General features: G+C 59.7%; 7 protein-coding genes across 19 annotated transcripts in view; 3 read left to right on the top strand and 4 right to left on the bottom strand.

Moving 5' to 3' along the window:
• Positions 1–3,725: 3,725 nt before the first annotated feature.
• LOC141749930 (proton-coupled amino acid transporter 1-like) lies at positions 3,726–27,294 on the bottom strand. Of its 2 annotated transcripts, XM_074604238.1 has the most exons (11): positions 27,176–27,294; positions 22,855–23,002; positions 22,044–22,134; positions 20,851–20,939; positions 20,503–20,598; positions 19,680–19,764; positions 17,427–17,645; positions 17,088–17,186; positions 15,498–15,664; positions 10,166–10,335; positions 3,726–7,261 (listed from the first exon to the last, which is right to left on the bottom strand). In XM_074604238.1, exons 2-11 carry the CDS (start codon positions 22,995–22,997, stop codon positions 6,993–6,995), a joined length of 1,428 nt encoding a protein of 475 aa, XP_074460339.1. In that variant the 5' UTR covers positions 22,998–23,002; positions 27,176–27,294; the 3' UTR covers positions 3,726–6,992. The 2 variants fall into 2 exon arrangements, with proteins under 2 accessions (XP_074460339.1, XP_074460340.1); XM_074604239.1 differs by lacking the exons at positions 3,726–7,261; positions 10,166–10,335; positions 15,498–15,664 and adding an exon at positions 16,566–16,944.
• Positions 27,295–28,644: 1,350 nt separating this feature from the next.
• Positions 28,645–34,844, bottom strand: GM2A (ganglioside GM2 activator). Its single transcript, XM_074604316.1, has 4 exons — positions 34,530–34,844; positions 31,389–31,541; positions 30,348–30,530; positions 28,645–30,227 (listed from the first exon to the last, which is right to left on the bottom strand). Exons 1-4 carry the CDS (start codon positions 34,644–34,646, stop codon positions 30,072–30,074), a joined length of 609 nt encoding a protein of 202 aa, XP_074460417.1. The 5' UTR covers positions 34,647–34,844; the 3' UTR covers positions 28,645–30,071.
• A 3,778-nt stretch (positions 34,845–38,622) lies between these two features.
• On the top strand, positions 38,623–50,323 carry CCDC69 (coiled-coil domain containing 69). Its single transcript, XM_074604489.1, has 9 exons — positions 38,623–39,761; positions 44,834–44,903; positions 45,762–45,937; positions 46,179–46,254; positions 46,445–46,518; positions 46,752–46,853; positions 47,212–47,331; positions 47,578–47,675; positions 47,844–50,323. The coding sequence occupies exons 1-9, from the start codon at positions 39,714–39,716 to the stop codon at positions 48,010–48,012; spliced, it is 933 nt and encodes a 310-aa protein (XP_074460590.1). The 5' UTR covers positions 38,623–39,713; the 3' UTR covers positions 48,013–50,323.
• LOC141750045 (cationic amino acid transporter 2-like) lies at positions 50,323–57,210 on the bottom strand. The gene is made up of 12 exons (XM_074604488.1): positions 57,099–57,210; positions 55,508–55,880; positions 55,257–55,412; positions 54,833–55,001; positions 54,429–54,565; positions 53,822–54,044; positions 53,218–53,354; positions 52,723–52,825; positions 52,448–52,590; positions 51,625–51,791; positions 50,904–51,012; positions 50,323–50,646 (listed from the first exon to the last, which is right to left on the bottom strand). Exons 1-12 carry the CDS (start codon positions 57,105–57,107, stop codon positions 50,492–50,494), a joined length of 1,881 nt encoding a protein of 626 aa, XP_074460589.1. The 5' UTR covers positions 57,108–57,210; the 3' UTR covers positions 50,323–50,491.
• Positions 57,211–59,516: 2,306 nt separating this feature from the next.
• On the top strand, positions 59,517–76,436 carry ANXA6 (annexin A6). 2 transcript variants are annotated; one of them, XM_074604486.1, is made up of 26 exons: positions 59,517–59,951; positions 62,408–62,468; positions 65,012–65,096; positions 65,392–65,486; positions 65,645–65,758; positions 65,844–65,934; positions 66,046–66,125; positions 66,202–66,258; positions 66,439–66,532; positions 66,616–66,711; positions 66,961–67,019; positions 67,278–67,400; positions 67,594–67,652; positions 68,064–68,142; positions 68,967–69,048; positions 69,305–69,399; positions 69,804–69,917; positions 70,718–70,808; positions 71,519–71,598; positions 71,796–71,849; positions 73,142–73,159; positions 74,031–74,127; positions 74,405–74,500; positions 74,795–74,853; positions 75,631–75,753; positions 76,068–76,436. In XM_074604486.1, the coding sequence occupies exons 2-26, from the start codon at positions 62,451–62,453 to the stop codon at positions 76,125–76,127; spliced, it is 2,019 nt and encodes a 672-aa protein (XP_074460587.1). In that variant the 5' UTR covers positions 59,517–59,951; positions 62,408–62,450; the 3' UTR covers positions 76,128–76,436. The 2 variants fall into 2 exon arrangements, with proteins under 2 accessions (XP_074460587.1, XP_074460588.1); XM_074604487.1 differs by lacking the exon at positions 73,142–73,159.
• A 6,779-nt stretch (positions 76,437–83,215) lies between these two features.
• On the top strand, positions 83,216–99,208 carry TNIP1 (TNFAIP3 interacting protein 1). 11 transcript variants are annotated; one of them, XM_074604472.1, is made up of 18 exons: positions 83,216–83,358; positions 90,421–90,591; positions 91,610–91,732; positions 92,035–92,117; positions 92,332–92,400; positions 94,475–94,666; positions 94,872–94,966; positions 95,045–95,126; positions 95,367–95,456; positions 95,699–95,764; positions 95,926–96,057; positions 96,148–96,276; positions 96,605–96,727; positions 97,064–97,189; positions 97,528–97,608; positions 97,771–97,965; positions 98,222–98,312; positions 98,666–99,208. In XM_074604472.1, the coding sequence occupies exons 2-18, from the start codon at positions 90,450–90,452 to the stop codon at positions 98,689–98,691; spliced, it is 1,845 nt and encodes a 614-aa protein (XP_074460573.1). In that variant the 5' UTR covers positions 83,216–83,358; positions 90,421–90,449; the 3' UTR covers positions 98,692–99,208. The 11 variants fall into 11 exon arrangements, with proteins under 11 accessions (XP_074460573.1, XP_074460569.1, XP_074460567.1 ...); XM_074604468.1 differs by having other exon boundaries at positions 83,239–83,358; positions 98,671–99,208; XM_074604466.1 differs by having other exon boundaries at positions 83,239–83,358; positions 95,364–95,456; positions 98,671–99,208.
• A 646-nt stretch (positions 99,209–99,854) lies between these two features.
• Positions 99,855–102,304, bottom strand: part of GPX3 (glutathione peroxidase 3) — a 3,241-nt gene continuing 791 nt past the window's right edge. Inside the window, exons 2-5 of the mRNA XM_074604477.1 lie at positions 101,368–101,521; positions 101,026–101,143; positions 100,727–100,826; positions 99,855–100,633 (exon numbers count right to left, since the gene is read on the bottom strand). Of these exons, the coding sequence (XP_074460578.1) occupies positions 100,427–100,633; positions 100,727–100,826; positions 101,026–101,143; positions 101,368–101,521 (579 nt within the window). The 3' untranslated portion in view covers positions 99,855–100,426. The remainder of the gene's footprint in view (positions 100,634–100,726; positions 100,827–101,025; positions 101,144–101,367; positions 101,522–102,304) is intronic.

Raw genomic sequence — 102,304 nt, 5'->3', positions numbered from 1 at the left:
AAAACAAGACCCCTGCCCAGTCGGGCTGCGCTCGCGGGAGAGTAAGGGAGACCCTGCCCCGAGGATGCGGGCGCAGACGCGTCCCCGTGGCTGCTGTGGGCCCACGCTGGACGCAGCGGGACACGGTCCTGCCACACAGCTGGGACTCCACCGTGTACCCCAGAAAGACTGGCCAGGACTGCGTGGCATCTCCTACCCGACAAGGGGCACTGAGGCTCTCGAGCATGGGTTTGCCTGGATGTCCTTGTGCTTGGAAAACGTATCGTTTCTTCGTGAGAGGTTCTTTTTGGCTGGTTGTTTGATGTAACTTTTTTTGTTGTTGATTTTTGGAAAGTATTAAAAGAGTTTGGATTTTTTTACTATTATGATTTCATTCGGTAACTCAGGGATTCCCTTGTAAATAGGACGTCCCTGCCTAGCTCCAGCCAAGGGGCAGACCAAGGAATAAAAGCTTATTTTGGACACCAGCACCCCCAGCCTCTCGAGCCTTCGGAGGAGTACCAAGACAGCAAGTTCAATGCATCTTTGAGGATCCTATACGGGCCGGAGGAAGGCGGCAGACCCACAGTAGCCTGCCTGCTTTGGGAAGGCATGAGCCTCCCGAATCTGTTAACTCAGGAGCAAGGGGGTTGAAAGGACCCAAACCCAAGCCTTGCCTTGATCCCCGTCCCCAACCAAATGCGTTTGGGGAAAACAGAAATTCATCTCATTTCTGAAAGTAAAGCCACAGCCATTAAAGAGACGACCGTCACCCGGTTAACCTGGAAGTCACATCTGACTCAGGTATATCTGCAGAGGGGTCCCCAAAACGCCCAGCACAGGCTCTGTGGGTCACAGCAGCCAGCCCCAGCACCTGTAGACCCTGCCCGCAGCCCCGTTCCCCTGCCCGAGCATTCCCCCGGCATCAGGGACACTGCCACTGCTCCAGCACCCCCCAGCCCCCCGAAGCGCTCCTCATTTTACCTCTCAACGCTCTCATGCGCTTCGGCAATGCTTTTCTCACCAAAAACCCCAGGCTCGTCACCGCCGTCACTCCCCCACACATGCCGGGCAGCCTCCTCTGGGAGGGCTCGCGGTCAACTGGAGAGCAGGGTCCATCTCAAGAGTTTCCCCAGCAACAGCTGATGACATCACTAAGGCTCAGCGATGCGCTCGGTGGCAGTGACGTCACTAGCTGTCACCATGGAGATGGCAAAGGGAGGACCAGAACAGCAGTGCCTCCAGGGGCTGAGGTCCGCAGAGGGACAAGTGAGCCCAACAGCGACGGATGAGGGGGGACCGTGTCCCCTGCCCGGGGCAGTGCCTCAGTGTCCGCCCCCCAGGGGAAAGGCAGGACCGCAGCATCCCCTGGCTCCACAACCCACACCCCCAAAGGGGATCCCTCAGGGCCAGCCCCACACCAAGGCAGAAGGGCACTTTGCAAGGCCTGATGCCACAGGTGAAGGGCACTGGTTTGGCAGATGCTCCCAGAGCAAACAAACTCCCCCAGCCCAGAAGTGGACAAACGCTGTGCTCCTGCCGACTGCGGCAGAGCTTGGACAGCCAGGGATTGCCCTGGGACCCCAGCAGCTGGGACGTGGGCAGGGACCCTCCCTAGGATTTTCTTTCCACCTCCATTTCTCTTGTTATTCATAAAGCCTTTAAGGCCTTAAGAGTGTTTATGGGCACTGACGCACCTCAGGAGACTAGACCCTGTGAACCTTGGGTGAAGCATCAGGAGCACGCACTCCTGAAGAGATGACAGAGCTGCCCCGACCTCTGCTTTACCCTGAGCTCTGCCAATACCTGAGAAAGAAGTGCCCAAGTCTCACTCAACCCTTCGGTTACCCGACAACCCAGAAGCCCTGGGCAGACAGAGCACAGCAACGTCTCTGCCAGCCCCAGGAACGGGGCTACCTCCGGGCAGGGGCAGCAGGAGAAGGGAAACCCACCCACACGGCACACAGCTCCAAACCCCCCCGACTGACCACACAAGGTTTATGCTGCCCTGGCACCTCAGGCTGCAAATCCTGCCACCAGATCCATATCCCAAGGCAGGGACTCACTCTGCTCCCCAAAACACCCCGGAAACGCCACAGAATCCTACCTGCTGGCTCGAGGAGGGTTCATCACGCAGAGATGCCGAGGAAAGAGTAGCACAGCAACCTCCCTCCTGCCAGAACTGCCAGCTACAGGACAAGCATCACCTGGAAGAGCCAGACACCCCCCCGCCCCAGCCCCCTTGGCCTACCACAGCTGGGCTTAATCCCAAATTAAAGCCAGGGGAGGGAGCACTTGGCTGCACTTGTGCAAGTCCCCAGCCCAGCTTTCCTCTGCCAGGATGGGCTCGTGAGCTCTGCAATTCTCTCTGGCTATCTTTAATAAAACTCCAAATGCAGCCGGGTCCCCACAGCAGCTCATCCCTCTGCAGGACGTTGTGAAGAGCAGGTTGCCACTCGCGGGCTTGCTGGGGGAGCAGCATGTTCTTACGGCCAAAGGAAAAGATGGGGGTCCACCTGCTCTGCCCCTGTTTCCTGCTCATAAAGCCCAGTTTCTGCCTTTGATCCCCGGCATTTTCAGCAGAGTGGGATGGCATGAGCAGTATCGGAGCCCTGGCATAAGCAGTATCGCAGCAGGGACTCACCAGTGCTGCTGGCTCAGGGTCTGGGCAGGCTGTCCCCCTGGTGGCTTCCCATCCTTGCTCCGAGGGTGCCACAGTTTCTCAGCAACATGCACTGCTTTTTTCCCATAAGGCAAACACTGGTGCCAGTCTCTTCTCACAGGTCATTAACGATAGAACAAGAGAGAATGGGTTCAAGCTGCAGCAGGGTAGGTTTAGGCTGGACATCAGGAAAAAATTCTTCACGGAAAGAGTGGTCAGACACTGGAATAGGCTGCCCAGGGAGGCAGTGGAGTCACCATCCCTGGATGTGTTTAAGAGTCGTTCAGATGTGGTGTTGGGGGATATGGTGTACGGGAGAACTTTGTAGAGTGGGGTTGATGGTTGCACTCAATGATCCCAAGGGTCTTTTCCAACCTGAATGATTCTATGATTCTATTCTAAACACAAATTCTTCTTCCCACCATCAGAGGCAGCACAAATGACAGACGCGCTGTTTTCCTTCAGACTTTTTGACTTTTAACTCCCCAGGGTCAGGTTGGCTGGCAGCCGCGGGGCAGGGGAGGGCAAGGGCAACAGAGACGCCGCTTCGCTAAGGGACGCCTGGGAAGGGGCCGCCTCAGCAAAGCCATTTCACGGAATGGGTGCAGCCCTGCAGCGCTCAACCCTTGGAAGAAAGGACAGACATGGATCTGGCCATGGTCAGAAATACCCTGACCGGCAGGAGCTGCCTGTGCTCAGCTGCTCCCCCCACCCTGGGGTTCGAGTTCCCCCCGCCCCGAGGACCACGCTCCCCATCAGGCCGCGTACTTCAAGGAGACTTTTCTGCCACAGCTCCCAGCCATTACCGTTTCTTAGCACTGATTTCCCAAACAGCCCCGCTAATGACACAGGGCAACGGCATGAATTATTCAGCAGCGGGAGGATGAGCCGAGCTGCAGCGATGCTGGCGTGGTGCCCGGCCGTCTCCCAGCGTGGGATGGCTTCTGCTCCTTTGATCTCTCGGGTGCAGCAGCAGCAGCTCGGCATCCGCCACGCCGTCGGCACACGCCAGGCTCTTTTTTTTTTCAGCTGCAGCCCCACTTTCGGCATAAACCGGGCTGTACGGTCCCCGAAGAGCCCAGCCAAGAAGCCAAGGTCCAGCTTTGGTGGGGCAGAGAGGAGAGCCAAGCCCAGCGAGGCCGCAAAGGTTCTGCCCTACTTGCACCAACGCATTCAGAAGAAAAAAAATTATAATTTTCAGAGCAGCAAAGCTGAAACACACTTTTATTTGAAACCCTCAGCAGAGACGGGGGGGGGGGGGGGAATCTCGTATGCTGCTGCGGGGGTGGGAAAAGCACAGGGTCTGTCTGACCTGCTGGGCTCCAGATCTCCTGCTCTCCCATGGATGTCCCCTCCTCCCCAAGCCCTCGGGGGAAAAAAAAAAAGAAAAAAAGGGGAGAGGCGGGTGGAAAAAAAAAAAAGAGATGAGTCCCAAAAGTTGTAGTATGTCCACTGGCATTAATGTCACACCACTGCCCCATCCAGCCTGGCACAGCAACGTCCCCCTTGGAGACCCCCAGACCTGCTCCATGGCTGCCCAGGCCATGCCAGGTAGTTTTACACCAGCCCTATGGAAAAGAAACCCCCATCTCACCCCTCAGCGAGGCCACTTGTTTGTGGTTTGTTTTTTTTTTCACATAAAAATAGATCATATTTATTGATTAAAGTGAGATACATGATTCAGGTGCAGCACCAGCTCTTCCACTGGGCAGCTACACACGCCGTACACTGACGCTATCCATAGGTACAAGACACGTACATTAATCATTTCTATATTTACACAATTTCCTTGGTTACAAAGCAGCCTACGATACACAAGTGTCAAGTTTTTGTGTCCATGGGGTCCCCTGTGTCCATGGGGACCCTGCATGGGGTCCTGGCTTGGCAGGGCCCCTCACGCCCTGTCCCCCTCCGGCCCCATCTCCGACCACCCCCTGCTCACCCCGATAAAAGTGAAGAACTGCAAAAAACCGTTAATGCTGTTGTGATACCCCAGTCTCCTGGGAAATGAGGTCTTCACCGCTGATTGCAAAGTGAACTGGATGCTACTTCCCCCCCCAGCAAACCCACTGATGCCCGGTGCCGGGCTGGGGACAGGCCCTGTCACATGGCTGTCCCCCAAAACGCAGCCAGCCCTTCTTGTGGGGTACTGACAGAGCCGGGGGGCCAGCACCAGACATCCCCCGCCCCTCGCAGCATGCCTTCCTCTGCCGAGGGTGACATTTCTGCACCCAGACCCCCAGGGGCCACGCTGGGGTCAGTACACAGCCATGGATGTGAGTTATTTGTGAATATTTGTGAATATTGCACTTTTCCCGTCCGCAGGGCGTCCTGCAGCCCCCTCCCAGCCGTGGCTGTTTGCTCTCCACCCCCACGGTGTCCTCCCAATGGAGGATTTGACTTAAAGCTTTGCTCTGCCCATAACCAAGCGATGCCGGAACATGCCAAAACCTTCACCAGCACAGACTGGGAGGAGATGAGGTGAGCCCCGAGAGGTGCAGCGAGCAGCGAGGGGCTGGAAAGGAGCAGGGACGCGGCACGGACCCATCCACACCTGGCCATGGGTCCACGTACGGGCAGGGGGTACCCAAAGCAGAGCCAGCAAAGGGGACGCAGTGCGAGACACCGAAACACCACCCATGGAGGAGGCAGCTGCAGGGACACCGCTCTGCACAGCCTTCTCCTCCCAGAAGTGGGTCAAACAACCGAAAATAACACCAAGCCTCACTCACCCTCCATCAAAGATAGGAACACAGCCCACCAGCGCTACGTTCGAGCTCCTTTCCCTCCACTGCCAGCAGCCTTTGCCCATCCCCAGGGAGACACGGCCGCGGCGGGATGTGGGGATAACGGCTCTCTAAAGGAGAGGGAGATGCTGCGTCTGCAGGGAGGAGTTTGGCCCAGACAGGGGGTTGCAGAGGGGCGGCTTTCACACCACTAGGAAAAGACATCCCACGGAGGATGCGTTTGCTTTCGTCTTAAAAAAAAAATAAAAATAAAAAAAATAAAAAAATTAATCCAGCAGAAAGGCAAGCAAACACTCCAGGGAGGAAGCTGGGCTCACCGAGAGGAAGGAAAGCAGCAGCGCGGTGGGGACCGTCCACCCCAGGCATGCACCAGCCACAACGCAAGAAGCAACAGGAGCAGAGGGAGAAGCACCAGAGAGCTGCCTCCTACCAGGGGACGCGGAGCTGGGGTGGAGGATGCCACCAGGAGGGAGCGGGATGAGGATAAAAAAAAAAAAGGGTAAAAAAAAATATTATTATGGGTCTTTCGTGAGCGATTTGACATTCAGTAACGGCCTGCAGATGCGGCCGGAGCGTGCCGGGGCCAGCTCGGGCACTGTAAACAAGGCGATGTATTTTTGTGGCGTGCGGTGACCCCCGGGGACACCCCGTCCCACACAGGGAGAGGCTCCCAGCCAAAGGTGACCAGCTTGGACCCTCGTTATGGCAGATCCCGTTGCTCTCCGCACACCTCAGTTCTTAACGCTTCCGAAAGCCACGCGTTAGGTATGTGCGCTACGATGGGGAAAAAGAGTGTCACTACTGAAAGCGTGGAGTTCAGCAAAACCTCCCAAGATCAGGGAGGCGCCGTGCCCCGTACCCGGCTCCAGGACCTGCTCAGCCCCTGAGGCAGCTGGAAACAAGAGCCGGAGCGTGGCAGGAGCCAATGCCCGTGTCCCGGGATCCCACTGCAGGAGAGCTGGGGGGCCCCGGGATGCTCCGGACCTCGGGCTCTGCCCTCTCTCCCCGCAGGGCCGGGGTGAGGCGGCAGCTCCACACTCTCCAACCTGAGCTGAGGTTTCTCTGTTGCTGTAAAAATAAAGTGCTGAGGCGGAAAAAAAAAAAAAAAAAAAAAAAAAAAAAAAAAACCAAAACCCAAAACCCAAAAAAACCCAACCAAAAACTGGCACAAAAAAAGAGCAGTCCCTGTTCCCCGCCCTGGCTGAAGGGACGGGGGAAATATGGAAAGGTTCGATTTAAAAAAATAAAATAAAACCAAAATCTACATCCCCAGGATTCCTCACCTCTCAAAGCGACTATTTACACAGGTGCTGAGGGGGCTGTTTTGCTCTATCACCCGCCCAAAAAAAAAAGCCCCCAGGGAAGGCACTGCCCCAGCTCCGGGCCGGATCCCACCTGCCCAGCCGGAGCCCAGCACGGGACCCTGCTGCAGCCGGAGGTGGGAGGCCACGAGCCGGGGCAGCCCCATTCTCTCGCAGACCAAACCCACCATGTTTCCCCAAGAGCGGAGGGGAGACCGTCCCCTGGGGAACAGCAGCGCCCGGTGCCCGCGTGCCCCCAGCACGGCATTGGGGGCTGGGGGGGGCGGCGGGGCAGAGGGACCGTCACTGCACCATGATACTGGTGCCGTTCACAACGGTGGTGGCGGGCGCTATCAGCTCCACCAGCGCCTCGTACGTCCCCACCACGAAACCCACGAAGCCGAAGAGGCTGATGGTGACGTCCTTGGCGATGACGAGGGGGTGTATGCCTTCTGTGTAGTAGGTGGCGATCTCCAGCAGCGGGGGGAAGATGAGAGCCAGGGCGCTGCTGCTGATGGAGCCCACCAGCGAGATGACGAGGTCCAGGCGTGGGATGAGGATGGCCAGAACGCCTGGAGGAAGAGAGGACACAACATTAGCGCTGCCGGCTCCGGGATGGCGGAGACCCCGACTCAAAGCAAGCAAAACCCCACCACAGCGATGCCATCCGCTGTAACCTGCCCTTACCCCTGACACAAGAACTTTGAAGACATGGCTGCGTGTTTTCCAGCAACTCCTCCCCAACGAGCAATTAAGCCGTTGCGTTGAGTTAATGAAGCGCAGCACGCAGGCCAAACCCTTTTTGTTGCCCTGGGCACCGCCGCAGCAAGCTCCGGGGCTGAGCACAACCAGTGCCCCAGCAAATCCATGCCGCCGACAGAAGAGCGGCTGCCGGCACCCCCCGCCCCCCCCGGGAGAGCCAGCACTCCTGCTCCCCACACCTGGGGAGCCGTAAAGCCTCAGAAACCCCATAAAAGCAAGAGGCAGGAGGAAAAAGCCATCGCCCCCCACCCCGCATAAATCCGTGTGGTTTGCGATGTGTTTAGAGCTGCTCCAGCAGCAGAGCGCCCACGGCACAGCCCGGGGGAGAACATTTGTTAGGTAAAAACTGCAGCCAAGGAAAATCCCCCTGGGAGACTTGTGACAGCTCGCGCTTAGCGGCCGCAAACTCTGGCATATTCCTGCCCCCCCGCTCCTCCTGCTTGGGGCCAGGGGAGGATGGAGGGATGCTGCCTTCTCCTTCCAACCAGCCCACAGCCACCACCGCCTCTGGGCTCCTCTTGGGCCACGGCAGCGTGGGCATTTGGGGAGCAGACTTAAAGCATCATCAAGGTCCCGTTTTGCCACCGGGAGTGGTGCCCCTCGGCACGCTCACGCACCGAGGAAGCTCCTCATCCGCAGCAACCTCAGCACTCGAGAGCATCGCTGCTGCTTTTTGGTCAAACAAAACCCGAGGAAAAGGCAACCAGAGCTTTGTACGACAGAAGAGCATCCTCTGCAAGCAGAGCAGGCTCCGGCGCTTAATCAAAGTGACCAAGAGAAATAAATCGGTTTATTGCTTCGAAAGCTCTGCTTAGAAATAGGTGACACCTAGAACCATGGCAGGTAGAGCCTTGGTGGAGAAGGGATGTCTCAGGGCTCCTTACCGGAGGGATTTGTTCACTCCCTGGCAATCAGCTACAGGCAAGAGAGGCTGTTGGAGCCTCCCTGAGACAAAGATCACCCCCAGCACCACAGGAGACAGAAGGCTTGGGAGGCAGCGGGCAAAGACACAAACAAGAGACATTCCTGCACACGGCCACCACTCTAGCCCTGCCGTCATCTGGATAAGCTTAGAGATGAACCATCTCTCCACCACGGAGAACAGCAGCAAAGGTCCCGGCTGAGCTGACCTGGAGGAAGTTTATGCCAGCGCTCAGCCCTGCCCAGAGCCAAGGGAGGTCTCTGCTGCAAAGCAACATCCCCGCTCCAGCAGCCGGTGGGGAAAGCAGAGCAGCCGACCGCCAACAGCATCCTCAGCCCACCCCACACCGCTCTTTGGACTCAAAATAAACAAAATTATTAACACCCCCCTCTAAAACAAGCAGAACTGAAGCACCAGCTGCAGTCCTCAGCCTCCAGGGGCAACGGTTGTGCTTTCTGCAGGTATTAATTCAAAGGTGCTTTTTTTTTTTTTTAAGCGTGCTGGTTTTGAAGTCTAAGCTTAAAAGACACCCATACACCAAATTGCATCCTCTCTTTGGAAGCCAAAGCCATGATGCAGGCTTGTTCTGTGGCCACGCAATCATCCGATGAATATTCATGCAACCCCCCTAATTGCTTTTATCCTCACCAGCAGCCACAGCGATTTCTTATGCGGAAGGGGAGAGAGGAGGTACAAAGGAACCAGCACCCTTCCACCAACACCTCTGCTGCCTCCCTACCCCCGAACGGGAGGGGGTACAGCCACTGCCAGTGCCTAAAGCCATCCCATCACTCCAAGCCTTCGCTTCCCTGGCCAAGCACACCCCAGCGCTCTCCAGGAGAGGTTCCCATCCCGCAGGCAGGCTCTGAGCTCAACCACCGGCACCGGGCTGGTCGGAGCACATGGTGCAGCATGGCAGAATTTCATCCCTGCAGCACTCCTCCAGCTGCGGGCGTCGAGGCAGAACGTGTTTCAGGAACGCGGAACAGAGGAGATGGGGCTTTGCCCACCTCCGTTAATGCAGCGTTTCTGTCCCACCATTAGCGACAGCCCAGAAACCGGCAGCACCCTGCTCCCAGGCAGCTCCGCTGCCCTCGGGTTAGCATCTCGCTCCTCTCCAGCAAACCAAAGCCAGCTGGGACGCGGGGCCAGGTCCCTGCTGCTCAACTCTGGTGCATCAGCAGCGTCAAGCCATGGAGAAAAGCTCTTTTTCAGCACATGACGCCTGGGAGCTCAGTCAAGCGTCTCAGCTGTGCTGACAACAGCAAGGAACCAGTCCTCAGGAATCAAAGCCAGCCAAAATCTGATACCCCTGCACCTGATTTGCTCCACAGCTCTCCCGGAGGCCCACCAGGCTCAAGCCCGGCAGCCTGCTCCACCAGAGCCTCGCTGCAGGCACCAAACGCCATCAAGGGAAAGGGACCATCTGGGGCTGATCAGCCGGACCTGCCCTGTGGCCACAGGCACACCGGGGCTTTGGTCATGGGTTGTGTACCACTGTCAGCTGTCAGTCTTCTGCTGTGCTACACGCTGCAATGAATGTGCGTGTACAAGGACACCTATTCCTTCACGGTCAGGGACCCCTCTGCAGCCATGCCCCCGTCATGCGGGCACGAGGAGCCTGGCTGCACGCTGTCTACGGAGAAGAGGACTCCAGGGGACTCCCCGCTGTGAGGGTCTTAGTAGCAGGGCCAGAGGCAGCAAGGCGAGGGGCAAAGGCTCTCAGCACCCACGGTGGGAAAGGGGTGCCATGTCCTCATAGGGGAACTCGGACAAGCTGCTTTCTACTCACAGGTCACGCTGACCAGGGCCACCCTGAGGAGCAGGTTGACCACCCAGCCCCAGCGCTCCGACACCCGGGCGACGAGGGGAGGGATGATGATCTCGGCAGGCACGTAGAACTGCACGGCGTACGTGAAGAAAATCCCAAAGGAGAAGAGCAGCTTGACAGCCTGGTAGAGCCTGCAAACGAGAAGGAGGAGACCCGGTGAGGCACGCTCTTGCTCCAGCCCCCACAGCATCAATGGCAGAAAGCAGAAGGGGAACACTCTGCCAAGAAGACTTCTGTGTCCAAACAGTCTCCCCCCCTGAACACTCTCCTGGGAAGTTAGGGCTGACGCATTCAATCCACCGAGACGTTTCTTGCGCAAGAGGAGACAGCGCAACCTCCAAGCTGGGGCAACCCACACCTAATCAGAGGCTTCAGCCCTGGCTTTGCGTAAGGCCAAGAGCTGAGCCAGCAGCTCTCAAGTGCCACTTCCCCTTGGGAAACCTTGTGGGCACAGATATCGAGCGCTATATGGAAAAAAAAAATAAAAAAAGAATTACTGTCCTGCTCTTAACTCATTCAAGGGCACAGGGGTGTCCTTGGCCAAGGGACCAGGAGCCTGACTTGTTCCTCCCCAAGCTAAGGCATCTACCGACATTTCTAGATGCTCTTGCGTTCAGGACTGCCCTTGGCTGCACGAAGTGACAAGTCTTCCAGGTACCTCGCTCCCTCAGAGGGATACAGGCTCCGTACCACCCTCTCTACTTGACCAGGGTGCCAGGTCTGCGGTGGCACAGGGTGGCCTTCATCATCATCACTCCACACAGACAACACCCAAATACCGACTAGCACTGGTAGTGCCAGGAGCCTGCAATCCTGACTTTTGGCCAGTGACCCAGAATGAAGCTGCCATCCTCACCCATCTAGAGGTTCCTCACCTTGACCTTCACTAACAAAATCCAGGCTCTGAGCTGCAGGAAGGAAAAAAAACCTCCTTTTTCTACTATTTGTAACCAGCTGGATTTTATTCCTCATCTTAAAACAGGAGATGAAGAATACTTTCAAAGAGGTTTATCAGCTGCAGACAGGAGTATTTCACAGATTTCGATCACTGCCTGGCTTCCGAGGAGGGGGAAGAGGACAGCACTGCTGGGATAAGTCTGGACTTACAGAGCAAACGTGATGCAAACGTCACCACCACCACCTGCAACTCAACCTCCTCCAGAAAACAAAAAAGAACAGCTATTTTTGGAATGCTGCATAATGTATGTTTGTGGGGAAGACAGTTAAAAGAGCGGTTTGGGCCGCGCAGAAGAAAGGCAGAGCGCAGACAGGCTGCAAACGGCACCTTAGGCTCACCCCCAGTCAGATCTCACCACATCCCAGATCCTACAGCGATGTGGCAGTGGGGCAAGCGTGGCTGCAGGACAGAACCTGTCGCAGGTGGCCAAAAAGCCACCTCCCAGCCCCTCAGCTCCCCAGCAGCAGAAAAAAGCCTCTCCAAAAGAGGAATGATATCTAGTTACATCACATATGGTCCTACCCGTTCCCCAACTCGAGACATGCTGACCAAGCAGGAAACGTGGGTCCTGGCCACACCACTTGGGTAAATATGAAGTGGATTCAAGCTGAGGAAGGCATCCAGCTCCTCCTGCCTTCTTATACCCCTTTACCTTCTTTGGGCCCAAGCCAGTGTCCCTCTGTACGTTGGCTCTTAGCCTGCTACAACAACAGTCTCAAACCAGAGAAGTCCAAGGAACTTTGAACACTAGTGCCAAAGTCTGGTGGAGTCAAACATTCCCCACAACAGCAGAGGACGGAGTTGGGAATCACCTAAGTGAATGAGACATTAGGCAAGTCCATGGGACCAGATCAGGTGTATTCCAGGTTATGGCCAACATCAGCCTGAAGCCACTTTATCATCTTTAAAAGAGCAGGGTGACCAGAAAGAGGTTCCACTGCCTGGGAAGAAGAATCATACCTTCTTTCAAAAGGGATAAGGGAAGCTAATCAGCCTCTCCTCGATCCCCAGAAGGGTATGGACTAAGTCCTCCTGGCATCCATTTCAGGGCACATATTGGACAGGGTGAGCTGCCAGCGGGTATTTGCTAAGAGGCGATCATGGAAATACCCTCATTGGTGACCTGGATGAGTTCTCAGCGACCCAGACCACACTCTTGGCTCAATACCGAATTGGAGAGAATGGCTGACGTGCCTTGGAGCGGGACCTTAACAACATGGCAGCACAGACAAAGTTCAAATGCAAACACAAAATCCCACAGGAGAACAGGACCTGGAGGTCTTGGTGGGCAGCAAACTGAACATGAACCAACAGCAGGACCTCGTAGTGATTAAAGTCAATCAAATATGGGGATGTGTTAGCAAAAGCGCAGACAGCAGGTTAAGGATAGGGATTACTCCCCTGTTCGGGGCTCATGAAGCTGGATATTGAATATTGTGTCCAGCCCTGGGACTCCCAGGACAAGGCAGACATTGGTGTACCTGAGCAAGGGGAGTGGAGGCTACTAAGATAGTTGGGGCTGCAGCACATGACATACGAGGAGAGGCTGCGAGACCTGGGTTCGTTCTAACTAATAGGAGGACACGGAGAAGACAGAGACCGGCTCTTCTCAGAGTTGCACAGCAGAAGAACCAGGGGCAATGGGACAGAGCCGCATCCCAGAAGGGTAGTTTAGCACCAGAACAAGGGGCTGGAGAGGTGGGGAACCTCCCTCCTTACCGATATTCAAAATGTAAGTTGGCCCTGCTTTGAGGAGGTGGGAGGATCCGATGCCCTCTCTGACCTGAAATATCCTGCGATTCCATAGGCAAACTAAAGACAAAGCTATCACAGAGTTCAGAGTGCACCCATTCAGCCACACGTGAGTTGAGTACACAGTAGCCTTGAGCCACCTACCCCATGGGCTGCATATCTTATCATTGTATTTCCAGTTAAATGACGCTGTAAAGCCATAAAGCGTTCAGTGTCAATCCATGATTAAGGGATGTTACTAAAAAAAGGTACAGAAGAAGGCTGAGTACCAATCCTGTACAGGTCAAGAACAAGGATAACAAGCTCAAAGGGCATTTTAAGTACCAAGAAGAGGAAGAGCTCAAGCACTAGCCCCGACCCACAGAAAACACAGGTCCATGCAGGGCCCTGCTCTGCCAACCACAGCAACCGCCTGCTTAACGCAGAGAGCCATGCCAACAAGCTGCAAGAAATGGCACACCTCCTTTGACAGTAAGCTCTGCCATTACCTACCTCCAACCAGCCATACTGTCACGGTTTCAGACGGGATGGACCGTGACACATACGCAACCAAACATCTTCCCCCTCACTACAGCATTTCTTCACTCTTCAGATTGGGGGGGGCGAAGCAACCCTTCCGAAGACGCAAGGAGGGATTTCTGCACAGCAGCGCGGTATTTCGGAGGCCGTGGTTAGACCTGGGCACTAGGAACTGACGCACTCCTCATTTGAGGAAGCTGCGGTTATAGAGAAATGAGGCTGGAAAAGTTCTCAGTCATCCTGCAACTCAACGGTTCCTGACCCGTCCATCAAATCTGTTCTAGAGACCTCCAGGCGATGGCTACAGCCAAGGAAGGACACAGCACCTCCGACACAATCCTCTCCTTGTCTCCCACGCCGCAGGCAAACCCCGTGACTCCTCACCCACAGCCCTTATGACCAGCTCCTGCAGCCCAACGCCTTTTACTGCTGAGGAGAAAACCCTCAGGCAAAGCAGGATGGGCAAAACCACTCATTTCAAGAGCAAGTCTTCACCCATCACCTACAGTTTAAAGCATGGGAATACAGCGGTCAAGGCTTTAGCCCAAGTATCCCAGCCCTTAGGTTAGATAACCCATTCCCAAGTCCAATATTTACAGCCTCGATCGAATGTTCTGCCAGGAATAAACATGCACAAACACCGATGCGCTTCGCTTGGTGAGTCACAAGGACCGCAGCATGCCTTCCCCAGAGACAGCCCGCAGGAGCCCTGCCGTGTGCCGGGGCTTCCCCAGGCACTGCTTCCAAAGGGCTTTTCTCTTCTCCCTATCTGAAAAACCCTGCAGTTGTTTGGTTTTGGTTTTTTTTTTCAGAAAAGTACCCTGACAGAAAGCATGGGCACTCCTAGAAACGTGCATCTGAAATAGGATCTTTGTAGCCTAGTGAGTCACAGAAATCCCATTACCCTCTTCTACAGGAACATCGTCCTTTAGAGCAAAGAAAGCTGACGTTTCCCAGAGAAACCCCTGGGCAGCATTACAGGTCCGCAGACGTTGTTCCAGGCTAGTGGCATGAGCTGGTGCCCTGAAGAGCCCAGGACCCAGATCTGAGCTGCCTCCCACCTTCAGGAGCAGCAACAGCATTTCACCCCCTCCACACCTCACTTCAGCTTGCCGGATGGGATTCACACCTACTGTGCTTGGCACGGCGGGATTCAGACCTCACTACAACACAGGCACGTTTTTCCACCAGCCCCATCCCTCCTCACTGAGAGCAGGGACCTGGCAGAGCTCCCAGCCCCTGCAGGGGACAAGGCCAGGCTCTCAGCAGGAGCAGGACGTTCTGCCACACCGACACCAGCATCCAGCAGCTCAGTCATTACACAGATCCAACGTGAATGAAGGTCCATGCACTCAAATTGAAAGAAACAGACAGTGACCGGAGCATCTCAAGAGGCCTTGCCAGATCCCCGAGGAGGACAGACAGGTTTGGGGAGCTGCAGAGCTCAGCCCCCACGGAAAGGAAGGGGGATCCTCGCAGCACCAGTGCTCACAGGCAAAGCGTTGGCTCAAGCCGAGCCACATCCAGACACAACACGGAGCCCAGGAGTGGGAGTTTGAGCTCCAGGGCTGCAAACAACACAGCCCACGCGCAGAGACATCACATTTCACCCCCTCTGGGAGCTCCCAGCTTTAGGTATAGTTTTCCATGTGCTTCATTTGGGGAAGAGAAGCATTTTTTGCACTGTTGAACAACCTTCTGATACAGCCACACGGGAGTTGCGTTCAACGTCTGCTAACCAGAGCGCTGCTTAGCCCCCAAAAAGACACCGCAAGGCTTCAAGAAAAAGGCAGGAGCTGCACCTACCCAGGCAGGGACCACCAGGGACCCCGAGGAAGCTGCTTGAGCTGCAGAGCCAAGACCAAACTCGGACAGTGCAGCAAGGAGCCTCACCATGCCATGTGTCAGATAACCCTTGGCAAGCTCCTTAGGACAGTTTGGCTATGGCACAGTTGATCCTTCCCCAAGCTCACCCAGATTAGTTCTCCTAAGGAGTGATGTCCCCCACTGTCCCCTCTCCCACGTCCCTGGCTGGGACCCTCCTCCCTCGCCCCCCAGACTCACCAGCAGTTGGGCAGGTTGAGTGTTATGCTGGCCTGAATGTCCGCCCCGAAGCGCAGGTACCCCAGGACACTCAGGCTGATGTACAAGATGGTGACAACGGTCATCCCCACGTAGAGGATGACTGGGAACTGCCTGGGGTTCTTCATCTTGTTTTCCAGAGGCAGCACCTAGGAGAGGAGGAGGAGGATGAAGACAGAGCGGAGGTTGCCCCATTCCTGCCCTGAAAGCTTAGCCCCATGGCCAAGCACAGCCCCCCATGCCAGGGGATGGGATGGTCACATATGGAGCCCAGAGAACTCAGCGGAAAAAGCCGTTGTACCGGAGATCTGATTTCTCTGCTCCCATTTGAGACCTTCACGCTTGCTGGGGCAAGTCTCCAGTGGGGTCACTCATGCCCTTGCCCTAACGAAGGGACCTGCTCCCTGCCCTTGGCAGGAGCTGTGCCCACTGGCGCCTGCATCTTCGGGCGATGCCATCCACCTCGCACCTTGGTTGTATTACACTCTGCACCCCAAAACAGCACAGCCATGCCCACTGGGACAGGCCCATCATGTTACATCGTCTTATTTTATCCCAGGGACTTTTGCCTCTCCTATCCAGTTTGTCCAGACAGATTTCAACCAGGCAAGACAATAAAAAAAGGAAGGACAGGGGCGAGTCCCTCACCTCTACACTATTAACACTTGCTTCCAAATAAAGGACTTCAGCAAACGTTTTTATAGCTGTCCTTGGGTGGTGGGAATTTCAAGACAAGACACAGTGGCAGAGCTGGTGAGGAGGCAGGACCAGAAAAAGCTTTTATTGGCTTCTCCACCTCCAAGTCACGCAAGGAAGAGAGCATTTGTGCCTCACTGCTGGCAAGAGCCCTCTGCACAGCATTCAGTAAACACTCCTGTAATGGATTTGGCCCTCTCTACCCCTGTGTTTACACAGCCAGCTTATATTAAGAGATGAAAACATTTTTTCCTTCTTTGAAGGGAGCTCCCGGAAACAACCCACAACATCTTAGGGAGCCATTAAGCTCTCCGCCCACCCACCCAGCTTTTTTCACAGACGCAGCTGGTCTATTTACAGCATCTTCTCTGAGAGGCACATGCAAATCCAGCCCCACAGCAGGCTGGGGCCACGCGGCTGCCGAAGGGAGATCTCAGTGCAGGGTGGGAAGGAATGGATCACGGGTTTTTTTGGTATCATGCTTTCTGGCCTCCCTCTTAGGCAGCTTCAGGATCCAGCCTGGTAACAAGACTCAGGATGATTCCTCATCCGCAGGACAGCCAGCGGAGCCAAAGGCAGCTGCCAGTGCGATTCCCAACAGAGCCCGATTCTACTGGCAGACACGGCCACCTTCAAAGCAGCAACCAACCTCCCGAGGTTTGGAGCGCGTGCTCCTCCAGCCTCAGATGGAAGCAACAGGGTTCGACCCAGGAGACAGCCTGGAGGCCAAAAGCTAACAGCAGCATCCAGAATTTGGGCTACCGTCAGAGAAGTTCATCTGCGAGTACAGCTGCAACGCAGAGCAGGTGCTGCGGCAAGCCCGAGCACGGGCCGAGCCTCCCGTGCAGGCAGCCCCGCTGCCACACGCCAACTTACCACCCCGATGCCTTCGAAAGAAAAGATCGCGGTGCCAAAAAACAGAGGGTAGGTCTTCCAGGCCGCTGCTAGAGGCAGCCTACTGGGATCAGGAATGTCCTGGAAAAAAGCCCACGCAGAGTTCAGATGTGAGGAGGATGGGGAGGACCTGGCCCACTCCCACCGCTCCCCGTCGCAGCCCCACGCTGCAGGGAAAGCCCTGCGGAACACAGGATAACCACCGTGCCCATGGGAGCGAGCAGCTCCCCACAGCGTGCAAACATCCCAACGCCGAACTCCTCCCGCCCGCCAAAGCACGAGACATCAGAGAAGTGACGGAAGGGAGCCGTACACACGTACCCTGACGATGTACTGGTAGATCATGATGAGGCTAATGAACATGGCCACGTTGGCCAGCATGGAGAAGACAGACAGGACCTTGAGATTCTGGATGAACGTGAGCAGAACCACAAAAGGCAGCAGGGAAAGCATGTACAGCCGAGAGTCCATGGTGGGGGTCATCACCACCGTCCTGTTCGGGGTGCAGTCATTGGTGGTCCCGTTTGCTGCAGATATGACCTGGGGAAGCACAGGAAGGCTTGATGTACCCCATCGTGCAGGTCTGACAGCCGTGGATCTCGGCAGCTCATCCCAGGTGGGTCAGAATACTACCCCATGAGCTCACTTTCCAACGCAGCTAGTCGATTAAAACCAAAGCAACACAGGTTTTCGGGTAGTTTCGAAGCAAAGCCCTGTTACCTTGCTAGGATCAGAGGTGGGACAGCCACAGCATCTGAGCTGAGACAGCAAAACCTGCCTGAGCCCAGGCACGTGAACCCGGCAGGCGAGCATGCCAAGGGCAGAGGTTGGTTTGCGCTGCTCACATGCCCAGTTGAGAAGAGAGGAAAGAGGCATTAAGTCCAATTTACTCAAAGGTCCTTTTCCTCTTGCTACATCACGTTGCACTCAAACATCACACACCGCTTCAGTCATCCATTGCCCCGTTCCCGTGCAAGGGCATCTGGAAGCTACTGCTGGCCCCCAGCTTTGCTTTCTTCATGCGAAATCGTTCTTTCCTTGGGGTCTTTCCTCCCAAAGGCACTCCAGGCCACATGCACACCACTAGAGCCAGTTTTGCCCCAGGAACCAGGTGGCTGAGCCATCCCTCCCAAGAGCACAGGCATGCTGCAGATCACCAACACAACCACGGTCAAGCTGGTACCGGGTACCATCCCACCACTGCAGCAAAGGGCTAATTTAACCTGCTCCAGAGCAAATACTGCCCCAAAGGAGTGGCTTCTGTGCAAATCAGCATCCTCCATGGGATGCACAGAGCCACGCACGCGCAGGGCAGCATTCCTCTGAGCCCTGGCCTGCCCTGCCTCTCCATGGCTTGCTCCAAAGCCATTTTCCAAAGCAAAGCTCTGCCCTGAACAGCAGCACCATCACTCCCCATCCAACACGTTGTTCCCCACCGCATAAAGTAACAAGTAACACTCCCCTCTCCGCACCCAAAAAAATTTCAAAACCAAAGCCAAGGGGTTTCCCAGCTGTCACCTAAAATGGGCTGGATTTGCAGGTTTTCGCAAAAAAGGGGCCAAGCAGACAGAAGCCCGCCTCGAAGGAGCAACAAGGGGCCGTTGGCAGGGAGCAGGGGACTAGCAGCAGCCCAGCCCTGTGCACGCACTCTGCTCACTCCTGCTCTCCGGGCTGTTGGCGTCGGATCACCAGCATTCACCCATTTACTCCTGCCAGCCATCCCACGGGGCAGCACGAAGGGAATCTCCTCGGCTGCTGCTCCCAGAGCAGAAGCAGAGCCCGTCCACCCCCCACCACTCACTGGCAGAGCCCCCTCGCTCCCCTGGGAGCCCCCTCCGAAGCTGGCGGGCTTCAGGGAAGGGCTGATGAAGGCCATGGCCACGGTGGTAGCCACCGGACCTCCGTTGCAAGAGCAGAGCAGGAGCGCATGGGGGAACAACGCTGAGCGCGGCACTGATCCGGTGGAGGCTGGGGACAGGGACTTGTAATTCGCAGTTTCTCACAGCGCAGAAGCCAGACAAACATTTCAGGGTTTCTGTTTATTTCCTCCCAATGCCTGGCAGAAGGCAACTCTTTCCCTAAAGATGTAATTAAGCTCCAACGCCACAGGATGAGGCAAGAAACTGGAATGCAAACAGGTCCAAGAAAGGGAGAAAAGAGCTCACAGCAGGTCCTGGTACCCATTACACGTCACCGTCTACACAGAGTACCAATAAACTGACTAACTCAGGTGGGCAGGACATCCAAGGCACAGTCCTCCTGCTTTCACCATGTTCCTGCCTTCCCTAACAAGGAACGGTCCCTGCTTCCCCTGGGCAACAGGGATGGCTCCAGCACCTCCGCACACACAGCAAACTCGCAGGGACTCTCAGACAAATCTGCCCTGTTTGAATGGGAAAAACGATCCTCAGAAACACTCAGGCAGACAAGCAGTACCTTCCTGAGCAGCATCAGCTACAGAAAGCAGACCTTTGGTGGAGAACAGGGCCGGGACACAGGAGCTAAGAAGAACCCAAGCGCCTCCACACCCTCTCTGGCCTTCCCCTTGCTCACAAAGGAAGGAGTAAGTCTAACCTGTTTGAGATTGTCAGCCAGAAAGACGAAGTACACGCAGCAGAAACCCAACTGAGTGACAATCAGGAAGAGTCCCACTACACGCCTAGAAAAGAAAAAAGCCCGTTGGTTAGCCAGGCCATAGAAACATAAAAGCCCGCTTGGGTTGCTCGAGGGCTGCCCTCGAACGCTGGAGCGATGCTGCCCTCCTCAGGGGTTGAGACGTGCAGGTCAGAGCACGCCCAGGTCGCTTCTCCTCCATGCTCAGGGAAGAGGACCATACCCTCCATCTAACCTCACAGACCTCAGGCTTTCCAATCTCCCCCCTTTCTTCCCTCCAGAGGGTCAGGACCAGCCTCAGGAAGGAAGTTTAGCATCTCCAGCCTGCTGCTGAATTCTCACAGCTGGAGACAACACTCTCCAGACACAGGAATAGGTGGATGTTCCCAGCATCTGATGTGCAGCGTGACCTGCGTGCAACGTCTGCGCGATGTGATGTGGGACATCCACAGGGCTGATAGCATCCCTGGGAGCAGCCATTAGACATGCTCAGTGTCTAAAAAGATGGGCCAGCGCTGCAGTACATGTTATGTACCCCTTTATGCTGCAGAGACTTACTTCTCCCACCTCTTTAGTATAAGTCACATCTGGTTGGGGACAGGACTGGGTCAAAAGACCGCAGTGTTACCCCCAGGGGGACATCAAGCACTCAGGGCAGGTGGGCCAAATAACATTTTATGTCACTTCTGCTCATCTGCCAACACAGCTCAGAGACCAGCCGGCTTTTCTGGAGCACGTGCTGGGCTTAAAGACGAGTCCCTGTCTGGAGGGGGGGAACAGGTACCTTCCCCAGATGGCATGTCTCCGCAGCCACGCGCTGGGAGTCGACTCCAGCCCATACACCACAGTACCCCCATAGTCCAGAAACTGCTTCTGGAACCTGTCCGGAGAAGAGAGAAAGAGAGAGACAGAGAGAAGGAATGTCACACCGGCCCCTTCTGCTGGTTCCCAAGGCAAACGATGACATTAATGGGAAAACAGTTCCTGTCAAAAAGCCCGGCAGTAGTTTTTTGACCGAGGCGTCGAGAGGGGCAACTTGCTGCTGGGAGGCTTCAGAAAAAACACAGGGTTTGTTGGGAAGGAAGGAAGGGCCGTAGGAGCAGCAGTGCCGAGAAGGGGAGTTGCTCCTTACCTGTGGCAGAAGTGATGGGCGCATTTCACCAGGATGCCCATGCAGTGCACAGCCACGATTCCCATCACCAGCAGGCTCACAGGACCCAGCTGCAGGGGAAGAGAGGGGGAAGGCTGCACTCTGATGGCCAAAGGCAGAGCTGCACCATGGGTTTTATTTCCAGACAAAAACCCACGGGCTCCGTGAGCCAAAACACCGCTGGAGGCTGAACCGAGCTCAAGTGCTGCTCCCCGGGAACCAGCCCCTGAGGACGGAGTAACCCCACAGAGAGACACAAGCTTGGCAGGAATGATGCAAAAGAAGCAAGTTGAGGCAGTTTGGGCATAGCAAAGCGCTTCCAGGATTGTTTTTCAAACTATCATCTTGCACATGGCTATTATACAGGTGACAAAAAGGTCATGGTCCGGACAAAGGAAGTTTTCAGTTTTAATTCTTTTTATTTTCCAATCTGAGCAATGGGAACACTGCACAGCCAGGTTGCCCCCACCTCTAACACAGACGGTGGTCGCTGGGCCACGATACAGACACAGCGGAGCTGAGCATCAGGACAGAAGCGGGGAGGAAATGTGACAGCGGACGGGGGCTGCTGTTTGACCCCCAAGCACGACCTCAGCAAAGCTGAATCACATCCACTGAGCTAGACATGGCCAGAGCTGTGAGGCTGGGCCACCCCCCGTAAAACCCCACAGAGGGAATCACGCCGCCATCTCCCATCACCAGCCTTAACCACTGACCGACAGGGCTCATTACATGCGTGCTGTGCTCGTAGGACTGTCAGGAGGCACTGAGCCTGCTCAGCATGGACCTGCTGGGACAAACCCAGGTGGAGGTCGTGCTGAACCTGCCACCCACAGGACCAGGGCGAGGAGATGCCACCCGAGCACAGCACGGAGCGTTTTGGGAGAAAGGGGCTGATGCCACAGGGGCAGGGAGGTAACACCCAGATGGGTGGAGGGGCAGGAACCCAGCACCCTGCCTGACCCCAGCGGAGGAAACTGCAGCCCCAACTCACATGCTGAACTCCTCAAGACCAACAAGAATAGCCTCAGCAGCAAACGAAGGGAGGCACAGAGCCCAGGGTGCAAAAGCTCGCGAGGCACGGAGCACCAAGAGGCGTCTTGGCAGGTAGACAAGCTGCTGCGCCCCGAGGCTGCGCTGCCCCATGGGCAGCAGCGGGGTGAGAGCCGCCTTACCAGGATGCCGGCGTTCTTCACAGCCAGAGGCAGCCCCAGCAGCCCTGTGCCAATATTCCCCTTCAGGAGGTGGATCAGGGTCTGGTACCACCTGAGGGAGAGGAGATGCAGAGATGACTGTCAGCAGACACCCGCACCCAGACCACACACAGTCTCAGCCCCCGGCTCCTCCTGCTCAGGGTCCAGGCGCTGCTCTGAGCTGCAGCGGCAAACGCAGAGGTCTGGATCCTGTCCCCTGAACCCAGCACAGCCCAGCGGGACCGAGGAAGGACTGAAGGCAAAGATTCAAACAGATTTTGGGTGGGCATTTGCAAAACTGGCTTCAAGGCAAAACCCAGCACGAGCGCAGCTCAGCACCAAGAGGCTGCACGCATCTCTGAGTTGAAGGGATCGGTCTCCTCGGGCAGAGACAGCATCCTCTGCCCACCTGGGTGAATAAGGCATGAGAAAGCCCCCAGGGAATGGCTGCAACATGCCCACATATCCTCTGAAGCTGGACATGCTGTTTGCTCGCCGCAGCTTCCCATCGAACCAAGCTGGAGTGGGGGAATACTGGGAAAAGCATCAAACTCTGCCTGCTGCCAGCACGCCCAGCTTCACCAGAGAGCAACACTGGGGCAGCTGCTCGCTTGGTGCTAGCGCTCCACGGAGGGGCCACAGCTCTGCCCTCACCACCCCCAGGAGGGATTCCCCATAACGCCACGGCTCCACCATCCTCCAGCAAAGCCAGCAAGCAGCAGGGAGCCACCGTTACCTCCTCCACCCTCCCTGGGTGCCGGACCAGCCCGGGAGGGAGGGAAGAATCACTCACGTTGTCCCGTTGGTCTCCCCAAAGCGCTGGTAGGACTCAGGGTGGGCGAAGCCGTTCATGCCGCCGGGCGGGCTCCCCTCCGGCGTGACATCCGTGGAGCTGTAGTCGTTGTAGTCCTCGCTGCGGAGGCGCCGGGTGGACATGGTCCCTGTGGGGGGAGCTGCATTAGGGGTGCTCAGCTCGACACCCCCCTTCTCGGACTCCTTGGGGTCAGCCATCGTGCAGAGAGACCAGCTCGTACTGCCAGAGCAAGGTCCTCTCCTGGGCTTTTATACAGCAACGCGCTCCTGCCCAAGTCATCAGGCAGCTGGCAGGTCCCAAGGTCAAAGGTGCACGGAACATTCCCACTGGCTCTTCCCACAGGCTCATGCCCCCAGCACGTGCCTTGGGCACACCCAGGCGGGAACAGGCTCGGGATCCTGCAGGAAGAGCCTGGATGCGACCCGCTTCATGCTGGGCAAGGGACCCGTGCATCTCTGCTCAGGGGTGGCCAGCATGGCACCACCGCCACACGCTGGCAGTGTCCCCAGCCCTGGCACTCAGGCAGTCAAAAGGACAGCCAGGAAAAAGCAACCGCTTTTCCCCCACACACAGTTTGCTGCACAGGAACAGCCTGCTCTTGCCAGGGAAAGGAAAGTTTCCTAACTTCTCTTTTTTTTTTTTTTTTTTAATTGAAGAGTTTTTATTTTAAAAAAATGAAAAAGTATTGATTATGCTCCATCAGGCGGGAGCACAGCCCACGTGCTGACAGCAAACCACCCACCCCAAATGTTTCACAGCCACGGAGGTGCCTACAGCACTAAGGGGCTTCCCAGGATGAGCCCCCTGCACAACCCGGAACTCTTGCTCCAGCCAAAACCCCAGCAGGATCCTGCAAGCCAGGAACACCGGCACGAGCCCTCACCAAGGACACAAACCTCCTGCCTTTGGCTGGAAAGCAGGCAGCTGGTTTAATTCCCACGCGTGCCCTGAAGAGCTCCTGCTGCTTCTGCCCAGCCTGCTGCCCCCATCCCAAAATCAGCCTTTGCTTCCTCCAGCCCCCCAGTCGCACCCAGCCCCCTGAATGCCCGCTGGGAAGGAGCACAGGAGGCAGGGAAATCATCCATCGGGCCTCTGCCACACAGCCTGGAGACTCAGCCCCTGCCCCAAGGCTCCTCTTGGGTGTCCTGCCGCAGGCATCACCCCCAGCAGTCCCAGTCCCCTCCCCTGTCATAACATCATATCGAATCACAGGGTTGGAAGGGCCCTCTGGAGATCATCTAGTCCAACCCCCTGCCAGAGCAGGGTCACCCAGAGCAGCTGGCACAGGAACGCCTCCAGGTGGGTTTGGAATGTCTCCAGAGTCGGAGACTCCACCACCTCTCTGGGCAGCCTGTGCCAGGGCTCTGCCACCCTCAAAGGAAAGAAGCTCCTCCTTGTGCTTAGAAGGAACTTCCTATGGCCAAGTTTGTGCCCATTACTTCTTGTCCTGTCACTGGGCACCACTGAGAAGAGCCTGGCCCCATCCTCCTGACACCCACCCTTTAAATATTTATAGTGTTGATAAGGTCCCCCCTCAGCCGTCTTTTTTCCAGACTGAAGAGACCCAAATCCCTCAGCCTTTCTTCATAAGAGAGGTGTTCCAGTCCCCTAATCGTCTTGGTAGCTCTCTGCTGCACCCTCTCCAGCAGTTCCCTGTCCCTCTTGAACTGTCACTGGCAGGGAGCTGGACCGTGGCCGAGCGGAAGCAGCAGTGAAATATCGCCACCGCAAACGGGCTCGTTTCCTGCCAGAAGGCTCCTCAGGCGCCCGCTGGGTCACGCGAGCGCCCGCAGGATGCAGCCCTGGCACAGACTGAAACATTTGGCTGTGCAGGGAAAGCTCAGCCCAGGCTGCTCGGGTCGCGCTCCAGCCCCAGAGCCCCCTGGCATTCCCCCTGCCCAGCACCGCTCTCTGCAAACCTGGCTGCCACATACGAAAACAAGCCAGGAGCTGCGATCGCTGTGAGAGATTCCCTTCTTCCAACCAGAAGGGAAGCAGGGAATAAAGGACTTTGCTCGACTGGATGCTTGCTCCAGATCCCAGCTGCTGAGGAGCAGTCACCCAGGATGCAACAACGCTGTTTTATTTCCTCCAGCACCAGGCAAAACCAGCAGCGGAAAGCAGTCCATCCTGCGCAATACCAGCCTCCGGAGCAGCGGCGAGCCCAGCTTGCAGGCAGGGAGCCGAAGGCAGCGCGTGCATCACCCCTGCCCAGCCTTCTCCCTCGCAGCCAGGCCACGTAATTATGCCCTGAACCGGCTCCACCACAGGCAGGGCCATCCGGCGAGGCAGGGACCGGGAAGAACGGCAGCATTAGTTTACACAAGGAAAGCGTTAGAAGCTGTTTGTCATCGGTGACGGGCCCATGGGGCAGGGAAGAGACGTGGGAGGCTCTGCCAAGCACCAAGGGGTGGTAGTGGGCAAGGAGAGCAGGCAGAGGGGGTGCCAGGTTGGTTCAGGCTTGGATACCCCTCCCCAAAGATGGCCTGCATGTTATCTAAAGTGCCCAACAGCAATGTTCTCCAGATAAAACACAACACGGTTACATCAGTCTGCCTGATTGCTCTCCGTGTTTTTTTTTTTTTCCCCTCTCAAGCAGGCCTGGCTGCTTTTTGCTTTGAAGAGCCAGGGAAATGCGTTCATCTTGACTTGCCTTCTTTGTGTCTGGATTAAAGGTTGCATAGCAGCAGGGAAAGAGCACTCAGCTCCCCCGCAATCAACAGGAAGATGCCGTCTCATCCACAAAATGAATATTTCAAACTGAAGCAAAACCCCACTACATCATCTCCCAGTCATTACAAAGAGCAAAGACAGGAACAGCCACATTCGGTTTCCACTTTAAACCTGACTCCTCAGCCACTTTCACGTGCTTTCCCCCCCGACACACCATTTCACTGTGGTGAGTGGAACGCTCAGGAAAGCCAAGGGGCGGGGGGTGACAGCATTTTGTCCCTTTAGAGTGACAACCCCACGCCAGAAGTCAAAAGCAAGATGCAACTCGCTGCGGACCTCACCAGCCCTCCCCAGCTGTGTGCGGAACAGACAACAGGAAATCTTCCAGAAAAGTGAGCCGCTTGGCAAAACTCACTGCCGCTTCCTGCCACGCATGTGGAATCCTTTATTTCCAAAGCGCTGCTTGTAACCCACCTCGGAGTGACACGGGGGAGAGCCGGTGCTGCCAGGTCCCCCTCCCACCTCGCCCCACTCCCCTGCCTGCAGGGAGGCTGCGGCTGAGACCCTTCCCCAGGCGACCATGCCCAGGCCGGCACGACACCTCCCGGACAGGACGGCCGCATCAGCTGCGTCCCCACAGCACGGGTCCTCTTGTGCCTGTGTGACCCGGTGCTCTCCCAGCCCCAGAGTCACCCTCAGGCTCACCTTTCCATCGCTTTGCAGCATGGCCTGGTCCCCTCAGCCTGGCTTCTCCCCACTTGGCGGGGGGGGGGGGGGGGCAGGGAGGAGATCAGCACCGACCCCCCCCAGCCCCCATGCTATGCTGTGCCCCCCCCCCCCCCCCCAGCAGCATGGCTGCACCCTCCAGCTCGCCCTCCCCCCAGTGCCACACAGCACCCAGCACCCCTACCAGCACCTCACACCCTGGTGCACAATGCATGGGGGCTGTGCCCCCCACATACTGCACGGCACCCCCGGGCACTCCGAGGGGCACCCAGCACCCATCCCTGAGCGTCTGTGCAGGATCTAGGCACTCATGTGGGCGCCGGGCACCCTGAGGGACCCCCGCAGGCTGACAGGACGCCCAGAGACCTCTGGGCACCCCTGCAAGCTGATGGCACCCCCCCACTCAAGCTCTGCGTATCCCCACACACACACGTGGCCACAAACACAGGCGACCAGCCCCCCCAGGGTCCCCTGAGCACCCGTGCGGGCCGCCAGCATGCTCCTGCACCCACAGGCACCCATGCCTGACGCCAGCACCCCCGGGGAGCTCCACGCATCCATGCAAGCTGCCGGCCCCCCCCAGGCCCTGAGCACCCCCCTCCACACCCGGCCACGTATAAGGGCTGCCAGCGGCCCCCTGAGTCCTGTCAGGGCCCCCAGGCTCCCCTGACATCCGCGGGGGCTGACAGCACCCCCGGGACCCCGCGCCACGATGCGGACTGCCGCCCCCCCTCCGCCTTCCTGGACACCCCGCGGACTGCTGCCAGTCTGCCCCCCGCATCCCTGGGCACCCCGCTGGCTGCCGGCCCCCTTCGTGCACCCCTGAGCACCCCCGCATGCTGCTGGCCGGCCGGCTGACCGCCCCCTCCCGCACCCCGCCATTCCCCGCCGAGCCCCGCACCTCGCCGCCGCCGCCCCGCGGCCCCGCCGGGCCCGCTCCCTCGGCCGCGCCGTCACGTGACAGCCGGCTCAGCTGACCGCCGCCGCCGCGCCTGCGCGCGGGGGAGCCGTGAAGGCGTGGGGCGGGGCGAAGGGGCAGTGGGGCGCGGCGATAGGCGGAGGGGCGGGGCGATGGGCGGAGGGGAGGGACGAAGGCGCAGTGGGGCGCGGCGATAGGCGGAGGGATGCGGCGATGGGCGGGGCGATGGGCGGAGGGACGCGGCACTGCAGCGCCGCCTAGCGGGCGCGGCGGTGACCGCGGGCTAGCAGCGGGGGCCGCGGGCTAGCAGCGGGGGGGGCGGGATTCCGCTGCCACCGAGTGGGGCGAGCGCGAGCCCTGAACCCCTCCACGCCTGGGCGACGAGGAACATCCGCCCCGCCACCCCTCAGCGGGACTATTCCCTGGGAAAGGCCTGCAGAGCAGGGCGGGCTGGCAGGGGTCAGGGGGACAGGCCTGGGGAAGGGGGACCTGGGGGTGTTGGTTGGTCGGCAGCCAGCTGGATGGGAGCCCAGGTGGCCAAGAGGGCCAACAGCATCCTGGCCTGTAACAGGAACAGCGTGGCCAGCAGGGAAGTGATCATCCCCCCGTACTCGGCACTGGTGAGGCCCCACCTCAAACACCGTGTCCGGTTTTGGGCCCCTCACTACAAGACAGACACTGAGGCGCTCGAGCGGGTCCAGAGAAGGGCAACGGAGCTGGTGAGGGGTCTGGAGCACAAGTCTGGTGAGGAGCGGCTGAGGGAGCTGGGGGTGTCCAGCCTGGAGAAAAGGAGGCCGAGGGGAGACCTTCTCGCTCCCTACAGCTCCCTGAAAGGAGGGTGTATCCAAGGGGGGTCGGTCTCTTCTCCCAAGGAACAGGCAACAGGGCAAGAGGGAACGGCCTCAAGTTGCGCCAGGGCAGGTTTAGGATGGACATTTCTTGACAAAAAGGATTATCAAACATTGGAACGGGCTGCCCAGGGAAGCGGTGGAACGGCCATCCCTGGAGGTATTTAAAAGATGTGTGGACGTGGCGCTGAGGGACATGGTTTGGTGGTGGTTTTGGCAGTGTTGGGTTGATGGTTGGACTCGATGATCTGAAAGGTCCCTTCCAACCCAGACGATTCTATGGTTGTTGGGGACGCGCGACATCCCCGAGCCTCCCAGCATGGGGTGTCCCCCCTGGGGGCGGGAGGCAGGGGCTGTCCCTGTATCCAGCAGCAGCGCCTGCAGATCCCCGCTCTGCCCCTTGCACAGGAGCCGGCCTCGGGGCTGCTCACACTCACCTCTTCTGGCTGCAGCGTCCTCCACTACTGCCCTCACACCACTTTTGCTGCCCTCCAGCTCAAAACCCTGTCCCCACTATTTCAAGGGAAACAAATACCACCCCCTAGGTCACTCCCAGCACAAGAGGCACCAGCCCTAGGTCGCTCCACACCAAGAGGCACCAGCTCCGTTTCCTGGTAAAAAGATTTATTAAGAACCTGCAGTAGCTGCCCAAAAGGAGGATGCCGCCCTGGCACGGGCGCTGCGCGGCGGCGGGGAGTGAGGTGAGAGGGTTAGCGCTTCTCCAGGCAAAATAAACCCAGGTCGGATCCAGCAGCAGGATGACACGGAGCAAGTCGAGGGCACAGAAAGGCGGTGGCAGCACATCTGCGTGGCAGAGGACCTCCCGCCAGGGCAGCCCGGCAGTAGTTAAGGCGTATAAAGTGCTTGGAGGAAGACCTGCCCTACGGCGGAGCTAAATAATGCAAGCAGGGAGGGACAGCGAGGGATGTGGGCGGCTGGTGGGTCACCTGCACCTCTGCCCTGCGGGGACCTGGCATAGGGGGTGATGTCGGACACACCGTGGCCCCCATCCACAACCAGGAGATGGGCTCCAGGGCTCCCAGATAGGAGCCAGGGAGCTGGTCTTCATGGTCATCTCCCAGTCCATCCCATGTCTGGGATGCTGCCCCACTCTGTGAGGGTGCCTCTGCCGATGCACTGGAAGGATGGTCCCAGTGCAGCGTCCTGCCTTGTCTCAGTCCCAGTGGCAAAATGAGATGAGTGGGACTTGCCCTCGGCCATGCTGTGCCCCAGCTGCCCGTCATGGGTGCGTGTCCCCCTGGAGCGAGCGCAGCTGGTCTGGTGTCTGGCCACCTCTCCTGCTGCTCGGAGAAGCACCGGCTGCTTGGTCCCTTGTGAGAGGGAGCGTCCATTGGGGGGTTGGGTGCTTTCAGTCCTGTTGTGCTTGTGATGTTTGTTGCAGGAGGGACACGAGGAGATGCCCTCACCGGTGCCTCGTATGGCCGAGCTGGTCCCACATGCAGGACAGGGATGCGCCAAAGGCAGACCCAGAGCTGCCACTGGAAGGACACTTTGGGGACACTTCTGCAAAACAGACCTGTGCTCTGGCCAGAGGTGGTGGGGGCAAGCAGGGACACCCTCTGCAGCTAATCCTGCATCCCTCCAGCCTGCCCCAGCACTCCCAAACGCTCCCTCCTCCCCAAGGACTGCTCCAAGAAATACTGCTTTTCACTGGAATGTTTGTGTCTAAAATTCCCAGGATGGGATTAAGAAAAAAAATAAAAATAAAAAAAATAGAGAAACTAGGTAAAAAATAACTCTCCCCAGGCAATGCTAAAAGGCTAGGTTAGCTCTACAGCAACCCTGTCCAGGGCAGGGGACACCCTGGTGATGGGGTTGGGGACAGCGGGACAGCTGGAGGGGCCTTTCTGTGTGTAGCAGGGGAGGGGGACACCGAGTATGGGGGCTGCCTCCTCCTGGCAGTGGGAGGGATGCACCTCACAGGGACAGGGTGGGACGAGACGGGGTGCAACTGGATGGGATGGGACAGGGGACCAAGGCGGTGGGGAGAGGAAGGACGTCCCCACCCCTCACTGGGACTGCAGGGAGAAGGCCAGCTTGACGCAGCCGAGCTCCTGCCCGCCGCTGCTGACGACAGCCCGGACACGGTAGTTGCCGTTGGTCATCCAGGCAGGCAGCTCCACGTCGGGAAGGTCGAAGTCGCTGGCTGGCAGGGAGTAGGAGCCCTGTGGAGAGAGGGGACACATAGGCAAGATGTCAGACAAACCCCCCAGCCCCACGCCGAAGGGCACGGTGGTACCCGGCAGCGCCGCCGGCATCCCACCGGTCAGGGGTTTCAGGCGTACCGCTTTGAAGGGGCAGTGGCAGGGGATGCCGTAGGTGAGCAGAGGCTCCGGGCAGGTCGTGCCGGGTGGGATGAGGTCGTCAAGGATGGTGCAGACGTCGTTGTAGGTGCAGCTGCCCAGCTGGTCGATGCAGGGCAGCTGGATCCAGAGGTCGCCCAGCGCCTTCTCCACCACCAGCACCGCCTGGAGGGAAGGTGTTCAGCACCGATACAGCCCCCACGGGCACCCACAGCTCCTCCAGCCTGTCCCACCCCACCATCCTAGCCGTCTCCCCCGGCCGCTGCTCATGCAATTCTTTGGTGCGTCCATGGGGACGCTGCAAGCCCTCCCGCTTCCCCCTCCTGCTTTCGGTTCCTCACTGCCTCCAGGTTTCTCTTCCTCCAACCCAGCTTGAGAAAACACGTCCCAGCATACCACACACCTGCTCCTTCCCCTCTCCTGTGTCCTGTCCCAAAACCGGCCGGCAGCTGCCATCCCGCAGCTCTGCCTCCACGCTCCCCCAGCACGCTCCCCGCTGCCCCAAACAGCCACCGTGGCATTGCTCAAGACAGCCCGTGCACCTTGGGCAGAGAGACCTGTTCAGTCTCATTCCAAGAAGTCCCCAAAAAGCAGCGCAGGGCAGTCGGGCCGGCCCAGGGCTCCCGCAGCGGTGCCGTGGCATATCCCTGGAGGGAACAGTGGGGTCTGGCCACTGAAAAACGAGTGCTGCAGTGACTGCCGGGAGCACGCACGGCACTTGGGAGGTTCATTTCCCTCCCTGAGTCATCACCCTCCCAGGATACCACACAGCTCAGGTGGTTTCTCCTACTGCGACGAGGTTGGGAGCTTCCCACGGGGCTGTCTGCTCCCACCGCGGGTGTCCCCGTGCCCATCACACCATTCTGGCTTACAGAGCCCGGTGCGCTCTGCCCTGCACCGCTCGGCGCCTTGTTCCCCCAAGGGCTGCTCATTCCCGTACCCACTGCTGGGCATTTCCCAGCTGGCAGCGGTTCTGGGAAGCTCTGCCCTCCCTCGTCCCATGGAGGCATCTCCGGCACGTACCTTCAGAGGGGAAGCCATGGCCTTGCTGCTGCTGACGGCCGCGCTGACGCGCAGGCTCCCCGGGATGCTGATGGGGTCCGGCACCACGGAGAGGCTCTTCAGCACCACGGGGTCCTTCCCGTCACCGCAGTCCTCCCAGGCAAAGCCACCGACCTGCGGCACCGAGGGACAGGAGGAGTTAGAGCCCGGGCGAGCCTTGCCCTGGGTTTGCAGGAGGTTTCCCCAGCGCTGGACCCCCAAAGCCCCTCGCACACACATCTGCTCACAAACACAGCCCGAAAATGACCTTCAGCACCCCCTCAAATGCCAAATAAATATCTCCTTATGCATTTCTTGCACTCCCAGCTCTCCGAGCCTGAGGCCACTGCAGAAACTCTCCCGTCCAACGGCAATTACCACAACCCCCTTTCATGTACTTCTCACCCAAGGAGGGCTCCCAGGCTGTGATTTCCAAACCGGCCTGGACTCAGCCTCCGAATGCTTTGCATCCGAACAAGGCGACAAGCATCCTTCAAGCCAGCGCCGACGGCACCAACCAACGCGTTTGAGAGCGAAGGCAAGCGGGCAGGCAGGGCCGGGGCTGTGCTGGCCAGGGGGATGCTGTGCCCTGCAGGGGCTGTGAGGCCAGCACAGGTCCTGGCTTGGCCAGGACCAGCCCGGCTGTTGCAAGCCCTCATCCACCAGCTCTGGCCACCTGGTCCCGCACAGGAGCAAGAATCACACTCATGCGTTGCCATAAATATGGCTTAACATTTCCATCTCTGATCCTGAGCTGGTTCAGTCCAAATGAGGGATCCCTCCACCAGGGAATGCACTGGTGTTGTTCGCAGTCCTGAGGGATATGGGTCAGGGGAAGAGTAAAGTCAGGACCCTGAATTTTAGGAAAGCAAACTCCCAGCTCTTCAAGGAGTTAGTCAATAGGACCTTCAGGGTCCTCAGACAACTGTCCTGAGGGATGAGGGAGCAGAACAGAGCTGGCAAATCCTTAAGGATGCTTTCCATGGAGTGCAAGAGCTCTTGAACCCCAGGTGTAAGAAATCAGCAAAGGAGGGCAAGAGATCGGCACGGCTGAGTCGAGACCTGCTGGTCTGTCGTGGTTTAGTCAAACTAAAGGGCAAGAAGGAAATGTATAGTCAGTGGCAGCAGGGACAGGCATCCTGGGAAGAGTACAGGGACGCTGCCCGGTTGCATAGGGATGGCATCAGGAAGGCCAAGGCGCGGCTGGAACTCAACTTGGCAAGGGATGCAAAGAATAATAATAAGGGCTGCTATAGGTATGTCAGCCAAAAAAGGAAGCTCAAAGAAAGCATGCCCCCCTGGTGAGTGAGACTGGCAAACTGGTAACAACGGACGAGGAGAAGGCTGAGGTACTCAACAACTTTTTTTGCCTCAGTCTTCACCGACAACCTCTCCCCAAACCTCCCCAAGGCAGGGACTGGGGGAGCAAAGTCCCTCCCACTGTAAGGGAAGATCAGGTTTGTGACCACCTGGGGAATCCGAGCATAGAGAAGTCTATGGGACCTGACGAGATACATCCCAGAGTCCTGAGGGAATTGGCTGATGTAGGGGCCAAGCCGCTCTCCGTGATATTTGAAAAGTCACGGCAGTCAGGTGAAGTCCCTGGAGACTGGAAAAACGGAAACAATGCACCCATTTTGCCCAGAGAGGTGGTCGATGCCCCATCCCTGGAAACACTCCAGGGCAGGTTGGACGGGGCTCTGAGCAACCTGATCGAGTTGAAGATGTCCCTGCTCATTGCAGGGGGGGTGGACTAGATGGCCTTTAAAGGTCCCTTCCGATCCAAACTATTCTATGATAACGAAAACCCACATGCAGGGGAAGTCACCCAGATGGGAGGACATCATATGTGTATCCTGGCTGGGCTGGGAGCCATGCTGGGAGACACCCCCTCTTTTCTCCAAGTCCCACCAGCCCCCCCCAGCCACTGCTGGCAAAGCTACAGGCTGGCAACGGCCTCGGAGCCCTTTGCTCCCACAACCCAGGGTCAAAGGCGGGGGGATGGCGGCACTCGCCTGCAACAGCCGCCCCCAAACCTGCCATGAACCGGTCGGTGGCGAGAGCCCAGCCCCAGCTCCCTCCCCGAGCAGGCTCCAGCCTAATTACAGCTCTTTTCCTGGCAGGGAAGCAGGAGGACGCCTGGGCTGTGCACCCCAAGCAGGTTTGGCCGGGGCAGCCCGTGTCCCTGTGTCACGGGCCTGGGGCTTTCCATGCCTGCTCAGCAGCCGCAGAACCGGTGGAGGCTGAATTACCTGGTGCCAGGCGGCAGCCCCAGCGGGCAGCGCTGCCCACGCAGGCGAGGAGCCCGTCCCGACGTCCCGCTCGCCAGCCCGGGGAGCGGCCCAGGGCAGGACACGGGGCTCAGGGCAAGCCGGGGCAAGGGGCCGGCTGCGCCCCGACATTTAGCGAGAGCTGGGAGCCCCTCGGGTCTGCGGGGAAAGAGGCTCCATGGGAGCTATGCATCGGAGCGCGGCTTCATACTGTGGTGCCGCAGACCTTCTGCTGCCCCGCAAAGCCCCCTCCAGCCTTCCTAACTGGCTGCCCTGTTATCGGAAAATAAAATAAGAGATATTCCCCTCTGCACCGCGTGAGAGTCACGCATCTTAATCATCTGTATCTTAATCAGCGCGTGTTGATGAGCCCGGCCCAGCGCTGCGTGGGAACCGGGAGGCAGCAGCCTGAGCTGGTGAGCTGGAAAATGCTCCCCAAGAGGGAGGAATGAAAGGCGAGGTGCTGGGAGGCTGCGGGGAAAGCTCAGCCGAAGGCAGACGGGCCGCTGGGCTTCTTGGTTCACAACAAAACCGAAATCCCCTCCTCCTCGGGGGCTGAACCCGAACCTGCAGCCCCGCTCCCCCACTTCAGGCGGCTTTATGGGATCCCAACTCCGCTCCCCCCCGGCCCCAGCCCAGCCGCAGACACGCAGCCAGAATCAGGCCTTGAACTTGTCCTTCTGGAACATTAAAAAAAAAAAATAAAAATGCTTTGGATCCCTTGCAAGACCCAGCAGGACAGCGAAATCCTCCGCCCGCACCGCTCGGCCCCGCTCCCCCCGCAAAAAACACACCCCCCCCGGCCCATTCTCTCCCCAAAGAGGAGCGGGGTGAAGCGTTCGGAGCCTCTCACCTTGCTCAGCCTGCGGGACCCGCTCCGCTCCACCAGCAGCGGCGCCTGCGCCCCGCCGAGCGCGGCCGGGCAGAGCTGCAGGGCGGCGAGCGCCAGCGCCAGCCCCGCCGCCAGCATCCCTGCGGGGGGGACGGGACACCGGGAACCGGGGCGGGAGAAAAGCGAGCGGCGAGGCCGGCGGGAGGCAGCGACGGGCCGGGGCGGGGGGGAGGAGTGTCCTTCCCGCAGCCGGGACGGGACTGGCAGCGGCGAGACTGGGACGCCCGGTGCCGTGGGGCTGCACCCTGCTAGCTCCTCGCCCGGCCCACCTCCCGTGTCCCCTCCCTCCCCTTGTGTACGCTCAGAGATTTCCCCTTCCTCTTTTTTTTCCCCCCCTCCCCTCTCTTTTTCCCCTCCCTGGTTTGGTTTTCAAGCGCAGGACTGGAATCGCAGGGATGCTGGGACGGGAAGCTGCGCTTTCCCAGGCATCCACGCCGGCACTGGGAGCGGGAGCGGCGGCGGGGGGGGGGAGCATGCCCAGCTGCACCCACCCACGCCAGGACACCCCACACCGCCCACCTTGGGTGGGTGAGACCAGACCCGCCGCCCCCCGCTCTGCCTGACCCGCGCTTCTGCCGTCGGTGTCCGCCCCGGGCAGGCACCCGGGACCCCCGCGCCCCCCCCCCCGCCCTCCGCCCTCGGCAGCTGGAGAGTAGAGATAATTTGGGACCCTGAACCCGATGCCGTGCGTGCTGCCGGGGGGCGAGGTGGGGGGACACGCACCCGGCTGTCGGGCAGTCCCCAACTGGGCTGTTTGCCGCAGCACCCCACCACCCACCTACCCACCATTTCAGATTTAACACCACCCCCTTCTCCCCTTCCCCCTTTGGGTGCCCTTTTCCCAGCCAGAGCTGCCCCAAAGCCCCCCCCCCCCCATCACACTGGAATGGCCCCACGGTACCCCGCCATCACAGATGGCACAGAAGCATGGGTTTTTCCGAATATTTTGGTGAATGGATATTTTTTCCCTGTGAAAAGCTGGAAGGAACCGAGCCAACTGAGCACACGGGACACGAGTATGGCAAGTCTCAGACTTTCCCCCCCCACCACAGCACGGTTAGGACCGATGTGTGGGACCCTTCCCCGCAGGCAGCTTGGCTCTCCCTCACACATTGATGCTGGCCGGCTTCCTTGTATCACTCCGGGCCCTGGGAAGAGTTGCCTGGCTTGTCCAAACCCCTGCCTCAGCTCTATTTTTAGCCTTTCGTCCTTATTTAGCAGCGAGGCCGGCCGGGAGCGTGCAGGCAGGGCGCGGAGCATGCAGGGGCCGTGACGGATGCTGCTGCCCACCCCGCGCCAGCAGCGACAACTGCATCCCTGATCCACTGGGGAGGCTTAAGGGCGAGGAATAAATAGCCCTGTTCCTTCCACCCGGGAGTGGGGCGGAAAGTTATCCCCCGGGATTAGTTTTCACTTTGAGGCCTTGGAGCAGCCGGGGGGACAGGGATGCGCGGGGAAAGGCACGGGCATGGCTGGAGCATCATATCTGGGGCCAGGAGGGAACCAAAGCCCCTCGCCTCGAGCCCCCAGCACCACGTGCTTTCCTGCTTCTCACAAGCAGCACGGGTGAAGTTTTCACTTCCCCATTCCCATCCTTCCCCCCTCCATTTTGCAGGGGGGAAAAAAAAAAAAAAGAGAATAAAGCACTGTGAGGACAGGTTAACCCACATCTTTTTGTGGGGGAAAACACAAGCAGGGGCAGGAATGACTTGAAAATCGCTCTTCTACCTGAAAGCAGAAGCGTGCGTGACCTAGATCCCCACCAAAGGAGTCTGCAATGGCTTTTTGCGCTCTGCCGCACGCAAGATCCTCTGCAGTTGAAACAGTTTCTGAGCAATCTCACCCATGCAAAGCCCGAGTCACGAGGTCTCAGCAGGTCTGGAGAAACATCTTCAATTTGCATCGAAGAAAAGCAGCCGGTGCAGAGGGGTGACAACGTTAATGACTTCGTTATGTCTCATTTTATAAATGCAAACAGATCGCAAATGATGCGCGGGGCCGAAGGGTGCGACCACAGACCATCCTCTCTCCACCGCCCGGGGCCACCAGCTCTGCTGGGACCCACCGGGCATCGCCACCGGCCAGCTCTTCACCCGAAAACCTTCCACGAAATCTTCTCCCCCATTTGTTGTGGTTTGTTGTTTGGTTTTTTTTTTTTTCCAGGCTGGCTTTCTGAAAAAAAGAAAGAAACAAAAAAAATAGGAATGAACACATCTGCGCTCACAGGACCACCTCGCTCACAGACTGCAGGGCCCAGATGGAAATGCCACACGCTGGCACCGACACCCCCTTGTACCCACCCCGTCCTGCCCAGACCTTACCAGCTGTAACTGGAGAGAGCCGAGACACTTTAACAGCTTGCATAAATACTTCTCTTATCCCTAAGCTTTGGCAAACACTTTAAATGACCATTGGTACAAATTAACTCGACGTTCGGCCAGCTGTTATCCCATTTACGGCAATTCAGCTGAGCATGAGATAAACCCTCCTAGGCTCGCTTTTTCCAGGCAAAACCCTTGAGATGTCTCCTGCCGCTGTCGTTCCTGGGGAGAGATCGCGATAACACCGAAAAAGATATTGGGGCAAACTTCAAAACAAGCCGAAGCTGCCCCAGGTGTGTCTGCCGCACACTGCCTCCGCTGTCCTGTCTTTACACGGGCAGAAATCCCCTCGCTGCCACCGTCCCTGTCATTTCCAGCCCTCTGCGAGCAGCTTCCAGCAGCCCCGCGTGCTCCAGAGATCCTGAGGCTCCTCTGGTTAGGGAAAGGGGGATGAGTTGTTGCAGGCAGGAGTCCCACCCCTACAATGCCACGGAAAGCCCCTGTTTTGCTCAAAAGCGGCTGGACAGAAAAGTTTCTGGCCGTTGAAGTGCTGCGCTGCAAAGGGAGCAAGTTATCGGTGTGTTGGGGCAGAGGAAGGTGAGGGCTGAGACGGGAGATCACTCCAGCGGGGACGCATCCCGTGCAGCCCACACTGGAAAGATTGGGGAAACCGAGAAAATGATAAAATCAAGCTAAAACAAGAGGCCTTTGGGGCAGCACGGGCAGGGCCTCTGGCAGGCAGCCTCGCAGGTGCGCCCGCGGGCTGAAGGAAGGATGTAACGTGGTCTGGTGCGGCCCCTTCTCCTAAAGTTAGCAATTTATAGATGCGCAGGGTCGTCGCTGCCACGGCGAGCGCGGCACGGCGGAGCCCGCGGCGGCAGCACGGGGTGCGGGGCTGGGGAGCGGGGCCCCGTCCCCGAGCCCATGGCTGGATGCCTCAGCCTGCTGTGACCAAATCCTCTGTTTTTCCTCCACCATTATTAGCAAAAGAAACCCTACCCAGAGCCCCGCTTTGTGGCCCAGTGCCCCCCCCCAGCAAAACCAGAAATTATCACAAGCGCATGTGCAAACTGCTGCAGCTTGGTGCCCGACGCGATGGCAGCTGGACAGGCTCCTCGGCAGCTGCCCACACAGTTGCTTCGGTTGGCTGCCACCGGCCCCAGCGATGCAAATCCAGCCTGGAAATACGCATGTGCTTTTGTGCTTGCCCCTGTACGCCTTCAAGTCACCAGAGTCTGGACCAGGATTTTTAATTAGCCCAGGAGAGGTGGAGACCAGCACCTTGCAGTGAGAGAGCCTTTTATCCCACAAAGGATCTACTCAGCCCCTATGAGTGCTCCCAGGCGGAGAAGGAGACCTGCCCCATGCATGAAGTGCTGGGGGAGATAAGAACAGAGACGCTCTCAGTGGTTTCTGGGCGGTGGGAGCTGATGCCTGGAAGCTGCCGTGACTCATGAAACTTCACCCAGGTTAAGCAGCACCTACCCAAGAGGACGCAGGCAACTGGTCCCACCAGTCCCGGGATACTTGGGGCAGCCACGGGCCTGCCCCCCACCCTCCTATCCAAGTGGCGTATCACAATTTCCCCAGTCCCAGGGCTACCAGGGCAGAAAAAAACCCACCTCCCAAGTCACACGTGATGGGGGCGACCATGCACCTCCGCTCCCTGGCTGGCCGGAGTGGCGGCAAAACGCCAGCGTGCTGGCAGCCCCTGAGCCGCGGGCTGCTTGGACTTCTCCCAGGGGATATTTGGGAAATGTCAGAATAGAAACTTGTTGACAAAAACTGGCAGTGTTTCCATATGGGCACAGCCTCGTGACCAGGTCGAAACACTCCTATTTCAGCAGTGCTGTGTGGCAACTGTTGACTTTTCAGGTCAGAATGTGTTTTCATTTAGAAATGTCTATTATTTCACGGCATTTAAAAAAAAAAAAATCATTAAAACCAAAACATTGGGAGGAACCTGCCTTTCCTCCCATTAATTTTTAGACAGGACACTTTCAAATCCCTACCTCTTCTGGACCCATTCCTGAAATGCACAATTTCCTCCCGGAAAAAGGCACCCTGGCTCCAGGCCCAACATTTGGGGTGTTTGGGATGCTCAAGAGGGGGGTTGCTAGGATGCAGCCCCCCCCCCCCAGGCAGTATGGACCACACCAAAAGCCCCCTCCAGCCAGCACAGCTACCCCCAGAGCAGAGCTGCTGCCAGAAGCAAACACCCCAAAACCACCCGCCTTTACACAACTACCCCAGCACGAGCTGAAACTTCGTGGGGTGAAGGCAACGGCCAGGATGAATCCTGCTTTTGCCCCTCACATCCCTTCTCCCAGGGGGCTGGGATAGGTTCAACCAGGGCAACCCCAGCCCCGGCGCAGGGGTCCTGCTCCCCTTTTCCCCGACCCAGGAGCATCCCCGCTGCAGGGAACCCCAGGGACAGAGCATTCCCGGGGTGAGGGGGGGTCCCATTCCCCTGCTTGGGACGAAGCATCCCGAGCCCAGGGCGGGGACACCCCAGGGTTGGAGGGGCCCCGGGGCCGGAGCACCCCCGCCGGGCGCCCAGGGCCAGCCCCGGGGGCGGGCAGGCTGCGGCCGGGGGCCCTGCCCGCGGCTCGGGGGTGCAGAGCACCCTCTCCCGGCGCTGCCTGCGAGCAGCTGCTGGGACTTTTTTTTTTTTTTTAATTATTTTTTTAATTTTTTGTTTTTTTTTTCCTGCCTGCCAGCCCCAGCTGGGGCGGCTCGTCCCGTCCCGTCCCGCCCGGTCCCGCCGGGCAGCCGAAGCCGCTCGCCGGGGGATGCCCCGGGGCTGAACGGGCTCCGGGGCTCCATGGGCTGCACCGGCAGCGCCCTGCGCTGCTGCCCCGCCGGCGGCAAGGTACAGGCTGCGGGGGGTCGCTGGGCTGGGCTTGGGCTGGGCTTGGCGTGGGGTGGGGGTTGGCGTGGGGTGGGGGTACGGGTGGGACCGGGGTACGCGTGGGGTCGGGGTACGCGTGGGACCGGGGTACGCGTGGGGTCGGGGTATGTGTGGGACCGGGGTACGCGTGGGACCCAGCGTGCGTCTTGTCGGGGTTTGCGTGGGGCTGGGGTGTGCATGGAGCCCCACTTGCAGTGCTGGGGAGGAGGTGTGCTGGGGGCACCCGGCGTGGGTTCCCCACCACTTTGCCCCCCCGGGAGCGGCGGTGGCTGTCCCCTTGCTGTCACCCCGTCAGCAGTGTGGCGGGGGAGCCGGCACCGGGCACGGCGGGAGCTGGCAGCCACCTGCCCTTGCTCCACCCTCCTGCACCCCTCCGGGCTGTCCCCCCACATCACGGGGAAGCCCGTACTAAAGGGGGTGCAGCGCCTGGGGTGACAACGCCTGTTGAAAATGCTGGTCCCATATAGGACAGCGATGGCTCCCCCCAGACCTCTGCCATCCTCCCACAGCATCCTCCCTTGTCCCAAAAGTTGTGTCCCCCACCTTGTGCCAGGTCCCCCCTTTGTGCTGAACGCGACACTTTTGCAGGGGAACACCCTGAGTCCCCAGCAGATCTCGGTGCGTTGCTCTGCGCTCTTCTGTGAGAAATTATCTGCTGCTAATTACTATTATTTTTTGACGTGCTCACGCTGCCTTAGTGCCCCGCCGTCGGCTTGAGGAGTTGTTGGTGAAGTTGGACGTGCTGTGCTGTACTGGTGTCGGCGGGTTGTGGTCGCCGGAGGGTGGCAGGGGCAGGAAGAGAGTCGGAATGGCCCCCTGCGGTACTGGCGTGTCCCCCGGCTCAAGGCAGCTGTGAGAGCTCGGCCGCCAGGGACCATGCGGCCAAAGCACAACCCGCTGCTGGGATGTGTGGGGGGAGCAGGCGGGGAGCTTGCACAGCCCCGGAGCCAGCAAGTGCCTTTATTTACAGCACTCGCAGGCTTGGCTGCTTCTCCGTATCATGGAAAAAAACCAAAACCCCGCTCTTCTCTGTGTCATAAGATCAGACACTTCTGGGCTGCTTGGTGACTCTGAGAGCTCCTAAGAAGGGGCATGGGACAGGGAGAAACAGCAGCCCAGAGGCCCCAGGTGTTGAGAGCCGCACATTTATCAAAATACGGAAATTTAAGTCAGTCATTTGCCCGCAGACGCCTCCCTTCCTGCACTTGCCCGCTCTCGGGGCCTTCTGCTCAGCCTCGCAGCGTTGCTCGCTGCGGTTTCTGCCCCATAAAACGGCCCTGCTGCTGTGACTAAGTTCCAAATTAATTCCGAAAGCAGCACTGAAAATCCCCTTTATGGCAAAAAGGGGTAAGGGCGGGCATCGAGCCGCTCCTGCCCCTGTTCTCGTGTCCCGGGTACCAAAAGGCGGGGTGGGAGACCTTCACCCTCCTGCTGCCGATGGGTGGATTTACAGGGCTGATCCCTTGGGGATGGGGGAGCCCCGGCAGCCCCGGGATGCACATCATGGGGCTGGGGGCTGTCATGGGGCTGGGGGCTGCAGAGGCTTTTGGGGCCGGTCCCAGCTTGGAGGTGACCTTGGGGAGCCCTTGCTGGGATGGATGGTGGGCGGACGGCATACCAGGCGCCGCTGCATGCCCCGGGGGAGGCGGCTTGGCAGCTTCATCCTTCGCAGCCCCGGGCTGCGGGGCGATAAGGAGGCACGGGCACAGGTGCCATGGCCAGAGCCCGTCCCCGAGCTCGGGCACCGTCCCCAGGGGTCCCTTCTCCTCCATCCCCATCCACCCACTCGTGGTCACCGCTCGCCCTTCGGTCGGGCTCCCAGCGTGAGAGAGGCCAAGATGCCTCCCCGAAAGATCAGGGCTGAGGCTTGGCCGCCTTCCAGGGCTGGGGTGAGTTTATTTTGGAGCTATAGGAACTATATGTAGCAGCCGGAGCCAGGGAAAGGTCAGGACGCAAAAGTCGGGGCTGTCAACGGCGTGAAGGGTTTGCGTACGCTCTGCGGCACGGGTCTGACTGTACGAGAGGTGATAGCCATCTTGTAACACAACCGTCGCCGGAGGAAAAACAGCAGCAGGGTCGAAGACAGGTCCCACGGACCTGTGCCAGCGTTGCTCTGGCAGCACCGAGCATCTGCTGTGGGTCCTGGGGAGGTTTTAGGGTCCCGGGCCAAATCCTGGCCCCCTTTTCCACAGCCACAAAGCAAAACCTCGTCCCCAGGAGCGCAGTCAGGATTTAAGCGCTTGTTTCCTGCCTCTTTGTGATTTCGTTCGCTGACGGTGTGGTGGTTTGATTGCCCAACGTACTTGTAAAACAGGAAAAGAGGAAGAAAAATACAGTTCAAAACCCCACCTCACGCTAAAGCTGGAGCAGGGGCTGCCCCTGCACGGGTGCTCCCCGCTGCTGGCGCCTTCCGCGATGCCTCAGGTTCTGCTGGAAATCCCGATTAATCCGTCTGTAAACAGTTTTTCTCCGGACCGTTAGAAACATTTAGTTCTAAGAACGTGAGGGCTTTTTTTTTTAATAGCAAGAAGGTATTTTTTGGCATCAGCCTCCTCGAAGCCGAAGCCAGAGGTTTCCGTGCTGAGCCCTTTCAGGATAAGCAGCGCTGCCGACGGCCTGCACCTGCGGGATGTTTCGGGATGCTTATTCCCTGGGCCAAAGCCGTTCCAGCTGGAGCAGCTCCCAACCTGCTCCTTGCACACACAGCTGATACCGGGACTGTCTTCCAGCTCTCCAAAATGTGCCGGGTGATTCCAGAGATGTGGGTGCCACGTGCTGCTCTGGAAGCGACAGCGGAAAGTGCCTCTATATTTCAGTTAGTTTTCAGCCACATTTTGCTTTTCACCCTGGTTTTGGCAGTGGAGCTCTCATCCCAAAGGAAAATTGAGTGTTTAGGAGTACAAATTAGCTCCAGACAGCTATTTTAATTGCTCCTAGAGGTAGGAAGGTTCATCGCTCGTAGCCTCAGGGCAGGTATTTAGATTTGTCTGCCGATGCTGGCATACTTCTCGCTCCCTTTAGCCATCTCTAAGCTCAGTGCAGTTGTCTCAAATCATCCTCCCCGAGCTGCCGAGGGACTCCAAGCCCCATCCCGCCGTGTCTGGGGCACGGGGGAGAAGTGACAGTGCCCTGGATCTGCCCTGGGGACATTGGCCATGCTGTGGGGCTGACCAGGGGTGACCAGCCCCGGGCTCTCTGTCCTTGAGCATCGCCTTCGCCAGCGAGCGGGACGCACGCAGCGGAGGTGGTTTGCTTTGGGCAGGTGAGGTTTGGGGGGGGGGGTCCCTCCTGGAGGAGGTGCCAGCATCCCGCTCCCAGCAAGGCGCGGATCATCCCAAACCCTTGGGGGCTGCGTGACCCCGTCGTGCCAGGATGGTGTCCCCCTTGCAAAGCCTTGGCTTTGTCGCGGTAAAAGCTGGAGGGGGGCTTTTGATGTTCCCGCGATGCCCTTGGGCTCCCAGAGCCCCGACTGTCTCATCCGCTAACCCCCCACCACACTGCAAAAGCCAGGGAGAGACACGGGATACATTAAACAGCACATTGGCATGAGATGGGCGCTGGGGACCCTTTGCAGGCAGGGCCACCGGGGCTCGGCGGCATCCCGGGCCACCCTGCGTTCGCAGGGCGAGCCGTGTGGGCATGGAGAACCAAACCCCACGAATCCCCACCGCCTGGTGCCTCCCGGCCCCACCGCCTGGGCCGCGTTCAACGCCGCGGCCGCTCACGCCATAGAAGGGAAGATAAAGCCGTGGCTTCCCCGAGGCTCGGAGTTTTCCTGCTGTCTCTCTCTCTCTGGCAACTGCGCTCCCCTCCAGCTTCAGAAGGGGGGCTGCCGGGGAGGCGGAGGCAGGGACGGACGCCTGTTTGCTTCGCCACGCTTTTTTCCCAAGCCAGGCTCCCTAATCCGGTCTGTATTTGGCCACGCTGCTGTGACAGCGGGGCCAAGCCGGGGTGCAGCCGGCACAGCGGGGTCCCCAGCACCCCGACAGGCTGGTTTCGTGAGGGACTGGTATTTTTAGGGGGGGCTTTGCCAGGGGCTGGAGAGCGGTGACATGTCTGCAGGTGGATTCCCTCTCCCACGGCTCATCCTTCCCCCTGCCCAGAAGCACAACGTGGTGATGGGCACCGGGGGCAAGATTTGCCCCGCACCGGGGAGGCAGAGCTGCTTGAGCTGGCGAGCTTTGCTTCTATCTTTCAGCAACAGATAAAAATATATCCATCTCTTCTTCTTTTTTTTTTTTTTTTTTAATTCCTCCCTCCCCAAGTGACTAAATTAAACGCACGCGGGGCTGGAAGGCGTCCCGCCGAGCTGTGTTGCTGAAGGCAGCTCCCGGCTCTGGGTTGTATCAGCCCCGCGGCAGCGGTGGGAGCGTGCGGGAGCGCGCGGGGCCGAGCAGCGCATTCCTGCGCTCCTGAGGTCATTGCTTGCGCCGCCGCCAGCCCTCGCCTGCTGCCAGCCCTGCACGGGGTCGGCATCGCCTCCGATTTAGAGTTATTTTTCATTTCTCACTCCTGCTCCGGCCCAGCTGTGTAAAGCACCGGCAGAGGGATGCGTTTGGGGTGGCAGGGACCGGGCTGGCCCTGAGCATTCCCGGGGCAGAGGGGACAGGGCAGGAGGTGGGTGGCAAGGAAGAGCCATAGCAGGAGCCCTGACAAATCCTGCCTGCTCTCCCCCACCAAATGTTTTGCTGACAGAGCCTATTTTGCACCCACCAGCACCGTGTCGGGGGCAGGGGGGTTGTGAGCATCCCTTGGGTATTTCCAGCCGGTGGCTGGCAATGCCACATGGCAAAGCAGCCGGGACACAGGGAAATGGCACGAGCTCGGGGCTGCCTGCCAGGCGACACGTGCGCACCCATGGGTGCTCGGGGCTGGCAGGGGGTCGGGGAGGGACCACGGCTCCTCGAGCACCCGTGTTTTCGCGGGGCTGAAGCGGGCTCAGCACAGGGTGCCTGGCTGCAGGGTGTCCTCTGCCTGCAGCCACCTGCCCCCCTTGTCCTCCCCCCGGCTCCAGCCCCCTCTCTCTCTGCCAGAGACAGCTAAAAGCCCAGCAGCAGCGGGGACCGGCTTCCCAGGAGCTCACGGCCTTGAAGACAGAGAACGGTGAGAAGAAAATGTGTGTCTCCCCCGCCCCCCCCGCTGTGCTTTCTCAGTGTGATATTAGGAAAGGAGTAGGACAGAGCCCAGGGCAGCCAAGGATGGGGACGATGGCTCCAGCCTCCACATGGCGCTGGTGCAGGCATCCCAGAGACGATGGCATCCCAGAGACGATGTCCTCGATGGCATCCCATCCTCTCAGTCAGACAGGTCGTCCCCAGGGCAGGAGGCCTAATGAGCCGTGTCATAGAATCATAGAATCTTCATGGTTGGAAAGGACCTTTGAGATCACCGAGTCCAACCATACACACACACACACAAAAAAAAGAAAAACCAAACCAAAAAACCACCCAACACCCTACAATCTCTGCCACTAGAGCATGCCCTGAAGTGCCACATCTAGACGTTTCTTAAACACCTCTAGGGCTGGTGACTCAACCCCCTCCCTGGGCAGGCTGTTCCAGTGCCTGACCACTCTTCCAGTAAAGTAATTCCTCCTAATATCTACTCTAAACCTCCCCTGCCGCAACTTCACGCCATTTCCTCTGGTCCTGTCATTATTCACCAGGGAGAAGAGTCCAACCCCCACCTCTCTACACCCTCCTTTCAGGTAGTTGTAGAGGGGGATGGGGTCTCCCCTCAGCCTCCTCTTCTCCAAGCTAAAGTGTCCTCCCTGAGCCTGCCAGCGCCATCCCAATTAGTGCTAATTTGCACCAGTGAGATGGGGGGAAGATATTTGTCCAGCAGGAAGAGGACAGGGGCTGAACCTAGGCCACCGCGCTGGCAGGTCGGCTGCCCAGGACATCCGAGCAGCCCGGTTAGCAGGACACGGCCGGCCCCATTTCAGACACATTTGCGTTGCAGCCAATGCCACCCTGTTGCCCGAGGATGGGAAGGAGAAGGCAGCTCTGCGAGAGGAGCGGACGGAGAGCGCGAGAGTCCTCCAAGGTCAGGAGGAGGAGGAGGAGGAGGAGGAGGAGCGGCTGCGGGATGCCAGCTGGGCAGGGACTGCCAGAATCGCCCAGGACGTTAACATCCAGGTCGGTCGAAAAGGCAGGTGCTGCTGCAGGACAGTAGCCAGGCAGGACTTTCCAGGCAGCCATCATGGACCTGGCACACGCTGGGCTGGGCTCTCCCGTTTTTGGGAGGAGGAAGGTGTTGGGAAGGGGTTAGGAAGCCCGGAACGGTATGGGTCTGGCAATGAGTCACGGAGGGTCTGGGAGGGCCAAAGCATCTCTTTATGCTGGGACAGGTAGGGTTTGTCACCTCCTTGCTTCCCAGGTGGAAAAGGGAAAAGACCTGGAGCTGGAGGAGCAGTTTGATGCCCTGAGGAGAGAGCACATGGAGACCCTGCAAGGTGCGTGCCGGGACAGCAGGGCTCCCCGAAGCCCCCCTGCCCGCTACCCCCCCACTGCCAGTGTCCCTCCAGCTTCATGCGGGGTCATGGGGATGCTGCCCCCCTGCTCCATGGCACCGTGGGGCTCAGGTGGGGCTCTGTGCCCTGGTGTCCCCGCGCTGGTGACGCTCAGCTCTTGTCCCCCATGCAGAGCTCCAGAGAGCGCATGAGCAGGAGAAGCTGCTGCTGGCAGAGTCCCACCACAGGTCCCAGGCGGCCTTACAGGTACCCGTGGAGAAATCCCTGGGAAAGGATGCTGGTGGAGGGCTAGAGGACCATCTGCTGGCTCCGCCATGGTGCCCTGAGCTCCTCAGCGGCCACCTCGGTCTCTGGTGTGCCCGGGGACCATGCAGGCTCCTCCAGACCTGGGGTTATCGGGGTGCCATAGCCCAGCAGTGCCCCTGCTCGGGAAGAAATCCTGGACACCTCCCATGCTGCTTCTTCCTCGTCTGCCCTAGGACACGATCCAGGCACTGAATTCCCAGCTGAAGTCCTTCCAGGAGAGGATGAAGCGGGTGGAGGAGTCGCTCTTGAGCACAGACTACAAGAAGCACATCCAGGTACAGGGACCCGTGGCCTCTGCAGAAGGGTGTCAGGGAGGGGAACCCGGGGTGCTGGCCCAAAGCCAGGGGTGCTTCTCTGATGGACCCTGGGAGGGTGGCTGGAGCCGGGGGAGGGCACAGGACAGCTGAAGGGGGGAGGAAAGCCCCATCCCTGTGAGGTGCACATGCTGCTGGGGTCTCTTGAACACAAGTGATGGGTGAAACGTGGTGCCTTGTGGGTACAATCCCATCCTGGCCCATGAAGGGCCCCAGCCGGCAGCACTGGCCCGCTGGGCTCATGTGTGGGGGGGTGAACCATGGCAGATGCCGCAAGTGCCCACCCCACTGCAGCTGCCATACCCCCTGTGTCCCGCAGGAGCATGGGAGCCCCAGCCCCTTCTGGGAGCAGGAGCTGGAGAGCCTGCACTTTGTCATCGAGATGAAGAACGAGCACATCCACGGCCTGGACAAGAAGCTGCTGAACCTGGAGACCGTGGTGGGTTGAAAGGGAGGGGTTGCAGGTGGGCTTTCTTCATCCCGTCTCTTCTTCCCACCTGAATCCTGTCCAGAATTGCAGCTGAAGCGGAGGTGGATGGAGCCTGGTTCCTCTCGGAGTGGGGAGGGGACATGAGTGCAATGCCACCATGCTCCGACCAAGCCAGCATTCCCCCCAAGATGGGGTGGGGGGGGTTCAGAGGCACTTTCTGGCTCCCTCCTCACCCTCGCCCCCCCCGGCTTCCAGGCGGAGAAGAACCTACTGCTGGAAGAGAAGGTGAAGACTCTCCAGCAGGAGAACGAGGACCTGCAAGTTCGCACCCAGAACCACTTGGTCATGGCGAGGTAAGTGGGTGGTCTGGGTGGCTGGTCTCACGGGTGGCATCTCCGATGGGGCGAGAGGTGGCAGCGGTGGGGGAGATACGTCACAGCACCGGGTGCCTTCTGGGGAGCGGAGGGGGCTGGCGGGCGCTTTGCCCGGTGGCTCCAGCAGCGTGTGCCGTTTTCCTGCAGGCAGCTCTCAGAGGAGCTCCTGGCCGCCCGCGGGGCGCTGGAGAAGGAGTCGCAGCTGCGGGACCAGGCTCGCCGCGAGAAGGAGGAGCTGCTCTACCGGGTGCTTAATGGGGGGGACGGGTCCCCCTTCCCCATCGCTGCCGGCGAGGTGTCCCTCATCGCCACGTAGCACGTCGCCGACCGGCACCGCGCGCTGCCGGGGGGGCTGTCGGGGCTTTCCTCTGGGTGCATGAGCCCAGGGCTGCTCTCACGAGTGCCCCCGCTGCTGGGACAGGCCCATGGGGTGGCCGAGCCCTTGGGGTGGCCCCGTCCAACCGGGGCGATGGAGCATTTCACAGGACACTTGCGCCTGCCTTTCCCTAGCCCATGTGGGGCTGCAGGGGAACCCTAGCCACCCCCACGCCCATGCCATCCCTGCACCCCTTCCTCTCCTGAGAGGCCTTTGGGGGTGTTTTGGGGGTAAAAGGGGTTGGCCAGGACACACAGACATGCATTGGGCTGGATCCCACCCAGCGCTTGGCTCTGAGCATAAGCAGCATCGGTGCTGCCCAGGGGCATAGAGGCCAGGAACACAAGGTGGTCACAAGGACAAGCACCGGGGGGATGAGGAGGGCGCTGGGGACACGGTGGTGTTAAGGTACCTTGCTCCCTGGGGAGCATCCCTAGGAAGTGCATGGCCAAGGCCAGGGCTAAGCCACGGAGGCTTTCACAGGGCAGGAGGGACGGGCGCAGACGGGTAAATCCACCACCTCTGGCGCTGCCCCTGCCAATGATCACGTCAGCCTGTCCCATTTTGGGGCTCGCCCTCCTCCTTAGGCTGCTCTGAGCGGATGCCACCGACTCCTGCCATTTCAAGGGAAAGCAGGGCTTCCCCTGCCCAGGACCTGCCTTTGCTCTCTGGGGAGGGGGCGCCAGGCAGGGCTCCCACCCAATGCCCTCCTCTCCCCATCGTCTCCTCCATCTTCAGCAAACGGCTCCCAGGGATTGCTCCTGCAGCCCAGGCGTGCCCCTGCTCACTGCCACATGGACACCAAGCCCTCCTCGTCCCCGCTGCCCATCAGCGGCACCAGCAGCTCCATCCTCTCCCCCAAAGCCGGGCAGAGGCTGCATGCCCGGAGGTGCACGTTCGGGGAGCAGAGCATCCCCCCCAAGGGGGAGCGGGCTGCCAGCAGGTCACATCCCTCCCTGCTCCCAGCCAGCACATCCCCCCGGGGGAAGATGCTGCCAACACGGCTGCGGGTCAGGGCTGGATGCACACAAGCACTTTCCACTGGGTGCACGAGTGTGGTGGGACAGTCACTGCCCCGGGGGCTGGCACTGGCCTGTCCCCTCCCCAGGGCTGTTAGCCGGGGTGTGTATGTATGTGTGTGTGTGTGCGCGCACCAGGCCAACTGGCTGTAACAATTACAAGCCTGTAAGGAGCAGCAGCCTCAAGAATTCCTTGTCAGTGGTTTGAGGGACATCTCACAGCAGGGCCACACGCTCCACACCTAGGGCAGAGGGAGGACGCGGAGGGGTGGGAGCAGGCACCACAAAGCCACAACAAGGGAGCTCCGCTGCCCGTCCCCCTTTTCCTGCTCCTTCCCTCGTTTCACTCATTTCAATGGGCTCCCAGCACAGGCAGGGCCACCGCAGCAGCCGCTTCCGTCCTTTGTGCTGATCCTTGTCGGGAAAACATCGGCTGAACGAGGTGGCCAGGAAGGCAACAGAGAGGCAGGGTCCAGCTCCCACCCAAGCACCTCCATGGGGTGCCCAATGGGTCAGACCAGTGTCCTCCCAGAGCACCCACTGCTCCATGCATCCCCACGGCTCTGGGAAGGGCTGATAGGGCAGCCTCCGGCTTTGCACAGCAACCTCAGGGATGTGGGGAGTGGGGGGACGACGACATGCCAAGTGCTGTAGCAGCAAAGCAGGGATCACAGGGCAGGTTTCTACCCCAGTAACTCCTGTCTAGCCGTAGTTGAAGGGAACAGGATGGCTGGGCAAAGGGAGATGAGGCTGGCAGGGTCGGGCATCCCGTTCTGGGCACCTGGCACTGCATCCCACACACCCCCTCCCCACAAAGGCAGATCCTGCGTGGGACCTGGAGGAATGTGCCCAGCCCTTGGACAGAGGAGGAGGGCTGGGAACCGAGGAGGAGGAATAAATGAGTCCAGAAAAAAAACAACGACTTGCCCACAGTAAGGAGGAAAAAGCCTGGCACAGGCAGTGCCTTGGGGGTCACAGGGGGACAAGGCAGATGAGCCCTGCCCACCTCAGGGTGCCGAGGCAGCGTGAGAAGCCCCCACTCTGCTCCGCCAGGAGCAGCTGAGGGACAGAGCGGGCAAAGGGACAGGGGGAAGTTGGGGAGCTGCAGGGAGAGGTTTTGAAGGCGAAAAAAAAAAAAAGCCAAACCAGCACCACAACCCACTAACGACAGCAAAGCCACTTGTCTGCTTTATCCTCTCCAAACAAAGCTCCTCCAGCAGGGGTTTGCCATTAGGAGTGAGGTTGCTCAGGGAGATTCACCAGACCCAGGAGAAAACCACTCCTGGGGCTCGTGTCAGGGCTGTGCCCCTCCGGAGGATGGGACCTTCAGCCCATGGGGCCCCTTTGCCCTCGGGCACAGGGAGGAGGGAGCCAGGCGCTCGGGGACCAGCCTGTCTCCTTTATTGCCCCGCAGCAGGTGGGCACTGTGCCGTCCCGCAGGGCTCCAGGGCCACCTCCCTGCCCGTGCTGCCCGGTGGCTCCCAGGGCGCTGCTTCTTCAGGCCGGCGGCTCTCAGCACTGTGCCGGATCCCGTAGCCAAAGTAAATGAGGAAACCTGGGAATGGGCAGAAGAGATTGGGGCTGAGGGGTGTCCTCTCTCTTCCCTCCCAGCCACAAAGTTCCCACTCCTTTGGGGCCACGCATCAGAGGATGGCGTGCTCCTGCCACCCTTTGGCATTAAAGTTCAGCATCTCCTCCATCCGCCCGCCACCGCTCTGCAGCCAGCATTCATGCTGCAGGCTCTCGAACCACCTATGCTTCACCCAAAGAGGTTGATGCCAGCTCTGGGACCTCAAGGGTGGCCGGGCTTACCGGTGGCCATCCAGAGCAGGTACCGCAGCCACGCAGCTGCGCTGAGCCGGGCCATCAGGATGCTGTTGATGGTGATGCTGAGGAGCGGCAAGAAGGGCAGGCAGGGAACCTGCAGGGACCAAGCACAAGGTAATGGGATCATGCCTTTGCCCAGAGGCACTGGCTGCCTCACGGGCAGGAGTTTTACAGCCTGCTTGGACTCTTTGCTGCCCAGCCATCGGGCTGTGAGGCTCAGAGACCTGAGCTGGAACCACAGCCTGTGCTGGAGAGGGATGCTTGTGGAGGGTGGTTTGGTTGACAGGTTCTGCACCAGGGCAGGAGGTCCTGCAGGATTTAAGGGGGAGGCAGTAAACCACTAGCAAAACCAGTCCAAGGTGGCAGAACTGGGTTTCTTTTTACTGAAGAGCGGCTCTGTTTCATGCAGTGGGCACTGGGCTCAGTTGGGTCTGCAGGAGGTGCCCCTTTGGCCTGTGAGATGTGGGGGGAAGAACCAGGCAGCCCTCACAGTCCCTACAGAAAACGCCTTAAGCCACCCAATGCCTCCAACAGCGCTATGTTCAACAGGGGTGCAGCAAAGGTTTGCCTGAGCTGAAGCAGAGGGAACACCCCCCAATGCAACATAGCAGCCCCTTTCCCCATGGGGCTGCAGCACTTGCCTCCTCTCCATCCCCAAGGTCCTTCTCCCTGGGGACGGTCCCCGAGAGCCAGGCCGTGTGCTCACCATGAAGGATGCTCTCTCCCGGCTCTGCGGCTGCCTCCAGATGAGCAGAGCTGCCACCAGGATCCCCAGGAGAGGCAGAGCCAGCACAGCAATGCACCAGGCGCCCCCAGCCCGGAGGCAGGGCAGCCCGGTGGTGCTCCCCCAGCTCAGGGCACAGACCAGGGCGGCTGCAGAGGGACCACAGCAGCACATCAGGGCAACGCTTCCCTGGGATGAACCCATCCCTCTCCTGGGGTGCAGCATCCATCCATCCACCCTGCCATGGCAGGAGGGACAGAAGAAAGCCAGGAGACAGGGTTGGGTGGCTCATGAGGGTTGGGAGTGTAATGATAGGACACGGAGCAGGGAGCAGGGTAGATTTAGATTGGATAGCAGGAGGAAATTCTTTACTGTGAGGGAGGTGAGGCACTGGAAGAGGTTGCCCAGAGAAGCTGTGCCTGCCCCATCCCTGGAGGTGTTCCAAGGCCAGGCTGGATGAGGCTTTGAGCAGCCTGGGCTGGTGGGAGGTGTCATGGCAGGGGGGTTGGAAATAGATGATCTTTAAGGTCCCTTCCAACCCAAACCATTCTGTGATCATGGTGGGTTTAGCTTTTCTCCCGAGCCAGCCTGGGAAGCAGAGGGAGCAGGAGGTTTCCCAAGGTCCCAGTGGGGCAGTCAGCTGTGTGGCAGTCAGGAGAGGGCAGGAGGGAGCCAGGCAGGCCCTGCCTGCATCCCACTGACGGCTGGTTTCCAGCAAGCAGGAACCTGCCAGCCCATGCTGCGATGTCCCCCGTGTCCCCCACGCCAGCTCCTCATAAAGCCCACCCATCGCTCCCAGGCATACCTACAGCTGTCAGAGCCCAGGCCACCGTGGTGGAGGAACGTGGGGTGGGACGCAGGGGTGGCTGGACAAGATGGTCCCACCAGAGCTGCACTGCTGGGACCTTTCCCACAGGAGCGTCCTGAGCACTGGGTTCAGGTTGATACCTGAGGAGCAGATAGTGGATATTAAGACACATGGAAAGTGCACCTGCAGTGCACCAAGGCCAGTGCCTCGCCCCGGCCATGACCAACACCAGAAGTTGGCCGAGCCCCATCCCCTGTCCCCAGCAGCCTCACCTCAGCAGCAGCACACAGCCAGCCACCAGCGAGTAGCCCAGCAGCGTGCCGATGGACATCATGTCAACCAGGGCTTTCAGGTCGAAAAGGAGAGCCAGGAGAGCTGCCGGGGACGAGAAGCCCTTTCAGCCTCCCAGCAGAGCTGGCAAGACTGCTGCTGTGCCCATCGCAGCCGTGCTCTCCCTCTGCCCCCCTGGGTCCCCCTGACACCCACTGCAGCAGGACTCAAGCACTCGATGACCTGGTGGTGCTTCGGTCACTGGTGCAAAGCATCCTGCCACCTCCTCCCTGGCAGCTCGGAGAGGCTTGAACTGGTGTCCGGGACAGCATCAAGGCCAAATGATCTCTCTCCCAATAGTGAGGAGATCTCCCTCTGGGCAAGGAGATACTGCTCAAACAGCTACTGGCAAGCTAGGAGGTCTGTGTTGTCCTGCTGAAAGAGGACATCCACCAAACCCTGCTCAAGGTTAAGGGGTAACTCAATCGCTCACCCACCTGCCACTATTCCAGACACCAGCGTTGCCACCACCGGGCACTGACGGCGACTAACTTTAGCCAGAGGTTTGAAGAGGAGCCCATCTCGAGCCATAGCGTACAGGATCCGTGGCATGGGGAACATGGAGCCCAGGAGGCTGCAGAGAGGGGAGGAAATGGGGGAGAAGAGGGCAGGCATCCAGGAGGTGCCCATCCTGCCTTTTGCTCCTCCTTGGGTGCCAAGGGAGTTCCTGTTCATCCGTACGGTCCATGACCTTCTGAAAACCATGCTGACACGGCCAGCACCTCCCTCACCATCAGACAAGGGACAGTATTGGGGAAGCAATGTCCGCAGGTCACCAGGAGCCCTGTGCACACCAGCCTGCTCCTGCGGTCACGGTGTCACCAAATACCCAACCACTTCCTCCAATTTGGGCTAAAACCAGCACATCAAGGTGTTTGGTTGCTCTCTGTGATCAGGAGGGGTCAGGCTGGGAGCAAGAGGGTTTGTGAGGGAAGGCTGAGGGATTTTGGCCAAGCAGGGCAGTCAGAAGGAAGGGGTTGGGGATCGCTCCTGGATGGGTTCTAGCTCCAGAGCTGCCATCAGAGCACTCGCTCCCCTCACCTGGTCGTCAGGGCACACAGCGACCCCACAGCCACAGCATGCTTTGCACTGCTCCAGCCAACGTATTCAAAAGCCACTGGGAGCGGGCTCATGGTGTCTAGGAGGTAGTAGGGCATCATCAGGGTGAGGGCAGCAGACACCCCGAAGTACGCCAGGAAGCAGATGAGGAGGGAGAGGATGATGCCCATGGGGATGGACCTCTGCGGGTCCCTCACTTCTTCCCCTGGGGGAGACAAGCTCAGCTGTAAAAACAGACGGTCATTCAATGCGCATGGCATGCTAAGGGCCCAGATCAGGCTGGAGAGCATATCCCGTATCTCCCCATGAGAGGGGACACAGAGGTCTTCTAGCAAGGACCACTAGACCTCCTGGGCTCCAGGGTTATGGGGATGGGGACTGTCTCTGCTTTGGGATTAGCCCAGTCGTGCCACATGAACCCTCACAGTTCCTCCTCTGAGCACAGAGGGCAGGAGAGAGTGACTGCCGGCAACGCGCCCATTCCCAGCCCACCCCCACACCAGCTCCCAGGGCTGCGGAGAGAACCCCTGCCATGGTCCCCCCACCTGCAGGGAAGGGTCCCACTGGCATCTCTCCCCACCTCACTTACCCGTGGTAGCGATGCAGTCAAACCCAACAAAGGCATAGAAACAGGCAGAAGCCCCAGCCAAGGTCCCAGTGAAACCATAGGGCATGAAGCCTCCCACCCCAAAGGCACTGGTCATGTTGTTGGCCACAGACTGGTTCCTGGGAGGAGGAGGAAGAGTCAGGCAGAGCAGAGGGGTCTGCGCAATGGGGTCCCAGGATGGGGACAGGCTGAACAGCCCACCCCACCCACTCACGCACGCACACCTCCAGCATCAGGCCAGCGGGGCTTAGGACTTTGGCTCTTCGATGCCAACAGGGCAGGGAGAAATGGGGGAAAGCAGGATTTCCTGGGGTAAAGCATTAGGTTGACCCAGCCATTTCCATCCCCATGAACGCAGCACGGGGAGAGAGAGGAGCCCCTCGTACCCAGCCTCGTGGGCAGCTGCCCGTGGCAGATCATCCTCCCTGAGCTTCCAGTTGCTCAGGTCGCCTTTGATGAAGCCGCTCACTGTCACGAAGAGCAGGACAAGCACATTGAGAGCTGTGAAAGCTTTGTTGACCGTGGTGGACTCCTTCACTCCAAAGGAAAGAAGCCCTGGGGTTGAAAAGAGGAAAAACTGGCCAAGCCTCCTGGATGACACCAGGCCCAGGGTAGACATTACTGGGGATGGTGGAAAACAGGGGACAGTGGTAGAGTCAGGAACATCTGCAGGTTTCTCTTGTATTCCCCATTCTTTGCTCAGGGCAATGGCAAAGCCTCAGAGGGGGTTAGCACCATCCTGAAGAGCCCATGGTGGGGTGAGGACCTCATCCTACCTGATGGAGGGTGGCACAGGGGGAGGCATCCTACCTGCCAGCAGGACCACCAGCCCAGCGGCAAAGGCATCTGGGTGCTCCGCCAGCCCCACAGAGCTCATGGCTGTGTAAGCACCCAAAAACCTCCCCATCTTCTTGTCGAGGAGCTGGTCAAAGGTAGCGCTCCAGGCCCGGGCAACGCTGGCAGTACCTGGGGAGAGGTGGCAGCTGGGGCAGCACTGGTGACCCTGCAGGGTCTGGGAATGACACCCAGCAAAGCAAGGAGGGATCAGAAGGGCCTTATACCAATGACATAGGACAGCAGCAGATTCCACCCAGCGATGAACGCCCACAGCTCGCCCACCGTCACATAGCTGTAGAGATAGGCGGACCCAGCCAGGGGCACACGGGCCCCAAATTCGGCATAGCACAGCCCTGCCAGAGCAGACACCATGGCCGCAATCAGGAAAGAAAGGACGATGCTCGGGCCAGAGCTGCTCTTAGCCACTTCCCCTGCCAGGACGTAGACACCAGCCCCCAGCGTGCTGCCCACTCCCAAGGCGACCAGGTCCACGGTGGAGAGACAGCGGCGAAGGCTGGAGCTCTCCGAGCCGGCTGGGACTCGCTTTCTGCGGGAAAGCGTCTTCAAAACAGAGAGCAGGGAGTCCCAGCTTGGCATCTGCGGGAGAGGAGAGCAGCAGGCTTCAGGATGCTTCTGCCCCTCGGGCACCACCCTGGAGACGTGACCCAAACCCAGCCTGAACGTTCTCCTTGCAGGTCCCACCCCCCACGCAGTGCTTTCCACACTCCCTGAGCGCTGCTTGTTTTCTGCCCCTGCCAGAAAAGCAGCTCGTTTTGCAGAAAGATGGGGCTCAAGTAGCTGCTTTCTTCTCTCATCCCTGCTGAGAAAAGGGGCATTGCATGACTGGGGTTTACTGGGCTCTGCCTGATTCATGCTAGGGTGACAGGGGACACCTGCTTGTCACCCTGCCAGCCCAGAAAGTCCTGTTGCTCCAGCAGGGGATGCAGGATCCCCAGCATCCTCCCAGCTTTGACACTGAAACTGAAATGCAGAAACTGCAGAGACTGACAAACAGCTGAGTTTTGGACCAGCACTGGGCAAGATAAGGATGGATGGGAGATGCTCCGCTCCTGGAGCGGCCATCTGCCTCGCAGCGCACCTGGAAAGACCCATCTGCTCAGCTGAAGGTGCTCCCGCAGCACCTGTAACTGTGCATCAGAGGCACAGCTGGGACAGGGACCAGGTCCCCAGGGCCCTCAGCTTGCACAGTAATGCTGAGGCTTGCTCAGGTCATCGATGGGGATGTCAGCCTGGCAGAAAACCCAAATTGTGTGACACTTGCGGGATCCATGTGCCTTCCCCCATCCTGCCCATCCTTCCCCGGGAGTTCCCTGCACTGGGGAAGAGGGGCTGCATGCCTCCACATCTGCACAGTGCTCCCAGCACCTCTGTGCTGCCCAACAGCCAGGCAGAGCCCATGCTGCATGCTTCAGATCCCATAATCTGCTAATTACGGAGCCAGGGACCCAGCTGGAAACCCTGCCCACCGGCATGTCCCAGCAGCAGCGAGGATCATGGGGCCATGCGGTCCCTGCTGCAGTGTGGAGCCCAGAGGGGACAAGGACCACCCTGGGGCAGTGCCCAGCACCCCAACCCATGGGATGGGGCACTGTGAACTGTGCAGGGAGCCCCAGCCTCTGGGGACAGCTATCATGTCCCCTGGGGGCTGGAAAGCCACCGCCCGAGGCTGGGCGAGATGGGGCTGCCTTCTCGCCACCCCCCTCCCAGCAGCACCCACCTGCTGCACAGCGCCAGTCCCACCCAGGGCATCTCGCCCTGATAATTTTCCCCTTTTCTGCAAAACAAACTACTTACTCCAGCCATCCTTTGGGCAAACGGCTCCAGCTGCGAGCTGATGGGCGGGGGGGGCAAGCACTGGGCAGCCCCAGTTACAGTCTCCCCTTAAATCCCTTTTGGGAGCGCCCTGGCCCTCCCCCCCTCAACCACCGCTCTGGGCTGCACAATGGGAAATCTATGCAGAAATATTTTTCCCACAACGCCTTCCAAATCATACACACGAGCCTGCAATGCTAATAGGCTCAGGGGCATTATGGAGGGGGTTTAATTAACATTTCAAAGTTGTGCAGGTGGAAGGGGGAGCCCTTTCCCTCCTCCCTGCTCCCTGACACCAGAAGCCCCCATCCCAATCTGTGGAGCAGATTTTGGAGGAAATCCAAAGAGGGGCAGAAGCACGGCCAGGTCAGGATGCAGTGACGTCCCCAGGCTGAGCTGTCCCTAGGAAGCACAGAGGGAGGTGAGCAGGTCCAAGGACTGACTGCAGCAAGGCAGAGGAGCACAGACCCAGCTCCCAGAAGCAGAGCCCTGAGGCTGCCTGCACTGCCCCAGTATTTGGGCACCGAGACCCCAGTTTCTGCCCACACCTTGTCCCAGCCCCATTGCATAGAGACAACATCCTTAGAAGAAAAAGGACCCACTCAGCCCCAGCAGAGCCCACAGCAGCACCGTCCATCACTGGCCCACCCAGCCTTGCCCTGGGACCAAGGCTAGGGCTGCAGCCCTCAGCCCAAACAACGCCTGCCCCATCCAACCCCCAGACTCCCCAGCTCCTGCCCCAGTTAGGGGGCTGCAAGAAGATGCCAGTACTCCTCAAAAAGGAATTAAATAGACACCAGGAACAAGCCTGATACACTACCTCCCCCCTAGGGCACAGCCTACAGAGACTGAGCAGCAGAGGGTGAATAGAGGCTGAGGTGGGTCCAGGGCTGGGCTTAAATGGGGCCGGGGGCTGTGTGGGTGGGGGTCCCAGGTGAGGCTGCTCAGGGCCAGGAAGGCATATAAGCGCCCTCAGGCCCCAGCTGTTCTGTAAGGCTGCTCATAGCAGGGAGAGGATGGGGTGGGGGGGGGGGGGCAGGCAGTGGCTACTTGTAGTGTGACCTGTCTGGTCTTCAGCATACTGGGAGAAGACAACGATGACCAAGTCTGGGCTCTGAGGAGAGTCTAAGAGCCGCTATTTTTGGAGGGAGGATCTAACTTTGATCATGTTATAGGCAGCATGCAGGCTGAGCCTGATTATGGTGTTTAGGGACAAAATTAACTTAGCTTGTGCATAAGCTATGATGTAGTTCAGCACATCCTCCAGCCTTCCGGTGCTGTGAGAAATTGTAAGGAGCAGAGGAAGAGGAGGATATCAGCAATGCAGGAACAAAGCAAGGAAGGATCTAGAGCACCTCAAGTGTGGGTGTGTGCTCTCACCATAAGGTTATTCTGCCCCAGTGCACCCTATGAGGTGCTGGGGCAGGGGGGCTCAGCACACCGTGGCACAGCCAGGGGCAGCGGGAGGAGAGGCAGGGCTGCTGTCCTGCGCTGTAGCGCAGGGTGAACAAAGCCGTGCTTGTCACCCACGCAGTCTCACATGAACGCGGTCTCTAGACACCAACGCCAGCCCAAGGGAACATTGCTCCAAGGGAACAACAGGGTAGGAAGGAGCAGCCTGTGAGGGCCGTCTCCTCCCAGGGTGCCTCCGGTCTCCCGGGGTGGGGAACGGGACACAACACAGCCATGTTGGCTGCAAGCCAGCCATCAGGTATGTCACACCTAGCCTGGGGGTCCCTGCTGCCCAGGGCCACTGTCTCTCAGGACAGGCAGTTCTGGAGAGATGCTCCAGCCAGCGGGTACCACCAGGGCTTGGATGCCTGAAGGGTTACGTGCCAGCAGCATTCAACATCTCAAGGGGGCCCTTGGTTTTACCTGTTCCTGCTGATGTCAGCATGTCCACAGCTCCCGGGGTGTCCCACCGGCTCCCCCAGCCCTGCTGGGGCAAAGGGTGATGGTAAAGAGGGAGGGGGGGTTAACCTGGGGAAGGGAATGGCCTCGGGGTGCTGCAGGCAGCGGTGCAGCCTTCCAGGAGCACCTCAGCCCGCACCTCCTCCCACTGCTGTGCTGCAACATCTTCTCATCCCTCTCTGCGCACCAGGAGGGGAGGTTGGTGGGGACAGCGAGCTGCCTGTGCCAGCTCGGCTCCTGCCCCACGGATAGTCCTTGCAGAGCCCTGGTCAGCACCTTCCCCCCAAAGCAGGTCCTGGGGGGCCAACCCCCCCCCCCCCGCCCCACCTTGCCTTTTGCAGAGGGTCTGGGATGGTCATTTCCCAACCACGGCCCCAGGGAAGGGGGTGATTTGGTGCGGGTTGAGGTGGCCAGCAGCAGGACAAGCTCGGGAGGCAGCGGGGTACCCCGCACCCCAGCGTTCACCAGGAAACCAGGGCTGGGGGGGGGGGGGGGGGGGGGGAAGGGGAATGGACGGAAGAGGGTGAAATTTCCGCAGCTGAAATGCAATCACCGTTATCGCTTTGCACCGCGCACGCCACCGCTGCTGGCACGCAGCCCCTGCGCGCACCCGAGGGGCTTTTCTGCCGAGTGACCCCCCGCTACTTCCCCACACCCTGGCAGGGACAGGGCGCTTCTGCGGGCGGCATCGGGTCCCCCCAAACCCGAGGGGCTGACGGAGGTCCGGCGTGGCGGCGGGGGTGGGAGTGTGGCCCTAACCCCGGTGCCCCGGCAGGCGGGGACTGGAGGGCTCGCCAGCGGTGACGTCTCACCGGGAGGACGAGCCACGCACCAAGGACGAGCGGCAGGGCCACAAGTACGCACCGAGCGCGCCGGTGGCCAGCTGTTCCCTCAAGCGCGCCCGGACAGGCCTCGGTGACACTGGTGAGCGTGGGCTGGCGTGCGGGGGGGACCGTGCTGGTGTGCGAGGGGACGGTGCTGGTGTGCAAAGCCACCGCGGTGGTGTGCGAGGGGAGGAAAGCCCTGGCCCGGCGGTGAGCCCTGCAATGGAGGGGGACTCTCTCCAAGGGGTGGCTGCAGGGGGGGTCCTGATTTTTCTTTTTCTGAAAAATCCTTCATTTTTAACAAAAGGCTGCGCTGCCGGCGGGTGCTTTTTCGGGCGCTGGCGTTGCTGCAGGGGCCATGGGTGTGTCCCCCCGGGATGCGCCTTTGTCCCTGCTGGGGCGGCCATGGCAGCACCCATCCCTCCGTGCAGGGGTCTGGGCTGGGTGGGGAGGATCCCCCCCCACTACTTCGGTACCCGACGAATTTTGCACAGACAAACGCACCCTACGACACCCCAGAGGCATGGAACTTTCGAGGGGCAGGGAGACTTTTGGGCGCTGGGGTGGGGCAGGGGACCTTGGGGACATCCCTTGCCTCGCAGGGAGGATGGATGCTGCTTTTTTTAACCTGGAGAAGGTCCCTTTCCACCCCGCGGGCAGGACGATGGGGGACTGGGTGTGCCGTTGCCTTCGCTATGTGCGGCCGTGCCGGGAGAGCCCCAGCCAGGCAGCAAAAATATCTGCCGGGCTCCTGGGGTGAAACCGCCGAGCCCCGCGCCATGGTGGGGCCCCGGAGGGGCTGGGGGGGTGCACGCTGCTGGGGGGACAGAGGCATTTTTGGCAAGGGCGGGTTGTTCTGCAAAAGGGATGGGCTGTGCGCAGTATTTAGGGTTTTTTCATGGCACTTTCTGTCCAGGGACACCCCCCCTCAATCCAAACCTCTCCATCGTTTTGAGGGGCAGGTACATCCCCGTGCCCGGGCTCTGCAGCCCCCAGGTTTTGCCGCCTGCCCCATGGATGTGTTTGCCCGGGCATCCTCCCCGCATCGCCTGCTGGCAGGGCAAGAGCTGGGGCTGCTCCCCCAGCCTCTGCGGAGGTGTCAGCAGCCGCCGGGGACAGGGACGGGGCGCTGCAGGGACAGGCTGGGGACTGGGTGTGGCCGGGGATTCTCTGCCGCTGCTGAGATGAGTTGGGCGGCCTCAGCCCGGCTGCGGTGCGTGCGCGGAGCGAGGCCGCAGGGCTGTGCCACGCGGGGCTTTCTCCGTTCCCTGGAGGGTACGCAGCTTCCCGTAGGGGCTCCTGAGTGGCATTCAAAGGCCGTGTGGGCCGGGGGCTGAGATCCCCTGGCACCCACCCAGTAGCCGGCCGCAGTGCAGCCCCACTGCGCACAGGGCTCGCGGGGGGTCACCCCCGCCCAGGAGCCACGGGGAAGGGCGGCCGAGGCTTGCAGCTTCCCCAGCTGAAACGAGAAGGGGAGGCGACGGCAGCTCTGCTTTTCTGCAAAACTTCCTCCCCTCGGCAAGGGATGCCCACCAGTGACAGGAGGCTTCCTGCACCCGAGCGGGGTGACCCAGCTGCACCGGCGGCCGCAGGGCTGGGTCCCCCCCCAGCCCATGGCTGCTCTCGCAGGGATGCGGGGCCAAGCCGGGGGAGTTCGTGCCATTTCCACTAAATCGCTCCATGGCATGAAACCGAGCTGGGCTGGGGGTAGAAATCCCCCCAGGGCGGCCCCACTGCGCCTCCAGCTTTCCTGCAACGTGTCGCGGAGGGAGGGCGAGGAGAGGGCTGTGCCTCATGGCCGGAGCTCAGCTGACGCTCAGCGGTTCATTCACGGCCACGCTCCATTTTCCAGCTGTTTTTCTTCCCCCATCAGCTTTCTCGGAGAAAACTGCACTGCCTGGGGACTTTCTCTGGGGGGGTGGGGAGAGCCAACGCTGCAGAGGGTTACAGCTATAAATGGTGCTGGTGTTAGAAAACAACCTACGAGTTACCCTGGAAACCCGTCTGCGTTTCCTGGGCTCTGCTGGGTGTGTGGGACTGATGGCGGCCTTGATTCGGTGCACAGAAACTCAGATAAAGCTGGTGGGCCTTTGCGGGGGCTGCCCGGCCCCGGCACCGTGCAGCAACGGGGTGTCCCCAGCAGCTGCTGGTGCCAGGGATGGACCCAGGGCTCGGGGGGCTGCAGGCTGCGGAGGGGGCATTGCAGCCTGCAGCGAGGAGGGTGAGCCTGGCGGAGGATGCTCTGCCCATTTCCACGTATTCAGCACTTTCTTCCCTTCCCGGTTTCTCTCGGCACCGTCCGGAAGCTGCACGGGGGCCCATCTCCACGGGTCCCAGCCCATGGGGTCCCCAACTTGGTGACAGCTACCAAAGGACCTCAGTTCTGGTGACCGTAGGGCAGCTGGCAAAGCCCCTCACCCTGAGCATCCTCAGCAGTCCGCGGCCATCGCCCTCCCGCGGGTACCGCACCCGCAGCCATGGCGGGAGGGAGCGAAGCCTCCCTGAACCAACGCAGCCCGCAGAGACTCACGTCGGCTTTTCTGTTCCCTCCTGCAGCTCCTCCCTGCCCTCCCTCTGGTGATTTCCAGCTTGGGAAGCCATGGCACCCAAAGGAAAGGTAAGGGTGACCCACACACTGCAGGGAATGGGTCCTGGGGATGCTGTGGGGGTCCCTGCCATGGGCCAGACCCCAGAGCTGGGGAAGCACCTCCATCATGCAGCAAGGATGATAGTGGTGACGTGTGCGGGATGTTTACATTCCTGCCTCTCCAGCCAGCGCTGTCTGGATGTGGGAAGCGCTGTCTGGATGTGGGAAGCGCTGGGGGTGGGGGAGCTGGGAGAGCAGGGACAGCGAGGAGGCAAAAATCCTTTTGGGACCACAGTGGGATGTGGAGGAGAAGAGACGTTGCACTGAGAATTTGGGCTTTCACTGGAGAGAAATCCCGCCTGTGCCTGAGCCCGCTGCAAGGCGTTCAGCCCTGCTTTGGCTTCTCTCCCCCCGCCCCAGCCTGGATTTCTCCCCCCTCGGAGCCGGGGCTGGTGCAATGTGGCAGCTGGGTGAGCAGGTGCTGCCTCGCAGGCAGGAAAACATCTCGGCGTGGGTGGAAAACGCTGCCTCAGTGGGCAGTTGGGGCTGGCAGGGTGCAGGCTGCCTGTGGGGTACAGTGTGCCAGGCAGGGGAGGAGTCCAAGCCCAGACTCTGCTGCTCTCTGCTTTCCATTCCCTCGAGAAATCAAGTAATTATTGCCTCAAGCCTAATTACCCACAGCTTCCCACCCAGCCGAGGGGGTGGTTGCCTCCGGGGTGGGGAAACTGAGGCACAGCGCCGGTGAGCATCACCCTTGCGGTGGTCCAGGACCCCGAGCAGCTGTGCGGTGGGAAAGAGTGAAACCACGCTGGGAATTTTGCTTCCACCCTCCCGGCTCCAGCCTGGCTTATTTTTAGCTGGGAGGTCCCAGGCAGGCCGGGATGACTCAGAGGCTGGAGGAGGGGAGGCGGGGGCCCCCGGCAGCTGAAGCGGGGATGGAAAGGGGATGGGGGTGTGAGGAGGGCGCAGCGGGCAGGGTGCTCTTTCCCTCCCGAGCGACGTTTCTGCACCGCCCTGGGGCTCGTTCCCACGAGGGTGCAGGGAGTGCGGGGCGACACACAGCGCCGAGCTCCTGCCTCAGTTTCCCTCGCCCCAGCAGCACTGCGGCGAGGCAGACAAATCGTGCTTCCATGGCTCAGCAGGCAGGAACACAGCCCTGCTCCTCCTCCCCATTTAACCAGGGCCAACGTCTTGTCTCCCCATCCCCACCCATGCGACCCCAGCACCTTCCAGCCACCTTCATCCCCTCCTGCTGCCTCCAGGCACCTCCTTTGTCCTCCAACTCCTTATTTATGTCTCTGCAAGGCACGTGTGTAGGCAGCAACTTGCAGCGAGCCAGGAGGGTCTGGGAGCTGCTGGGAAGCGGGGCTAAATCCAGCTCTCCGGATAAATCACCTGCAATATGATCTGTCCCCACGCTCGCCCGGCTCCCTCGAAGGGCAGCGTCTCCTCTTGCCGGACCCGGTCCCTACCACATGGGACACCAGTGCCAGCAGCTCCTCCCGAGAGGGCCTGTGGGATGTGCCCAGCCTGAACTGGTTTCTGTCTGGAAAATGGGGGTACAGAGGCCAGCTGTGTGAGATGCACAGTGGAGCTGTTGTGCCACAGCGTTGGGATGGGGCCCAGGGGAGTGACAGGTACCGTGTCCATCCCCCTTGGGTTCATTCCTGGAGGCACTTGCTGGGTCAGGGATGCTGGCACTGGTGCTACCTGCCTGATGCCCGTCTTCTCTGGGGATGTGTCAGCTTTAAATGCCCACACTGGTAACAGACCTGGGCATTCGTGCAGCTCTCAGGGATTTTAAACAAGCCCTGGGAGGTGTATGCACCCAGTCGGCACATGGTAGAAGCAGGGCCGAGGGAGGATGCTCAGAGTTTTTCAGGTGCTGACACAGCTGAGAGCCCCAGCTCAGCTTTCCGCTTAGCAGCCCATGATGATTTTGTGCCTGTAAACGTGCCTCCTTGCTTGGAGGCCACGCAGAGCTTGGGCATCCTCAGCATCCGGAGGGTTCCCCTGCTCGCAACAGGCGGCACGAAAAGGACTTCCTTCATCGCTCCCTATCCACGCCCCATCACTCCCTTTGGCCCGGCTGCATTGCAGGGGGATCATCCCGGTCCTTCCATGCCTTCCCCTGCGTTCAGGGCACCCAACCCTCCCGTGGGGTCTCCCCTTTTCCTGCTGAACCCCTCCCAGAAGGAGCTGGGAACCCAAATGTGCTCAAGAAATGTCCCTTCAAACCACCATCTCATGCTGGCGTGGTGGGGAGGGTTGTTGCCAACTGAAAGACAGGGCACATGCAGCAACCAGAGAGCGATGCCAGCGAGATACCAGAGGGAAGGCTGTGTGCTCCAGTGAGCCGGGGCGCAAACGATTTGCACAGTGGGGAGAGCAAACAGGAAAGAAAAAACTGAGGAGAAGAACAAGTGTTTATGTTCGAGGTTGAACTTTGTCTTCGGGCAACCCGAGCAGGAGAGGATCTCACCCCAATCTTGGTCAGCTTCAACTTCTCCTTCCCCCATCCCACCAGGGGCTGCTCCTTCCCCTTTCACCTTCTCACTTCCTTTCCCCTCTAGGTCTACAGGGGGTCAGTGAAGGATTTCCCAGGCTTTGACGCCAGCCAGGATGCAGAGGCTTTGTACAATGCCATGAAGGGATTTGGTAGGCACGCTCCTCCAGACTGTCACCCCAAGGCCACCCTGATGTCCCCTATTCCTTCGGTTGACCTTTGCATGGCTGGGCATCCTGCATCAGCTCCCCTCTCAGCTGCTTGTCTCCCTTAGCATGCTGCCTCTCCTGGCCCCGCTTCCCTCCCTGGAGCCAGCTCGGCTCTGCTTTTCCTCCTGGCCCTGAGTTGGAAGCAGCTTTGGGCATGGCAGGATGACTATGATAAGCCCAGCCGTGGGGGGCGAGACCCAGCCGTGGGGCTAAATGTGACTCCCGGCTCTCCCGGCAGGCAGTGACAAGGAGGCCATCCTTGACCTTATCACGTCCAGAAGCAACAAGCAGCGAGTGGAGATCTGCCAAGCCTACAAGTCCCTCTACGGGAAGGTAACAGCAGAGACACTCCCTGGTCCGTGCCCCTGCTGCAGACATAGGTGGCCGTGGCTGCCACCAACCAGCCCACGCAGGGACACACCACTGCCTGGACCCGCTCAGAGATGCTGTGGAGCAAAGGGTCCCCCAGCCCCTCTCTCCCCCCCTACCAGGACCTCATCGCAGACCTCAAGTACGAGCTGACAGGGAAGTTTGAGCGGCTGATCGTGAGCCTGATGCGGCCCCCAGCTTACAGCGATGCCAAGGAGATCAAAGATGCCATTGCGGTGAGGGGTGGGCAGTCCCCCCAGGGCTCCCCCAAGGACACCGTGGCTGTCCCCGCTGCTCATGGGGCTGTGTCTCTGCCTGCAGGGTGTCGGCACGGATGAGAAGTGCCTCATTGAGATCCTCGCCTCCCGCACCAACCAGGAGATCCATGACCTGGTGGCCGCCTACAAAGACGGTGAGGGCTGGGGAAGGGCAGGGGCTGCCCTGTGTCCCCTTGGGCCAGGAGAAGGGGCAGAGGTGAGGGGGATCCTGCTCACCAGCCCCTGACCTCTCCCTCTTCCACCAGCTTATGAGAGAGACCTGGAGGCTGACATCGTTGGAGACACATCGGGCCACTTCAAGAAGATGCTCGTTGTTCTGCTTCAGGTATGTCCCTCTGTCTAGCATCTATAGGTGATGGGTGCCCGTGCTCAGCAGGGCTGAGCCCATCTCTGTTCTACAGGGCACCAGGGAGGAAGATGATGTTGTGAGTGAGGACCTGGTGGAGCAGGATGCCAAGGTGAGGCTTGGCAGGTTGCTGGGAGTGGTGGCACCCGGGCAGGATGGGTCTGGTGGCATTGGGACCATCAGGACCTAGACCTGTGAAAGGTGGGTGGGCGCCAAAGGCACCCACACTTGGGCAGAGCCCCATGTGAGCAGCACCCTGACTTGGGCTCTGCCACCTTCCCTGTCCCACAAGGACCTGCTGGAAGCTGGCGAGCTGAAATGGGGCACGGACGAGGCCCAGTTCATCTACATCCTTGGCCGGCGAAGCAAGCAGCACCTCCGCCTGGGTGAGCATCTCCTGCGAGCTCAGGGTTGGGCTTCAAGGTATCTTGGCAGCTTCTCCAGGCATCACCTCGCTCTTGTCCTGCAGTCTTTGATGAATACCTGAAGATTTCTGGGAAGCCGATCGAGAGGAGCATTCGGGGAGAGCTCTCTGGCGACTTCGAGAAGCTGATGCTGGCTGTGGGTAAGTCAGCCCCTGCATGGGGGGAGCTGCCAAAACACAGTGTTGGCCTCGCCGGGGTGGGAGGGCTCAGCGCAAGAGCCAGCAGGATCAGGGCTGTGGCTGTACCCGGTTTCCGGGAGCTCAGGGAGGCTCCGTCAGGGCGGGTGGAGATGTTGAATGTGGTGCCCGAGGGGCATGGGTGCTCAGAGGCTGGGGGCACTGGTGAAGCTGGGTGCCGGCATCCCTCACCGCGCCTCAATTTCCCCGCAGTGAAGTGCATCAGAAGCACGGCAGAGTATTTTGCTGAAAGGCTCTACAAGGCCATGAAGGTGAGTGGATCGCCCCTTCTCCCGGGGGTCCTCCGCAAAGTTGTGGGGACCCAGCCAGAGGAGGGGTCCCCTTGCCATGGGGCTGGAGGGCAGGGTGATGCAGGTCCATGAAAACAGGACTTATGTGACCTGGGGTCTCTGCTCTTCCCTCCAAAGGAGTTACTCCTTCAGACCTGGGGCTGGGTAGAAATCTGACAGAGGGTCCCAAATGTGATGGGCTGAGCAGGGTTGCTTGATACGGGGGCTCCTCTGTTGCAGGGTCTGGGCACCAGAGACAACACGCTGATCCGCATCATGGTGTCCCGCAGCGAGATCGACATGCTGGACATCCGGGAGGTGTTCAGGACCAAGTATGAGAAATCCCTCTACAACATGATAAAGGTAAGTGCTGGGGGTCTCCGGTCAACCTCCTCGTGATGCCAGCGCCCGTGGGAGGGCTGAGCCCCCTCCCCAGCCACCCTGTGCCAGGTGTCCATCTCTAAGAACAAGGCTCAGGGAGACCCCTCTCCACGTGCCCATCCCATGGCACTGTCTTCACCCTCCCTGCCGCATGGTTTTCCATCCATCTTTGCAGGAGGACACCTCTGGGGAGTACAAGAAGGCCCTGCTGAAGCTGTGTGGAGGGGATGATGAGTAAGACCGCCTGTCACCCCGTTTGTCCCTCTTCATCCCCTTGGTGCTGGGTACAAACCACTGGGTCGGAGCCTGGTGGAGCACCTGGACTGGCAGCACCTGCAGTGACAGTGGTTCAGTACGGGGGGCCCTGTGGCCCCTCTGCATGGCCAACCACACCGTCACGGTCCCTTCTTGGCACGTGGTAGCCCCGCAGGGCAGAGACGAACACCTGGAGGGAGGATGCTCCGGTGGGGGCAGTTGGGATTCACCTCCCACTTCCCCCCATGCCCACCCAGCCCCACAGCAAGCACCCAGCTCTTGCCCCCATGCCCAGCACCCAGCGAGTACAGAACATCCCCCACGGAGGGGCAGGACGGGGTGCGGGACCCCCACAGCTCACTGTCCCCTGTCCTTGCCCTCCCATTGCAGTGCCGCAGGTGAGTTCTTCCCCGAGGCGGCGCAGGTGGCCTATCGGATGTGGGAGCTTAGCGCGGTGGCCAAAGTAGAGGTCAGCATCCCCCTGAGCCCCCCCGTACCCTCCTTCTGCTCCCCGCCAGCTTGGGACCCCCGGCTGCTCCTCTCTGCCGCGGGACATGGCCAGCCCCGCACCTCCTCCGCTCTGTCTCTCGCTCTACGTCTTCTCTCGACACCATCCTCCAGTTTTGGGGCACAAAGTTGGTGGGACGTAACACTGGCAGTGCTGGCCACCCCCCCACAGGCTCCACTAACCCTTGGGGTGGCATGTCCTGCATGTCTGCAATGCGTCACACACAGCCCTGGCTCCAGTGCCCTCCGGAGAGACCCCTGCAGCCCACCCCGAGGCCAGGGCACGGCCATGCCATGGGCAACCAGGACACTGCATGCAGCTGGAGGCACCCACAAAAGGGCGCTTTGGGATGTGCAGGAAAGGCACCCTGAGCCCTACGTGCACGGGGAGGATGGAGCTGTGCTGGGAGCTGTTAAGGATGCAGGAGCACAGAATTACAGGGCAGGAGCGGGCATCCTTTCAGCGACTCCTCTTCTGGCTCTCAGCTGATGCGGCCAGCCCTGGCCAAGGTGTCCCAGCACTAGGGGAGGCGGGTATAACACTGAGCAGGACACTGAGACTCCAGGGACTGCCTGTTACTGTCTTCTCCCCTCTCTCTGCTAGCCTGGCCTCAATGGAAGGGGTGACAGTGGTGGGGACATCCCCACTGAGCCCCAGGTGCTTGCACTAACACACAACCTGCTTTGGCCTCGGCTTGCCGGGTGGCACCTTCCCTCCCTCCCTCCATCCCTCCTTCCATCCCACCCAGCTCGGGGATGAACCCAAACCCCTCTGTGCCTCCACAGCTGCGAGGAACCGTGCAGCCTGCAGGAAGCTTCAATGACGATGGGGATGCGCAGGTGCTGAGGAAGGCGATGAAGGGCCTGGGTAAGCTGGGACCACACGCCCAGCCCCTTCCTGATGCTCCTCAACAGCTCCTGGGGCAGAAAGCCCACCCTTCCCCATGCAGGGCTGCCTGAAAGTCCTGGGGGAGGGGGAAAAGAGCCAGTTTTGGAGCCATGGGAGCTCCCTCTTCCCCATCTCCCTTTTACCAGGGGACAGCAATGTGCCCACAGTTAGAGGTGACATGGTGTGGCTCTGCTGTCCCCCTCGGCTCTCCCCAGCATCACTGCTGTCATTGCAGGTACGGATGAAGGGGCCATCATCGACGTGGTGACGCAGAGGAGCAATGCCCAGAGGCAGCAGATCCTAAAGGCTTACAAGGCTCACTACGGCAGGGTACTGCCACCCACCTCCCACCCTGCTCCGTCCTTCTGCCTGCATCCCACCCCCTCCCACACAGATACCTGCCCCTCGCTGAAAGAAATCCTGCCCGGGGAGCGGTGGGCAGCCAGGACACCCCAATTTGCTCTGTTGTGACTCCCCCAAGGAAGACCAAGTTGTCAATCAGCCTCCCGTTGTGGGAGGGCATCCCTTCCCCTTCGCTTGCCCCATCCTCAGTCCCACACTCCAGAGCCAGGATCTCCCCAGAGCCATCCCCCCAAAATGTCACCTTAAACCACCCCCAGGGTCTTCCCAGATATCTTCCACCTCCGTGCTCTCCTCCCCTGTTTTCTCCCCGATGTTGCCTCGGCCGGTCTGTCGGAAGGAGCTGGGGACTGACCCCACAAACACTCTTGCAGGACCTGATGGCAGACCTGAAATCCGAGCTGTCGGGCAGCCTGGCAAAGCTGATCCTGGGGCTGATGCTGACGCCGGCGCAGTACGATGCCAAGCAGCTGAGGAAGGCCGTGGAGGTAACTGCCACACTGGTGAGATCGGCTCCAGCATGTGAGGATGAGGAGGTTTTCACTGTGGTTGTACCCACACTGCTGGTGGCCCGGGGCTGTGAGTGCACCCCAGCTTCACACCCCCCCAAGCTCTCGTCTCCTTTATGGAAGGAAAGCAGAGCAGAAAGCACCGGGACAAAGACCTGGTTTATACTCAAGACCCGCCAGGAGCCCAGTTTGGCCTCTTTGCAACCCAGCTTGTACACAAAGTCTTTCAAGGAGGCCTTCCATGGCTTTACAGAGCATCCCACCTAAACATGAGGAGGAACTTCTTTACTTTGAGGGTGGCAGAGCCCTGGCACAGGCTGCCCAGAGAGATGGTGGATTCTCCAACGCTGGAGACATTCCAAACCTGCCTGGACGCGTTCCTGTGCAACCTGCTCTGGGTCACCCTGCTCTGGCAGGGGGTTGGACTAGATGATCTCCAGAGGTCCCTTCCAACCCTATGATTCTATGATCCCCACGTTGCAGCAGGAGCAGTGCTCTGCCAGGCAGAGGCAGGCACAGGAGAGCCAGAGTAGGGGCAAACCAGTAGCGTGTAGCACTATCCACCAGTCACACCAGTTGGTGTTGGTCACACCCTACTCTTGGACACTTTCATGCTGTTTCCTACCAGCCCATGGGGCCGTTTGCTGGACATGGACTTTGGGCATGTGGTAGCCCTGTGGTTAGAACAGCCCCTCCTTGCCTGGCACTGGTGGGGCGACGCTGCCATGTCCCCGTCCAGCGCTGCCACCCTCAGCACCCACCATGCCGCTCTCTTCCAGGGGGCCGGCACAGACGAGAGTGTCCTCATCGAAATCATGGCCACGCGAAACAACCAGGAGATCGCGGCTATCAACGAGGCGTATCAGGAAGGTACGGCATGGGAGGGACATGGGGAGCACCAGGTCCTGGGTAGAGACCGCATTTAATGCTGTATGAGGCCCTTTCCAGAGCCTGGGGTACAATTGTCTCTGGGTTGGGTCCATGGCTTGGTTCTATGAAGGTCCATTAGTCCTTCCAGGCAAGAGCAGCTTTTCCCTAGTTCCAACACCTTATTAAAGAGCAGTAGAATCCTTGGATGAGGATTTCTCACACCTCCAGACCACACACTTCTCTTTCCCTTCCATCTGTGTCCCCTTCTCCCTAGGGAACAAGAGCTGCAAGCACCAGGTTAAATCCCCAGCCTCTTCCCTCCCAGAGACCCCCCGGTTTTAAATAGAGAGCTCTGTGGCTGGTCACCCCCAGCAGAGTGCGGGTCCTGGCCTCTCTCCATGTCACGGTGACATGCCCCCACCTCTGCCACCAACTTCTCCTCCCCGGAGAGCTCTTTTGCAACGACCCCGTTCCTTCAGGAGCACCTGGAGCAAGAGGCTGTGCTCATGCCCAGGGCTTTAGAGCTGCTGGGCTGATCCCTGGGCCTAAGAATGGCAGATGGAGGAACCCAATTCAGCCATGCGAAGCCTGGAGAATAGTCACCACTGTCCATGGGCCCCGTGGGGATCCACGGACACAACAGGCACCGGTGGGTGGGAAGCAGAGCTGCAGGCAGGGTGCAGGGCTCAGCTTGTACCCTTTCTCTGCAGCCTACCACAAGCGCCTGGAAGATGACCTGAGCTCCGACACATCAGGGCATTTCAAGAGAATTCTCGTCTCCCTGGCTCTGGTAAGGGCAGGTTTCTTGCTGGGGATTGTCCCCTCCCTGCCGTGGGCAGTGGTGGGGGTCTGCGAGGACGTGGCTATGGGGAAGACATCACCATAGTGCTGGGCAGTGCTGCTGGACCCTTCTGCCACCCCCTCGCTTGGGGGTCTCCCGGGAGATGTCCTCTCCCCAGCTCCGTGATTTTCTGTATTGAACCACAGGGCAACCGTGACGAAGGACCAGAGAACCTCACACAGGCGCATGAAGATGCCAAGGTAAGAACCGCACTGACAGTGCCGTTACAGGCTCTGCAGAATAAAACATGAGGATGTTGCATCCCCTGGTCTGGAAATGGCACCCTCAGGGAAGGATGCTGCGTCAGGGTCTCTGTAAGGTGCAGGTGGAGATCCCAGGTGACGTGAAACGCTTGGTGGTAAAGGTCCCTGGCCTGATTTCTGCAGCCCTGGGCTGTGCTGCTCCACGGGAAGCTGCAAACCATGAGAGCACCACTGGGGGTCAGCCCCGGGGAGCTCCCAACCAGGGACTGCGGGGTTCCTTGGGCAAAGCTGCCACTCTGGGGTCCGGTAACACACACTGATGCTGAAATCTGGCACTTGAGCTTCAAAGGCAGCTTCGAGCTGCTCTGCAGGAACCAGCCACCTCTTTGTGTTGTGCCTGGGGCAGCCCTGAAGCCTAAGCTGCTTTTCACCCTGCCAGCACTCTGGGATGCCAACCCCAGCTCCCAAACCATTGCTTCATCTTTACTGGGCTGTGTTGAGCTGGAGGGGGAAGGCTGAGCAGCAGCAAGCGGTGCAGGGGGGGTGCTGGGGCCCCACTGCCTGGCTCAGATCCTGGTCCCAGCGGACCCGGGACTCCCGGGCTGTGCACCTTGGCCTCCTGCTCCTTTGGGCCAAACCTCTTCTAAAAGGGGCTGGGAAAGCTCGGTGCGGGGTCAAACCCTAGCTCTCGCTTGGCTGTCCTGCCCCAGCACCGCTTGCCCCGATGCATGCTGGCAGCAGCGGAGGCGCAGCTCTCCCAGCATGGCCGCTGCCGGCAGAGGGAGCGGATGCTGCGCTGCCTGCGCCCCGCCGCATGCGCTGCCGCTTGCCTCGACCTGCTGCGGAGAAAGAGAGAGCCAGGGGTGACAAACACAGGGACGAGCCAGCCAGGTGACAGCTGGCCCGGCGATAACGCTGTATTTTGTCAGCAAAGCTGCCCTTCCCCTCCTCCGGGCAGAGACGGGCAGGATGCTGTGCGCCAGCCTGGGGCCAGGCAAGGATGCTCCCCCAAGGAGCAACGGCTGGTACCCAAGGCCCAGGGGTAGGGGGGGTCACCTTGCTTGGCCAAAGACCACCCTCCCCTGCCCCAGGTAGGGGTGTAGAGGCCAAACTGGAGGAGGACACAGGTCCTAAGATCAGGCCCACCCGTGGGGAAGCAGGGGAGCTGGAGACAGGTCATTTTTAGGGGATTTTGCTAGACTTCCCTCGCTTTGTCAGGGAAGGATAAAGGTTGAGCAGCACCTTTTCTGACCCTGTTGTCTTCCTGTCTCTCTCTTTCTCTCCGCCAGGTTATTGCTGAGACCCTGGTGAGTGCCTGCCCCTTCGCTCCTCAGCCTTCTGCATGTTTGGGGGGATGCTGGGGTCCTTGGATGCAGGGCTGGGGCCGGGAGGAGCAGCCCCATGCGCTGGGACTCCTTTGGCCACGCAGGCTGTGCTTGCTTGCTTGGGGTTCCAGGTTCCTTGCATGAGGATGGGCGGCAAGGGGACAGATGGGACCTGCACAAAGGCATTTCCCTGCAGCACTGAGCCGGGAGGGGGGAAGGCAGGAGAGAGGGAAAGCTACCTTCCTGCCCTTGGGTGGGCTGGGGACCAATCCTGCCCACTGCCCGCGTGCAGGACCTCTGTTCCTGGCAGCACGGGACTCAGGGCTGGCTTCCCCAGCTCACCAAAAGTGGGAATTGGGGAAGGGGAGGCTTTCTACTGCAATGGCCTGAGGGTGTGACGAGTACTGCTCCCCCTGAGCCCCGCAGCAGGGGTGGCAGCCATCTGAGCCACCGGCAGCACTGCTGCAGCCCAGGGCGGAGGGTGGCTCCCGTGTCTGGCAGCTCCGAATTTCCTGTTCAATATTGGTCACTCCCAAAACATTCTCCCCAAAGGACAAGAAGAAAGTCTTGTCCACGAACATTGCAAAGCTTTTTTTTTTTTTTTTTTCCATAAAAACTGGAAAACGTCTTTTCTCAGAGGTAATGTGTGGGTGGGCAGCTGTGCACCTTCACATCCATGCATAGAAAATGCCTTTTTTGGCCAAAAAAAGATATTTTCCTGCTCATAAGAGCCACTCCCTTTGCAAGAGGGTGTTCAGGACTGGCTGTCCCAGGAAGAGCTGTTTGATATCTTTACCTCTTCCCACTATGTCCGTCCCCTTGCCTCCCTCTTCGCTCTTGGTTACTCTTTCAGAAACTTGCTGATGTCGCCAGCAATGACTCCAGCGACTCCCTGGAGACCCGCTTCCTCAGCATCCTCTGCACCCGCAGCTACCCCCACCTCCGCAGAGGTAGGACCACATTTCTCCATCACTGCCGGACCCTCAGCTGCGACACAAGTGCTTTGATTTGGGCTAGATGGGACTCCTGGGCAGCAGGAGGTTGGGGTGGCCCTGTTTCCCCAGTGGTGGGAGGAGGTGGCATTTGGGGTGGCTGGTTGTAGTCACCCAAGCCTGCTCTCATCCCATCCGGTCCAGAAGCCTCCATGGTTGAGGCTAGATTCTCCTGGGTGCGCAGGGCTGGGATGGAGCAGCTCAGTGGTGACCCTCTCCTCTCCCCCATCCCCAGTGTTTCAGGAGTTCATCAAAATGACCAACCATGATGTGGAGCACGCCATCAGGAAGCGGATGTCGGGGGACGTGAGGGACGCCTTCTTGGCCATCGGTCAGTGCCCAGCGGGTGATCCCTCAGGGCCGGGCTCCCCAGAGGGCAGGCAGCCCCTTCACCTGTCTGTCAAGGCAAACGCAAGGGCATATTCCTGCTGCCTTTGGGCCATGGAGAATCCCAGTGTGGCATGGGGTTGGGGCACTTGTAGGGTGTCCTATGGGGCCAAGCCTGCACCCTTGTACCAAGGAGGGTTTGCAGCTGACCCAATGGGTGGCACAGCTCCTCGCTGCAATATGTCCTCTGGGTGCCAGGAGCCATGAGCCCACTTTCTCTCCCCTCTGTGTGTTGCAGTCCGGAGTGTGAAGAACAAGCCGGCCTTCTTCGCCGACAAGCTCTACAAGTCCATGAAGGTGAAGACAGGATTTCCTGGGGCTGGGCTGCGGGAGGGGGCAATGGTGGGCAGACACCCTTTGGGACTCTCTGATTTAAGCCCACAGCAGTGATGGGGTTTGGCCCCTGGCCATCCCCAAAGGAGCGGGGCAGGGCTGAGCTGTAACCAATACTGCATCAGCTTTCTGGGGTTAGCAGGGGATGCAGCGGGCTTGTGTCTTGCCGGCAGCAAGCCCAGCACATGTCCAAGGAGAGATCACAGAATGATAGAATAGTCTGGGTTGGAAGGGACCTTTAAAGGCCATCTAGTCCAACCCCCCTGCAGTAAGCAGGGACGTCTTCAACTCAATCAGGTCACTCAGAGCCCCGTCCAACCTGACCTGGAATGGTTCCAGGGATGGGGCATTGACTGCCTCTCTGGGCAACCTGGGCCAGCACTTCACCACCCTCAGCGATAAAAACTTCTTCCTTATATCCAGTCTGAATCTTCCCTCTCCTAGTTTAAAACCATTACCCCCTGTCCTATTGCAACAAGTCCTGCTGAAAAGTCTGTGCCCATCTTTCTTATAAGCCCCCTTTAAGTACTGAAAGGCCAGTACAAGGTCTCCCTGGAGCCTTCTCCTCTCCAAGCTGAACAACGCCAACTCTCTCAGCCTGTCCTCACAGTGGAGGGGCTCCAGCCCTCACAGCATCTTCGTGGTCTCCTCTGGACCCAATCCCCAGCTTGGGCTGTGCTGGAGCCGGATGCCTGGGCCCCAGTCCCTCGGGGGTTATTTGTTCAAGCTTCTCTTTTGCAGGGCGCCGGCACAGATGAGAGGACCCTCACTCGGATCATGATTTCCCGGAGCGAGATCGACCTGTTCAACATCCGGGGCGAGTTCATAGACCTGTTCGACAAATCGCTGCACCACATGATCGAGGTGAGGGGACCTGGGCATCCCTCCCCAGCTTGTCACCTTGTCTGGCTGAGCCCTGGCCATGAGCCCTGCAGGGACCCGAGCCGTAAGCGGTGCCACAAGGGGCTGAGCATCACCTGGGGAGGGGGAACCTGCCCCAACCAGCCCCAGTGTGGGCAGGTCTGGCTGTAGAAGGGATGTGCCAACATCTTCCACTGCTGTGCAGATGCCTGTGGGGTGGCCAGGGCATGGAGCTATGCCTTCCCAGTGCCTTCAACCGGGCTTCCCCAAGGCCGGCATCAGCAGGCAGCGCTTTGACATGGGTCTCCCTCTTGCAGAAAGACACCTCTGGCGACTACCGCAAGGCTCTGCTGGCCCTGTGCGGCGGGGAGGACTAGGCGGCCGCGGGAGCCCCTTCGTCGTGTCTGAGCCAGCACACACGCACCCACCGCCTTGATGTCACTGCAGCTTTGGGGGCTTCGGGGGACGCTCGGTTCCCTGCAGAGGACGACTCACTTCGCGCTGGAAAGCGGCACCACATTGCAAGCGGGGGAGTCTCGGGGAGGGGAGCAGAGGGGTCTGGGTAGGGGGATTATTGTCTGTCTCAGTGCAAAATAATTCATACCCAAACACACCACTAGCCCAGGAATTTACCCAGATGGAAAAGACAATTTTAAATCTCATAAATAAAACCTTACTGTTGCTGACCCTGTGGCCAAGAGAGCCAATTTATTGGGGCAGGTTTGGGTGGGAGGGAGCCCGTGCTGAGGAGTCGCAGTGTCTCCTTGCTCACACAGGCAGGAGCCCAGTCCCAGCCCCAGGGAGAGCCCTAGAAACCCCAAAAGCCCTCTGAGCAGCACCGCAGGATCCTCCAGTGCTGAGAAAGGGTCTGGAAATGCGTCTGGGGCTGGCAGCAGCTCTGGAATTTCACTTTGTGCCTCTGAAAACCCCCGTCAGGATTCGTGCCGTTGTGTGGATGATGCTTTTATAAACCAGAGATACAAATCGGACTTGGTGGCATTCACCCGTCCTTGCACGCAGTTTCCTGTGCTTTCAAGCTGCTGAAGAAGCAGTCGAAAGGCACATGCCACAGACGCTACACCCCCAAACAGTTTATGTTTGCACTTCCCCCCCAGCGCCCAGGAGAAAAGAACTGGAATTTCCAAAAGTGGGAAATTCCAGCACTTTCAATTGTTTCCAAGTCAGAACAAAAAGTCTTGAATACCCAAGTCTTCCTCAGAACAGCTGGGTGAGGAAAGCTTCACCTTCAAAATATCAAAGCAGCGTTAGGAATAATAACACAATATTATTACAACACTTCAAAACCAGCTGAGGTCGAGAAGCAGCAACATGTAGAGACAAACCAGGGAAGGTGAAACGACTCAGCTGGTTGTTATTCCACTGAAAATTCCCTTGATGCCTTCCTGTAAAACATCCCCTTGTAACAAAATCACCCTTCTTGGGGGGAAAAGAGCCTGGCTAAAGCTTCTTCACCCTCTCCCATCGAGATCTCGGCTCTTCTGTCTTGTCCCTGTGTGTAAGTAGGAATGGGCATCCCTGTCCAGGCAATGTCTGGGGGGGGCTGAATTCACCCCAGGCCCACAGCAGCCTGGGGATCACCTGCTTGGCCAGGAACGTGCTGTGCAAAGGCTTTGAGCAGATGCAGAAGATGTTTTGAAGGGCAGATATAACCACAGTCTTCATCTGCCTGTCTCTTCCTGTGGCTCAGCACTGCAGCTCTCAGCTTCGCAGCACAGGCACGAGGCTGCCGGAGAGCTGGGCATGGCACAGCACCCGCGGGGAGCAGAACCGGTCCCACCCAGGGCTACATCCCTGCAGCTGGGCACGGTGCTCTCAGGGACCCAGCTGCAATGTCCAAGGAAGTTTTGGGGCTCAGGGGACGGGCCCCAGCCCGGCATCCTTGGGAGAGCTGGATTTGGGGCAATGGAGCTCTGCTCCTCCGGAGCAGGGGGGAAAATCTGCTCAGCATTAGCACAAGTCCTCAACACGCGAGCCATCATCCTGATATGTTGCCAAACATCCTTCTTGTTGCCAAAACAGAGGCTTCTGGGGTGCGCAGAGGGGGTGCATTCCCCGGGCACAGGCGTAAACGCTCCAGGGAAATTCCTGGCTGTACCAAAATTACTATAAGCCTGTGACCAGTGACTCCCGGCTGCCTCGAAGCAGCGCAGGACCGTGAGTGAGACCAGGCAGCCCCTCGGGGCCGGTCCCCAGCCTGGCTCAGGCTGATGCTGCCACCAGAAAGCCCATCTGACCCCAGCACAGCGGTCCCAAGGCCGGGAATTTCCTCGGCACTCATTGTCAACTGCTCCTACGATGAGGGCAAGATACCAGGGTCACACAGTGTTTGGGGACAGGGAGGGAGAGTGGGATGGGATTTCCTCCTTGGAGCAACTCCCTCTCCTGGAAATTCCTGCTGCCAAAAAGTCCTCGTCTTGCCCCAGATCCATAGTAATCCGTCTCCAGCAGTGGCTGCTACAGCCAGAGCAGAAAACAGCCAGCGGTGTTTTGATTGTTGCAAGTACTTAAGCAGACTCAATATCCTATTTAAGCGCAGGATGTTTCAGCATCCCGCTCCCACGCTGCTGGGGCTGGTAGGACACCTGGGGCTGCTCACGGTGGGCTGCCCAACGAGGGAGAACCACGAACCGGACTGAGCTCAGCAGAGCTGCCCACCCCGAGGGCAATGCCAGGAGGGTGACGGCATCTTGGGAAGCACAAGCATGGCCTCTGGGACTCGTTCTGCACCTGGGGCATTTTCTCCCCGTTTCTCACCCTGATGCTTTCTTGCAGAGGTTGATGAATTTGCAGCCAGCTCCTGTTTGGAGACCTGCCCCCATTTGGTGTCATGCATCGCAGTAAAGGCATCTGCCAACCGAATGAAATTCCTGCTGCCCTCCCATGCTGGAGAGCCTGAGGACACCAGGCCCAGAGAAATGAGACGCTCTGGTTAAAAGCAGCCAGGAGGAAGGAGGAGGCGCTGAGCCAGGGGCGTTTAGAAGGACTTTACAAGGACTCCAAGAGAACCAAAAGGAGCCCGGGACCAGCAGCACCAAGAACAGGCTATGGACCCTGGGACACAGGGAAGCACAGAGGAGTGGAAGAAACCCAGTCAGAAGCGCAGAGAAGTGGCAGCCAGAAGGTTACACGTGACCTGTCACTTTGTCAAAGGATTTGGGATGTGTAACCTGCAGTGAAACAACACTGAGTCTAGGAAGATGAAAGAATATGTTTGGCCTAAGCCAAGCCTGGGAGGGAAGAACACTTGTTTTCTTTAATGCCCAAGTCACTCACTAGCAATCTGTGTTAACTGACAACAAATTAAATAAAAATTCCCCAAGTGAGGACTGTTTTGCCCACGAAACCTTCTATGTAGGCATGTCATAGAACCTTAGGACAAAGCAGCTTTATCCCTGTAGCGTCACAGTCTCCAGAGAAAATGCATTTCACAGAACCACTCTCCAGGAACACCTCCACTCCATCCACTAGCTCCAACCAGCCTCATCCGAGGGCAATCGGTCACAGATCTCATGCGTTGCCTCTGTGACCAATAAGAAGGCAAGCGGTTCAAGAAAGCTGAGGAAAGGGAAGAAGAGGACAAAACGATGGGCAGAAAAAAGGGAAAGAATTAGAAAGGCTGTGAGCAGGGCAAGGGCTGGAGGCAGGTCTGTGCTGGCCACCCACACTTCAGCCTTCAGGGCTGCCGCAGGGAAGCTGCTGCCAGGGTCTGGGATTTACACACCAGCACCCGGCACACGGCTGTTTTGCACATTGACCAGCAATGCCGGGGGCAAGGACTCACTTCCAGGCAAAGCCAACACTAGATTTCACAGGTTGCGACATCCAAAAAACCCCGTGAACCCGCGTTTGGTGTGCAGAGGGTTGGACCTCTCCCTCTGAGTCAGCTCCAGGAGCCACTGCAGATCCTCTTTACCACCAGACCCTGAGAGGAGCCGTATTTGGTGCAGAGACACACGGGATGTTGGTCTTGGTCTTGGCCCAATGCTGTAACATCCGAAAGCTGCTTCCATCACACCCACCATCCTTCACTTCCCCTGCAGGGGAGAAACCCAGCCTTGAGTCTTGGGAACCGGCAGAGGTTTCTTCTTCAGCTCTTCTTCTTCCCAAGCCAAAGGAGAAAGAAGCAGCCTTGCCCCTTACAGCCATGTGCCGCTCACTGTGCAGCCTGTTCCCCATGGTTAGCTAAGGCTGGAGAAATCACAGAATCACAGAATGGTCAGGCTTGGAAGGGACCTCTGGAGATCATCTAGTCCAACGCCGTGCCAGAGCAGGGTCACCCAGAGCAGGTGGCACAGGAACGCGTCCAGGCAGGTTTGGAATGTCTCCAGAGTTGAAGACTCCACCACCTCTCTGGGCAGCCTGTGCCAGGGCTCTGCCACCCTCAAAGGAAAGAAGTTCCTTTAAGAAGGAACTTTCTATGCTCAAGTTTGTGCCCATTACTTCTTGTCCCATCACTGGGCACCACCAAAACGAGTCTGGCCCCATCCTCCTGACACCCACCCTTTAAGTATTTATAGGCGTTGATATGATCCCCCCTCAGTCTTCTCTTCTCCAGACTTTTTAGACTCAAGTCCCTCAGCCTTTCTTCATAAGAGAGGTGTTCCAGTCCCCTCATCATCTTGGTAGCCCTTTGCTGCACCCTCTCCAGCAGTTCCCTGTCCTTCTTGAACCAGGGAGCCCAGAACCAGACACAGTATTCCAGATGCGGCCTCACCATGGCAGAGTAGAGGGGGAGGATGACCTCCCTCAACCTGCTGGCCACACTCTTCTTGATGCACCCCAGGATGCCATTGGCCTTTTTGGCCACAAGGGCCCATCACTGGCTCATGATCATCCTGTTGTCCACCAGGACTCCCAGGTCTCTTTCCACAGAGCTGCTCTCCAGCAGGTCAGTCCCCAACCTGTCCTGGTGCAGGGGGTTATTCCTCCCCGGGTGCAGCACCCTACACTTGCCCTTGTTGAATTTCATAAGGTTTCTCTCCGCCCAACTCCCCAGCCTGTCCAGGTCAGGCTGAGCTCACTGAGGCTGCTCTCCCCACGCCATCATCCCTGGCGCTGGTTTTCCAGGACATGATGACTGCTGACGGGCCCCTTTCTCAGGCATTGCAACTGGCTGAGATGTGGCCTGGGAAGAGAGGAAGAGGGGAAAATCCCCTTTGCGTCTGCTGTTGCTCTTGCAAATTTGGACTCTGAATAAGCCAAAGCTTAAGGCACACAAGGAAATCCTTTGAGCACTCCCGGAGCCAGTTCCCACAGCTCGTGGCATATCCACTGTGGGGCTGCACCAGGTCCCACCATAACCCATCCCCTGCTGACTGTGGAGGAGGGAGGGGGAGGATGGTGAGGCTGTGGAGGAAGGCAAGAGGTGGTGATCTCCTCCTGCAAAGTGGGTGACACTGAGCCTTGCCTCAGACGGCAGAAGGAGAAGGGAGCTCTCATTCAGCGAGAGGGTAAACCCAGCAAAGCAAAAGCAGTCCGACATCCTTGGAAAGCCACAGTGTGACTCCGATGCCCTGCAAAGGCAGGGTGCTGTGGGAGGTCTGGCAGGAGTGAAATCCCACCCCAGCATCTCCTTTCTCCATCCCTCTGCTGACCCCGATCCCTTCCACGCTCCCTCCTTCCCTCTCCCAGCAGCCCACTCTCCCAGGCTCCCTCCCCTGCCCTCCATCCCAGAGCCCTCCCATCCTGCCAGGTTAATTTGAGTTCCTGATTTGCATAGGCAGCAGATCACAATGTTCTGGAAATCCCCTCCTGCGGCCGGAGCTTCCTCCCACAGCGTCACTGTCAGCCTTCTGCTTCCCTTCACTGCCGGCGCATGGGGACCCATCCGATCAGCACGGCACAAGCAGCAGCCCCCAGCCAAACCTGCTCCTGATGCCAACAGGCGCCCATCAGCGGCCCCTGGCAGAGATAAGCCCATCAGCGGCCCCGGTGTGCTGTGGCAAATCAGCTGCACCCACCAGCAGCTCTGCAGCCACCCATCTGCTCCCACCTTGCTCCAGGGCCAGCTCCTGGCACGGCCGCCCATGACAGCCAGGCTCTGGCTGGCCCCATCGCCCCGGTAGGGTTGAAATGTGCCCCGTTCGCCCAGCAGCATCCACAAGTGGATTTCTTGGGCGCCTCGGGCTGCTGGGCCACTTCTACTCGGGATCCGCACCATCAGACATGCACAAAGCCCACCCTGCTCACCCCTGAGTGGGGTCAACGTGGAGGAAGCTAGTCCTGATCCAAAAGAAGCAGGAGCAGACGGAAGGAGGGGTCCGCGCCTTGTGCTCCTAGTCGCCCCGTTTCCTGCAGCAAACATGGAAGCAACGAGGGTGCCTTCACATGAACGAGCCTCCACTGAAGGTGCTGAACTCAGCTCTCCATGCCAAAAAAACCCCGTAGGCTGTAAAAGTGTCAGCTATGAACACACCTTCACAGCCACCCAGGCGTGCTCATGAATCACAGCTGGGTCAAGTGAGGTTTCTCTCCTGGGAGCACAGTAGGACCGAAGGAATGAGGAAGGACCAACGGGACCAAAAACTTTTGGTTTTCATAGTGAAATTCATCCTGGCGTTTGGACCAGCCCAAGCTGGCGACCTCAGGTAGAAACACAAAGACCATCTGGCTAGAGAGTTGGAGAGGCACTGGGGGAGAGCACGCCATCGACCGACCACCAACACGGGTGCCTGGGCTGCAGGCAGTCCCCAGACCCCACGGCTCCTCACCCCTCCTGCCAAGCACTCACTTTCCTACCACCCAAACCAGCCAGACTAAAGCAGGGCACTTTTCAGGCCTCACAGTTCACTTCTGGCGAGTGTAGACCGAACCCCCTGCCAGGTGCAACCTTGTGCCTGCTGGCGAGGAACCAGGGAGCCGAGATCAGCCCCTGTAAAACAGAAACACTTAAATCCCTGGCATTTATTCCAGCACCAGCTGGCTCCAGCCTTGCTTCTGACCATCAGTCGTCTGGGTGGATGGTTTCCAGGGACTACCTGCAACCCTGGAACACCATCACCTGTCTGGCTCCACCAGCAGAGCCAGCTCTTCCCCGCTCCCTTGGGAAGACACATCCCGTTCTGACTCCAGAAATCACAGAATCATAGCATAGTTCGGGTTGGAAGGGACCTTGAAGATCTTCTAGTTCCAACCCCCCTGCCATGAGATGGACGAGAATGGGATGGAAACACGCATGGGACAATGACAACACCTCTCGCAAGACACAGCAGGTTCCCCGGGGAGAAGCACGACGTGTTCACGAACCAGGCGAAGTCGCTCAGAAACCAGGCGAGGAGAATGATGTTGTCCAAAAGTGAATCACAGCCTCCACGACAGCCCCCCCCCCTCCCTCCTTTCGCTGACTAATATCTGACAGGGCTCAGTAGCCCCTGGAAGGAACGGCAAAGGAGAGCCCTTTAAGCGGTGCCTGGCTCCTTATCAAAACCACGAAGAGGCTGTCTGGGGCCTCCATCATGGGGAATTCCCCTTCTCCATGCCTAAAAGTAAGCACAGCCGGGCCAGCCTTCCTGCATTTGGGGATCGCAGCTGGAGAGCGCCTGGTCCAAAGGACTCTTGCCGCCCCGAGCTCCTCCGCAACCCGGCTGGGTGAGTAGAGCTATGCTTTTTTCAGTGCGAGCGTGGCCAAGACAGAGCGAGGTTTGGCTATTTTTTGCAGGATGAAACATTATCTTATAAACAAGATGCTGTCTGGTTCTGTGGGACTGCATTTAGCTTTGACTCTAGGTTTTCCGAGGACTTACAGAATAGCGCTGGGCTTCTGGGGTGAAACAAGCCCTTTGGGGAACAGAAGGGACGACACTGCCTGTGCGTGGGGTCCTGCTGTCTCGTCCCCAGTTGAGACCTCGGACACAAGGACAGCCAAAGAGCACACCGGGGTCCCAGCACCCACTGAGCTGTGTCATAACCCAGCCAGGCTGCCAGAGCAATGTCCTGGTTGGAGGAAAGAGCAGTCAGGGAAGGAAGTTTGGTTTTGTTTTTTTTTTTTAATTTTTACAATCCAAACCATCAAATCACCAAGAAGCGGTGGAACTGTCTGAGCCGAGCTGAATAGAAAGCCAGGACTGGGACCGCTGGAAACAGCACGATCACCAGCGAAGGACACGGCCCTGAGCCCAGCAGCAGTCACCTAAGGAGGAAATGTCAGCACAGGCAGAGAGCAAGCTGTGTGCCTGCTTACAGCAGGCTTTGTTTCTGGTTTGGTGTTTTCATATGTATCTATAAAAAAATAAAACACCTTCCTTGTGGCAAAACCAACACAAGAAAGAAAACCAGGTAGCGCTACGGAGCTAGTCTCAAAGAGCTACCCGAAACCAGGAGGCGTTCCCTGTGGTTCTTCCTCCTCTGGCTGATTTCTGCTGTTCACAAATACACTATTACCAAAGCAGCAGCACAGAGGAAAAGGATCACTAATAATAAGCGCTCCAGCTGGGGGGTGCGATTTCCTTGTGTAATGTTAAGTCAGTGACACAGCCTCGGTGGGGAATTCTCCCTGCCCCAGCTGCCGAGCCTCAGCAGGCCCACACCTCCCTCCCGAGGCTGCGGGGAGAGCCTGGGACCACCACGGCCCACCTCCTAGCACAGACAAGCGCCCAGGCTCTCCTCAGCGCGACCTCCCCTCAGCTATTTGCCCACATTCCAAAACGGCTGCACCCGACAAGCAGCACCGGGGCAGCCCCACTGGCAGGAAGGCGCCGCGGCTGGGCCCTGCCCTCCCCTCGGCCCCGCCATTTTGTCTCTCGATAAGCCGGGGGAGCCGCTGCTGGGCTCGGGCCTGCCGTTCCCCAACAAGCGGAAACCCTCCTGACAAGGTGGCAGACCGGTTCCTTCCGCCCCTCAGGGCCCCACTATGCTTTGGGGGGGGGGGGGGGGGGGGCGCTCCGCAGGACCCCGCGCAGCCCCAGGGAACCGCGAACGCGCAAAACAGCCCCTCCGCCATGACAAGCCAGCCGCCTCCCCTGCCCTCCCTTCTTATACCCTCCGCTCCGCGCCGATTGGCTGCGGCGCCTGTCCGTCAGGCTGGGAATTTCCCGGGGGCGGAACCTCTGTCCCGTTCCCCCCCCCGCTTCCTCCCGTGCTGGCGGCGGAGCGGGGCGGCACCAGGAGCGGTACCGGCGGCTGCTCCGCTGCGGGGGAGCACCGGCAGGTGAGCTTGGAGCGGTACGGGGGTTCTGCTGCCCATGGGGAGAGGGGCCCACGGGGGTCTTACCGGGCACCGGGTCGTGCTGCCCCAGCGAGGGGTCCCGGTGGTGGGGGGGGTGCTGGTGGGGCTCGGGGTTGTGCGTTGGGTACGTGTGGCCGGTTCCTGGGATGGCGATTTGCCTGGGCCGTCGGGGTGAAACCCAGGAGGGGGGCGGGGCCGCGCCGTCCCCCGGGGACCGGCCCGGGGGCCGCGGGCGGGTCGCGGTCGTCGTGCCGTGCCTCGGTTTCCCCTCTCCCGGGGCAGGGCAGGGGCTCCCGGCACCCCCCGTCGCTCCCGAAGGGGCGGGGTGGTTGCCGGGGAGCCCGGGTTCACCGAGGGGATGGGGGGAGAGGAGAAGGGCCCAGAGATGGGATGTGGAGCGGGTGTGGGGGGGCCATAAAGGCGGCCGAGGCTCCAAGGAGCCCCCCAGGCGATGGAAGGAACCACATCAGATGCGGATCCCGAGGCTGGAATGGTCGGAATGGGGATGTCAGCATCCCCATGGGAGGGGGTGCCCAGCTTGCCTCCCCATCTCCCCTCCCTCCGCTCCCTGGAGCCCCCCACCGAGGGCGGAGGAAAGAAGGATGCTGCCTGTCAGCCCTGCTTTGGGGTGAAAATAGCTCCGGGTGGGATTTGGTGGGGACCCACCGCCTCTGGGACATAGGGCTGTCCCATTCCTCAGTGCCCCTGGGCACAGGTAGCCCCCTTTACCAGGGAGGCAAACACAACTTTTCCCTTTTAGCTCGTTATTTCCATCCGCTCGGGTGGGTAAGAGCTGTTCTGCCACCACGAGCTCTTCTGGAGTGCAGATTTCACTGGGAGCGCTGGCAAAGGCCACCGGAGCGTGCCGGAGCTGGGAGACTGGACTTTGGGCACTGGGGCAAGTTCTGGAGGCAGGACTCATCCTTGAGAGCTGTCTCGGTGGCAAGGAGAAGTAAGCAATAAGTAAAGAGGAAAGGCTTTTTTGCAGCCTTTGGCATGATTCCTGGCTCTGCAAGAAATCCCACGACGCCCTTTCGGCCTGACCTGTGCCAAACAGACCTATTTAGCACGGGGCCATGGGTCGTTGGCTTGCCAGCAGCTGGTACAAAGCACTGGTGGGTGGAGGAGGCTGAACCATCTACTCCCGTGGCGTTGCAAATTTCGTTTTAAAGCAACGATTCTTACGCTATGGGTGACAGAGGTAGCTTGGCTGGTGTAACTTCGCGGTGCCGCTGTCTTCTGCTGCTTGGTGGTTGCCCGGCTCAAGCACACCAGGTTGGACAGGAGTCACCTGGATTGTGCTGGAGCGGCAAGGAAAGGGGTGGCCGTGCCTTGCTCTGCTTTTGAGTGCTGTGTCAAGCAGCCATGATAGCTACCGAGCTCTGCGGGGGGAAGAAACGGAGCAGGCAACGTGAGGCAAGGTGTCTTTGTAGGGAAGACAGGGTCTTGCGTAAAACCCCACCAGGCTGCGCAATGGAACCCCACCACCGGGTCTGGCCGCCTCGTCAGGAGCAGGTTGTTTTGTGGAGCCTCTGCGGGAGGTGGGTTTCGCGGGCGCGAGTGGGATTTCTGGCCAGAGCACATCTGTAACATCTGCTGCCTTTCGGATGGGGCTCTTGCCTTTCCCTCTCTCTCTTTGCATCTGGCCAGGCTGGGAGGAAAAATGCCTCAAGTGGAGGTTCAGACCTTTACTCCCAGCCCAGTGCCCTGCAGTGCCCACAAACTCTCCTTGGTATTGCTTCCTCGTGAAGCCAGCTCTGCGTTTGCTTCCCTGCAAGTGGGACCAGCCCAGGAATGGTTGTCCCTGACTGGGGAGCTGCTGGAGCTCTGGAGAGGAAAAGAAACCAGGCTGGGGGCTGTGGCATTCTGTCATTTTGTTGATTTCCAGTAAAATGATCAAACAAAACAAAACAAAAAAATCCCTCCATAGTGTCTATCTGAGCGACTTATGCTTTTCCTCTGGGGAGGAGGGATGCCGGGGGCACGCCAGCCCCAGTCATGGGAAAACGATGCTGGCAGCCTGCGGGGATTTGCTTTCGCCTGGTGCGATGCAGGCGGGGAGGAGAATTCCTGGGAATGTTGCATGCCGGGGGTAAGGAAAACCCCCATTCTCCGAAGGGCTGGGCCGAGCCCCCACAGTGGGTTGCGGGATGGGAGTTGATGGGCTGCCAAGCCCGTGGCTTCGGGAGGCCGGTCTCCACCCCGGGGCTCGCTGCCGAAAGCAAACCTCCAGCCGTGCCAGCCCGCTCGCCGCGCAGGATCCGCATCCTCTGCCATCGTATCTTTAGCTGTTTATTAATTTTAAAGCGGGAATCATTTCCTTCTCCCACTTCTGCGTGGCTGCTGTGGCCCCGGTGGCCCTGGCAGTGCTGCATGGTGGGGAACAGGCTGTCCCCGGTGGCCCTGGCAGTGCTGCACGGTGGGGAACAGGCTGGCCATGGCTACACGGCGATGAAGCCCTCCCCAGCCACTGCGCAGCTGTTTAAATACCACCCTGCTTCCGCCTTCGCCTGGGAGTCTCCCTTGCCCTCTCGCTCTTCTCTCTTTTTGCTGAGTTGTCATAAAAATTTACTACCTAAAGGTCTCGATGCCCCGCTTGCAACCAGCGACGCCCACGGGTGACCGCGGCGTCTGGCAGCCTCTGCCGGCGGCTGGGCACGGAGCTGGGGAGCTTTACCGGGCAGCCATGGTCTGCAGCTGGCCCTCAGCCCCCAGGGCGGTGAAATAACCGGCAGATTAGCTTAGAAACTGTTGATCGGCAAAAAGAGAAGGTGTTTCCTGGTGGTTGGGTGGTTTCTTCTGGAGTTTGTGGTAGTCGTGTTTGCTTTGTGTTTCTAAGCATCCTTAGGTGCTGGTCTGTCATCCTCTTTCACCTCCCCCAGTGTTTTTATTGAAACATGAGATTTTTTTGCTGCAAATCTCACCTTTCAGAACACTTAAGGGAGGGGGACGGACACCAAACGCAAGACAAACCAGGACTGGGAACAGTGACCTGGTCCAGGGTCCTGTCCCCAGGGTCCCAGCGGCTCCTTGCAGAAATGGGGCTGTTCCTCCACCCCAGGCAAACCTGCCCTGACCCTGGTGATGGGCTCAGATGCTGTGGAATCCCTCCCCTCTTGCTGGATTTTGTTTGCTGGTGAATTTGTGGCTGGCTGGCTGTGCTTCTGGCTGTGCTTTCCGAGATAGTTCAGGTCCTCTCCCCGGCTGCTGTTTGAAAACAGCTCCTGCCACCCCTCTGCTGCTGTCTGCCTGGTGGGGTGCAGACCTTGGGTAGAAAAATCCTTGCTAAAACCACGTGATTTGGGAACAGCAGAGGCTTTTGGTGGCTCCATCCGGCTGGAAGAATACGAGGTCGCTGTGAGTGAGCTCTGCTGGTGGGCGAGGTGGTCAGTGCAGCTTGGGTTTGGGTGTTTGGTGCCACGTTGCCTTGCGGGCAGGGACGCGCAGGGGGCAGGGGACCTCCCATGTGTGCTGTGGGGCAAGGTGGAGACCCACGTTTTGGGGTCTGGAGTGCAAGAAAATGGGGGCTGGTATTTCAGGCTGCTGCAAACCTACATGGGGAAAGGCTCCGATGTGAGAGAGCAGCTTGTCCTCACCTTCCCGACCCACACCTGGGTTTGTCCTGGCAGAGGACATAGACACCCCATGAAATGCTTGCTGCAAGGTCGCTTTGCAGAGCTTCTCCCAGAGCCCCAGGTTTGGATGTGGAGCAGCACATGGTGACCGGACACGGGTGAGAAACAGGCTTAGGTCCCCAGCCTGCCTGTGACACTGTCCCTGTCCTCTGTCAGGGTGGCCAGGCCAGTAGCATGGCCACAGGTGATGGCATTCCCTGCCACGGAGGTCCCCTGGCCATGTGCATGCCGCCACCCCATGCTGGGCTCCATCCTGCCTTCCAGAGGGTCTGCTCCGGGAGTTTTCCTCATCCCATGGTGGAGAGCTGGGGGGGAATTTCGTACTGGCCGTGATGGTGCTGCCCGACATTGGGACCCACGGCATGGAAACTGCCCCGGTTCTCCTGCAGCTTCCTATCAGCTGCTCTGGGCTCCAGAAATAGCCGCTGCTTGGCCCGCGCTGCAGCTGGGCAGCTCCCGGCCATCACCACCTCCAGCTGCTTGGGATGGGGTGTCAGCTCCCCATGGGGGGCCGTGGGCACTGGGGGGCTCGGCAGCACCCGCAGAGGAGGAGGAAGGTGAGACCTACCAACAGATGCATCTCCCAAAAGCCTGTGCGTAATTCCCTGCCCCCAAGGCAGGCGTTAATTGCCGCTCCAGTTGCAGACACTGCCAGGTGGCAGTTGTCATCTGGAAAGTCCCTGCCGCTCCCTGGCAGCCAGGTCATCTAAACCGGTGATCAGCCCGGAGCGCTCGTGGCATGGGCATTAGTCTGAGGTCGAGATGGTTTCGGGTACGGGCTTCCCCAATTCCTCTTTCCAAATGGTCGCCCCTTGGCTCCCTCCCGCTCATGAGCACCCAGCTGCCTTGGCTGGGGCAGGGGGGGAGCACATGGGGGTGCTCCCGTGGTGTCCCCCCACAGCTGGCACTGACAGGCAGCACAGCAGCCCCAGCTGGCATCGCCCCCAGGCTGTCTCAGCTGCTGCACTGCCCTTGTTTATAGCAAGCTGGCACCAGGGGTGTATTTTTGATAAGTTGGGCTGTAATTCACAGCAGCTGCTTTCTCACCCCCAGGAGATGGGCAGAACCTGGGGCCGGGATGCTGCCGGCCGCCCCCAGGCCAGACCTCGGCAAGGGGAAGCCCTGAGTCACCCAGGAATATAAGAAATCAAAAAAGCATATAGCACACTGCGTGCAGGTGTTTCCTCTCCTTGTACTTTGCTCCTGGCCGGGCGCACGCCTGGTTATTCCCCATGCTCTGATTTGGGAAGCTGTGCCATCGGCAGCTGGTTTCTCTGGCTGAGCCGGAGGGCAGAGCGGGTCCCTGCCTGGCTGCCAGGGTTTGTGTCCCCCTGGCGCTGCCCAAACCGCCCACCAGCTGCAGGTTAAGGCTTCTGGAGCTGCAGATACTGCCTCTCCCCAGACCGCTCCCCACAACCCTTTCTGCCCTCCAGAAATATCCCGTGGCAGGCGGGATGCTCCGGTGATGGTCTCCGGGTCCACGCTGGCGTGGGTGGATGTTCCTGGGCTGGGTCCCCGTCCCCATGGGGATGCAGGGGCAGGCAGCTATGACCTCCTTGGGGGCTCCCATGCCCCACAAGGGTGAGAGCCAGCCCCAAGCAGGGCTGCTGGTGATGCCTTCTCGCATGACACTTCTCATGGCCCTGAGTCACCCCGGCACGTTCACCCCAGGCAGGGCTGGAGGGGGAAGTGCCTTCACCTGGGACACTTCTCTGCTGGCTGGCGAGCAGGGAGGCAGCGCTGCCTCCACTGGCACGGCACCCCAGACCCCCGCACGGGACAGGGGGACCAGGGGACATCAGCACCGTCTGGAGCCAGAGGAAGGTGACACCGTACTCCATTGCCTTGCAGGGATGCCTGGCTGGGAGGCAGGCGACTGAATGGCGGGGATGGAAGGGAGAAGACCCTACCGCATCTACGATCCTGGTGGGGGGACGGAGGAGAATGGATCCGCAGCCTTTGAGCGGCTGGTGGAGGAGAACGCCCGGCTGAAGGAGAAGATGCAGGGGATCAAGTCTATCGGTAACTGCTGGGGGATGAATTTTGCCTTCAGGCGAAAATTTCCAGCCTGTACCCATCGAGCCTGGGGGTTTCTTGCCCTGTTGAGGAAGGGGGCTATAAGAACCTGGGGGTCTTGGCACTGGGGCAGTAGCAAAGCTGTCCCTATCCTGGGGGCTGAGCAGGATGTCCAGGCTTTGTCACACAGGGGTTCAGAGGGAGCAAGGCTTTTGCTGAACCCTTGGGGTGCTTTACGGTGGGATGAATGGCTGAAAAAAAGGAAAGTGGTGGAGCAGGGTCGGCTTCCTGGTGTTCTGCAGTGGCAGGTTGCAGATGCCAGGATCTGTCCTGCCTTTGACGAAAGCCCCTACCTTTACAACCCCTGTCGCATCAGGGGCTTTTCCTGGGTGCTGCTCAAAGACCCCAGGCGTTGGGTGCTCCCCGCAATGGCAGGGAGGTACCAGCAGTGAAACGCTCCAGACGAGTCCTTCCACCGCCTTTCTCCTCCTCGGCCACCTTCCCCCACCCGCCCCTGGTTTTGCTTTCGGTCTCGTGACCCAGCTTCCGCTTTCGAGCCCCGCTTCTGCAGCCGAATTTCCACCTGCCTCGTGATTCCCGTCCTGTCACCATGCCCCTACCTGGGACTGGGACCTGCCGGCATGGGAGCAGCCACACGGGGTGGGGAGAGGATTTGCACTGCTGGTGCCAGAGCCCAAAGCAGGCAGGCTGCACCCCTAGGTCCACCACCTAGCCTTAAATTTGTCTCTTCTGGGAAGCGGAGGAGACCTCGGAGAGATGCGGTGCTGCCCTTTTGCCTCCTGTACCCAGTCCTCTGTGTGTCAGCGTGGGGGACTCTGCAGCTAGCAAGCCACTGATAGAGCTTTGCCATGGGATTTGGGCAAGAAAAGTTGTTTCTGGATGAAGAAGGACCATACTGGGCACTTTTCCACCCAAGCAGGGGGCTTGGTGCTGGTGGATGGAGCTGCTGCAGGGTGGGCACTGAGGGAAAGGAGGTTGAGCATCTTTCTGTTGTCTACCGCAGGAGAGCTGCTGGAGGAGTCCCAGGTGGAGGCATCCAAGCTGCGGCAGAAGGCGGAGGACCTTGTGAAGGACAATAAAATGCTGATAGCCTCATCTTCCTTGGAGGACCTGGTGGAAACTGGAGGTAGGAGCCTTGCTGAGGAGGGATGACCTGATGGCTTGGGATCTTGAGCTCAGGGGAAGGGAGGTGGTGTGAAGGACTTTCGTGACAGTTTCTTGCAGCCCTGTCATCTCTGGAGTGTATCAAACCACTGCTGTCCTGCCTTCTCCTGGAGGGAGGTTTCTGTCCCGTCCCCATGGCTGGGGTAGAAACCATCCATTGGTGCCTGACCTTGCAGGGTACCGGCTTTCTGCATCCCCTCACCAGACGGAGAGAGGCTCTGCCTTCCAAAAGACTCATTGCTACATCCTCTCCCCTCTCCGCAGCCGTCGGCCCTGATCCCAGCTCCACACAGGCCACCCCAGGCAGCACCCAGCCAGACATGGAAACACGGAAATCTCCTCCAAGTGTGAGTCTGGTGAACGTGGCATGGCTGGAGGGAGACCCTCCATCTGGTTAAAGCAAAAGGAGGCAGCCTTGAGTCTCTAGAAATGGGGATAAATCTGAACAGAGGGGTCAGCTTCCCCGCTGTGCGCCCATCCCAGCTGTCCCTGTCTGCGCGTGGTGGGCATCCTGGGTTGTCATTCCCCAGGGAGACCTGACCTGGCTGCCTCCCCTTGCAGGGATCCTCCTTGGAGTTTGAGATCGTCACTATCGAAGCGCAGGGGTTTCCCCGGGAGAGCGGGAGAGTGGTGAGTGCCCTGGTACCTGCAGGGTTTGGTGGACGGGGAGTCGAGCCGGTTGGTGCGGTGGTGGTACTGGGGACGCAGGAGGGTGTGCAGACAGGCAGCAGTGTGTCCCGGTGGCGTAGCTGCCCACAGGCAGGGCTAGGGGACCCGTGTCAAGGCGGCCCTCGAGCAAACCACAGAGGAGGGATAAACTGCGCCCAGGTGTTCCTAGGGGAGCAGAGCCAGCCCCATGTGTGACCCCCGGGACAGTGCTCGTGCTCCAGTGCCCAGGCACTGCCACCGATGACAATGAGGGGACCTGGCCAGTCCATGGGAGGAGGGAACCATGCAGCCCCCGTGGCTGGTCCTCCCTATGTCTCAGTGGGGCTGGATGGCTCAGGAGCAATGGCACGTGTGCCCCAGCGTGTACCGCTCCTCTCGCCTGGCCGAGGCGGGGAGAGGGGACAATGTGCAGGCTGCCCTCCAAGGACGAGGGCTCCTGAATACAAGTGGCCTGGCTGGGCTGCCTGGGCCCAGGGCCAGCAAAGCAGACCCATCCAGATGGGGACACTGGTGTCCCCAGATGCCACGTAACAGTGACAGGAAGAGCTGTGATGTCCCGAGGAGCTGTCAGCGATGCTTTCACACTCACCTCCTGATGCCCACGCTGGGTGGGAGGACCAGGTCTCTTCTCCAAGTCCCCCTGTTGCTGACAGGGTCTGCCCCAGCCAAAGTACCTCCGTGCGCTCTGTTTGCTGCCACCTGAACATCCCCCTGCCTGGCACTGCTCATCCTGTCCTACTCCAGCTTTTTGGGTGTGCTGGAAGGGAGGGGAGCAGGGATGAGGAGCCCAAGGGGGACAAACATCAGCTTGCATCGCCCGATGACAATAAGGGGACGTGCTCTCATTGCACATCCCTGTTTGCATTGTCCGGAGAGGCTCCAGGAGGGGCTGTCTTGTTGGACCCCACTGTGGTGCAGCTGTGGGGCGATGGAGGATGGGGTTGACATCTGCTTGGCAATGGGCTGCTGGCACCTGAGCCGAGTGCTAGTCCCATGCCCATACCCAGGCTCTCCTGGCCCCCCTGGCTGGGCTCGGGTCCTCACTGCCTCCCCTCGCCGGGTGGCACAGGCGGAAGGAACCAGCCGTGCTGTGCCCCACACACACCCTCCGGTGGCAGTTTCAGGGCTGTAAACCCGGGGACAGGGTGCTGGGGACATGCGGTGCTGCCCGGGGCATTCCCACGGGCGGCTGGGTGAGTCAGCGGGGCTGGGAGCAACGCGGGCAAAGGTGTGCCAGCGCGTCCTCACCTCCTCCCCAGTGTCCTCACCTCCTCCCCGGTGGCGGTGTTGTGCCTGTGGTGTCTCCTAGGCAATGGAGGAATTAACCAGACGCACCAGGAGAGGATGAGCCCGTTGGGGACACCCCTCCTGCGTGGGTGGGGGTGTGTGCCATGACACTGGTGGGTGCGCCCTGACGCAGGTTCTCCCAGACACCTTTTAAATCCCGTGTATCACCCTCTTGACTGCCACCTGCCAAAGAGCTTGGCTTCCCGGTGCCTGCTGTGCCGTGGTGGGCAGGGGAGCTTCAGAGCCATGCTGGGGGACGGGAGGAGGGAGGAGACGGAGGCTGGGGTAAGACCACTCCTCACGTGGCAAACCTCAGCTCCTGGCATGGGCTGGGGCATACGTGGAAAGGACAGTCTCAGGAGCTGGGATTTCTAGTCCTGGTGACAACAGGGAGAGCTCGGGGGAAGAAGGGTTCAGGGGTGGAGATGACTCTCTTGCTGTCAGCGAGCTGGGAGCGGGGTTTGCTCAGACTGCTGAGGGGCATGGGGAATCCACGGGCTGGGAGAGCTGCTCTAATGCCCCCCTCCACCTGGGGACTTGGTGTCCCATGTCCAGCAGCTGGGAGTCAAACCTCTACAAAGCCGACGCAATTTTTCAGCAGACCGAGGGCTGTTGCAGAGTCTCTCAGTGCTGGCCCAGCTCCACACCGTGGCCCTGGATGGGCGACCGGGCTCACCTGCCCTGAGAGGGAACTTTGCACTGCTCCTTGAACTGATCTGACCGTGCTTCATCCCCTCCCCGTCCCCAGGACTTGGAGCAGCCGCTGAATGAGGATGCCAACCTGCTGCCCCAGCTGCAGCAGCTGGAGAACACGCTGAGCGGCTGCGCCAAGGAGGCCAGCAAGGACCAGGTCTTCGTGCGCATGGGCTACATGGCCTCTGAGCTCAAGCGCCTGGCCTCCAAAGTACACAAGAATGAGCAGAGAACATCATTCCTGCAGGTGAGTGAGGGCTCTCCAGGTTCTTCCTGGGGGTTTTTCCTGTATCTTTTTTTTTTTTTTTTTTTTTTTTTTTTTCCCACCAAGCCCCTCCTGTCCAACCCGAGGTGGACATCCACCTCCATGTCAGGGCTTGGTGGGAGGTGGGTGGCCAGCGAGGCTCCTGGGGCTGGCAGCGGTCCTCATGCTGCTGGTGTTTGCTCCCCAGACACTGTGTGAGACGCTGCACAGTGAGAACAAAGAGCTGCGAACCAAGCTGGAGCGGGACCTGGAGCAGAGAAACCAGGCGCTGGAGAAGCTCAGGTGAGGGTGGTCAGCAAGGAAGGGGTCGGGGCTGCCCTGGGTGTTTCTTCTTGCTGACCTGTCCCTCCCTGCCCGCAGGTGCGAGAACCAGGAGCTCCGGAGGATGGTGACACTGAGCAGCCAAGACAGCGGGAAGAGGGAAGCTGCCGAGCAGCAGCAGGTGAGGGAACAGCATCGCCCTCGGAGAGGGCTGGGAAGGAGGCAGGGAGCCCGCTGATGCATCAGCAAAGGTGGCCTCGTGTTAATCAGCCCCCCAGTTTGTCCCAGTATGACCAGCAGGACTTCTCGGGGTCTAAAGGGGATGGGGGAGGCCGTGGGAGGGGAACTGGCTTGTGTTTAGCCGGCCTTGGGCACAGCCTCCGCAAAAGCCCTGAGGGTACCCCCCGTGCGCGTCCAGCAGAGCGGGGCTGCGGTGGAGAAGGCACTGGGCAGAGGAGAGCTGGAGGCCAAGGAGAAGAAGGTGAAGATCCTGGAGCACCAGCGCAGGGAGGTGAGGACCAGGCTGGGAGGGAGGCACTGCCAGGAGCAGGGTGGGAGCGGGCGGTGGGGAGCTGGGATGGCATGGGGAGACTGGGGCAGGGCTGTGCAGCCGCAGGGAAGCGCTGCTGGAGCCAGGATCTCCATCCAGCTGATTCCTGAGGTGCTTTCGTAATGGGAGGCTGCTGTGGAACCACCATGGCTGGCTTGGGACAGGGATTGGGCTCCCATTCAGCCATCCCTCTCTCCCTGCAGCTGCTGGAGGTGAATAAGCAGTGGGATCAGCACTTCCGAGCCACGAAGCAGAAGTATGAGCAGAAGGTAAGGCTGGGTGCTCAGAGCTGGGTGCTCAGGGAACACGTCTCTGCTGGGAGACCTGGAGGAGACCGGCTGTGGGGAAAGGTTTGGGGGCTGCTTGCACCTCCTTTCCACCCACTGTGGATCCTTCCAGGCAGGCCAACATCCCTGTTCCCTCCTGGCAGGTCACGGACCTGCACCAGGAGCTGGCCGAGGCTCGCAGGGCATTGACCGAGCTGGAGTCGGAGCGGGAGCAAAAGCAACGGGATTTTGACCGCAAACTGCTCCTGGCAAAGTCCCGGATCGAAACAGAGGAGGCGAGTCCCACGGGAAGGGTGGCAGGGAGCTGGGGAGCTGCCCGCCCTGTCGCCCTGCCCTGGCTGATCCCCCCTCTCTGGGTCCTGCAGGCGGAGAAGGAGAGGCTGGCCATGGAGGTGAGGGACCTGCAGCAGAGGATGCGGTTCCTGCAGGAGCAGCTGGCTCCGGTCACCAGGCAGCGGGAGTACCAGGAGAAGGAGATCCAGAGGCTGAACAAGGTGGGGGCCAGGGCACAGCCCCTCCCTGCAAAACGTCTTTTATGCTCTCCGGCCTCTTCTTCTCTCAAATCTAAAACTGACCCTGATCAACCCCTTCCCGCCCAGCTCTTTGCCCAGGTGGGAGCTTGTGTCAGACAATACCCACCACATCGATCTCCTCAGGCTCCCAGGGAAGGAGGATGGGGAGGGGGTGTGTCGTGGTCCCTCTTGCTCTTGCCCAGTTGTACCCGTTTCCCACGCTGGGCATGTTTGCATGGCCCTCTGGAGATGTCATGGGCACAGCACCTTGCTCTGACCACCTCTCCCTGTTCCTCCTCTTCCTCTCCAGGCGCTAGAGGAGGCCCTGAATGTCCAGGCCTCCCCACCGCCCATCTTTGCCAGCACCATGGAGACAGCTGGGAAGGTGCCGCAGCAGGAGCTGCTGACCCAGAACGAGCTCCTCAAGCAGCAGGTAGGGCAAGATGTTGCAGCTCCTGCTGCTGTAAAGGTGGGGAGGGAGCTATGTGCCCTGGGATGCCCCAACAAAGAGCCTGGTGTGGCCAGGAGCAGCCCAGCAGCCGTAGCTGGGTGTCCATGCCACAGTGGTGGGAAGCAGGGACCGAGCTTCAGCATTTACCAGGCCTTCAGATGGAGGGACCATGGCTGGGGGCCACCGTGGCAACCTACCTGCCTGAGGCTTGGTGTAGCTGGTGGGATCAAAGATGGCAACGCAACGATGGGGGGGGGGTGTGTTTCGGGGAGGTGCCCACCCTCGGCCAGGTGCACCCACACCCCTCCCTCCTGCCAGGTGAAAATTTTCGAGGAGGACTTCCAGCGTGAGCGGAGTGACAGGGAGAGGATGAATGAGGAGAAGGAAGAGCTGAAGCAGCAGCTGGAGAAGCTGCAGAAGCAGTTGGTCCTCTCCAACAACCAGGTGAGCAGTGCTGGGTGCCATGGGCAGCCCTGTGCCCCCTCTCCCCCCCCCGCCCAGGTACGTCAGAGGTGCTTGTCCCATGTCATGGCCCCTGTACCCATCTCGGAGCAGGGGCTGAGGTGGGACAGAAGGGATGGAGTGGTGGTTTTGCTGCCGCTTGTCACTGCTAGAGCATCTCCTTTCAATCCTCTCTTCCTCCTGCCCCTCTCCTGGGAATCTGAGGCGGGGGGACGGGATGGGACCGGTGCAGGCATTCCTGTGGAGCATTGCAGCACCCCCTGCCCCACAGACGAGGGGGTGGCAGGGTGTGCTCTGCACTAACCCCCCCTTGCTCCCAGCTGCGGGCCTCCAAGGATGACTGCCAGAGGGAGAAGGAGGAGAAGGAGAAGCTGAAGAAGCTGCTGAAACAGCACAAACAGGTAGGGATGGGGGAAAAACCCTTCCTGTGTCAAGGGGCTGGGGGCTGTGGGCCTGGCCCCAGCCCCTCGTCTCCTGTTGAGGGGCAGCTCTGAGCCAGGCGCTGGGGGATGGTGGCGGTGGGCTGCCACCCCCATCCCCGGCATCTCCCTGGCTCCTCGCAGGCTTCTGGAGAGAGACTGCACGCTGAGCCGCTGCCGGGGCCGCTGGGCCCTACCTGCCCCATGTACACCTACCAGTACAGTCCCCCCGTGGCTCACCCCATGTACCACGGCTTTGACGAGTGGCAGCAGATCCGATACCCGCCAGCGATGCCGGGCGAGCACACGCCGGGACAGAACTTCCACCATTTTTCCCCGGTGAGTGTCTACCTGTGCCGGCAAGAGGGTCCCATGCAAGCGGGTCTGGGACTCAAAGCCGAGCAAGCAGCTCCTCCAGGGCCACCAAGTCACCGAGCGGGGAGCTGAGCACACGTGTCCTGGTGGCCAGACAGGACAAGGCTCAGCCCTCTTCCTCCCCTTCCTCCTCCTCCCACCCCAGCAATCAAACACAGAGCGCAGCCTGTGAGTCGCATCCCTGGTAAATAGCTTTTTTCTGTTCCATCTCCTCCTGCAGCCCGAGTACCCCTGGCGCCCGCCCTGCGCCATGGCTCGCAGCCAGAACGCCCAGGCCGTGGCTGGGGTGAAACCGGTCCCCAAGGACTTGGGTAAGGCTCAGACCTTTGGCGAGGGGAGGGCTCCTGTCCCTCACCCTGGGAGCCCCAGGCGGTTGGCCGAACACTTGGGGGAGGGATGGGGGGGATATCTTGCCAGGCAGTGACCATTTCCCTTCATCCCCAACCTCTGATCAGACGAGGGGACGATTCTGCTGTGGGTCGGTCCCTGCTGCATCCTCCCCGCAGCGTTTGAAGACAGGCGTGAGCCTGAGCCCCAGCATCCCCTGGGCTTATGGCAGTCGGTGCTCTGGGGGAATGGCCATCCATGGCTGGCATCCCTGACACGGGGCTCATCTGGGCACGAAGAGCCGTGCTCACCCCGTGCCACCCCTCTTGTGTCTCAGAACAGGCAGGTCCCGGATTGCCCTAATGCCAAGGACCGGCTGAGCTGCGATACCGGTGGAAGAGGAGTAGGGTGTGTGTGTGTGCCCGTGTGTATATATCTAGGAGCTTCCTCCAGCTGCCTCCCCCGGTGCACGGACATGTGGTGGACATGGCTGCACCCATCGCCAGGAGCGGCTCAGCAGTGCATCCCCCCGGGGAAGGTGCAAAGGAAGGACCCGAGGTGCCATCGCGGTGGTGGCCAGCACAGGGTCAGCCCCCCATAGCTGTCCCCTTCCCCATGAGGCGTCAGGCCTGGTGTCGCTGTAGACCCGAGCCAGGTCTTCAGGGAAGAGGAGCCGGCGTTTCCCAGGAGCTGCCACAGTCCAGGGGGCTTTGCCGTGGGTCTCGGGGCGGCTCAGCCCCTGGAGCAGTGGGTGACAGCGGGGGGGACTCTCCCGGCGGTGGGAGATCCCACGCTTGCAGGCGGGTGGGTGCCTGCCCGCAGCCACAGCCCGGGCTGAGGGTGGTTGGTGTCTTTGTATTTATTGAAGGACTGAAGTGTAGCTGAGTCTCTCTGGTTTTATCCCAAAAGCCGCTTCCTCTGGGAGGGAGGCCAGGGCTGCTGGTCCCCATGTGCTCAGGTGTGTACCGCGGGGCTAGAGTGAGAACAGGGGAACCCAGCCCCATCCATGCCCCTCACCTCCGTCTGGGTGCTGGGTTCAGCCCCTCTCCCTCCCCTCTCCAGCCCCCCCTGCCTTTACCAGGGTAGGGACACCCCTGCTCCCCCCTCAGCCTTTCCCTGCAGCAATGGCCGTGGGGCCCGTGTCTCACGTGCACCGAGCCAATCTTGCTCCAGGAAAATAAGTCTGGAAGGGAGAAAAAAAAACTACCCCAACAACCCTATTTCTGTAAGCCTGGCTGTCGTGTGACAGCAAGAGGAATGATGGCCCAGCATGCTCCTTGCCCGGGGCTGGTCCCTGCTTCCAGCCCCTTTTTTGTGCCCCCCCTCCCTGCAGTGACACACACATACCCCCCACATCATCTCCCCAAATGCTGGGCTGTGATGATAAATCCATGTTTGCAGTTGCCCTGGATAAAAACGGAGTTGCTCTAGCTGGGAGCCATCCCTCGCTGCACGTACCCTCAAACTGGCCCCTCTGCCCCTCACTCTTTTCCCCCCACCACCCCTGGCCAAGAAGTGGGGCTGTGTGTTTGCAGAGCCTTTATTTGGTGGGTTCTATGGCGGGGGTGAGGGGCCGGCCATCCCCAGCCGGGAGAGGAGCACGTCTCTGCACCGGGACCGCAGGCAGCTTGAATGCACTGAAGAGCCGCTCTGTGTCCGGCAGGATCGGGCCAGGCCCGCCCCGCGCCAGGGGCTTTCGGGCCAAGCCTTCATGGAGACGTGGTCTTCTGCTCCGGGGGCAGCCAGCCCCTGCATCCCCCCACTGCCCGGGATGGCAGAGCTGGGAGCACAAGGGGACGCAAGCTGGTGGCCAGGAGGAGATGTCACTACTAGGGATGGAGGTGGGACACGGGGTTATTGGGAAACGTCCCCTTCCCATCACTGAGGTCGCTGCCACTGGGTTGCCCAGCCCAGCATCATCCTGACCAGGGGGTGGCAGAGACGGGAGCGATGGGGGGGACAGCGTGCTGGCTCAGGGTTTGGCTCCTGCTGCTGGGGAGCATCCCAGGAGGGGACAGACGGGGAGCAGCCCTGCAACAGCTCGGGGGGTGCCAGCGGGTGGGGGGGGGACCACCCCCTAAGCCGGCATCCCCCACCTCTACTGGCCCTGCTGCTGCCTCATGTAGGCGATGATGTCATTCTTCACGACGGCGATGTTGGCGCGGTGGTACCAGCGCATGACGGGCACGCCATCGGGGCCCACCAGGAACTTCTCGAAGTTCCACTTGATGTCATGGTTCCGCAGGGGCTCCCAGAAGAGGTTTTTGGGGTTCCCGAACTCCTCCGCCACCGGGGGACAGGCGTTCTGCAACAGAGGACCAGCACATCACTGCCTTGCCTCCCCAAAAAAACAAGCTGGGCACTGTCCCCCCACACCCTCCACCACCACAGCACTCACCTTCAGGAAGGTGTAGACCTTCTGCTCCTTGGCCCCATTCACATCCCCTTTCTGGAAGAGCTGGAAGTTGGGGACAAAGCCACCCCCCGGACGGACATACCTGCAAGCAGAGGATGGGCAACATCATGCAACAGGTAGCTCTCCATGCTACGTGGGGGTGCCAGGGGACCCCACAAGCCCTGTGCTTTTGGGGGTCACAGCCAGCAGGAGCTGCAGCCTATGCACCCACCGCCTGGCTGGGGACCCCAGCCCAGCCTTGGGGCTCCAAGTGCCCCATAGCCCCCCGCCACCGTACTCACTTCAGCGCAGGGAGGATCTCTGAGTTCTGTCCGGGTTCCTGCTTCCCAAATTGGTTGGAGGGGAAGCCCAGGACGACCAGCCCGTAGGGCCCCAGTTCATTTTGTAGTGCATTCAGTTCTGCAAGCAGAGATGGGTTAGCAGGGGACCAGATTTATCCCCACACCTGCACCCACCCCCTCGGAGCATCCCTGGCCATGCCCGGTCCTGGGACGCAGGTGTTACCCCTTCCCTCCCCAGCTCCCCGGGGCAGGACGGACCATGGGGACCTGCCAAGGGCTGCACACCTGGGTGACGTTGCCTGTCCTGTCCCCCGGGGTGCCCGTGCCCCGCGGGACCCTTACCGAGGTACTGCAGGGTGAGGCCTCAGTACGTGGCCACGTTGACGAAGAGCACCATCTTCCCCGCGTACTTCCTAAAGGGGACGTACTCGTCCCCATCGATGGTTAGGGCCCCGTAGTCGTAGATGGTGCCCTCCACCGAGCCGTAGCATTTCACCTGTGGGGCGAAGAGCATCCCATGGGACCAGGTTGGGGGCTGCCAGCCGCCCCCCTCACCCGCCCCACGGCCACCCACGCCAACCCGAGCAGCAGGTTCAGCCCTGGCGCTGGCTGAGATGGCAGCTGCCAGCTTTGTGTCTCCTGCCCCAAATGCCGCTGGCAGCAGCCAGGCTCCGGCATGCCAAGGTCGCCGTGGTGGCTTGTGCATGCACATACATGTGCACATACGTGCATGCCCGGCCAGCGGGGCTGGCTGCAGCTGGAGGGATGTTTACCCAGCCAGGGTCAGGCGGGAAGGCGAGAGGCTGGAAAACGGCCGGAGCTGGCGTGGGGACACCATCCCCAGCCTCCCCAGGGCTGCAGGCAGGCCAGACCCTGCCACCCGTCCAGGGCAGGGGCAGACAGGGCGCCCAGGAGCTGCTGTGCCATGGCCAAGCCAGGCCCGGGCAGGAAGGGATCAGGGCTGGATCAGATCCGTGCAGGGAAGGGCTGGGGTGGAGCAGCCTCTGCCTGCAACGCTGCAGGGGTTAACCCAGGGGAGCCCATCTCCTGTTGCCATCAGGGGACCTAAGCTCACCCAAGGGCCACTGAGGGGCTATTTTGGGAGCTGGCAGGAGATAAAAGTCACAAGGGCTCTGGCCCGGGGAGCTCAGCCTCCGTGGGGCTGGCCAGACCCTGGCCGCAGGGCTCTGCTTTGCCCCCCAGGGACAGGGAGACTGGCCAGGGCCCGGGGGGTGACAGCTACCCCTGCTCTCTGCCCATAGGGACGTGGGGACACAGC

This window comes from Larus michahellis, chromosome 11, assembly GCF_964199755.1.
Source record: "Larus michahellis chromosome 11, bLarMic1.1, whole genome shotgun sequence".
In the NCBI taxonomy this organism is placed as follows: domain Eukaryota; kingdom Metazoa; phylum Chordata; class Aves; order Charadriiformes; family Laridae; genus Larus; species Larus michahellis.
Note: the sequence above shows the minus strand (reverse complement) of the source record. Positions and strands in the feature narration are given on the sequence as shown.

Excerpts from the sequence above, each read along its gene's own strand:
- LOC141749930 (XM_074604238.1), bottom strand. The coding sequence starts at position 22,997 with ATGTCCACCCGGCGCCTCCGCAGCGAGGACTACAACGACTACAGCTCC. Across the intron at positions 17,646-19,679 it reads TGGCTGACAATCTCAAACAG|GTCATATCTGCAGCAAACGG; the intron begins GTTAGACTTACT and ends GTGCTTCCCCAG. Across the intron at positions 15,665-17,087 it reads CTTTCGAAGGCATCGGGGTG|GTGCTGCCTCTGGAAAACAA; the intron begins GTAAGTTGGCGT and ends CTCCTCTCCTAG.
- GM2A (XM_074604316.1), bottom strand. The coding sequence starts at position 34,646 with ATGCTGGCGGCGGGGCTGGCGCTGGCGCTCGCCGCCCTGCAGCTCTGC. Across the intron at positions 31,542-34,529 it reads GGTCCCGCAGGCTGAGCAAG|GTCGGTGGCTTTGCCTGGGA; the intron begins GTGAGAGGCTCC and ends TCGGTGCCGCAG. Across the intron at positions 30,531-31,388 it reads CCATGGCTTCCCCTCTGAAG|GCGGTGCTGGTGGTGGAGAA; the intron begins GTACGTGCCGGA and ends CCTTCCCTCCAG.
- CCDC69 (XM_074604489.1), top strand. The coding sequence starts at position 39,714 with ATGGGCTGCACCGGCAGCGCCCTGCGCTGCTGCCCCGCCGGCGGCAAG. Across the intron at positions 39,762-44,833 it reads GCTGCCCCGCCGGCGGCAAG|AGACAGCTAAAAGCCCAGCA; the intron begins GTACAGGCTGCG and ends TCTCTCTGCCAG. Across the intron at positions 47,676-47,843 it reads AACCACTTGGTCATGGCGAG|GCAGCTCTCAGAGGAGCTCC; the intron begins GTAAGTGGGTGG and ends GTTTTCCTGCAG.
- LOC141750045 (XM_074604488.1), bottom strand. Across the intron at positions 54,045-54,428 it reads TGACTGCATCGCTACCACGG|GGGAAGAAGTGAGGGACCCG; the intron begins GTAAGTGAGGTG and ends TGTCTCCCCCAG. Across the intron at positions 51,013-51,624 it reads GGGAGAGAGCATCCTTCATG|GTTCCCTGCCTGCCCTTCTT; the intron begins GTGAGCACACGG and ends TGGTCCCTGCAG.
- ANXA6 (XM_074604486.1), top strand. Across the intron at positions 69,400-69,803 it reads ACAAGGCTCACTACGGCAGG|GACCTGATGGCAGACCTGAA; the intron begins GTACTGCCACCC and ends ACACTCTTGCAG. Across the intron at positions 69,918-70,717 it reads AGCTGAGGAAGGCCGTGGAG|GGGGCCGGCACAGACGAGAG; the intron begins GTAACTGCCACA and ends GCTCTCTTCCAG.
- TNIP1 (XM_074604466.1), top strand. The coding sequence starts at position 90,450 with ATGGCGGGGATGGAAGGGAGAAGACCCTACCGCATCTACGATCCTGGT. Across the intron at positions 95,457-95,698 it reads TGGAGCACCAGCGCAGGGAG|CTGCTGGAGGTGAATAAGCA; the intron begins GTGAGGACCAGG and ends CTCTCCCTGCAG. Across the intron at positions 97,190-97,527 it reads TGGTCCTCTCCAACAACCAG|CTGCGGGCCTCCAAGGATGA; the intron begins GTGAGCAGTGCT and ends CCTTGCTCCCAG.